We start from the raw sequence: 144,179 nt of genomic DNA on the forward strand, positions 1-144,179 counted from the left end.
TTCATCTTATTAAATATTAAAAAAGGACCTCTGCAGAAAACACTCATCATTGATGAATTGGTGAATTCTGGTTGCCCTTCAGAGCTGAGGCTGAAGCGGTGCTCTCCTTTATTCTCTTCTTTTTCATTTGTTCATCATTTTGCTGAAATCTATTCATGATTGTCTTGCTGAATGTTAAAATGTGTTTTAATGATTTATCTGATAAATTGTGCTGGCAACTCTACATCTATGGCATGTTTCTTATTGAATCTGTAAATATGTGATGAATGAGTTTGTGAGTATATAAAACGACTGTGCTTCTATAAATCCGTGCCTATATATTTATGTTGAACGATGCTGTAAGATTCACGTTATTAATCTCGTAAATGCAAAACAAATGAGATCGTCATGCTCCGTTTTCAATGTTGCATATAAATATAATTTATTATTAGTCTTAAAAATTCTTTCTTACATTTTGTACAATAACTTGACAGATGAAATGCAAGCAGTTTGCGAGGAACATCATGAGTGCCAGAAACAGACAAGGCTACATTCTCACTACACACAATAAAAATCATGAAGCTGGAGAACAACGAGGGAATGCAAAAGGCTAGCCCACTGAGAATGTAAAGATTGTTTCAGAAAGACGCAACGTTTGCATAGACGGCTTTACGAAAACTGGGACAACTGTCGTTAAAACAACCAAAATAAAACCAAGAACACTTTGAAACAGTCACAAGCGCTGCTGCATCAAGGGAATGTTGCATTTTCAACTGTCAGATATTTTTATGCACACATTCAGTGTCATCAGAACGCTGATGGCTTCCGTCATTAATGTACAAACGCAAGTCTGAGTCTGTTCTCCAAAACGACAGATGAAAGTCATTCAGTTTTGAACACAATGAATGACACTTTTGAATGATGTGCGATGTTTGATCTCAGCCACTGTATGTCAATTATTTGGTACAAAGCAGTTGTATTCAGTTGCATTGGTCCTACAAAAATAAACATATTTAATTGATTCCCTTTCTCCAGTATCTACCTCTCCTCTCCGACTAGTCTCTTTAATGTATAATCTTGGAACAACATACAAATCATCAGCATCAGTCATGAATTTTATTCAGTATGGTAATATTGTCTCGACCGCCCTTTATTTAGGGGCGATAAATTGATGTAATTAGCCAAATGACCTGACAATAAACATGCAGAGAATATAAAGAAAAATCATAACCAATGCAACTTATCAAAAAGTATTTCAAAGACCGAAACAATAATCACGTAAAATAAGCACACATAATTGAAAATCATTACTTATACATGACATGAATAAAAAGTATTAAAAGTAGTTACGACAACAAGACTTAAGTTGTAAAATGGTTACATCATTGATTTCCCTCTGTACACATAAAGGAGTCATTACTGCAAGAGTCCAGCTGGAGGTGCTATGATACAGTCAAACATAATGGAACAGGAACAAAAAATATATTCCTTAACAGACAGCGTAAAATACCAAAAAGATATGTATAAATAGGCATATTATTAAATACTATGTTAACACAGGACACACACTCATCCATGGAGTTGCTATGGAGATGTTTCCTCTGATCCAAGCAGTGTTCATTTGCTCCTTTGACCTTTGATAGTGTCCCACTTCTCAGATTGTTGTCTATGGCAAGGGCCTCATCCACGAATACGCAGCCTATCCAAATAACCGGACAGCTGTTTCCAAGGAAACAAGAGCCAAAAATATCAAGTCGTTGTACCAGAGAGAGAGAGAAAGAGAGAGAGAGAGAGAGCGAGAGAGAAAGAAAGAGAGAGAGATAGAGAGAGAGAGAGAGGAACAGCCAGAGAGAAATGACAGAGATTCTTGTTTACCCCTCCAACTTTTTACACCCTTTGTTGCCGCTGTTTAACTGGGTCATGGCTGAGTAGACCTCGCGGTTTCTTTTTTTCTTACACACCCACACACACAGTACCTGTGAGTGTGTATCTGCATTTGTCATCGTGATGCCAAATGACTTCGCCTGCTTTTCGGGCGTCCACGTCTCTTATTTTCTTTTTATGCCTTCTTCCTCCCTGGAATGTCACACTCCCCGGTGGGCAGATGTCAGTGTTCAGTCGCCGCAGGGACGAGGCCGTCGTGGCGTCCCATCTCCTCCAGCACCTGGGCCAGGCGACCGAGGTTGCCGTCGGGAAAATGCTGGGCCTCCCACAAGTCCAGGATCACTCCCGTAGGAGTGGATTTGGTGGCAAAGTAGTTAAGATACCTGGGTAAAGGATTGTGGCAAAACACATGGATGGAAGGAAAAGGAAGTAAGAAACAAATGTTTGTTTTCTTGAATTTACAACACAGGACTTGGCTGTGTGCGCTGACATGGTTTGAAAAATGATGTCTTGAATACACTATCAGCACATTCATCAGACATTATAAGGCGTTCATGAGGCCTTGTAAAACTCTTTAAAGGTAAAGATTAACAATGATTAGCAAAGCCATTTAAAGTTAGTATTTAGCATGGTGCTGGATTCTCATGTGAAAAAATGTAAGTGGAAACTAATGAGCCCCGTGTACACACTACGGTTCTGTATGAGTCATCACTGTGAATGAGAGGTTGGTTCAAGTCTCTCCTTCCTTCACACTCTGTCAGCGGTCTCGTCAATATGCAGCTGCTGCCTGTGATAAGGAGCGCCCACCCGCTGAGCTGGGACCTTATAACTTGACACACACTGTATCTCCATCACACACACACACACACACACACACACACACACACACACACACACAAGACTATCAAAGACACATGGGTAACGTTTTCAAAAGAGAAGCGTTGTTATATCTTTGTCTCTCTCCGTGTCTGTCTCAGTTCAGTCAAACTCAATTAATCTCAATTCAGCAGATGCTTATCGAAATGAGTCACAATACCTCCGAAAAATCTCAATCAAATAGAAACAGACTTCAGTTTTGATCCCTGCATTATCTTGATGCCTAATTCTTGTGAAAAATAGAATTTGGCAGCTAAAATTGCACATCAGCAACTTGTTGAAGAATAGGGAGATTGACTATATTTGTAAAACAAGTCACTCTTATTTATTCACTTGATCTCTTTCATTTTCCCTTGAAAAATGAGCAAAACCTGATGACAGGTGATGTTCAACCCGATGTTCTTTTGGCCCGACTGTGACCACTAAGAGCCTAAATCTACGGTCACTCCTTTTCTCTCTCAGACAGCCCTTCTCCTCCACCCACCTGGCAAGGTTAAGTTTGTGGGCCAACATCCTCCAGTCATTTCCCCTGGTCTGTGGCGCGTCCAGACTGCCGCACAACTTTTGTCGGATGGAGACAGGGATGCGGAAGGCATTGGGCCCCACCAGTGTGGTGATGTTACTTGCAGGGTCCAGCAGAGACGTGTCAATACTCTGGGAATCCTGCAGAGAGAGAGAGAGAGAGAGCGAGAGAGAGAGAGAGAGAGAGAGAGAGAGAGAGAGAGAGAGAGCGAGCGAGAGAGAGAGGGAGAATGAGAGCGAGCGAGAGAGAATGAGAGAGAGAGAATGAGAGAGAGAGAATGAGAGAGAGAGAGAGCGAGCGAGCGAGAGCGAGAGCGAGAGCGAGAGCGAGAGCGAGAGCGAGAGCGAGAGAGAGCGAGAGAGAGAGAGAGAGAGAGCGAGAGAGAGAGAGAGAGAGAGAGAGAGAATGAGAGAGAGAGAGAGAGCGAGAGAGAGAGAGAGAGAGAGAGAGAGAGAGAGAGAGAGAGAGAGAGAGAGAGAGAGAGAGAGGAGGGGCACAGAATGTAGCAGTGAGATTTTTTCAGCATGTACATAATCGAACAACATCTCACAGAAATGAACCATAATGTGCCTCAAAATTGATCCATTGCACAGACAATGTCTGTTTCCAGGTAAATTGTTTACGTTATCGTCGTTCATTTATTGATGCGAGTGACTGATTTTGAAATATATTGCATCTGGAGGATTAAGTGCTGGAGTTCCTGGCTACAGAAACCAGAGCAAGAACCAGAGTCAAATGAAAGCAAGGTCAGGCAGGGCCGCAGCTCTGGACTGCATGTACTGTAATTCATCTCATTACTGAGCACAAAGCTCGAGTGCTCCGCCATCCCTCAAGCTCTATCCTCCCGGCCAGATGGCCTTTGTGAAACAAGTGCAGCACGACTGGAGGGTGATTATTCCCCCTCTGCTCTGAATTGGCCTGTCAGGACTATATGAAGGCCGTAGGGTCGAGACTCCCCATCTTCCACTCTGTCGGTGTTTTCACGAACATTGCAAAAGAAGGTAAGAGGACATGGGAGAGAGGGTAAATTCACTCAAGTATCTCTCACAACAAAGAGACAAGGAAAGCAATGTGGTGGAGGAAATGCATCATCTCCATACTAAAAACAAGATGTTTTCAAATCTTTTTTGTGATGCATTGCTCGTATCTAAACAAAGAGTCCTTCTTTTAAACAAGGTAAGGGTAAGTAGTAACCCGATTGTGTACTGTAGTTACTAGATTTAACAGTATAACAGCGTTATAAATGAATAGCGAGATGAGAATGAGATTGCTTTTTTCTTCTCAACTTTAAGGAGGTCCAGCCAACCGTGTGATACGGAGAACAATGAACAGTATGAAATGTGTTCACGATAAAGCGTAATGCACTTTGATACACAGCGTTTAAACAGCTCAAGTGATGGGGCAGCATGACAACACAGTCAAGGACAGACAGGAAGGTTGACGGCACAATAGTTTTACAGGCGAAAGGAGAACTTACGCCAGTATAAACCCTACCTCTGACAGTGTAGTGTCCAGCTGAAAAATTTGTCCTTCTCCCTCCACCTGGCGCACGCATATCTTACAGGCCAGGTGCACAGTGCTGGAAGAGAAGCGCTCCAGGGTAAAGCAACAGTGGAGGTTTCTCTGTGAGCCGCACCACACTTGCTGAAAGGAGAGCTCCTGTAGGTGCAGAGAGTAGAAGGTTTACTCAGCCGTCAGCGAGCGTGTGAAAATGTTTTGTTGTCTCTCTGAGAAGGTGTACGACGAGTTTACCTGGTACTTGGCTAGTAGTTTGCTCTTCCACAGCGTGTGGGGGACATCGTGGATGGAAAGTCTCAGGTTGTGGGTGCTGTCTTTAAAGCTGAGAGTCTTTGGTTCATCCAACAACTTCCCACCCATCTGCTTCTCCATCTGTAAGACTTCCTGAATACACAAGACACACACACTTGTTTAGTTTTGCAACCATGTCTACTGACCTCGACACAAACGGGTCTACGATTGTGCTTCTGTGAACTGTTGTTTGCTGCAGCAGTTTCTTGCAAATGCAAGAAGCTGAATCTGGACCAGCCACCTGAAACAAACTTCAGTGCCTTTGCAGCAGGATCACTATCGCTTCTCATTCCCCATTCCCAAACTTAATAACCGTGTTTAATATCCCTGCTCAGTGTAATAATCCGTCCTTATCTTTCCTCCATGTAGGTAGACGGAGGTATCAAACAGAGGGAGACAACAGTAGAGGGATAAAGGTGGCTTATTTTGTATTGGCGCAGCAGCTACATCTTTCTAGGAAGTGCTCGTCTCCCCTTATTATGACAAACCAACACAATGATTTCTCATTCTGCCTCCCTAAGCTCATCTGCTGGCTGTGCCTACACACACACACACAAATCAACAATTTAGTTGAAATGACACACTCACAAACATCATTAATGTTCACAAACACATTTCATTTCTGCTACATAATCTTTTGCTAACACAGGGAACAAAAGAACGGATCCACACACGCAACCTGCTGTATATTTACCTTGAATGCGTCCTGTGTGTCGTCCAGGCAGTAGACCCTGATGTGATATTCCATGGCGGGGCAGGTGACGGGGCCGAAGATGGCTAGTTTGAGGCGCTTGGTGGTTGCAGCGCTGAGAGATTGGCCCACTAAGCAGGAGGTACCCAGTGTCTCTGTCAGGATGTGGCAGGACTCATCGTCCATTTGGATATAGCACGGCGTGGTGAAGTTTTCCTCTCCGACCACCACCACATCCTACACGAGGACAGGAAGACCAAAAACAGTGACACAAGTGTGGGCGATAATAAGCTACAAAAAAAACAAAAACAGAAATAGACCAGGCTTCATCATTTTGTTACACGTGGGTAGTGTTTGCAGGGGGAAAAAAGAACAAAAGAAGACATAATTAAAAGCATTTATGATGACGTCACTCTGGCTCTCTTCTTTTCTGCTCATTTGTTGGCAAGTGTAGCCATTAATTAATAAAATCAGAGAAAAAAGTTCACTGTTGCTTTCTCAAAGATACGTTATCAAGTTAATGTTCTTCTAAATCGAATTAAATCATTTCTTTGTACATCATACATGACACTATTACGCACTATAAAATACATTTTCTATGTATTCACTCAATGGAGATAATTAGGCGCAGCAAGTTGAGCTCAATTTGTCGTTTTACAGAATGTAAGTTTATTTCGTTTTTAGGGGGGAATTGATCTAATGTATTGGTAAAAAAAAAAGTGTATTTCATTTGTCACATTTGTAATTATCGAATGTTTAAACTTGCCTGTGGTACAGTGGTCATTCTCAAACTTTCACTTGGATGACATACGTGTTTGATAGCTAAGCTGGAAGCAGAGATGTGAGGAACTGACTTGTCTAGTTTCATGCAGAATCTTTTTAGATTTTACAAAACATGTCAATTCCATTTGTGCCCAAAGACGACATTGAGTATTCGGAAAAGTGCCACAAGACTGACTCTGTTTGGTCGAGTTTCGAAATCTGGTACGGACATATTTTGGCAAAGTAGCCAACAGTAAAGTACTTTGACATTTCTAGATCACATGGAAAATCACACGTTGTTTCTTTGAAGTAGGAATTGAAATTTGAACACACTGATCTTACATAGTAATTCACATGAGATCGATTTTGAAAATATACGCAAGCCAGGAGAATAATTTAATCACGGGAAATTTAAAACTTCCGCTGTGGGCACAAATGGGTTAGTTTTCACGTAAACTGTGACCTTAATATTGCACTTGGCAAGTGTGTATTACTTATATCCGACACACTGTCATTGTGTATGTCAGGTAATAAAAGACTGAGTTTCTGGACCATTGACCCCTGTAATGGCACTAATGCCAGGACATATTTATTTTCCAATAAGACTGTGTAGTCAAGGGTACTCTCTCTCTCTCTCTCTCTCTCTCTCTCTCCCAAACACTCCTGCGAGCAGCACACTGGCTTTATCTCAGCCTATTGTGAGAGACAGAAGAGGAATTACAGTATTTTATTGTGAGCGAGGCCGTTTAACAGCAGCATTATGGCTGATCATTAGACTCTTTAACTGCTCCTGAGGGATGGCACTGGGGCTCCTTATTGGGGGATAATTAGAACACACAGTGGAAATGTAGGCTTTTGCTTCTTACATATGTGTGCAGGTGCAAACATGAAACACACACACACACATATTCACACAGCATACATAATTCACAAATTTGCGACTGCATTCATCAGCAGAGATTTTCTTTCTTAGAGGCGTGGGAGGATGAATCTTTGTAGGAGGGTTACTGAAGCAGAAAGCCTCACATGTTCCTCATTATATGACCTGCTGTCTTCATCATCATCATCATCATCATCATCACCACAACACCATGTTCCCTCAATGATGCTGTGCGTGTGTTTTGACAGAGATAGGGTGTTTGTACTGTATATATACACAGTATATATATACATATATATATATATATATATATATATATATATATATATATACACAGTATATATATATATATATATATATATACACAGTATATATATATATATATATATATATATATATATATATATATATATATATATATATATATATATATATATATATATATATATATATATATATATATATATATATATATATATATATATATATATATATATATATATATATACACACACAGTATATATATATATATATATACACACACAGTATATATATATATATATATATATATATATATATATATATATGGGAATCACTTCAGAGGAGCTCATCTCTCTCATTTCTTCATTTATGAATACACATTTTGACAGAGCATATCATAAAAAGCAATATCGTGTCATATAAAGCAATATTTCACACATGCAGCATGGAGGCTGGCCTCAGCGAGAAGACAAGCTCATATAAGGAAGCTGCTGCTGTCGCCTTGGATATTACCATCTGCATTTCTGACAGGTCAGAGATATATTCAATAGGAAGTGTGTAATCACCACGAGGGACGGGGGAACACGTCCCCCTCCAATATATGAAATATGGATAAATGTCCACCCCAATATTTTCAATGTCATCGGATACTCCAAACTCCAGACTTTGTTGGAGGTATGAGGACATTTTGTTATAAACAGGAGCCAGACTGACCAGTGAGACAATTGGTTACTTCCAGAATGCATTAGACTGTATACACACACACACACACACACACACTTAGTCCCCCCCCCCCCAGTGTTGCTCTTGATCAATATTATTCCTCCTTAAAAATACTCTGTTTACCCTGAGCTACCCTGAGCTGCCTCGAAGTGATCCATCAATGTCACAGAGGCATGTGGGGCCAGTCTGGCAGATTTCCTCTGCTTCATAAGTCATATCATCACATCAGCAGTGGAGATTGTGCAAATACTTCGTACAAGTGATGCTATTCAAGCCACTACTCAATATGCTGACAGATATTTATTAGATATAGGATGGTGCTGAGTAGTGGGCTTTTCCAAATGTGACTGGCCTTCACAGTCGGCTTCAACATTTACCTAAATACCCTCCCCAAGAGTAGTATCCTCTTCAAATGTATGTATTATTAATTTAGGCTCTAAGCCTTTATAGACTAAAATCCAAATTATTAAGAAAATGAAACATTTGGGTGTTTTTCTTCTGCTTTTCATTCTGCTCGTGTTAGAACCTGCTGTTACACAATTGATGAGCCGATGGGTTGTTTTTACACTTTCAGCATCTTCCACTTAAAAAATGTCTCCGCACACTCCTGCATCCTCATTAAAAACCACACGGAAGGAGCGCTTACTCAGAAAGGCTCTCCTGGCAGGTGGGAACATGATGCTAAGAACTGCCTTAAACGAGATCTTTAATGTTATTATTATCATCTGAGGTGTACGGCTCCTTTTTGGGGAGAAAGATGAAAACTATGCCAAATTTAAAGCAGTTTTTGGGATCAGGTTGGAAGCATAGTTTCTCTACAAATGATGTTTGTGGTACATGTACTTTGTGTGTGTCTATGTGTGTGAGACAGACAGAGAAAGTGAAGGAGAGACAGGATAGGCAGAACACATTCACACTGCTTGCCCTCAGCAACCCAACTTATCGTCATCAGCACTGTTAATGATGGAGCCTGCAGGCACAGGGCTTCCAAAAACACAAACAGCACACACATAAAAATAGTCATTCATGAAAGGTGCAAGGGGGGAAATGTGTCCCAGCCTGTTCCATGCTATCAGAGCTTTTCTATTTCAGCACCTGGTTGCATCAGGGGTTCGCTCCGAGTGCTGAGCTGCAAAAGCAAGCAGGGGAAGTTGATCCCCTTCACCTCCTCCATGCTATCTATGGCACTATTGCCATTACATTATTGTGTTATTCCCGATACCTTTGCTCTTTGCTCGGTAGACTTTTCAACCAACCAAATGCAGTGTAGATGTGGATAAATCACATCTGTGAATCTTATTTTAGTTGGCAAACATATCATATCATTTTAATACTTCACATGACTGCCAAAAGCACATTTTCAAACTTGGACTGTGGTGACAGACATCAGAGTCTGCTGCACAGTTTTCATCCCACATCTCACCTCCCAGTGGTTCTGCTGTGACTGGCTCTTGAGCTGGATCAGCCAATCCTGTTGGCCGTCAAACACAGCACAGTGGTGCATGGTGATGATGAGGGGCCGAGTCAACAAGGCCCCGGGGGGTCCACAGCTCACCACAGGGCTCAGCACTGTTTGGCCATCTTCAACCGAGGGCCTGGAGGTGCACAGAGAATAACACGCATACAGGTGCACACAAATGCTGTTTAGTGGCAATGTGACAGCAGTCTCGGTGTATTTGTGACATGGTGGAGTTGACAGGGGTAAACACAGCTCTGGGGGGCATTGATGTGGCTGGCGGCACTGCATACCTCATGTTGTCCTTCCTCTGAACCGTCACATACATCTCATACACTCTGCCCTGAGGAATGGCCCCTGCTGGAATAAGCAGACTCACACCTGGGGAGCACAAACACAGACAAACAAACAGGCACGCATAAGAGTTGTGAGTTGGCAGGTAGATCACAGGAGTCTTTACAACGTGTTTTGCTGCCCATGCCAATGTCATGAATGTGTTTAACAGGCTTCTTCTGTTCAACGTAAAGTCAGTGAGAGCACAGACACACCAGACCAGCATAAAAAACTACAAAATATGAATATTACATATGTATATTTACACTGTGAAACCAAGGTCCCTAACACTCTTACTTATAATGTATATACTATTTGGATGTGCATTAATGTACCACTAAAGAGTTAAAGACCCAGAGAAAAGTGAATATTATTTTATTAACAGAAGTATAATAATTATCGCAATTCCCCCCCAGCCCCACTTATAAAAAACGATTGCAGTTTATTGCCGTCTCCTATGGCAACAGGAAATGGTGTGACATTTCATTTCTAAAATCAATGATCTCTCTGCTCTTCATAGCGGTCTCATAATGTTGCAGCCAGCATGATTTACATTTTTCTCATCTCAGATTGATTTGATATGATGTCCTGTCCAATGTGTTTCTTAGGACCCTACCCCCCCACGTCTAATGCACAAACATACACACAGAAACGAACACACACACACGCACACACTTTCTCTCTGGAGGGGTTTCTCAGATGGCTCATTGATTTCCCATGTCCTTGTACTGAACTTTTCAAAAGGTGACAGACAGCTTCTCTTGCTAGCTAGCAAGGCAATCACAACTCTGCCACGGGGACGTCTCACACACTGCCACTCTCCCTCACAGCAAAGCTTCAAAAGAGATAGGAAGCGCATTTTAAGATGCTAAATACCAAACAGCCACACTGACGGTGCCACAAAATATTGCATGACCCAGACTCGCGCACAGATCAAATATCAAATGTGCTCTCCGTCTCCCTCTGCCTATGTAACTTGATGAGGTGGCTGAGCACAACTAGCAGCTCAGAACATTTTTTTACAGGAATCAAAAAAAAAAAAAAACGAAAAAGGGAAAAGTTAAGAAACTTGAGGAGTCGGTGTATCCTTTAATGTCTGTGCTCGTTTGTCTTTGTCTGTCAACATGCATCTCTGGCATGTTACAAACAGCCCACATGTGTTTGAAGTGAGGCCAGCATGGAAACAGTATGCCTCTACATCAGTGCACACACCTTAGGTATCCATCAACCCTCGTCATACTGTGTGCAGTTAACACACTGACGTGATGTGACCTTGATCCTGCAAGGTGGTAAAGAAACAGCTCAGATCTCATACATCTGGAACATCATTTATATCGTATTTCAGCCCAGTTTAGTCCGCATTTTCAAAAATGTACCCGTCTGTTAAAGGTAGAAACAATCATACCAGTAGGCTGCTCATTGTCATTTGTTTTGGCACATTTCACCATGTGTAGTGAGAAATGTTTGCTTTGTTACAGAGACTTAAAGAAAAGCGCAATCCCACTCTCATCTGTCCGCTAAATATAAAGCTACAGCTAGCAGCCAGCTAACTTAGCTTAGCATAAAGACTGAACCCAGGGGGAAACAGCCCGACTCTGTCCGAAAGTCACTAAATCTGCCTACCAGCACCTCTAAACACTATTCAACACTTTATATCTTGTTTGTTTCAGAGGTACCAGGAAGTTACTGCACAAAGCCAAAAAAAGGTCTGGGGTTTCAAGTGCCCATTTCATGGAATCTTTAAGGGAAACATGTTGGGCCGAGAATATCATCACTTATGATGAATAAAAAAAAAATGAATGGCCCCGCAGAGGAAGAGCTGATGGATAATCTATCTCCAGACTAGACTATGGAGAGGACTTAACCCGACCGGTTGGAAAATATATGCACACCCACACATATTCTCGCATGCACGTATACAATTATACTAAATGTGAATAGAAGCTTTAAAAGCACCTGAAAGGAGCCACGGGTAGATGCTGCTCCAATTAACACAGACAAAAGACAGCTAAGGAGTTTCAAGATGAACTGTGAATTTGCTGGAACTTGGAGATCCCTCTTTCATGAATGAGAGCGCATTTATTCCTTTCTTATACTATGCTTATCTCTGCATATTTTGAAATACGCAAACATTTCTGCCCGGTTAAACATATGAATCCTCAATGAATCACAGATCAACACACACAAATGTGTCTCGTTTGTCCGGCACAGTACCTGAGTTGGGCACAATGAGGTGCCCCCCCTGGGAGCTGAAGGAGCCCAACGCGGTGCAGGATGGATCCCGAGTACGGAGCAACGTCTGGGTCTGTGTGCGACGGCCCATCGTGCAATCGTTGTTGTCCAGGAGGCAGTGTGGTAGCTTAGGCGACAATTTGGAGGAAAATTCCCCCCCCAGGTCATCTTGTGGGGTCACTAAACCTGAGGAGTTGTACACCTTAATCTTCAGGTTGGGAAGAGGGTCCAGCAGAGGGGAATTAGTCATGGGGATTTTGTCAGCCACATCGTGGAGGGCGTAGACGGGGCCGCGGTACATGGCGGCCGCTGAGGTCAAGTCGGGAGGTGATGTTAGGAGATCAGCTGGAAAAGAAAAGAAAGTGACATCAGTCACGCAGAGTAAATGCCTTGAGAGAAGTGTTGCGGTCATCGCATACTCTTTCCAACTGGCAGGAAGCCACCAGGAACTAAAGTGCTGGCGGCAATCAGCAAGACTGCTGCTTGACTTTACTCATTTGTTTTTTCGCTCATTAGGGAGGTCCACCTCACCACCCAGAAATATTACTCAGCCAGAGAAGTTATAGGCACAGCTGTGATTCGCGAGTAACAGATGGCATCACTAACGCTCGGTTTACCCAATAGGTACAAGGATTAATGTTCACTAGCTGTGCTGAGTGGGTGGAGCGATAGCAGTGGGAGCGCTCTCTCTCCTCCAGCTTTCCCACTACCTCCAACCCCTCTCTCTGTAGAAGTACAATAGTTGTAGTCGTATTGATGTTTGTGTCATTATTATAAATGCTACATATAAAATATGAACGACTGTATAGGAATAGTAGTTGAGGTGTGGTCAGAATTATTGCAGTATTCTCATTATGTCTCAAGCCTGTTCTTTAAATAAGTAAGCCTAAATGTTCTACACGAGTTAAGAAATGGCTCAATATGAATAAACTAATATTATTTAGCTGACATTGACAGTGAGTACAGACAGATAGACGGGTCTTGATTTGTTTATCTGACACCATCAGGTCCTGTACAGTTATGAATACAGTTATGAAATATACTTGTAAACACATTTTTCCTTTACAAATATTCTTAAAGCTATTTAATCAAAGGAAAGTCTGTCGCATTAACACGATGGTTTACTTGACTGTGTGTGTGTGCCTGTTGCTGTTGTTTGCAAATGTTCTTCTTCTGTTCAGTGGTGGATTAGCAGATGTCTTTGATGTGTGTTTAACAGTGACAACAATCCTACATTTAGCAAAGATTTTGGTTTTAAATACCCAAATCTTCTCCTCCTGTGTATTGTTCTCTCTTTTTTTCCAGCTTTTCTTTATCTAGTTCCTAAAACATCAGACTGACTTTTACATTTACAGCAAACAATTCCTCTGATCCGTCTGTTTCACTGCTGTGCTATTGTCCAGCTCACTGCCACCTGCCCTCAACTCTGCATCTTATCTTATGCAAGTCATGCGCCACCAGCCCAAATCGAATTAAGAGTTTAATATGCGAGATGCAGACTGGCCTTATTATGCCTTAATGAAGGGGCATAGTTCGGTCTACCATCACAGAGACGAGCAATTTAATAGTTTCATCGCCTTGCTCGCAAAAAACACGTCGTCTGTATTTCTCTCACAAGCTTCCTGCTCATCTACAGTCAAAATGGCACATTTACATTCACATCATCACCAACACACACGTGGCGCCAGAGCAGCTGAGTCAAACTTATCTCACCAGGTTAATGCGATGGGTTGCAAACGCCTGATATTACAGTTATGCAATCATTGGCGTATTCAAACTGACTGTGTCTGTAACAACACGGAGTATCGAAAACTGTCGCTACCAAAAGCAACGATCGAATGCCCGGTCAGATTTATTGTCTTGTTTACCTCATTGTCTTTAACTCACAACTTTGCGAACATTTTGGTATCTGTATTATATTATTATTGTCTCATAATTATTGTACCTTAATTCCATCTGATGTTCACTAACTAACTCACAGGTGATATAAAGGAAATCATGTATGCATGTGAAAACAAGACATAAAGCATGTGCCCACAGATGCACACTAATACATGCAGGCAAACACACACACAGAATAAACGCATATCAATACTGAGCCCCACCTTTGCGGGTGGTCTTGATGCTGACTGGCTGGAAACCTCCATTGAGGGCGGAGGAATCGATGATGTCAGAGTCAAAGTCGCGGTGGTTCTTCCTGTAGATGAAGAGCGCCACGACGACCGAGATAACCAGGCACATGATCACCGCGATGACAATGCCCACGTACAGAGCTACATCATCTGTACTCGGGGCCACTGGCGGAGGAGTGGGAGAGACAAAAGACAAAAAGAAAAACAGTCTTTTAAGATCTCATGAGTTCACATCAACAGCTTTCTTTCTCAGTATGCAGGGGTTGTGATGAAGCCATTATCAGCAGACTAATATCCTGCTTTAAGATTGAGCCGGATATTAATAACCATCTACTGGGAAATAAATGCATACAGTTCTCCTTTTTTTTTTGACTGTGGTTAACGCTGGCCCGCTGGGGCAAATAATCTGGGCGTTGATTAAATAACAGAGGACACTCTTAATTGTAAAAAGTGAAACGGGATAATGATGCATGTACTGTAGAGAGTCACACACAACTTTATCTTTTTCTCATTTCAGCTCGGCCATCTTGCACTCAATGTTGGCTGATGTTACACACTAAAGGGCACACAAATAGCTCTTCCTTACAAAGATATCTGCTGAACATATGCTGGAGTCATGATGTGTTGTGCGTTGGAGGGGCCTGTACACCATACATCATACAGATAACTAGAAAAACAAGAACATAAATATAATGATGATGAACTCCGCGCACAACGACGCAATTAATAAGGACGGCTGCTCCGGTGTAACCCAATGACACACTGTCCTAACAAGCAGACTCAGAAGCGAGATCAAAAGTCCTGAAGACGGAGATATAGATGTTTTCATCTTCAAATTACCGAGCTATGTGTTGGAGTTCAGAGTCTGCTTCTGTCTTTGTTCTTAAACACTGAAGATAAGATCTAGAAAGAGCTTGCATTTCTCAAACTGTCTTTCATCTCCGTCTCCCTTCCCGGAGTCTTTCTGTCCTCTTTCCAGCTGGAGTAACCTCTGTGATTAGCGGGCCTGGCACGGACACGGCGGTCTTGGAAACGCAGACTCAGACAGACACTCATTACCGATCAGACCTTTTAATGGATGCCTACTGACAGTCTGAACTATAGCGTTTGGTAAAGAATGTTCTCCACTGTCACCATGTTGACAATAGAGGAGAAACTCTTCTTCAGAGGTAGCGAAATGTAAAAATAAAGTTATTTGATCAGAGAAAAATGTCTGATAAGATCATTTAAGTATGCAAATGCACCAGAATCTGCACCAGCAGAGGGCAGCATCAACCATAGATCCATACACAGCACTTTCAGGACACGCATGATGCTGAGCATTTGTGTAAATTAGCCTCATGTGTCTCAGGGATACAGATGGCACTCAATCTGTGTGTCCAGTGTTCTCTTGTACAAAGAAGGAGAAAAGCAAGAGAAGGGAGTGTTTTGTTGACAATCCAAAGCCAGAAGTTGTGTTTTTTAGCACATCCTTGGTCTCCAAGAGTAAACGCGTGCAGCTTCGTTTTCTCTAGTTATGACTTGATGTTTTTTTTAGCTGGATGAACAGGTTTTAAATCTAACTAAACAAGTACGTCATTCAACACTCAGTTTAAAATCCATGATATTAAATGCTCTTCGAGAATATCTATCGACTTCAAATTGGGTATGACCTTCACCAGGGCGTTAATTGTTGCTCGCTGTATTAACGAAGTGATTAAGAATGAAAGTAGATAGTTTCTTTCAGTTGAGATGTACTGAATGGCCACGGGAAGACTTCATTTCCCTCGGTCCCAGGATGCATGTGGCCTCGCTCTCTTCATGCAACCCTAACTGAGACATCACATTAAAGAAGAGTGTCAAGATATATCCTTATATATGTTAGGCCTCTAATCCTTCTTCAAGCACAGACACGAACAGAAAGCAGAGCAGGGAGCCACTGATGAAAGTCTGAAAATGTAATTTCACTGTGCTTCTTCTGCAAGCTTCCCTGCAGTTATTTAACATATATTCCCTCAGTCGAACAATCTCCCATCCACGCTTTGATGATAAAAGCAGCAACCTGCTCAGTGTACGCATTAAAATGTATCACTTAGATTAATACATCCCTTTGAACATGAGCCATTGTCGGAGAGGGGAAAGTACAGGAAATGGGAAATGAAAGGGATTATTGAACACTTCATTCTCTAGGAGGACGCAGAGATTTACAGAGGGAGGGTGGAATACAGAGAGAAAAGTATGAGAGATATGCACTGCCAAAGACACAGTGGGTTCAATTCTTTGGCTGAGTGCCTGAGCTCCCGACGAGGCAAAGTGTCAAGGCTGAAGTTCTTGAGGGGCAAGAGGGTCAAAGGCATCGTCAGCTCTGAGTTCGACAATAGTTGGTAAACAGGTAGAGACACATTATGAGATAGGGCAGAGCGGAAATCAAAAGAGGAAATGCCCTGAGGTGGGTATCTGCAAGTAAAATAACAGAAGAGCAGCAATGAAACAGAGATGGACATAAAAGGGCAATGGCAAATATTTGTTGTATTGTTTTGTTTTACGTTCATGGGAAAAAATACCACTTGTAAAACGTTGCCGTTTGCAATATAAGAAAGGTTTTTTTTTTTTTTTAACTCTAAACTTATTGTAAAACCTTTCAACAAAGATTAGAGACAGACATGAGCATGAATGTAGAAATAATGTTGAAAAAAAACAAATGATAAAAAAACAAACAATAACTCACATGAATTTCCAAAATCACTCTTGTCTTTTGCCTCAGAGGACTTCTGATATAAGGAACCTTGAAGAGAGGTAGAGATTGTGGGTAGCAGAAAGAGTAGGGAAGGTAAGGATGGGGGAGGGTGGGAGGGGGAGATGGCGAGAGAGGGATGATGAAAATCAAATTTAAGCCAACAGAAAAACAAACTCAACAAATGAGACAGCAACAAACTCATGAGTAGGAGTGATGACACAGGGAAGCGATCTTTCTTGATTTGGCCCCTCCTCTCCAGATTCGGTGTACAGAGTATAAAGATGGATGAGAGGAACGGGGGGGGGGGGGGGGGCATGGAGGTTCGGTGTGGTAGTGGTGTGATTCATCAACTGGGCTTACTGCCTTAGCAGCAGCAGGACTGAGGAGGGGAATGGAGGGACTGATAAAGTGTGGGCTCCAACAACAGAGTCAACAGAACCAACAGCCTTGCATATGTCACTGGAAGGTGGATGGAGAGGTTCGTGCAAGAAATAAAAGGATTGCGTATGTTCGGAAAGCAGGAAATGGAAAAAGGTTGAAGAATGCAAAATCTTCCACATAGATGGTTTTTGGGCCGTAAACCGGGCTTTTGGTTGGCTCTGTTGTTTGTTGACGCGAAGGAGAAGCAGCGCAGAATGGCAGCCAGGGATAGTGCACTAGTGCACAGAATATTCAGTCTCCCTGGGACATCCATAAACAACTATACAAACAATGAAGTCCTTATTGGAGAGGGAGAGAGCCACGGGCAGACAAGTGGACCGACAGGAAAATCAATGACTTGATAGATGGAGCTGGTGTGTTCATGTAATCAGGCAAAGGGAAGGCCAGGATGGAGCAGGGGGGGGGGGGGGGGGGGGACTGTCATGGTCAGTCTAACGGATGGCCCATTTGAACCCATCCTGTAGACTTTCTATTCATCCGTCAGTCTACAGGATAGCGAGAGTAAAAGCATGCTTCAGTGGGTGGCCTCCAAAGGAAACCTCAGCGCCCCAGAGAGACACAGATTATTCCTTACTGACAAAATGAGAGCCGAGGAGGAAGAGGGGACTCGTAGTGCAGGAAATCACTGTCTGGGTTTCAGACATTACTTCCTTGAATGTGGCAGATTTTCATCCTCGGAGAAGAATACTGTCATGTGGCAGAACTGATGTCGTCCTACTTCTTGGTTATGAATCTACACTTAATGGCATTCATGATTATACGCCAAAGACATTTATATCCAATCAAAACTTTTCAGAGTTTTTTTGTCAGAGTTGGGAAGTTCTATCTGAACAGGCAGAGTGCAAACCTCTCTCGATCAATCTGTAGATACATAACTTTGTTAACTCCTAACCCCAAACTCACCGACAGTCTAAATGTGATGAACAAGCTGCAAAGTAAATTATAATACAACTATCTCCTTTTTGATTCAGGTCAGTCGTGTTTTTGTGCAGCGATGGAGACAGAGCATCTCGAGTTCTATTTCCAGCTCTGGTTGTATATCAAATTCCTTCGGCAGATTTCTGCGATGGATTGCAATTGAAATGATTTAAATAAAGTCAAACAACAGAAAATAAGATCAAGCTGCAATGGAATCCACAGACACGCGTTTGCTCAGATCCCAGCCCTGCACTGGAGGGAGCAGATCAGCAGTCCGAGGTGAGTTCAGATTGCACACAACTTCCATTCCCAATCATATTTGCCATAATGTGAGCTTTTAGATCATGGGCCGTTCTTCTAAATGCTAGTGGAAATGGTCATTAGCATTGACATAAGTGGCTTCACCCTCTTAGCTTCCAAAAGAAATCAATCCCTGAAACGATCCTGAATCTATATCATTATGGCTTTATACTCTCTGCAAGCTGGCCATCAATCTACCGAGAACTAACGCTTCTGTGATAGGCTGAGTCGCGGAAATAAAATAAGATGAATAAGACAAATAAGAGTACTTATGAGAGTTTTTATAGATTTTTCCCCTGATGTTTCTATACACTGTAGACATATGACCCTGGCTATAAAATCCGCTAATGCATTCCTCTGATGCTGACGCAAAATGAAATCACTGAGCACTGAAGTCATAGTTTCCTGTTGGTCCTCCATACATATGGACAGGCAGTACGTGTTTACTTTGGACAGACGCATGCAAATCCATCAGCGCCTAAAGATGCATATTTGCCGCCAATGTGACGTCAACCGTAACCTATAGCACATCATGTCGACACCATACTGCTGGTTGCGGTTAACAACCCTTCAGTGCTGGAAAAATCTCACATCAGCTGCACACAGTGACGGCCTGCTGTATCAAATTCTAGACATCCAGCAGCAGAGCCTGTGTTATATTATTAGTGTCACAATCACTATGTGTAGGAGGTTATACACATAATGGAGGCATCTGTGACCGTGTGTGGGGGTCTAACACCTTCAAAGATGTTCATTGGAGGGGATTGTTTTCTTAAACTAGACACAGAATTTAACTCAGTTACTGTGCAGTCTTTCCAGCTACCTCATTCTCTTCCACTTCCTCTTATTACAGGCAAAGAAAAGAAGGCAAAGACTGTTTCAGTCGTTGAAGTTCAAGGTATTAAATACTTATCCCAGTTGCTTCTTAACACTGCAGTAAACACACGCGTGCAACTGCAGCAGGACTCCAATCTGTGACTGTATTATAAGGGAGAGGGAGCACTAAACTGCGTGGCTGTTTTCAACTTGCTGGAAGAAAGAGAAGCAGAAAACATTTCTTTTTGTGGCTGCACCACAAACTGGCGTTGGCCTTTTTTTTGCCGGCAAACAAAACAGTAAAAGCAATCGAAGGATTGTGACTGATGAGAAAGAAATGCTGGTGCATCTTGGGAGACTTTGAAGTCATTATAAAACTGGATTATTATGTCGTCCGCAATACTTGCTCACTTTGCAACACATGTAATTGCCAGCAGGAAAAGGAGGGCAAGTCTACACTTGTGCCACTTTGTGGCCACGCGTTTCCTCTCAGTTTTTAAATTAAAGTAGCAATCAAAGCAGTCGTGTAGATGTGACCCCCTTTATGTAATTACAATAGACTCACTTATTATTATTTTAAATATAACTCTTAAATGCTTAGCCTGTGACAAGGATAATTACTTAGAGCACTTCCCCGTGTGGCCAAGTCTTTTTTTTTTAACATATACTTAACTCCGCAGCAGAGCTGACACAAGAAAAGACGTGCTGTGGTTTCTTCTTTTATGTCACTTTTATCCAACAGCTTTTGTGTCGTATGAATGTGCAAATAAAGAGATTGAGTGCAGAAGACACGGAGAAAGGTGTTTTAGCATGTGGTTTTGTTTATGTATGAGTGAAGCGGAACAGAGTGAGTGAGAGACAGGGTGACAGTGTTATGTCGGCATGTGAAACACAGCGTGTCAATGAATGAGCAAAGTGACACTCATGGTCAAAGGGTGAAGAGATTTCTTTGGTTGGCAGGTCAGAGAGAGTAGCAGAGGATTGGTCGGGTACTCACTCTGCATGCACATCCCATCGGTGCAGTTCTTGGACTGGAGCACCATGCCCTCACAGTCCTTTCCCCCGTTTTTGGGTGCTGGAACGCTGCATTCTCTCCTCCTCCAGTGGGTGCACTCTGTCCCACAGGCGGACCACTTAATCCACTCTGTCCACACGCCATCCACTACCACACAACAGACAGGACGGACGGGGGTAGAGTGAACGAAATGGCCAAATGAGAAGATGAAGACAAATAAGTGCGCGAGTGGGTGAACGTGTGCGTGATTGAGACAGCGGGATATGTGGGAGAGAGACACACACACGTAAGGGTGGAGGCACAAACAGAGTGAAATATGCAAACACAGAGTTGTATCATATTTTATGAATCCCGTTTTTTGTGCACCTATACCCTTTTCCACCCACTACCGAGTGGGTTTATTGTAATTTGATGCCGTACCTGGGCAGAGAGGATTGCACGGCAGCTTCTGAATGCCTTGCCCTTCACAGATGGCGCCGCCGTTGAGTGGGGCTGGGTTGGTGCAGCTGCGTGTGCGTTTCTGGTAACCACGGCCACAGCGGCTGTTACACACCGACCACTCCGTCCATGTCGACCAACCACCATTCACTGGTATACATGGGAATACAACATGTTAAAACATCACTCGCACTACTTGACACAATAAAGAGACAATTTAACAAATGAAATAAAAAGAAGTAAAAGCACAGAGAGACGCAAAGTTAAAAACATTACATTTGGATTTAATTCTGCTATAAATACATCATCTATCATTGCACATTGTAAAATGTATAAAAATAGTTTTCTCTGGTTGTTACTTTGCCATGCAGCCAGACAGTGAATACTGGTCACATTGCTGCATTTTCCATTCACTGATTCCTCCTAATGCCTCTTTTCCCTCTCTCATCCATCTCTGCCAGCGACTAAATCCAGTGCGGAATGACACCAGGGCTTGTGGCTGAGAACAAGTCCGTGGCATTTGAGATGGTGGAACCGGGCCCCTTGGAGCCTCCGACTTTCAAATGTGACACGCTTATGAGTGAAGCCCAAAATATTGGACTCTAGGGGAAGACTGCCAAAGACCCACATTTCTATTATTGTCTGCTCTCTTTCCTCCATGGATCATGGATCTATCTCCTCTCTCCTTCTTTTTCTCCATCGCTCGTGCTCCTGTTCCCAGTGTCCTTGTCGCGAGTTGGGCTGGAACCCACTGGGCTAAAAACACAGTGCATGTTCTAGTGCAACTCTCTCTTATGCTTTGGGTTCCCCAATCTGCTTTATATGTACTTTCACATACAGCACAACTGTGCAAGTACCCAATTTTGATTAAAAAGCAAAGGACAGCACGAACAGACGCAGTGGCTTGTTGTACTTTCAGTCAAGGAGGAGCTGACATGAAAGCAGTTATTCAACGCTCGTGACAGGAAAGCCTTGCGCAGACAGCAACCCTTGTCCCTGAAATCGGCTCTCTTGGATTTACAATTTGTGTTTCTTTATCGCCCTTACATTGACCCCCACTAGCCACATTGTTCTTAATGTTCATGAGCCAGTGATGAGGGAATTATAGATTTGAAACTCGACCCCGGTTAAAGTATCAGTTTCAAGCATCTGTTCACGTTTGTCTCGTGTCCGTATCCATCCGCATGCACGCAACAAAACCTCTTTATTCACTCTGAAAGTGCACAGCCTCGAGCACACGTTGTTCAACTTCACAGCCGTGCTGTGCAATAACAGGCACGTTAGCTGATGTTGGGGAAACAGTGGGTGGGTCTGTGTGAAACCACAGCAGGGGTCTCTTTAAGTATGGCTCAGCCACATCAGCACCTCGCTTACAGTTCAGAAACATCACTTATCTTCCATTCCTTGCACACCTTCCGGCATGAACAAAATGAGCAAATGTTACACGCCCCGGGAGAGAGACGGATTCTGCTTTATGCAGAGTGACTTTGAATTTTTGTTTTTTGGAGTTCAGCTGCCTTCTCATAGGAATTCAACGCTTTTCTTCTGCGCTAGTGTCTGACTTTAGTCATCCCTCATGTGGCCAATAAGGAGAAAGAGGATATGAAAGACGATTGTTTTATCTTATTGACTATGTTGTTGAGTGTTAAGACGGTGCTCGTTTACCATAGACAATGACTGTGGCTGTGGTGCTGCGTCTCTTGGCCACAATGTTCTTAGCGACACAAGTGTAGTTGGCAGTGTCGGAGAGGCGGGCCTGTTTGATGATCAGGTTGTGATCGATGGTGATGTAGAAGTTTCTGTCATCCGCAGGATCAATAACTTCCTCGTTCTTCAACCACTCCACCTGAGGGGAAGGAGAGAGCGCAACTTGAAAAAACAGAGAAAGGACAACGAGCTCGGAGACAACAGAAACGTCTTTTAAACAGCCGCTGTGAGAACATGTGACAGGTTGACCTCATTCAATTGTAGACCAATCACAGCAAAGTGTTTAAACAGCTGTAGTTTTTCTCGTCTCCGACTAACCTCTCAAATAGCAGTGAGTGCCACGAGTAGAGCACAATTGTTTACGTCTCTGAAGGTCCTGCTACAAAAAGTCAATAGCTATCATGCACTTTTTACTCTCCCCATAGAACAAAGCACCACAGTAACAGCAGGATGGTCAGGCAGTAGAGAACATTCCTGAATCTGAGAGTCTCTCTGACCTTTCCTTATGAGTTTCATTTCTCTAAATGATACGGGCGTTGAACTCCTGGCACTATCACAACCATTTAGAGCCTTTATACGGCAGTAAATCACCAAGATCCTTTTTCCCTTCAAGCGGTGTAAAGGTTTTGGAAGGCTTCAAAAAGAATAACATGTGCCGCCTCACACTCTGAAGCCACTTCGATTCAACAATATTTGCTGGTTCTCTGGTTTTCTTCAAAAGGAGCTATCCAGCGATGGGGAGACCTGGCAAATAGCTAACTTCCTGTGTATTGTGATATCCCATGAGGAGCGGGGCCTGATAACAGATAAGACCCTAAGGAGCCGTACAGGCGAAGATCAGTAGGATGTTTATAAAAGATTGTGCTCTTGAGAGATAAAGTATCTCAAAAAAGTGGGACAATAACCTGATATAAGGGCCGCCAAGACAAAACGATGTGCGGGGGCTCACTGTTGTTTGATTTCATAAGAAACACACACATGGCATGGAGCGGTGCCGCGATGTACAAAACATTGGGCGATGTTGTCAGACCAGCATTGTTCGAAGTTTCTCAGGAGAGAAGATGGGCTGATTGTGACTGAGTTACATGCATCACCAGCTTCACCAGTATCTGTGTTTGCGTGACACGACGGATATCAAGGACGCCATCAGCGTCACACCTCAGCAGCGTGCTCCGTTATCCAGTGGGAAGACATTGGAGAGGCTGAGACGAAGGTATGTTCAATACTACACAATTATCTCAGTCAAACTCTGCCTACCCAGTCCTCCTCCACACGAATGCACACAACACTTACATTGTGCAGCCCATAAAACACCTATCACCAAGACAAACTTACATCGGACCAAACACTGGCCGCTTAATATCCAGCTAGAGATATAGTTCTACTTAATATCAGCAGAGCTTTACAGTAAACCTCCGTAAGTGTGATGGATAGTTTATGCTAATTTGGTGCTTATAAGTGTTTTTCGGCATAAACATATATTAGCTGACTCAATCTCGTGGAGAAAGGCAGGATAGGATTCCCTCACAAGCCATCTACTAGCTGAAATTAAACTCTCTCACGAGAGCGCATTGAAACAAAGTGCTGCAGAACATAAGACGCGATGTATCGGCCACTCAGTCGTAGATATATCTTATACGTCATCTTAATTATGAGCGACACTTCCCACATGAAAAAAACAAAACACGTCTTCATATTAGCAGATGCTCATTTCACAACTAGATGTTTAATGAAAGCAGCTTTATCATCACACAAATCAATGAGAACTGCAGTATGGACTGAGACATAAGACAGAAAATATTGAATATATGGTAATAGATGTGTCATTGTCATGCTGTTGGCAATGTCAATTCTGAGGTGTCAGTCTTTCGCATTTTTTGTGAACTTAAACTGTTCAGTAAGCGTGATGGTGCAAATGACTCAGAACGCCTTATAATGATTATAACAGGAATTTATAGCAAAGCCTGTACATATGTGTTAGCTGTATATATTTCGGCGTTTCAGTATATTGCTATTTCGTTGGCTTCCGTTTTAATTTCACTGCAACAAATGTGTGTTGACATCTGCTGAGGTGCCAATTAGACATCTGTCTTGACTTTCAGGAATTCAATAATAACTCACAGAACCGCCCTGAGGTTTCAACACCGAGATATCCTTTATAAAAGTCATCTTATAATACACATTAGAAATAAGGTACAAAACTCCTGTGCATTATCTTGATCTCAAACCTGCAATCATAATGAAAGCATAACGCACTATTACCACTCCATCATTAACAGGGAGGCTACAGTGATCAGAGTGAATGCATCAGTGTATTCATTGAACATGTTCATGTCGATTTTTGTATTTTTTTGTTCCAATAACACCACTCATTTTAAAACTGAATGACACGAACAAAAATGACAAACATGACCAAAGAGAAGGACCCTTGCATTTAGGGAACAAAGACGATTGCCATTTTGTGTCCTTTGTTCCCTGTGTCATGTTGAAAAGCCCAATAAAGCAAATAAAGATGATGCAAACAAGAGAAACGATGGGTTTTTGTTGACGTCATAAATATTTAGAGCTCACATCAGTGTGTGCAGAGCACAGGATATTAGTAAGTAAAAGGCCTATTCTTCAAATCGAGACGGACGGCGCAAAAGTGAGCAACAGTTCACCCATCATTTATTCTGTACCGACTATAATTAGGACTCATTAATAAAACCGGAGATGAAAAGGTAAGCCAATCTACAGCACACTTGTGTAAAGCTTTCAAATGATCTGCAGAAGATTACATCTCATATAGCATTTGTCCAACTTTCTCGCAAGCCAACAGACTTAATCACACACGCGCACACACACACACACACACACACACGCACACACAGCTCGTTAGCATCTGATTGGCAGTGAAACATCCGGAGAGGTAATTGGCACATTTCTTGTCATTAACGAAGGGAAATTGCCACATGTCAGCTGTCTTAAAGAGAGGGAGTCATCTGGTCGGAGACAGCCAAGTGACAGAGCAGGAGAGAGAGAGAAAGAGAGAGACAGCAAGAAAGATACCTGAACCTAGAGAAGACGTGCAGGAGACAAACAGAAAGTCAGACAGGCAGGCACAAGACAGAGAGGAAGAGATAGATGAGTGGGAGGATGGCCAGTAGTCATCATCACTGAGAGGCAAGGAGCACGAGACGGAATGAAGACAGGGAACGGCGAAAAGGTTACAAAGAGGTGACTTTGTCTTGAAGAGGTGTTGACTATGAGTGAGTAATAAAAGGGAAAAACTGGAGCTAAACAAAAGAGAGCAATGACTGAGAGGAGACATCTTTTTCATCTCTGGAAACTCCACAGACCAGAATACATCTGGTGCGATTAAGGAAAAATAATAAAGAAAAAGAAATTGCAAAATTCCTGGAATATTCAAGGTATAAACTTTCCAGTGGAATTGAAGGGAATGCATGCCTGTTGTAACGGGTGCGCGTGTTCAGGTCTTTCGAGGGACCCACCATTGGGGTCTACAGCCTCAATACGTCGCTTGGGACGCAGCTTCAGCATCCTTCCACCGTCACTTCTTCTCCCACGAGCAAAGCACAACTGGCTGCAGACCAGACTGTGACCATCGAGTGGGATGCGTCTGTGCTCTGTGCCAAGCACAGCACCAATTTACCCAATATACAAAACACACTGTACACAATCCGCTCACTTGTTAAGCACCAGTACACAATCCACTCACTTGTTAAGAACCAGTGCAAGGCAACAACATTCACTGACTCATCCCGGTTGTGTCAGAAATAGAACGTACAGCAGAGTGTGGGGGTGGAGAGGGCTGTGAAAAGGAAGAACAGGGAGAGAGAAAAAGACTCCTGTGTGAGACTCCTCTACAGAGAAGTCATTTTGAGCTCTCCTGCTCCTCCACGTGAAGCCTAACTATCCATCTGATGTCATTTATTCATTTCCCTTTTTTCATAGCATATACCCGCCGCAGGCTTGAATGACACACCTGGAGGATGAACCACAAGAGGTTACAAACTGATTATGCAATCACTTACTATGAGACAACAAGCCATATGCTCTGCATCTGCCTCCATGACAATAATGGAAATGTGAGCTGTGTAAATATTAAGAAGCTGAAATGCGCCAAGATGTGATATATTGAGGTGTGATGGGTGTGAATGTTTGTTTGTGTGTGTGCGCCGGTATTACTTGTTTTTCTGACGGTGTATGTGGAGGAGAGAGGGTGAGGTAACAGAGATGGAGTTGGAGTGGTTCCGGTGATCATACAGAAGACAGATAACTGAGACTTGAGCCAGGAGTAATGGCCTCCTCCAGCTCAGTCCTGCCTTAAGCGCTCCACATTCTGCTGAAGGAGAACAGCCATTTCTTAAGCCCGCTCCAAGGACAGCCAGACACTTCATTGCTGCAACACAACTCTCTCCGTTTTCTCCTGCACAGTTCGTATGCCTCTTCAAATGTGATTCCTAAACACTCACTGCCTACAGTGCAAGCAACATGAAGTTGGGGGGGAGTTTATGTTTTCACCACTCTCTTTTTCTCCATTTATTCGGGAGGCATAAAAAAATAAACATTTGTTCAAAAAATTGGCGTATGAATCATCCTTGGTCGACGAAACGGTTGATTATATTTTGATGGTGATGATGTGACGATGGGATAGCTGCCATTACATTGCACATTTTGGTTTTAAGCCAAAATTGTGCTACGTTTGAGTGTGGGTGGACAAGTAGTTGGCTGCGGAGAGACATGGCACATTAATGCCGTATTATGTGAAATATTAAATATACTAGAATAAATATTGCTCAGCCTGCTGCTTTGCAAGGTGCAGAGCTGTGTGATACACTGTGTGCATGCAGTCCTTGGTCTCCCCAAGTCTCTTCCAGCCTTTAGAAAAGCTCAGTTGATAACGCCACCGTGGGAGAGGGTCTCTGTGCACGAGAGGTCAGAACTCTCTTTGTATGCAATACAACCTTCAGGAGTAAGGATAAAAAAAAGCTGGAACCGATTCACAAGTTCATTGTAACCAGTTTGAAAATAATTTTAAAGTGATAAAGAAACGGTTTCATCTCAGAACGAGAACTCCCTCATTTACGTCTCATTGCCGTGTTAACAGAAAATACCACGAGGCATCCAGCAATTGACCTTCCCTACGAGAGAAGGGTGATTTCTATCATTTTAAGCCCTTTTTGGAACTGTAAACAAAGAAGCTGTGTTTACCTTGAGGGCTTGGGAGAAAGCGGTGATGGTAGTTGAACCAGTGATTCAAAATACAAAGATTGGCAAGGGGGTGTTTCAATACACACGCCGCTCTTGTAGTTCATACATGTAGTTTCTTGGATTTGTTTTCTAGTATCAGTTTATCTTTGCATCATTCTCGAGCCCCAAGAAAGTGCTTCTTGTCTTGTCGTGAATTATATCTTCTTTTCTTTCTCATAGGTGGTCCGATGGAATGCATGCACAGAATAAAACCCTGGGGTCCAAAGCTGTCCATGTAAATGTTTGTTAAGGCCTGACCCAGCGGAGGCAACAGTAGGAAAGTGCAGGGACTTACAGAGGACAGCAGCACTCACACATGTTGGGCTATTAGAGTAAATCACAGCCTTTGCAAAGGGAAACTATACAGTGATTGACAGGTGGGTGCCTAAAGGGCAATTGGTTGGTTGCCGGGGGGGGGGGGGGGGGGGGTTTGGTCTGCCCTCCTGACATATTCTCTCCCATGGGTAACCGAAATGAAAACACACTTCCTGTTTCACTGGGCACTGAAGTGTTGTTACTCTTGACATTCCTGGCCCCCCTCATACACCACACTATACAGCATTTTGACTGGGATGAAGCACTCAGACATTTTTTTGACAAGGTGACCCGATGAGCGGCAGACTGCGCTACGCCCATTAAGCCCATTTACCGCCATTTACATGGTCTGATGTGTGGAAAAGGTGAACGCTGGATCTCCATAAAGAGCAACAGTCAAGTTTTTCGAGCCAGATTAGATTTAATAACGTAACAGTCAATGCTGTGATTCATTACAGGCACATTTAGTGAATAAGAAAAAAGGTAAGAAAACATCATTTGAGCTAAAGAACAAAATCTACTGTCTCTATGGATTCACGTAATGCATGTGAAGCCCTTGAATTGGGCTCTGGCTGCTGAGTGTGAAGTAAAGATCTTTACGTTTCCTAGCTTTCTTCTCAGTAAAGCCAGTGGACTTAATCGCGGCAGCAGGGCTTCTTCCCTGCAGAGCATCAATGACTCGTTACCCATGATAACGCGGCAGGACCCCGGCCGACTGAGGAGATGCCTGAATTAAAAAGCCGCTTCCATGGAAACAGGCTCAGCAGCTCACAGTGCTGCATCACCTCTGAACTCTTGTCTTTCTCTCGGGGCTGTGACAAGTGCTCTGAAGTGGAGATGGAGGGCATGGGAGAAGAAAAGAGAAAGGAACAATAACGCTGCATTCTTTCACAAGGAGATTTAAGCCAATTTTATGAGCCTGCCACATGTTCTCGAGTATGAAAAGAGGCTATTGTTACTTCTGTAGAGGCCCTTAAGAAGAAGAAAGAGCTTCATTGAGGTATTAAAAGAGAATGATCAGTGTTAAGCTGAGGGAAAGTTTTCCATCCCCATCTTTACCTTTACTCTATCTATGGCCAGCGCTCAGCGTGTGAGCGCACGTAATACAGAAACCAAGCCTTTCCTGCCAAATCCCTCCCTCTCCCTTCCGTCCAATAATAGTCTCGACAGTTACATTTTCCTTCTGCTTTTGATTAAGTATATATCAAATATTCATGGAAATGTGTAACAATGACTTTTAGGGGGCCCTGGTGAGTGTCTAATATATTCAGACTATACAAGACGTTCAGATGACTGAATCCGTGTGCTATTTCAGAAACCTCACTCGCAGTACTTCTGTCTTTTGAGGCCAAAGTTCCATTGGTAATGGTCGCAAGGAGAGCCAAAATAAATGTCGGCTGCTTGTTTTCTTTGTGTGTGTGTGTGTGTGTATGCGTGTGTGTGTGTGTGTGTGTGTATTCCACAACTCCGGGACTATCTGTACACCAGAAAATCGATGGATGAAGTTTGAATAACCTGTCAAAACAAAAGGGCCAGGATGCCTCAAACTCAACTGCGAATATGAAAACCTCTGAGATGTCGGAACTGTTTCATGTCTTCTTTTTTTTACGAAAAGTCGCTGCACCATCACAGGAGCAAAGCTGATTATTCAGCATAATGTTTAATTTTCGGGGCAACAGCCGCTGCAGGAAGCCAACAGAGACACAAAACCACTTAAATAGAATAACAGGACGTCATTACTGTGGTAAACCATCGTGAAAACCTATAATGTAAATCATCTGTAAAGTGGGAAGTTGAAGAGGGAACACAAGACCGACGCTGGATGACATCAAATAGCTCAGTTCCACTTTGTAATCTGAGATGAAAACGAATTGTGAACGACTGACTTTGATTTTTGAGAACGTGGGCTTTGCAGCTCTGAGGATGTATCTGTGTGTGGGGGGTGAGTTACTTTGCCAACTCTTCGTCAAAAACAGCTGCAACAATGTGGCATTAAAGCTGATCTCAACAAAATATCTTCATTAAAACTGAAGTAAAAGAGTCAGCGCTCGCAACTATTATAATGTTGTGTGTTTGAAGCTAAAATCCTGTGTAAATGACTGTAATGTAATGTAATGTGTGCCTGGGCACACAGTCGTGTTAATGTCCTTGCTGGAGCCCCGACATGTGGAAAAGCGGGGATGTGACAGTTCATGCGCAGTCAGCACAGTGTGTGTGTGTGTGTGTGTGTGTGTGTGTGTGTGTGTGTGTGTGTGTGTGTGTGTGTGCCACACAGCACAATGCCCATCACATACAGTCCACATGATTGAACAAAAGTGCTGTAAGAGCATGGGTTTTATGGCTCAGTCAAAGCCTGCCATTCCGCCAGCTTCTCCCTCGCAAGGCAAAGCCCTGTAACGGAAGCCCAGAGCGAACTGACAGCCCACTGGAGGCCTGACAACAACCCACCGGATCCAACCCCGACAAACCTCAACAGCTCCTCTCCCTCTGCCTTCAGCCTCTCTCATCCCCTCCATGTTATTTTTTTTTGTCTTAGAGTGGGTGAAATATGACATATCCTTCCTTCACAACGGCTGCTACACATTTCTGCAGATTCATATGTAACCACAGACTGAGCCCATCTGCTTTTTTTTCCTCCGAGGCTTTTTCTCCGGCGGGCTTGTGCGAGAAAAGCCCTGAAAAACACAGATGAAAAAGCAGCATTCGGTTTTGTCCTTTTTCCCACTGAGGCAGCTGTGTTTGAGTTCGGAAAAAATAATTGAGGAAAAACAACTTGTGGAACGGAACTGTTCTTTCTTTTGTCCCCATGAGGTAAGTGTGAGTAATTAAAGAAGCTAAAAAAGGGCCTCTGTACACACAAAATCCAACTTGATCATGGAAGGAAAAGTAAACAATCACTGCTCTTAGTCAGGATACAGAAAATGATGCATGCTGGGAGAATTTTAAACAATATGTTCTTTCTTCTTTATTTATTTTTTAAAAGAGGTGAACTGCCTGCTACAAACTCCGAACATCATATCCTAAATGTTGACCTCATAATATAAAAATTTGAATTAAAATGTTCCCAGTAAAATTTTACTTTTCCTCTCGTGTGTTGAATAGATGGCTAGTTTGGTGATGGGTAACTACATTAAAACAACACTGATTCTACTTGATCACACACACTTTTACCCAGACTGAACACACAGTAAATGTTGGCAAGCCTCTTATTCATTCATTGAAAATCGATGTTGCCACAGCGACTCCATATCTCAGAAAGCATAGATGTGTCATGATTGGACCCCAGCTGAGTCTTTAATCGCTGCACAGAGCCTGTCAGCACTTTCAGCGGGGATAAATGCTGTGCAGTTCCACTCACTTAACTCGGCTTTTCCTGGTCAATCACGAGCCTTTACAGAGTTCAGGTCCAACACCCCCAACTCAAAAAAATAAAACCACTCTTTCATCCTCTATTTATGTTCCTGCAATCACAACTGAGCCTTTTCAAATGCAGCGGTAACAGTGCTCTCCTGTAGGGTAGGGAGGAAGCAGAGCAGGGAGCTGATATTGGCTGAGCTAAGGTAACACGGGGACACAACTGGTTTTATTCTTTTTTCCCCGCTGCAGATAATTAGAATTTTTTTTCTCCTCTGACCAAATTGCAGGGACTGGCCGATGTTCAGGAAATACCCAAACAGTCTAAATAGCTCCGGCAGTGGTGGAAAAATGTCCTTATCTGAGCGCTGGACCGTGTCCCATTAATTCAGTGTTATATTATTACAACTTCTGAAATGAGCAGAGTTCAAAACTAAGGAAAATTCTGCTATCAACACAGTTTCTATGTGTCATGAAATAACAGAACCATTGACTGGTCTTATGAAAACATAGAATACATCTTAATAAATACATACGCTAAATATACAATGACGGATATTTTAGCTCCCCATTATATACAACAAAAACAAAGTAATCACACCAGAAACGATGGCGACATTTCAGCTGAAATGAAAAACGGTCAGTGAAGCGCTTCACATAAACCTCTTTGCAGAGCAGCCAGTTTATTGGATTTGAGATGAGAACTTTTGGCTGGGCTTAGCCTGGATAATCACAACTGCCTGCATTTCTATGGTGAACATGTAGAAGTGCATATTAGAACATATCTTTTCAAACTACAAAATATAACGATCCTAACAACCACAATTCAGTGGCCCAATGAAATGTGTTTTGAACCTTACCTCAGCAGCTGGGATGCCTTCAGGTGGGCGACATTGGAGCAACACTTCCTGTTCGAGGGACACTTCCTTCCCAAGAGGTTCCTGGTCAAATGTCTTCCGCAGGTCTACAATGGACAGAAGCACATTGTGTATCAATATTTACTTATAGCTCATTGACAGGGCTATTTAAAAGCTATGTTAAATGTTAAATACTGATTAAATCAATAATATAGTATTGGTATACCAGCAATAAATGTGTTTGAATGTTAGAAACATTAACGGCTTCATTTCTATCTCCCTCTCTCCTTCAGCTAACAGACAAACCTCCCTGAAGTGAGATGTAGAGAAGATAGATAGAAGGGGATCTCTCGCCCTCCAATGAAAAACGAATATGTTTGCGGCGTGAGAGCCCTGACGGAGTAGTGCAGGGCAGAGATAGTGGAGCTGACAGGGCAGGATTACTGAAGGTGTCATGCTACACTGGAACCCAAAGCCCATTAGACATATATCATAACCTGCTGCACAGACTGAGGCAGGCACAGTGGGCATCGTACACAACAACAGAGGGGAGGGGAGAGAGAAGGGAGAGAAGAGGAATTAATGGAGGACTTACAGCACCATTTGGGAACTTTGGAGTTACTGAAGCATCACATCTACAATCAAACCTCCAAACTCCACTGATAACATTTCCACAGCCGTTCCAATATTCTTGGCAGAAACAGTTTTAAAAGCCTTTTTACGGAGACATTTAATCAAAAGCAGGAACGACATCCAATGCAGCATGCTCTCACATGTCTTTCCTATACAACAATTATACATACAGAAGCAACTTTGCCAACCTTAAACCAAGGCCAGTCCTGCTAAGAAAGGCAAGCATGACGGAAGAGTGGGAGAAACCAAGTTGGAAATGATATCTGTGCGAAGACTACAAGCTGAGAGGTTTCAGTCAACCATTACATCAAGCTCAGACCTTGAAGGGTTGGACTAAGCAGGAAACATACATGTTAAAAGACTGAGATGCAGCTCTAATAAAACTGCAAAAAACAGTAAGATGCGTGTTGGGGGTCTGTGTTTACTTCACTTTTAATGTCCAGGTTTCTGATACCGACACATTTCTTCAGTTCCTCCTCTACTGACACCCAACCGTGTCCATGGAAACAAACCCAGAAATAACCCCGGTAAAGCAATTCAGCAAACGATATGGCAGATCTTATACACAGAACACTATTATCACAGTAATGGACTGCTACTGACATTGTGTGTTCGGATAAAAAAGAAAGTATTTTAGATCACGGTACAACAGCACATTGGTTGGGAATTCAAGGTTTAGATGAGAGTTGAGTGTCGATTAAAAGCACCTTCAGATGTGCAGTGACACATGGCAGAATTTGTACTTCAGAAGTTGAAGCAGACTGCACATAATAAGTACAATGTACAATGTAATAGGCTACAGTAGGCACGTCTATAAATGTAAATAACTGTTCCTCAATGTGTGGGGAGACTGCGGGACGTGTGTGAATGGATATAGGAAGGACAGATTTTACGTATTCATCACTACTGTAGAATATAGAGAAGACAGCCTTAAAACATGATCAAAACAGAGGTTCAATTTACCGATTTCATCACTTTGTTCAATAGCTACTACATGAGGACACATTATACTTAAATAGAGACACTTCACTCTTCAGCTAACGGTGCCACTTTCCCTGCAGGAGAAACTAGATCATGTTCTTATTACAGACTACATGATCAGGCTACACCTGGAGGCCCCAGAGAACACACAGTCATTTTAAGGTTCATTTTTTTTATTTGGAAAAATGAACCTTAAAAATAACAAATTCAATCCATGTCCCAATTCCACCTGTGAGTATGCATGTCTTCAGGGGAATAATAACCCTAACTCCACAATTTCAATGTATTATAAAAGCCAAAAAAGTGTGAGTGTTGAATTGAAAGCAATTTCTGTAAAGGTCTGGTATGAAATTAAAAGAAGGAATGACTGGAGGGGCATATTGTGTGACGTATAAAGCTTTATGGAATTTGATCCGAGGACCAACAGTTTGTTTTTATTACGATGGAAAGGCAAGGAAAGGAAAGGAGGCAGCAAAACGACGTCTCAAAGGGACACTGCTGTTTGAAGTTGTAAGAGTCGTTCTACTGCTGCTCTGATGTCAGAACGACAATGTGGAGATGAACGCGAGTTCAAACTGCCTCCACGAGATAAAAGAAGCTGTAGTCACAGTATGACGGGTGAGGAGGAGAAGCAGGCACACCGTCTCCTACACAGGAACACACTTCATGCTGTACACAGTATATGCACTGCAGACAAATCCAATAAATAAAACATGAATTCTCCATAAACCTATGAAGAGCCAGTCAGTCTTCCCTGGCTGCTCGGTGTGTCGTATTGTAGCAGAATGGACCATGATGCCTAGCAGCCATACTGGTGTCGATGGTACGGTGCTAGCAGGTTTTGGTTTGGTGTGTTTATCATGAGAAGGAGTAAATACTGAATAACCTCCTTAAACCCAAGCAATCAAAACAAAAAGGTTTTGTTGCCACATAAGCTTGTTTTGGATATTTCTGTTTTTGTTTCCAGAAAACCCACCTCGTCTGTATTTCATTCTTTTAGTGTCTGTTCCTCAACTACCTCCACTTATTGTACAAAACATAAACACCACAGATAGCCTGAATTAAATGATTAGAATGAATTGCATTGGCCAGTGTGTGTGAGTATATGTCAAATATTCATGCTTTTTATTTATTTTTTATTCGCTTGTTGTAGCAGATCAACTACAGCTTGTTCAACCAGAATTGAACACCCAGTGCTTGTTTTGTTAATTCCATCATCCTTTGCAAACCTTTGACGTTCCTCTTGATGAAAATAAGTAAGTAGCATGCAAGTGATTCTTTTTGCGCCGCATATTTCATTGGGTTGTGGGTTTAAATGATGCTCCCCCTCCTCACTCCTCGTAACCCTGAGCAGTACCGTGGGACACTGAAGGGCGGGGGGGCCAGCTGAGTCGACATTCCTGTGGGAGTCGCACGATCCACTCCTCGGCAGATAAACACTTCCAGCCTCGCTCGCCCTCAGAAGGATTCACATATGACAACATCACCGTAAGTGGGAACAGTTTGGCTGCTTTTCATGCTAAATTACACCAGCCTTACACTTCGGAGGCTTCCTCGCTGAGTGAATCATAAGGTACTGATGCGGACCTAGATTAGGAATGACCATGGAGACTCGTAAAATTTGAATGCTACAAACAAACAAGAAAATCAATTTCCAGCTTTCTCAGTTAACTTCACCCTTCGACAATCTTTTGAAAGGCATTTCAGTTGATTTGATTCATTTATTTAATTTGGTTGTATGCACATGCTTTTATTGCCTCTCTTTTTGGCAAGAAATCACTGCTCCCCAACTATGGAGGCCAATCAAAACGGTTTTGTGGAGGTCACAAGAAGAAAAGGCAATCGCAGGGAATTTACACATTCATCCTCCTGCAGGCACACAGAATCTCTCAATACTTTTAGCCAGACCCGCCTTTTTTTAAGGTCTAAAAAGCCAGCTCTTCAACACAACAACCCCTTAACTTGCCAGCGCTGGCGCTGACTCACCGTCTGATTAAACTGTGTATGTTTAGATGATGGGAGAGGAAAGGAAAACAAGCCCAGTTTCCATTAGCCTAACAGGATCGAGCCCGGCTCTGAAGAAGCCTGCCTGAAGAGAGAGCACAGCGGAGGAGCTAATCCATTCAGCAGAAGCTAATGGGAGGGGAAGAGGGGTCCATTGTGATTTGAGGGATAGGTTCGTGCTGGAAGGCTGCTCATCATGGGTGATTATAGGAGGTGGAGCAGCGGGAATGGGCTCGGCGGGGGAGACTGAGAGGCATGATTCAGATTCACCGGGCTAGTATCACAGCAGCAAGTGGTAATGAGACGAGCTGCTGGTGTTTGAAAAAGAGGGATTACACTGAATTCAAAAGAGCAACTGTACAGAAAACAGGGGGAAACCATAAAAGAGCGAGAGAGTGAGAGACACAGCAATATGTAGATGAAGGGAAAGAAAAAGAGAATTAGGTGAGATCAAAATCGAGAGGGACAGATATTGTATTTGACGTTACCAAGTGAAACCGATGGCATTGACTCGTACTGGTGCTACTCTGCAGAACTGTAGAGTGAAAATGAAATCATTCCGACAGTGGCGCAGAGTTGCCGGCCAAACAGCGATCTCCCCATCGCGCCCTCTCCAGCAGTGATAACAATACATTTGATGCAAACTACAATACACGCTGCAAGTGTGTGTTGGTTGCCACATGTCAGTCACAATGAAGTGACGATTGAAATGACTTAGTCAGGAGTTGAAAGTGTGGAGCGTGATCTAGCTTGATACTACAAAAGAAGTGCCTTCGGGGGGGATTTTGACAGCACTGTGGAAGCGGTTGTGTTATGTAATATGTGTGTTGTGTTGCAGAAGCAATGCCTTGATGTCACAACTCCAACTACTCTTACATCTCTGCTTTCCTCACCATGCCCTCTGGGGTTTCATTCCTTGTCAGATTTTGTTTGGCACATCCTTTGGGAGACAGTTGTGAAAAAATTTGCCCAAACTTTAGAGGCAACAGAATGTTTCTCTTTGCTTGGAGAGGACTTGTGTTATGCATCTCAGTAGGACAAACACAAAGCCAGCGAACAAACGAGGACCTCCTACAGAAAGCAAAGAGGTAAAAGTGGCATAAACATGTGCCGTAGCCTCTCTAATGTGTATACACTGCTGAGGCTCGCCCCATCCTCTGCACTGGTTTATACTGTACACAAGGAGAGGGATTCAGATCCTGTCGGCTTTTTACCAACTCAAGTTCAAAGGGACACTTGAGTCCCATGTTAGTAAGACCTTTTTTCACTGCTTCTATCTCCAGAATCTGTAAATCTGTCCTGATACACAAAGTCAGTCTTTGAGATGCATTTCCTCGGCAGCCAAGACATTTTGTTTGGAGAGGAATACAAAGATTAGAGAGAAGATAAAGACTGAAGAATGGGATGAAGAGCAGGGTGAAGGGAGGGGAGAATACTCACAGGCGATGCGGACGTGGGCTTTGCGGCTCTTGGTGGTCCCCGCAGAGCTCCAGGCAACACACTGACACCAGAAGTCCTCCGGCCCAAACAACTCCTCCACCTGCTGCCGAGTGATCTCTATGCTGGCCTCTCTCACTACCAGTCCTGGGAGGAAAGACAGACAGGATCAAAGGCAGTATTAGCACATGTCGACAGGGAACGAAGAGCTCCAATGAACTGAAACAGACCAAAATGAATTAGTTTATACACATACACAAATCAGTACAGTTTAAAGTCAGTCACATCACATGCTTTGACACTGGGTATTTGTGTCAGTCTGGCCCCGATTCCAGAGCCAGAGAGCTGAGCTGTTTGGGTCCGGGCCCTGTGGGGGAGGATTCTCGGCGTCATGGCTACCACAATCCTGTTTGCTAACTCCTCTGATTACTGCTCATCTGGGTGCCAGGACCCAAACAAACAAATCATCCTCAAAACAAATGCCTCTACCCACAGCTGCCCCTCTCCAGCAGATTACGCTGCCACTACGGCGTGTGTATGTCGAGCATGCATCGGAATTGTGCGTGTGTATAAATGAATGGGTTATGTGGTGCACGAGCATTAACTGAAGCTACGGATACTTCACATGCAATATCGTGCCTTATTGCAGCTCAAACCATCATCCCGCTTTGATTGAATGAGATATTTGTGAGGGCAATGGTGGTCTCATGAGGTCCTTGTAAAAATGAGAAATGTGCTATAGTAAGTCACTGTACTGTATTTAAAACATTAGGAGACAATTAACACTTTGATTTGTAGTATCTGAACCCATAATGAGCAGGACTGACACAAAAAAAGGACAATTATTCGATGTGTTGATACCTGTCAGGTGGTCAGGGGACATGAATGCCTGCGGCAGTACTGTGGATTTTTCCACAAGAACATGCTGAGACCACGCTGTGAATAGCCAATGCCACCTCATCATCGCGCTGCTCCGTTAGGTATAAATGTGGGGGGTGTTCAGCCCACTGGAAAAAAAGTTAAGTTGATGTCATTTTCCCGGAACTGTCATGCTCAAGTGCCTGGTTAGCAATAATGTGAAAGTGGACTGTGGCGTTGAAATGATGCCCTGTTGAAGGGCCTGTTGTGTGCCCTGGAAACATTCTCTACACCATTACCACCAGGATGGATGCATCTATACACATTATTTATTTTTTTTGTCCACCATGAATCAGATCGCGTCACCGGCATTACAAACCACGACCCCGGCCGCTTCCTTTCCCCCCACTCGTCAGTTACTCTGTTTGAGAGATGACTCGGTCTGTAGCTGTGTCTTATTGTTAGCTGACATTACGACAGAAACCGAGTCTTCTGTTGCAGAACATCCAATAAGGAGATTGATGAGTTCTGCACGCTGTTCTTGCACTGAGCACTTATGTGGTTAGTCATTTAGTCGTTGTATGGTATTGACCATGTATTGACATTTCTTACGACAAAACTTCTACTGTCTGGAAGCTTTGAGTCAGTGTCTCCACACTCACAACCATGACCAATCTGTTTCCATGAACAGGGGTGTGTACATTTTACACATTTTAATGGCTTCTGTTAATTAAAAAAAAAAAAAACATTGATATAGTTTTCTCAAACATCCCCGACTGTCTGTCCTTAGTGCACACCGTTGCCTGCTAATTCAAAAACAATGGGGAGGCTGACAAATGAAAAGGGCTGCACAGAGTGCAAACAGGGGGCAGCTGCAGAATTAATGATGCGGCCTTGTTGTAACAACGCTAGCAAGTACTTAACTGGAGCTTGTCCAAACAAAGGTGTTATGTTTTAGTTCGTGAGGTAACTTAAACTAGTATTGGGTGTTAATAGTTAGCCAGCCAACAGTTCGACTTGCCTTTATTTAAGCTTAGTATCTGCTTATTCCTCCAGTTGTCAATATTGGAACATAGCAGACACGATCTGTGAGATGTAACGTTAAGGCACTGAACTGGATTAGGCCGATCACTTTAAAGGCTGTGTGCTAAACTAAGCTACTAGATGAGAGCACGTTGTTTTTTGCAATGAAAGCAGTGAATAAAATAAATTACGCCTGGTTTAACTTAAATGTGTGTTTTTAACACTGATTAAATAACTTCTGTAATGGCCTCATTGCTAACAAATTAAAACTATTGCTCCTACTGTATATTTAATAAGTTGTGTGTGTGTGTGTGTGTGTGTGTGTGTATTTTTGACTGAGCTTACCCAAGAGATGCCGTGACATCATTATCATGCGCTGCCTTGTGTCACAAATCAGTGACTCATCGTGTCCCAATGGTCATTCAATCAGAAACCCAATCTTTGCCTTAAATCTAATTCATTATATTGTGATTCACTCGGCTTCCTGCTGAACTAGACAAATGGACCTTTTTGTGACACACTGCGAACCTTTGCCTGTAATCTAAAATTGAAAATTGAGTGTGAAAGCTCACTCATAATGCAATAGATTTATCAAGACAAATCTGATTATCAAATCTATTATTATAATCTGTTGGGCCATTTTTTACCTTTTACATTGATTGTTTGATTTGGAAAAGTGACAACTGTTGTGTTCCTTTAATTCCCCAAACATTGCGTTCAGTTTATTGTGCCAGTAAAAAGGCATACAAATGTTCATAACTGCTGTTGTAGATATCGCTACAATGGAATGGAAATACTTTAAAGCAAAGTATTTCCACATGAGACCGACGGTATCTTAGCAGTCGATATATTTGTCTCAGTCTTTTTATGCATATATTAATAAGCCCACCTTTATTCTCCTCTTCTGGATGATCACAATTTGTACAAAAGTTCAGGATCTGTTTTACAGTTCGCCTAGGTTCACACCGTATGTGCCTGAATTTCTGGTTGAATGAAAACTGAATAGAGACCGGGTGGTTGAACAAATGAACATGCCATTTTACTTCAGGTTCAGAGCATTCACACAGCCTCCTTGTTCTGGCACACGCACCAGGCAGAGTGACATCGCACACACCAGCTAAGCGCTCATGTAAAATTTACACAGCGTGCCGACAGGCAGGAGAACAGCCGCGTCTGTTGCGTGCACATTCGCTGCTGCATGTATGTGTCCACATGCATGCGAGAGTCCAAGTGTGTCTGTGGTTGTCTGTACTGTGTGCCAATGTGTCTGAGAGGATGTGCATTGTTCGTTTGAGAATATCAAGGATGGATGTGATGGATGTTAGAACATCACAGAGTAGTAGAGGTAAAATCAATAGTGGAAACAATAAGAAGATTCTCCAAGGGTGTAAAGCATGCGCCAGGACCAGTTCATTATTTTCCATCTGTGCTCCAGACTGTTTCTGAAGAAGGTTCGATATATCGTCTGATGTTAGAATAAACCCTCTGCACCGTAAGATAGCCTCAAGCGACGGCGAAGACCAGCTATAAGTCTACTTCATGACTTCATTCTAGCAGGATTAAACTCTTCCTGCACGTGTTGCACTTGAAACACATCAGAAGGATCACTCCAGCGATGAGCAGGGCTCTGATCGGAGCCTGCTGACCTCATCCAGTGACCTCATGCGTTTGCTCATCTAGCAGCTCTCAGTACACTGTATAGCATTACAATGATAACAACAAAACACACACACAGACTCAATTTGCAATCAAGAGGGGCAAGCGAGCATGGTCCATGTCAGGACCAGTGTTGAGGGGCTACTTCACACATGTCGATGTGGCCATTAGCAGTAGAAATGATTCGACAACAGGTCCCATTAATAGGCTGCAGTAGGGTGCCTCATTGGAGATGATTTATTATTAATGTGGTCATTAAAATGAGCTAGTCCAGCTACTTAGTGTTAGCACTGGCTAACATTATTGATCAGACCAGTCAGGCAGAAAAGGAGGCATTGGTCATTGAAGGAGCACTGGAGGAGGAGGAAGGGGGTAAGTGCTCCGATTATCCGCCCAGATGAAGAGCACTCGTTTGATCTCCTGACTCGTATCTCAGAGAGTGTGACAAGGTGTCTCCAGTGTATATTACACTACTATAGCTGTGCCTACTTATAATTAATTTGCTGCTCATTCACTCATATCAATTCTCCTTTTGCCGACGACGGACTCTAACCTGCCCTCAACACTGGGAGGTGAATGCTTTGGTGTTCAGGTGACAGGAGGGTGAGTATCTGAAGCTAAATCATCACTGTGGGGAAGGCCAATCGTAAAAAAAAATTGCCATCACACTTTGTTCCTTCTGAGCCCCTTTTTTTTTTACTCTTGCCTCGTGCTGAGTCACATTTCGTGACCTAAATCTATGCTTTCTTTTCATGTGCATCCTCATTATTTCACACAAAACTGGTCTCAGTTCAAATCAGAGTGGTTCATGGTCATATGTTCACAAACGGCTCCCTAGCTGAACTTTTTTTGCCGGTGGTTTTCCCTCAAGAGCTTGCGTGTCACGTGCGCTACAGGTGTGTCACATCCGTTGGATTAAAAAGCATTTAGCCAGGAAGTAGACCTGCGTGAGGTCTCTTGAAATGTCGCAGTGGAGGTAAATTGTGTCATGCTGTGGAGAACATTGTGCAGGGAAATGCTACCAGCGAATCAAGCCCCCTATTGCTGATTACATTGCAACTACTGATGCCACACACATTGTGTCTCTTGTTCCTGTGTAGCACCTTGTTGTCGTAGGAGTGTGAACATCTGGATGAAGATGCAATGGATGCAGCCTGTAGCTTAAGTCTCTCGCACTCTCTTAATCTCATTATCTCTCTTTTTCGTCTAAGTTCTTTCTAACATGAAAGTGAGACAAAGACAGGACGAGAGACAGACATAAACACAGGGGTGTGGGGAGAGAGGAGGGTAAAGAGGGAGAGGTCCAATTTCTTCAGGCTAAACTATCAGTGGTATTGACCAGGCTGGCCAGTTTCTATCGGTGCTCCTTTTCTGTCAATCTGGGGAAATCAGAGAGCAATGGAGTGGGTTGAGAGAGGCTACAAACATCCATTGGGCTCTTGTGGTGTTGTGTGTGTGTGTGTGTGTGGGGGGTGCAAGGGCATAAATGAATGAATATCTGTGCAGTAAATAGCCTGTGGATATGGTTGTGTAGAGTGGGTGCGTGTGTTGTGTGTGGGTTGTTTTCCATGTTGATGCTTTTAGCACAAAACCTTCTGATACAAAGGCTAAGAGCCACTGATACCGTCACCCTCTTCTTTGTTATAATCATAACCATGAAACACATCCTCAGATCTGTGTATTCTTACAAAAGTACACCAGGTCAAAATGAAAGGATTGCAGGGAGCGACTGATGTTTTTTACAATACTCATTTTATATTTGTTCGGGCTACAACACTCTTCTGTATCTGTGCGTCTGCTTTTATAGTTTGCAACAGCTTGCAACAGTGCTGTGTGTTTCATATAGTTCAGTAAAACAGCACTTGATTGTTGTATTTTTACAAAATACCCTAAAAACAAAATGCTTGCCGATCCTTGAAGTGCATGCAAGTGTGTGCTTACATGCCTAAACATTCAAATTTAAGTGAAGGAGCAGCTGTCAGTGTGTCTGAGCATACAGACGTGTGTGTGTGTGTGTGTGTGTGGCAAAACACTGGGATGAAAAGGGTAAATGCGATGTGATTGTTCCCTGTGGGCGACAGAAAGAACTCAATTTCCAATACAGCGGCTGAATGCAGCCAATCAGTGCTGAACTTGTTGTGTGTAATGGCTCTGGTGCCGTTGGAGGCTGAATTCAGCTCAAAAAAACACTGCTGGAGCGTCACTATACCATTACCTCCTCCAGACATGTACATAGACACACAGCTACACGCCCAAAAGACACACACACACACCACAAGTTGTGGTGCTTGCCAAGCCTTTTCTACAGATAAGGTGACGCACTCATTGATCATTGATTTAGATGTGCACTTAAATGCGCATGTAGCTGATCTGTTTCACTGACCAGAGTTTTCGTCAACCCGCTCCTCCACAGTGTGCTCCTTCTGGTGAACCCACTCGCTGTTGCACTTGAAGTAGATCTGGGTGGCGGGCGTGGCCTTGCAGTACAGGTTGACCGGCTTGTTCTTGACAATGTAGGCCTCCTCCGGTTCCATCAAAAACACAGGCAGCGGCTCGGGCGGATCCGAAGGGAAGGTTTCCGGCAGATCACCGAGACCGATGAAGTCATCCTCAACTGTAGAAGAGAGAGATGGAAAGAAGATGAAGTGAGGGGGGAGGGCAGATTCAAAGAAAAAAAGAAAAGACGGACCGAGGGAGACGTTGAGAACAGAGGCAGAGAGCCCCAGAAAGCGAGAGAGTGGGACAGTGTATTATAACCACAGTCTTTGCATGGGATTATCCACCCGCGCAGCACATAGTGAAATCCCTATCATTTCATATTTTGGAATGTTTACACAAGTGTATTTTAGAGCACAGGGAATTCTGGGATTCCTCTCGGGCAATGGCTTCACAGAAACCACAAACGGCTACTGCTGAGAAACGAGAGAGAGGCGGAGCCAATAATGAGAAGCAGAGTTCAGAGGTTGACTCTGAGGAACTGAAGTTATAAGCTGATATCTCTCCGTCTCCCATTTTCTCTCTTGTTCTTTCTCTTTGCTTTTCTCTCTCTCTCTCTCTCACACTCACACTCACACACACACACACACACACACACACACACACACACACACACACACACACACACCAGATCTAATGACCTCAGGCTTTTGGCCCAGTTTGTGCCATTCCTCGGATACTTCTGCAGTAGACAGATACGCTTCCCTGTAATTACAACTCCCTTTCATCTCCCTGTCTTAAATCACATACACACAACTGCATGTGTACGCACACTCGCTCGCACACAAACATGAACACATGCTCACAGTGCCACAAGACATCGCAAGCACACAAATATATGGGCGCACACGCCCACGAGCGAGCACGGCTAACTTTCCAACTCTTTGAACACACGAGGAGGATGAAGCCTATTCGCCACCCCATTTGTCACCTCCAGAACTGTTCTATTCTTACCATCGAACCGGTAGACATCAATTATTCACAAGCGTGAAGGAAAGGAGGCAGCGTAATAGAGACAGAGATACAGTGGGAAACAGAGGGTGAGGGAGAGAGAGAGGAAGGGGAACAGGGAGAGACGGTGAAAGTAACTCAGCCAGACAGACATAGATTGAGACATTGAAATGGAGTTGGGCAGACAGACAGAAACACAGCACGGGAGAAGAGAAACAGGAAAGCAGACTGTTCGGATAACAAAAGAGTTTATCAGCCCATCAGTAATTCTTCCATGTCCTTCCATCTACCCGCCTCCATGTCCTGTGCGGACACGCTGCAGCCTTGTTGTCTGACAGAGGTTGTCTCCTGGATGCTTTGGGAGCACTAAATAATGTCTCGGCCGAGCAGATATCTCCTCACCGTGTCTCTCTAATGTTATCTCTCCCTCCATACCTGCCACAGATTGCGGTTGATTGCTGGGAAATGAAAGGGCAGGGGGAGCCAATCAGAAAATGGCCAAAGCCATCCTCACCACGCTACAGTTGGTCTGTGTACTGTTGTGCATGTGTGGTATGATGCTGGGGAGTTCTCTTATGTTTGTGAGTGTGTGTGAGTGCTTCACATCAGAGAAAAAAAACGGTGTAACTTCTCTTTTTCCTTGGCTCCTGATCAGCTGCTAATTAAGCAGAGGCAGTACAAGCTCAAGTGACCTCTGACCTTTAAAAGCAGCCGCCTCCTGACACCGTTTGTGTTCGTGTGGGTGCAATGAAGAGCTGGAACAAGATTATAGCCGCTTTGATCAACTTTCATCTTTTGCCGTCTAACCAAGAAAAAATCGTTGATACAATGTCAAGCTTTTCATCAGTTATGCCTTCATGAAGGTGCTGACTCTTTAATGTAGAAGTCTATTTCGGCAGATCTTGGGTTAGTCTGTTCTTTTCTGCTCCATAGTCCACCCACATCCTCAGCCAGGGGACCCTGACCCAGAAACAGGCAAAGAGAGCCAAGGAAACTCATTAAAGATTGTGTTAGCCTTCTTTCGCCCTCCATTCCCATTATCTCTCCATCTCTCTCTCCCTCCTGGCTCCCTGGTTCTGTCGAACTGTGAGGCAGAGAGATCTGAAACAGCCATGAAAGCGTCGCTTCCTTACACACTGCTAGACGAGCGGCTCACACGCTCGCACATATACACCCGCGCGGGCATTAATGCGCACAGAGGCACACGCAAACTTGCTCACAGATATTCGAATTCATCAACTTCCTCAGTGCGAGAAATAATAAATTCAAGTGAATGGAACGAGCCCTCCAGTGAAAAATCTGCCTCGAAATGAAAAAAAGACACCACGTGACTAAATGAAAGACCCCGACTCCTTCTAATCACACTCCCCCCCTCAAACTCAAACACACACACACACACACACACACACACACACACACACACACACACGCACACACACCCTAAAACCCAACACCATCTCCCTCCTCCCTCCCTGGTGAACAGAATACTGAGAGCAACAAGAGAAAAATAATGTTCTGGCTCCTTCTCGCACTGTCTCCATTCATATACAATGACTAAACACTTCCAAACAGACAATACTTTGGAGGTTGATGCAATCTTTGTGGATACGCACAGCTGCGGCGTGTATAATCGCAAACCTAATAGCCAAGAACACATCAAAATACTCATACGAATCAAATATGCAGTGTGAAAAAAAGTTCCCTCTCTTTTTTTAAGTGTCATATCCCTTTAATAGGAACATTAATATGGCATGCCTCCACTGTTTGATATGCAATGTGGATTTTTCAGAGCATTTGTAATTCTGTGGCTTGATTTTAATCAGACAATTTGCCTCCATATCGAGTGTTTAAAATGAAATAAATCTGTCCTCAAAGCACCTTTTATTCAAATTGTATTTTGCTCTGTAATTGGGGTGAGTTTTCCTAACTCGTATTGTAAGTCTTATTAGTGAATATTTTAAGACTCAAATTGAATATTAGTTGAATTTTATATCGGCTCCACATCCCAACGACAAAAAGTTCTGAAGATAAATGAGCTGCATGTTGCCCTGAAAATACAGTTCATGAATTGATGAAATGTGCCCCCTTGCATTGTTGCTGAGTTTTATCAGGTAGACGGCAAAACGCTTTGAAGAAAAAAACAATGTAAAGAAGGATAAGAAGGAATCAAATGAATCCAAGATTAGCAAGTGGGGGAGGGATGAGAGGGTCTTGGCAGTCAGCCCCTCTTTGGCTTGAGTCAACTCCAATAACTGTGGGAGTCGAGCAATATTAAGGGATGATTACATTATGGACACGAGTAAATTAAAGGCAAACCTCGACGCTGGCACAGCTGCATATCAAAGCAGTCTCACAGAGAAGACACAGCGAGGCACAAAGAGGCACTTCTTGAGCTAAAAAAAAAGAGTATCTGTGTAACGCAAATAAACTGTTGCATAAAGAATTGCACAACACCCACACCAAACACAAGCACGCAGAAATTCACATTAAATATTTGAAGTTTGAGTGTGCACCCTGTAGCACTTTGGCCCATTCAGTAGGTGGTAAACAGCTCGCCAAGACCCAAACGACCTGTCCGCTTGGCCAAAGTCCAAGTGCGCTCCTCATTTCTTCTACACGTTCATGTTGACAGTGTTTTCGTTTAACGTTGTCTGGGCGACTATCATCTCTCTGAATCTTAGACACAACAAGGGCCTAATGACGAGCTTATAGTGTCCGTTAGAAATGAGCACTGGCTGGCTATAAAAATAATCATCCAGTGATTGCAGTTCAAGTATTCTTGAAAATGAGCTACAGCAATGCCTCCTGAAGCAGTATTACTCCGAACCACTGCTGTCAGTACACCACTTTTACTGGACCATCAATACCTGAGTCACATTAATGAGGTCTATTGTGCTGAGAACAGTGTAAACGGATGACAAGACAACACATTAGAGATGGAGCCAGTGCTCAGGCTGCGATGAATTTGTCCCGGGCTTCAGCTGCCACTCTACTGCCTTTTCACAAATGCACTTCAGACCATAAATGCTCTGGTAATTTTACATTTCGACATCACGTGTCGACAGGAGGCCAAAGTCGATTTTACACGAAAGATGCTCTGGAACGTTGCCAACTCAAGACCTGGAAAGATCTGAAGATTCTGTAGAGTGAGCAAAAGTGGCATTTCAAGGCAGAGTTCACGCGAGATTATTATGAACCAATTCACCAACAATGTGAGTCCATCTATGTTGGTACACTGGAGATAAGCTCACCAATTCAAATCCAAATCAAGCAATAACTAAAGTTGAATAGAGATGGAGACAAATAGAGACAGTTAGATACTGATACAAACAAAACGCCTTCCCACATACACACCATGTATGCCCTATGGACCGTATATAGTTGATACATCACCTGTTTTCCTGTATGTCTGTGCTGAATAATTGCAAGACTGTATTTCTTAAACCATATATATATATATATATATATATATATATATATATGTGAGTGTCTACGATAACAGCTTTTGAATGCTGGGCTCTGACACCACTGTGCAAGATAAACTCTCTCTATTCTCTCTGTACTTACGTAGATTTATTGTCCCAAGGAAAGCACTGTATCAGTGGGGCCAATGTTTCCCTTCAATCAGGAGAGTCGAGCATGAACACTGGCATAAATCTTCCCCCTCCTCATTCCTGTTTTATTCCTATTTATCCTCTTCACCCTCTGCTCTGTCCCACTTGCCTTCTCCCTGTCACTTGTCTTTCCACTCACCCTTCTCATCATTCGTCTATACATTCCCGCTTCAGATAGAGAAAAAGATCGGTAAGTGGTTGGCCAGATAGACAACGGGGAGTTTTACTCGCCAATGTTTTGCTATGCCGCAATGGGGAAGGACAAGAGGTGGTCTGCAGCTGAGTGGTCAAGCAGAATAATAAACCACTCAGCTGTCATGTCAATTGAAGCAGGATAAACAGACTGTCAATCAGATCTACCTATAAATGTACTTTGAGCACACCTACCCATTATATTGAGTGAACATAAATCAATGGTAACGACCTCTTCCAGTCAATACTTGTTAGTATTGGACCCATACAGCCCAGCGGCTTAAATCAATATGCATGGCTGTTGTTTTTAAAGCAAAATCCTTTAGAAGCTCCATGAGAAACAGGCAAAGTGAGCAGAAGCTTACTTCCACTCTAATGTCTCTTTCCAGCCAAGTGCTTTATAAACACTAATGTGTCTACACACATTGTCTGCAGGGCCCCATCTAACGCTTGGCTGCAGCAGGTATTTATTGATTGCTGTTGGGGGGGCCAGTGACCCCTCCCTCGCCCTGTCCTATCTGAGCCCGTTGTGCTGGGGCGTGCTAAGTACACTCATATTTCATCTCTGGGGAATCCTGCCATCACACAACCATCACAAATCGCAAGAGAGAAGAAATCACGAAAAAAAAACAAGCAGACAGTCCTTAAAGTTAAAAGTCAGGTGACACTGACACTGACCTCCAAATCAGTTGACAGCTCGGAGTCGTTCCATTGCCGGCCAGACAGCGACCTGGAGAGAACCCTCGCACACTAAAACCGCCAAATAAACCAGACGAATAACTCAATCAGGGCATTATAAAGCGGTCCAATTCAGGGGTCTTATCTTTACCAGAGTATGTGATGTAATTGGAAAAATTAATCTGCACACAAACTGATTTAGCCCACTGCAGTAAAGCGCAAACACTCACACAAAAAAAGAAAGCAGTCGCAGAACTGAGGAGTGGGCCTGAAGATAAGCATTTTGAATCTATCTACTGAGAAATGGGCATAGAAGTGATAAACAGTACGCTATGGGCACCCCCCCCCCCTTTCATCCATCTCCAGTGGTGACCATAAGCTGTTAAAAAGACAGAGAAGGTCATATAAAAGTAATATATTGTAAACACAGTCATAAAGTGAATTGACTTCAGAGCACAGAAGCATCCCTCTCGTCCTGTCTTCCTGCAGCCAGTTATGACTTTCTCATTGGAGGTGGACACGTCGTCTCTTGTCCTTATCCCTGACCTTCACTTGGTTCTCTCTGGCAGCAGGCAGCTGGTGGTTGCCAGGGTCATGCTAGGCCTTGGCCACCGTCTATCCATTCACGTCACAGAGCCAGGAAAGGCAAGGTCAAAACATCATGATAATCAAGGCTCATCGTTTACTTCTTCTTCTTTTTTTTTTAAATGGTGTTTTTAAAAGGCAGATGTTGTCAACTGATGTTCCGAATGAACACAGACTAATCAGCATTCTTTAAGCTAAATAGAGAGTCCTATTCACAGTGGGATAAGCAGAAGTGAGCAGACACCTTCTTTAATTCATGACTAAAAGAGAGGAAGAGAATTCCGTCGAGATGTTGAGATGGATGGGTAAGCGAGTACTATAGTGCCAAAGTGGAATTGACATCAATACTGTGTTCGACAGGTAAGAATGTACCAGAGCAAGACATTTGAAATATGCGTGTGAGGACCAGTGTAGGTCTCTCATCTTAGACGAGAAAAGGTCACATTGCTTGGAAGCACAAACAAGTAATTATCACTGGCAATTACAAAGCATTTAGCTGCATGCTTCCCCTTCCGTTAATCTTTTGTACTAAGATTATGTGTGTGTGTGTACACACTGATTCGTTGTACATCCTGAAAGTGGCTATCAATTAACAGCTTTTTAATGCATGACCATCTATTCATTGTCATTTTGGGATCTGGTTATTTTATCGCTCTTATTCTTTTACACAATCTCACAATCTCTGTTATTCTGCCGCTTGTCTGAACGTTTTCCTGCTCTCTCTCCAGTAGAGATGGGTTTTCAGCGCTCTCTCGGCACTGTATATTCCCACTCTCTCTCCTCTGCCCTCTCCCCATTTGCTCCCTCCTGGATGAAAAGCCATTTTGGTGGTTGATTGGAGAATGATGCTGCTACTTAGAGAGCCACTCCATCAGCACCGAGGGAGGAGAGAGAAAGGAGAGAGGGAGAAAAGCTCAGGAGGAGTAGTGACTCCCTGGGGCGCTGTGGCTGTGATGGGTGAGCTGTCAAACGCCCCATTGTCCAAATTACCCAGCAAGCACCATGTCACCACCCGGGACTCATTTACGGTGCAGTGCAGTGCGGCACAGACATCGCTCTCTGAGTAAAGTCCACGGGAGAGACAAGCGGGGTAAAGGGGTGTAAGGAAGGAGTGGGGGGTCCGACCTAACACCTTCCAAAGAGGTAGAACAGGGCGTCAAACGCAAACAGTCCCAATATAAACCACAATTAACGTCATGCAGGGTTCCTGTTTGCTGCCTTTCTGCTTCAAGGCCTCAATGACAGGTGTCAATATGAATGCGTGCCTCCCGGCCCACCCACTGCTTGCCAAAAACACACAGTCACTGATGCACAAACACTTTAATACAGTTTTAAAGCAGCCACTGCATACAGAAGCCTCTTGCTTGACTTCCCTAGCAGTCATAACGACCGGTCCTTTCAGCACAAACTGGCATGCCCATTCACTTGTCACATGTCACATCCCTGGGTGCCCCAAAGCCAGACAGGGCCATCACCCGATACCCAATACTGACCGGTGGACTGTGGAGTGGAGTGGTTCTTGTCAGAGCAGACATGTCGCACTCTCTGACCCCTCACTGTGCCCAATGGTTTGATGCAATGCCTCCACGTTGGCTAATTGGCCCAGAGCAGCGGGCGGCCCCATTCTGCCGCCAAGCAAGAGGCCAAAAGATCAGAATGCAAAACATACAAAGAGACGGATGACAATAGGAACACAGGATCATCATGGATGAACCCTGGAAAACAAATGGTGAATGTAAAGAAGGGTCGACTTGACATCACACCAGAAGTCACAAAAGAGCCGGTGAGGCCTGAGAAAGGTTCCCTTCAATAATATAACATAAAAATCACATCTCCTGTCAGAAAAAGTGGTCCTAAGAATCAAGGAACAAGCATTGCATGGTGACACAAAAACTCAAAATGGTTTGCATGATCTAGCGCCATACACAAACACAGCAGGCACTTTGTAGAGTGAATTGCTAAATATTTCGTTTTTTAAAACACAATAACAGACTAAATCAACAACAAATACATTTTCTGTGGCTCATCTTTCATTTCCATTGTGTATACCTCAATTTATATTTTACTTACACTCCACTCCCACTAAGTTCTACGAACTAGTTTGTAGAAATAGTTTGACAGTCATAGATAGCATGCAAATCATACCAGTGCGCAATCATTTTCCAATGTGATAATTGATCATTTAAGACAAATGTATTCCTCTGTTGTATTAAGACAGATTAAAAAATGTGAACCTATCCTTTAAGAGTGTTCATCTTCCGACCTTTCATCCTAATTTTGAAGACCTTTGCATTTTGAAACTCGGCTGCTTTGAATTGCATTGCTCCTGCACTGCACTGCTAACAACTGAGGAATCATGTTCTTACATGTACTCTGTACATTCTTATTCTTTTATCATACTCATTTTGTGCACAAAGCAGTGACACGAGCAGAGGCAGAAACACATATAGTATGTTTAATAGACTAATACATATTTTCATACACCAAGGCCAGGCTAGAGAGGACATACACGTATAGATATGGATTATGACGATAGGATAATCGTCGGTCCATATGACAGTAAGAAAAGACAATTATCCAGTCAGTCCTTCATAATGTGTTCTCAATATAAAAATGCCATTTTGCAGAGGAATATGTGCCATCCCCTACATATGTACACACACTTCACACATATATACCCTGAAGCACTCAAATATCCAACCCTCCTCACAAAACAGAACTTTATCTGAAGGACTATGCAGAATGGAAGTGTGTCAGAATGTGTGAGACAGTCTCCAGAGCACAGTCTATTCTCCATGTCTGTCACTGAATCTGGCTGCCTGCTTAATCCCCTGAGAGACACACACACACACACACACACACACACACACACACACACACACACACACACACACACACACACACACCAACCTCCTGAATCTCATTCTCACCATCTCGTCAATCAAATTGCGTGGTGGGAAACCTCGAAAAGACATATGCTGCGCTTTAAGAAGTTCTCCTTTATCTTTAAATATTCTCTCTCTCTCTCTCTCTCTCTCTCTCTCTCTCTCGAACTGTGTCCTCTCCTGTGTCCCCAACCCCTCTGCTGGGCTGAATATAGGAACCTGCAGCCATCTACTAAAGACCTCAGATGTGATGGGAAATGAGAAGATCAGGATTTACTGTGTGCCGTAATACACCAAACTTGGGTCTGTGCCCTAATGCAGGCTTTAATGGTGTAACTGTGGGTGAGAGGGGGGAAGGGGGGGGGGGGGGGGGGGGTGTTTGCGTGCATGTACATGTGTCTATGTGTGATGGCTGAATTAATGTGACAAGGCAGATGTAATGCAGAATCATAAATCTTAGCCCCGGGATCAGTAGAGGCAGAGCAGGAGGTGATATATTAAAGGGCACGCACACACACACACACACACACACAGCCGTTATGATGCTGATAATAAAAACAAGACCCCAGCTGCAATAGCCTGCTAATAGACATGACTCTATATCTGGCCCTGAGGGTTATGACACACACACACACACACACACCGCTTTTCCAGCAATGTATTATGCTGCTTTGAGCCCAACAGCTCAAGTGTTAGATATGTAATACTGTTAAAATCTTAATGCTGTTACACAAGCTTGCTGTTGTACAACATGCAAATTCTTTACTTACTGTGTAGACCGCATGGGGCGGGGCTCCCAAAACACATGACAGCGTTTCTGTTGAGAATACTGTTGCAAAAACACAGATGAAAGCTAACCAGCGTTGCTGTAAATGAACAAGCCTCGCTGTCAAAAGCACTCTGACCAGCTGATCAGCAGTCAGACCCGGTTTCTAAACTGACTGCTCAGCAAACTCTGACAGCTGTCCCTATCAAATCAGATGGTCTGTCACTGTAAATGTACTGCTGATGCATTTTTATTGTGCAACCACAGACCCGATCTTTGCTTCTAATCACGATTGTCATATATACTATAAAAGCTGATCTATGTACATTTACCTTCATTTCTAATGGATTCAATGGGGTTTCTGTGGATTGCTTGGGATTTATAAGGCTTTGATGTTGCTGGTGAAGAGCATGAGTCATCATCACACTTGCACACATGCAGTGGGCTGGGCTGGTTTAGCAGCAGACATATTTTCCCATGAATTAAAATAATAATTAATGCAACTCCTCATGTGCACTCCTGAGAAGACATACAAATGCATCTCATTGGGCTTGCATGTTTACAACGGCAACATGCCTGTTCTTTCATATGGGCAAGGTGCATTAAAGAATATTTCCCTCGCATCAGGATATTTTAGTTTATGGCCGATATGCTGAGCACACTGAAATGAGAAGGGCAGTCCAGGTATTCAGCGGGAATCACAACATGTTCAGCTGTCTCACAATAGTCTTGTGCCGTAGAATTTGCCCATTGTTTCTTCCTGCATGTCTATTCAAGGGTAGCCAGGATGCTTGCTGGGCTTATTCCTAAAATGGAAAAAAAACCTTTGCAACCGTTCGGGAGGAATTGCAACATGCTGGTTGCTGCACATAGACTACAGTACAACTGCAGAAGGCTGCTGGCTTTGTCGTTTTGTACAGTACCAAGACTCTCCCTGCGAACACTTTATGAAGGGAGTGTGCATGCACTTGGTTCATTCGGGGTCCTCCCTGACATGCAAAGCCCTTTTTCTTCGTATTGTAGAATATGTCCTGTAGCACAAAATACTTTGAGTGGGGTTTGGGCAAATCAACATATTAGGCTCGTTATACTGGCTATAACGGGAACAACAATAAAGCTGTTGTCTCAGCCCATTTCACACATTTCTTTTCCCTTGTAATATTGGCTCGTAGAGGACTGACAACATAGCCGCTATTACACATTGGATAGGGTATCATATTCCCATTGGCTCTTATACTGTACGCTACACCATATCCAGTTTGGATCATCGATTCCATTCTTGCAAAGCCAAACAGCCACTTCTGTCTGATACCACTGCCCTGCCTGCCTGCCTTCGGCTCCCATGCATGGTTGTTTGGATAAGAGGAGAGCTTCCAGAAAAGATCACAAATGAACAGTAATTGTGCCGCTTCTTTATGGTATAATAAACACCGACACAAGTGGACATATGAGGGCCGTGCCTACGCACACATGAACACAGATTGTCACTGGGACCCTGTTCAAACACGGTATCAGAGCATCAGATATATCCGGACTGTTTCTATATCTGGCTGAGATGGATGGCAGATCACACCTGGAGCAAAAGTGCATCTCAAATATATCTTGAGTGACAGAAAAGATTTAAGTGGGGAGACAAATCATATACTACAAAACTACAAAAAAACACCAAAAAAAACAAAAGATAGAGTTGAATATGCAAGTATGCTGTCACATATCGGAGCGACAGAGAGAGGGAGAAACAAGATGGAAATTGGCCTCCGGTAAAGACTTTTGTTTTTGTGTTTGGGTGCTTTGTCTTGGCGTGCAAATACTGCAGAGAGAAGGCCTTTCTTCATTAGAGGTCCCATGAAGCCCCAACCACGTCAGAATGAGCCCTGAGTCATCAGATCCTGGCGTGTTCGCATTGCATTTTGGTGCATTCATATTTGTATTTAGAGACACACAGACTCAACATTCACACATACAGACAAGTGTCAAAGAAAAAAAACAGAATAAATGGTTGGAAATATATAACAAATGCAAATGGGTCCACAAAAGGGACAATAGCTCAGATATTAGTGCCAATAGATAGATAGATAGATGTCAACTTTATTTATCCCCAGAGAAACCTATTATATTGGAACATATACACGATTTTGACATCGTGATTCATTGTCCAAAACCGACACAGAGAAACACTCCCTCATATTCGTTTCACATGCGCACACACACAGAAAGACGTAAGCGCGCACAGACCTCACACCTGTTAATGGATGTAAGAGGCAAAAACACTTGGTGGGATGGAGGGCAGTGAGTGTGTGTTTGTTTTGTGTGAGTATTCAGGGAGGGGAGGGGGGACTGCATTAGGGAGTCACACACCCAGCTCCACTCACCGGGGGACTGCTGTCAGCCTGTGATTTTGCCATGTACCCCTCCCAGCTCTCTCCACTCCTCTGCTACTCACTGCTGAAATAGGTCAACCACATATAATGGAAGGGCAATGAGGAGCAAGTCTGTGCACCCCCTCCCCCTCCCCCTCCACCCCACCCGACCCTGCCCCTCAGCACTCCCCCACCCGTTACCTCTACCATCTAGCGACAGAAAACAAGCTATGCCCCCCCCCCCCCCCCCCATGGACACACAGAGGCTGGCTGAGGGGAGACAGGCACAGCCAGCCACAACATGCCAACCTCCCAGCCACAACAGACATTTACACAGCCACGCTTGAACAGAGCGCCTTCCAGGCTTTCGTAAGGAATGAGCACATTCACCAGACCAAAAAAAAAAAAAAAAGCTTAAAATGCTCATCTCTGCGACAACGGAAAATTGGAAAAGTTGAATAATGGACACTGTGTGTATTGTGTGGAACTGTTTGCAATCACCAAATGGTTTATCGCTCACTATAGGGAGCGTGAGATGGCGGAGGGGAGAGGTGGAGGCTTGCAAAGAAACATGTTTACCGGGACGGCAATGCTCCAACATTAAATGGACACTCCACCAAATGTGCATGTCAAAGTCAATTCAATAGTCATAAGGAGTACAACATAGCCTCTGAAAACAGCTGCATGAAGTCTTCTATAGAGAAGATTACTCAAGTGACATCACCCAGGTATCTCAACTTCATCTATCTAATGGATTTGCATTGTGGGAAGTGTCCGTTCCAGTATTTTTCGATTGAAGTCAGAATATATTGGCCTGGCCTATCCTCCCTCTCTTCTACTTATCTTACTTCTATACTTTGCATCTCCCTGCACTCTCAACTCGTGTTGTCTTTTCGCCGCAGTCTCTACTGGCTATGACCTTTTCTCCAGTGGAACAGGATACTGCCCATCTCCATCTTCCTCATGCATTAATGATCTGCGGTAAGCTGAGGGCATCAGTCTGACTCTCAGCCTGTCCGCTGCTCACCCACTTCCAAGGACGGAGCTCAGCCAGAGCCGAGCTCAGCCACATTCCCTGTCACCCACAGGGAAATGCAGATAAATAGCCACAGATAGCGATAGCTCCGCAGTCTAAAAAGTGGATGCTGCCCCTTCTCATCTCGACTGCATACATCTCTTTGACACTCCCCAGTGGCAGATATCTAAAATACTGCAGCAGAGAGATGACAGCAGGCAACAGACATGAAGAAACTCAGCCAATTATCCTGTTTCATACTGAACCTCACTGCAGATACAAGCAGCTGAAATGAGGTTTGACCATTGTGGTAGCAATGCAAATTCTTCTCTTTCATACCTTCTGTTTGTCAGCATTTAATGATAATAAGAGCTAAAATGCATTCATCCACCATTTAATGCATGTGTCCACTACTTTTAAGCTATACCTGATGTCCTTTTCCCAGAATATAATAACGCAGATCTTTCTGAAAGATCCCCAAATTGCTCTTCTGGCAAAAGCTAGAAGAGCAAGAGGAGCAAGAGTTCTTCCTAATGTAGCTTTATTGGTTACAAAAGCCCTTTGTGTTTCCACCCTGTTTTGGGGGGGGGGGCAAATCTGTTCTCAAGACCAGAATAAGCCTGACCAGACGGGGATCATTATGCAACATCTTGTCTTCTTGCATCAGTGGTGAATACCTAAGGCTCAAGACTATACGTCAGGTTTAGCTCTCGCTTCACAGAAACAATCTGATCTGTTGCCTCATTGTTCAAGATTACCTGAACTCTTCTACTTAAGGCATCAAGCACTTAAAGAGCAGTTAGAAGTGCTGCCTCAAACTGAAGATGTTCATGTCACTGTGTGACATTCAGTTCTAAGTTATTGTATCCTCCACCTGTGCTGCTTTTAAATGGTTTGGATTAAAAGGCAATTGCAATACAGTATCACAATGACAATTGCCTCTACTCTCCCAAAAATCGACCAGGCCCTCGGGTGGCCATTTTGAAACTCTCCTCTTCCGAGGCCTATAAAAGTCCTATCAGTGATCTTTAAGACGGAGCACAATTTAGACCAACAGGTTTGTGGTTTTACAGACATTCAAAAGTGAATTTGGCTGAAAATGTACTGGTATTCATGTCATTACTTTCAAATTGAGGCCAATATAAAGAATATTGTTAGAATACAGAGCGAGCCACTGGATTGCTTGTTTGGCATCCGATAGTTGCCCTACCAGAAGTAACTTCTTATGATTGCTTTTTAAGCTCGTCTCCAATGAGGTTTTTCAAAGCATTTGGTTTTCAATATTGTACAGTAGATTGGTGTAGAAGCTGGTCTTTCTTCTCTCTTTGCTGTTACAAGCTAAACATCCCAGCAGTAGGATGATGTACAGAAGGAATATGATAGCTGAAGCTCTAAATGAAGTCGTATATCCCTTTAGGACAACATTGGTGAGCAGCTTGGCCAAACAGATGGATGTTGTAATCAGCTCCTTTTGTGAACGTATCTCACCCTGTCACCTGCCGGGACTCATTCCCCCAAAACCCTAAGATGCATTCTGACAGCTGCAGAAATCCTCATCAAGGGAGGAGGGATGAAAAGATTTCTTCTGTGCACCTCCCTGCCGCTCCATGCCCAAATATTTGACTTTGCCTGTGATCCGCAGCCCTTGAAGGCTTCTGTTGGGCTTTTCCACACGACTGATCTCTGTTCTCAAAGCAGGTGTTTAATAAAACACAACTGACACAGAAGCCTCACTAGTAAACCAGAATGCGAAAAAATGACAGAGAAGATGAAATGGACGGAGAAAAAGAAGCATTCATAACCATTATATGTTTGATTATATGAATGAGGCTCGGCTCAAAGGTTAAATGAGACACGACGACCACATCAGATAGGAGTACGTCTGTCTGCGATGCTCATGCAACTCCCCGAGGTTCCCGTCTATGGCGAGCCCTTGATGTCACTGCTACACACTCCTACACACATGGCCTTTAGTCATGAAATAATACACACGCACACTCACCACTACATGCAATTCCACCCAGGAGCATGCATTCAATAGCTCACACTGATGCAGACACACACGAAGAAACTTCACAGGGAAATCAAGCTGACAGATCAAAGAGTACACACACACACAGGGATGAACCTTTCAGAATGTTTGAAAATCTACCAAAGGATGTTTTCCTATAAACCAATTATCCCGGCGGTTGTGTTGAGGAATGACCACTGCTGTTTCCAGCTCATATCAGGATTCCACACCATGTTTTTTCCCCCGGCCTATGGGAGTTAAAAGCAGTGCACTTGACATTCAAAGCACCCTTTACCAAAGAAAGAAACTATGTCAAAAATACATTTTGTTTTTGTTTTCAGCCATCAGAAGCTGTGCGAGTAAATTACATGACAACTTGCCATGTAAGGCGTGAGTTTACAGTGTTGTTTTTATTCATTTTTAGTTCGATGACCACGTGTTTTTGCATTTATCTACTCGGGTTTTGAAATGGTTTCATGAATCAAGGGGTGTGTACGCTCTTCTCATCCCATTAAAGAGAATGTAATCCTTGAACTAAATTTAAGACATGAAAGGCTTTTACTTGACAGCTAACACGAAGAGCTTCTACAGTGACATTTACTGTCGGATCATATTAGTCAGTCATCACAAAAAAAAACTACACAGTGAACTTATTGCGATTAAGTATGCCTGTACAGCATACTCACATGCACACAAAGATAAACGCACATGTATAAATGCATAAAGAGACATATGTATTTGTGGATATGACCTAAAATCAGTAACAAGATTATTACCTTAAATAAACAACAATAATTACTTTTTGGTCACGCTAGCAGTGTTCATCTATACAGGATGGCAATGTCAGTCGAATACAAATGAAATATATCGACGTTCATGGTCCCTGGAGGATGGAGATGCGCTGACTTTTCATCAAGCATCATCAGCAGGTCGAAATTTTACTTTGTCCAATACTTTGGTGTTGACCAAATACTGGCAAAATTCATGACAGTATCAGCCTTAATTTTGCATTTTAAATGAGCAAATAGGTAAGAAGAAAAAGAAAGAAAAAGACCTGCTGAACTTCAGCATGTTAGCATCGTCAGTGTGAGCATGCCAGCACACTGACGTTAGCGTAAATCCAGACTCCGAGTCTAGTTATATACGGTTGTAATGTCAGCTTATAGACATTTATTAAAATTTCTGTACGAATAAATTTAGATCGGTAAGAGATTCATAATGCCGGTAATACAATATATTTGGATTATTGTCCTTCCCACATAAATATACTAAATACACGGTGTGTATATACTGTACCCACATCAATTGTTCAATTGTTACACACACACATCTGAACAACTCAACCTATATCTCATCGTGACAGATTCTAAGATTCAGTTGTGTGAGTGACAGTCAGGCACAGGCGATAAATACCAGGCGGTAAACAGTGCCTGAATAGAGGGGATGAAAACATGGCTGGTAAGAGAAGATGACAGAGCGACAGGGAGCGGTAGCTACAGAGGGAGAGATGGGGTGATATGGGGGAAGATGTGGGGGGGGGGGGGGGACTTCTCCACAGGCTCGTAGTTCCGCTCACATCACCTTGCCAAACTGTCACTGCCCCCTACGCCGACCCCCTTCCAAACCACCCCCCCTCCCCCTCCCCAGCCTCCCTCCGTTCTCGACAGAATGATTAATGGTGTATCTGGTCATGCGAGCACCACTGTCCCTGACTATACTAAACATTATCATAACTTCGCTATAATCACTGAGACCCGGAAGAGCCCATCGTCCATGATAAACAGAAACAGAATACCAGAGGCGTTGGATTGTATCTATTTGTCTGTCATTGTGTTAATAATAGCAGTAATAAAGAATGTGCACTCAGAATAACGACGCAATTCTGATCAAATCAGCATCATATCACATCCAATCTCCTGCACACTGGAATAATCTAAACTATTAAAATCCACAAAATGATCTTCCATGTCCTGACAAGGGGAACCGCAGCTCAGCACCGAGCGCCTCCCGGTGCCTGGGTCATATTTTCCTAATATCTTTTTAATACAGTAATGTCACATTCCTGCTGTTCTTCTAAACATCCTCGCCCATAATGTGCCGTGCAGTGTGTCAACAGCACCATATTAAAGGCAATATAACATGAGTGGCCTACAAGTTTCATATCAGCGCTGTATCCCCATCGGATCTATTACTGTTTATAGGACTTTACATTAGCCTCTGTCTGCTGCCATTATCTCCTACACACTGCCGGGGACACACTCAGCATATCGCGCTCCACAAAGAGAGCTTTTCCACAAAGAGAGCTTTTCCACACTGTGTGAGGACATGCAAACAAAAGCATGGCAATGCACACACATTGAGAGAGAGAGGTAGGGAATGCGCACAGATACACAAACAGAGAAGAATGCATGATACACACACACACACACACACACACTTCAAAATCTCCATGACAGACGGCAGAGGGTCCTTTCTGCATTCGGAACACAAAAGTGGTGTGAAGTGTGTTGAGCTCCAATGTGTTGTGTGCTGAAGAAAAAAAAAATTACATTTGAATGTGTGGCCTTTTCAAGACAGCCCGCAGAGATTTGAGTTGCATTGGAGGAATGGACTTGGTCTCTGCTGAGATTTAGTTTGGGTTTTCCATTTCTCTAATCAGGGAAGGCAGAGGAAGAACGAGCACGATTTCCTTGCATAAGGAAAGCTTCATTTTAAGCCTGAATTGTGCGTCTGTATTGATATGGCAATGCTGTAGGTGCCAAGTAGCAAATGATTTATAGGTCTGACTAGCCTTCACCATTCTATTCCAACTGCAGAAGGTGAAGTGTTATGCATTCATGTCTTAATAGCATTTACATTTTTTTTTGTATTCACTTTGTTGATACAGGGTGGTAACTATAATGGAGAAGAGGAAGTTTGCGCTTGCTTTTCTAGATGAGAAGAAGCAAATTCAGCTGAACCCTACAAAGGAAAAATTATGACCTCTACCATTTTGTGAGGAAACATAATGAAGACCAGGCAGACCAATTAAACGCTCTTGTGGCATGCAAAGGCCCTGTGTCTAATTAAAGGGAAGCAGATATTGCAGACACGTGAAGGCGCGCATCAGCATAAAGGCGTAAATCTACAGCATAAAGGCGTAAATCTACCTTTATAAGCAGTAAAGACTCCTTTTCACAGGCTGATAGGGGACAAGGAAGTAAGAACGGAGGATGATGAAACACAAGCTAAAGAAAGAGAAGGTGGACAAAGAAAAAAAAAAGTCTTCGGAGGAAAGACACTATTGCAAACATCTCCATTTAAGTCCTGTTGTTCGCATTTGTAATTAGAGGAATTTAAACGGCAAATAAGCATTAACCTTCCCACCCAGGAACTGAAGCATAACATTCACTCTTTTCAGGAAGAGGCATACGCATTATAAGGTCACAGAGTATTAAGCTAAGCAAAGAAAATGCATTGAATATTATGCTATTAATGTGACTTCATCCCAATGCACTTGTGCTTTCGGGGAGATGTACATGACAAATACTGTTGATTGTGTTGAAGTGGATGATGCTTGATGCTTTTCTATTTGAGACCCCACAGTTGAATGTGTTGCTATGCTGCCGCAGTGACAGAGGAGCTTGTGTCCTCTACTGCCAAGCTGTGTGCCACTCTTAACATGACCTCAACACCCCTGTGCATTTCGGGTGCCATCCAGGACCTGCTGCCAGAATGCAGTGTCCCAAAGGCCACAGTGCTCAACAAATAAAGAAATCTGTGTGATCCGCTGGCCAGCAATCTAAACTCACACATGCACATGCTGCTTCCCCTGAGCATGATACAATCTGCTGCGAACATGTAAAACATGTTTTTAAGGAAGACTGTATTTATTGATAACATATTCATAACACATTGAACAGCTAAAGGGCTAATGTGAGGTCGCCCAGGAATGAAAGTTAAAGTCTTCCTGTGAATTTAAGAGGTTATGGTATGAAATCCATGTGTAATTCCTCAACAAAGTCAACTACAAAGTCTACATGGCCTAATTTAACAGCTTTTTCAACTGAAAAAATAAGAACTCTGGGGCTCCATACGTGATTGTGTGTGTCATACGGTAAAATCTGAAATTATTAACTAAGCCTCATGATGAGAGCATCTCCTAGACACTTCATAGACCCAGTAGGTGTTCACAGACCATCCTGGAGAAGCCCGAGGCACCTATCACACTGATTTCTGAGGTCGTGTCACAGAAGTCCTCAGGCATCACCACACAGGGTCAGTCAGGAGGTTAGGAGCTATGTCACCTCCCTTCATCCCTCAGCAGCAGATCAAACCTCATTTCAGTCCTATCTCACGACACATCGCTCCTTCTTCCTCTCCTGTGTTTTTACAGGCTGGTCAGACGACAGGCCAGATGTTCTTTAACACACCCACATCAGTTATTCCTCTGCTGGGCCGAGCACAAAGCCTCTTTTTTTTCCCGTCTCCTGATAGAGCTCTTGCTATTCACACTCACGATGCAGCATGTACAGCAAGTTTAAAAACAAGAACAACAACTTTATCTTCCTCCTCGGCTCATGCAGATGATGTACTCCACAACTTATAATTGTGCTACTGATTAGGCTCATCTCACTGCATATCGCCGCCACTTCACACAGCTCATCACGCACATCTGTTTCCAACAGCATCGAACAAGAGGCACATTAACAAACAAACAGATAACAATTAGTCACGTTTGAAGTCCTCTGCTCCATTAGAGAGAAAACTGGGACTGTTAACTCTAAGGAAGCACAAATGGCATGAGTAAAACTTTCAGCATTTTGCATCATGCTGACAATGCATTTTAAAATCATAAGATTGTGGGAGAAGGCAGAACGTACAAAGGTACAAAAGAATACTGATACTCGGTGTTGCTGTTTTTAATTTGGAGTTTAAATTTGAGTTTCTCGTCAGTCTGCTGCAGACACAGATGTAAGAATGTGAAGCGCCGCCGAGCTGTCAGTCATGCTGCATTAAGAGACAACTCAGGACACGGTGGAGAGTCAGAGGTTAAAGCCATTACGAGCAGGGTGGCTCCACTTTCTGACCTTTAACCCTCACTTCACCACAGTCTGTCTTTTCTTCTCAACACTTCAAGTTAAAGCTGACCTGGTTCGGCAGCAGGTGTTATAAAGTCTACAGCTCTTGTTCGGTAAACTAAAACAAACAAAAAACATACATTTTCATAATTTGTCCACAATATCTTGATTTCAATAATTCACTTGTTTTGTGTTTTGCCCATATTTCCCCTGCTGCTTTCATCTGTGAAAAATCCTCTCTTTAACCACCCCTCTCCTTTTTCCTTTTTCCAAATACTTTCCAGTTGCTGTCCTTTTATTTTTGATGAGAGAGGGGAACAGGAGGTCTACCCCAGCGCACTCCCAGCCTTCTGTTTTAATATTTAATGGAAATGTGCAGCAACACCAGCAAAACACAGACACACACACACACACACACACACTCGAGCACGCAGTGTGCTGCTGGTGAGAGCAGGTGTCGTTGGCGAATGCTAATTGAACTGGTCCATGGGTCAGTGAGCCTTCCTGGTTTCCCCGTGCAGAAGTGCACAGATACATTCTGGCAGAGCAGACATCGTCGTTGCTGGAGGGCACTTCTGCCTCCCACTGTACGACAATTGAGCTACTCTTAGGCTTTACAGTTAAGTGGAGAGGAACCTCTGAGCCCTGTGCTGACGAGGATTACGGAGAACGGCAACTTGGTGTTTTCTTTCGACCAACCAGTGGGCTACACATAAGGACATCTACTGTATATATACAGTTGTATATCGCCAGATCCCTATAGCTTCATTTATGTGTCATTTACATTACGTAAGCAAATAAGGAAGTTGAAAACATCCTTGATATATTCTTCCAAATGTAGCGTTTGATTTGCACACACACACACACACACACACACACACCGAACATTCTCATCTCCCTGAATAGACCCATTACAAATAAAATTGTCACCCTGACACAGACATTACAAATTTGAATTTGTACACATGCCATATATCTCATTAAGCCAACACTCATTAGTCTGACCCTCTAGTTGGGCAACTTCAACCACTAAAGCAATGGCTTTTGGTGCACTCATGTATAATTCATACTGGGGAACTTTCCAGATGACTCTTACTATTCAGATGAGGAATAATGTGGCAAAAAGATATATTTAAGAATATGCTTACCTATATGCAGTGGAGTCACCAGATACGGGGAAAGGTGAAAAAGAGTGCGGGAGAGAGAAAAAAAAAAGAGAGGGAGAGAAACGCAAATTAGCACAATTCACACAAATAAACTGCAGTACATTCAAAAAGTACAACATAATAGCACATATTCTAAAAAATATCTTTTCCTCCATGTACATGGAGTAACCGGTATCTTGGCTGTAAACGAGGAGGATTTTTTCTCTAGAACATAAACAGAGCAGAACATCTGATGAAAGAGTGAGCGGCCCAGCAAGTCGTACCCCTGCCCCCTGTGCAGCCACATATGGCTCTGCTTCAAGAGATGGAGGAATTCAGGAGGAACACATGTTTCCGGCAGCACCATCAAGTATGTAGAACACAGTAGAGTTTACAGAGGAGGGGAACCGGCTTTAATTAGAGCTAAGCAGACCTGGTTCTATTTGTTTTCATTTGCGTGATTTATCCCCTTTCATTTGGCAGCTGGCTAACATGTCCCAGACCATCAGACCAACACTGGCCTGAGGTAAAAGGATACGGCTGGCCTTTGGAGAGGAGGGCTGGAGCGAAGCCGGAGGACAAAAAAGGAAGAGAAGCAGTCTCGTGTAGTTTATCGGGCCACAGTTGAGGCCACCTGTCATGTGGATATACTTGCAGGGCATGAATACCAATGGAGGTGGTCAGATGCGATATTGCATGTGAACCAGCATATTGTCCTTTGGTTTTCCATTGAAGGGCTTAGGGGGAAAGGAGAGATGAGTAGGATGAGAGAGGGATGTAGCCTAAAGACCAAAGATAGGTTATTAGATATTTGGACAAGCTCTCCAGACTTTGGAAAGCCCCATGTGCCTCAGGGCAGATCTGCTGATGGTTTTCAGGCTTAAGTATGTCTCTGTAATGCAAACAGTCAAGGAACACAGAGTGAGCATCTGTGAGCATCTGTGAGATATTCTATGGCAAAGAAGAAATCAATCAAAAGCTAACATCTGCCTTAGAAACGGCATTCTTTACTACAGTAGAATCTACAAACCATAAACTCCAATATGGAAGAGGAAATGATCCGAGAAGCATGATATAGATGCCTGTCATTGTTCCCTCGCAACCACTGCTCTTACACCAGACTCTCCCTCTTTTTCCCCATTTAGCTCTCGCTCATATTGCAGTGAATGAGCCTCATAAGATTACAGCTAATGTGTATAGGTCTTAGCTTTGCTTGTTGTCAGATTACCCATTGCCACTGAGGCTGATCCGTCTGATGTGGGGACACAACGGTTGAATTCAGTTGTAACGTATTATTGCCAGCATGTCACGGAAAGCTTGCTCACGAAAAATAAACAAAACACGCCTCAAGCTGAAACTAAATTAGATGCAGATATAAGTGCACACCAGCATAGTCAAGTACTTTTCTTCATTTTAACTTTTGTGTTATTGTGTAAATTGGAAAACTACAAAATGTTCAGTATGTTCCATCTCCAGTGGCTGCAGGCACCAGAAGGCAACCGCATTTGAAGCAGAACAAAGGATTTCGAAATGTGGAGGAAAACGCATCACAGTTCAGTTTTTGACAAATGGTTCTAGTTCAGTTTTTTTTTCTTCTTTGCCTAATGACCGGGCCTGCATTCAGTCAAAGCTTCCCTGTGAGCAGCTGATCAAGCACAGGTAGTGGATTTACAGTCGGGTCAGCCCACAGGCAGCTGAGGGGTCTCGGAACATCAATAAAGGGTTAACCAGCACCTTTACGATTTAAAGGGGTAGCAAGTGGCTCCATTAGCCCGGCTGACTGCAGCAGCCGTAGGGGTAGAAGTGGCGGCAGGACGGATGAAGGAGTGAGAGAGACAGGAGATGAGGTGCCCCTGAGATATCAGTCCAGGGCAGGGGAGAAAAAAAAAGGACTGGACGGGATGTTGACGTGTTTGGTGGGGAGCTACTGAGGGATTCTCCAATCCAGTTAAAGAACGAGTGTTTTACATGTTGACTGTTGCCACATACATTCTGTCAGAGGCCCTAAATTAGTTGCCTATGTAGCAACCATGTTCACCCTTCCTTTGTGCAACAAATACCAGCTAACCTGCTGGAGGATTATCTAACACACACGTTCAAACTGCTTAAACTGGACGGACTTTTCGTTTAGTATTCCCTCTTCGTGCCAAATTCTGCTCAAATTTACACGGATGTGTCAGTTTCAAGTGAAGCTTGACTAAACCATCATGTAGCCGAGAAAAAAAATCGTGTGCGAAAAAGACAGAAAATGACACGAAATGCTCCATGCATACACAATCCTGTAAGCTCAGACCTCTGCTACCTCCTCCAGCATGTGTCTGTCAGTGCAACTTTCTTTGAAGTGACAAATGTTGACAGCAGTGACTTCCTGAGGAACTTTGCAAAAACACAGAAACTATATAAGGAGAAAAGGTAAAAGCTCTCTGTTTGTTGGGACGATATAGCATTACATGCACACAGTGTCAAAATTAGTCAACACACATGTACAAATTCACACACCATTTCTTTTAGTGTGTTCGTTTCAATGGTTTTTTTGGCCATCAGTGTAAATACAAGGATGATGGGAGTGATGACAGCCTCCTTTTCATTTTCCAACCTTTTAATTCGGTAATCGACAGCTTTCATTTCAATTTGCACTTTTTTACGAAACACATGACACTCAGCATGTTCTGCCCTGTAATAAGTGGAGGTTTCAACCAAGCACTTTAATAAATGTGTTAATTCAGAGCTCACCAGGCAGACACAATGCCGGCATGGGAGATAAATTCCCCAGCGTTCATTTCCTCTGTCTGTCTTATGGCTGATGCTGAGCTGGAGATGGCCCATGGGGGGGAAATGAAGATCATACATCACACTGAGGCATCCCTGCGACTTCAACATGGCTTTGTCTCCGCTCTGTTTCTGGGCATCTGTTTAAGTATATTTGCTGCACATTAATACCATACCATGTGGCTACTTATAGTATATGATGCAGAATAGAATTTGGTGGCACGGGAATTTTGTTAAGAATATTTCAGAAACATTTTACATGTAGATGGGATTTTACCAAGTAGAGTCATTGATGGTGAGGATGTCAAAGCCCAAGATAAAACACTGCCATTTTCTGACAGGGTATGCAATGTTCTCCCTGCGTGTGCCAGTATGTGCGTATGATTGTCCACTGCGCAGTGACGGGGGCTTTTCATTACTAAACGAAGCCCTGTGGAAATGCTGCCTCTACTCAACCTGAACGCTTCTATTATTAACTCTCAGCTCCGCAAAATCCTCAAGGCGAGTGTTCCGCTGGTCTGTGAGGGAAAACATCTTTACTGGATAATAGCCCCTTCGTCTAATTACAATGCCAGCAATCACAAACACACACACACACACGCATAACACACTGCATAGAGAGTAAGGAAGAAGGAACCATGCATCATATACACAACTCTATGAAGGTTGTTATAGCGGTAGTAAGCTGAGCTCATTGGTGGATGCTACACGACGGATGGCACCTTATAAAGACGCTTCAATCAGAGGCTACAGAGCTAATCACTATTGCAAAACCAAGTGCCAGCTACAATAATATTATATCACTGTGTGTACTGTAAACCCCCCTGGTCTGGGAGCAGAAACAAAACGGCTGAGTCACTGGGTATGAATGTCAACCACCAACCTAAATGGAGTTCACAACGAAGCTGTGGTCCAGGACTTCCCCTTAGGTATGTTTAGTTGTCTGTTCGATCCTCCCCGTCTTCTTCCTTCCTAGAATCTGTGTTTGCGATCTCTGATTGAGCTCAGTACACAGAGGTCACAGGTTAAGTTGCCCATGTCTGGGATCCTTCAGAAGGCTCCTCATTCCTGACTGACCTGCGCCGTAAACACAGAGCCTCGTAATCTCCTCTCCCCGCCACAAACACACATACATACACAAAAGAGTCAGGTTCCATGCCATCGATAAAACGGCACACCACCCCTCTTGTGTCACTTAGTTCCCCTCCCTGTTCCCTTTTAATGGCTTTTTGAAGGGGGCTGAAAGCTTTTCTCCTGACTCTCGCCCCGAGTTTCTTTAAACAGTTAATTAGTGTGGTTGATCTGATGGGACTCCGGTGCCTCTCAGGTCTGTCACAAACCCTGCGATGCCAGTCGGGGGGACAAAGAGACACTAATCCCAGCTTAACTGACTGGCTGGAAGTAGTGAAGGCAGACGACAACTCGACTAAACATAGCCTTGAATGAAAAGAGATCTAGAGGGCTGAAAAACGATAAATCAGAGTAAAAAGAAAAGAATTAAAAAGCACAATAAACTTTGTCAGTGTTGGGTCATGTTGAGTCCAATTAATGAATACATATTTTTGAGTCCTAACTCGTGTTTTCCTCGGGCAGCCCAGATATCAGTGTTGACATCATAATTCTAAACTCACATTTTAAAGCTCCCCTTTAATGGCTCAGAAAACTCATTAGAATGCATGAACTGTTACTTCCAATCAATACATCACCAACAGCAAACTAATTTTGCTTGGTGAGAGCACTAATTATCAGGCATCTTTCCAAAAATCAATGAAAACTGCAGTTGTTAAGCCACCTCTAGAAAAGGGCAAGCTGGATCTTTCAACAGTAAATTATTTTCGACCCATCTCTCATCTTCCTTCTGTTGGAAACATATTGAGAAAGCTGTTGTGATACAATTCAGCAACCTTTTAAAAAAGGTAAATGCCATTTTTGATAGATTTCTAACATCACAGCACTGAGACTGCAGTGATTACACTCACAACAATAATGTATATAATAATAACCATGCATTCTATTTTGCAATGGTGTTTGTATTATTTCTTTACAGTTAATAATTGTTGTTCTATTGCTCATATATGTTTGTGTTTTTTTGCTGTTTTTCTGTTCTTCTTTCTTAAAGAAACTCTTATCTTATCCTATAAAAGGTGTTTAATGACATTCGTCTGAATGCTGATTCATGTAAAACATCGGTTTTGGTGCAACTTGATGTTCGTGCAACCTTTGATACCGTTAGCACATAAACTACTTCTTGACAGACTGGAGAAGTAGTTGGGATTATCTGGTATCCTCAATTGGATCAGATCATATCTCAAAGGCAGAAGCTACAATGTTGTGATCATAAATCTAAGCGGATTACAATGACACGTGGAGTCCCCCAGGGCTTCATTCTTGGGCCGCCATTATTCAACGGGTATACCCTCTTGATCAAATCATACATGACGATAAAGGTGCTTATCACAGCTACGCAGATGATACTTAGATTTACTTTCACCAAGTGACTGTGGTTCCGAGGCTCATTCTCGAAATGCAATTAAATAGCTTGATTACATTTTCTTTCATTTAATAAAGACAATACACAAATCATTGTATTTTGGAGGAATGAATGAAGATTTTTGGTCAGTTTGATTATTTATTGATTCAGATGTGAGCTTCAGCAGCCACATCAAGGCAATAACTTAATCTGCATTCTATCATCTTAATCAAATAGCAAGAATGACAGGTCTAATGAATACACAAGATTTAGACAACTTCAGTTCATTCAGAAGGCTCCTGCCAGAGTTCTAACAAGAACCAAGAGAACCAAACACATCGCTCCTGTTCTTAAATATTTACACTGGATTCAAGTTACTTATAGAATAGATTTTAAAATGCTCCTGCTAGTTTATTACTCAACCATCTCTTAAAAAAAACACATTGTGATCTCCTTAAGGAATAAGATTTATTGGTTTCTCTATTAGTATTTTATTAATTTCATCAATTTTTCTGATAATTGTATTCTATGTTAATTAATTGATTTTATTTTGTCTGCCTACAAAAAGCACTTTAAATTGGATCAGTTTGAAATGCATGTATAAATAAAGGGCCTTTCCTTCCCTAGTTATTGATCACAGCAGAATTCACAATAGATTTGTAAGTTCACTCCACATCTGAAGCACCGTGGTAATCAACACTCTGCTTTTAGTGGGCTAAACTGTGAGAAATGCAGGAATGAATCATAAATAAACCATGTTCCTCCACCTCAAGAGGTTAAATTAATTTGCACAAGGGCTGCCTGGTATGTTACTCCTGTATGCTACGAAACCACAATGCAAAATTCATAACCGTCCTACTTAAAGGTGTTGCAGTAATCAAAGTCCTCAAACAATATTTGTTTACTGATCCCTGGCCGAGACAAGAGAATTGGAAGACTACGCAATTTCTTCATTATTAAGCTCGTAAGAAGGAGATGTGACTCAATTGAGAATTGGAGGCTCAAGAGCGATACCGTAGGTGGAAAGGGAAAAAAAGAGGTACTTGGAGAGGTTCAATTCAATTCAATTTATTTTTGTGTAGCCCAAAATCACAAATTTGCCTCAGAGGGCTTTACAATATGTACACATTTGACATCCTCTTGTCCCGGTCATGTCATGTCTCTAGAGTGATGGAGCCGAATGAAAATGGCTTCATATGAGGAAAGACTGTCTGACATCATCTTCAAAGGAGAAGTGAGACACAGAGAGCAGGAGGAAAAGCAGGATGCTGAGAAGAGGGTGGGCCGGGTTATTGATTAAGAGAGCGAGAATGTGTGAGAGGAGGCAGCCCAGCAAAGGAGAAAAGGGTAGAGGTAAGAAGGTGGGATACAAAGGATGACTTAAAGCGCAAGAGGAAGCGCAACAAGGGGGGATTGAAAGCAGCTTCACACTCAAATCAGCAGGTAAAGGAAAGAGTAAGAGCGGGTGGGTATTGTGAGTAAGATACAATTATACCACCACATCTCCAAAGTAAGCCTCTGGTGGCTGATGAGCGGATGGAAGGGGAATAGAGGATCACGCGAGAGCGATAGTGATATAGTTAATATGTTCCCAGCTATCCCTAGAACCCCTGCTGTCCCTGCCAGTCAGCAGGCATCCTGCTCCCTTCCTAATGAGTTGTTTACATCCACAGCGGTAGATCAAAACTTCACCTCCAAACCACGGCTAGCAGCATCAATACTTCCAGATACATTAAGAATCTTTTTGCATTGAGTGCCGATTTGAAAAACAGGGGCAACGACATTATTACAGTTCTAAGCACTTCTCTTCCCTCACTTCTTCCCCAATTCCTATGCTTGGGGATTGTGTCAGTCTTCTTTAATGACCAAGATTAATGTTAAGTAGCGTTATGGTAATGGGGGTACCAGGCCTATCCCACTTTATTAAATAAAGCTGCTTGAAAATGAATTGGATTATGGATTCTGCTGTTAATGGAGCGTGGCAGAGAACAATGTTGACTTTTCTTCTCGTTATTGTTTTGATGTGATGATCAGGGTGTGTTCTGCTTCATGCACATACTCATACACACAGGGAGATACAGACACAGGCTTCAATCAGCATCGAGCAACCTATAATCTAGCATCACAGCGGGGACCTTCGCCCATGTCTCGCGCGTGTCTTTTTGTGTGCACAGAAGTGCAGAGCGAGAGACAAAATAAGAGACTGAAAGAATTACTGTACGCTCCACCGCATCCTCAGCACTCCCTTCAGACTTCAACCAGCAATAGAATCATACAGAGCTTTGAAAAAGCCGCAGCGCTATAGAAGCACCCCATGACGATCTGCAGCAGCCCGGAAATCAAAACCTCTGCTGTGAGAATCTTAAAAATAAAAATGTACAAATGTCTCTTGGATTACAATAACCGGAATATTATGCCAGTACCCCCTTCTGAGAGGAGCCCGTGGATCTTTAAAAACAGAAACATGAGAGCTGTCTGAATTAGGCAAGCTTTTGTTGGAGGCTCACCACCTGTACATGTGCGTGCCTGCGCATTGATCTGTGCGAGCATGCACACGTGTGGCACAAAAGGCCAAACTCATAAAACCTTTGAGGTCTCCAATCATGGGATGATCTCTCAGTTGTCCTCCGTCTCCTCTTCCTTTCTTCCACCCTCAATTTCAGCCCAGAACACCCCCCCCCCCCCTGTTTCTTCTCCCCACGTCCCCTGAGTCGCAGACACCAGAGCACTTAACCTCAACAGGCCTCCCCCTACTCAGTCTGCCCCCGACACAGACGCAGCGTCACATCAACTCGCCTCATATTTAGCCCTGGATATAAAAGATTAACGGGAGGAGAGGGGGGGAATCAGTGTTGGGGTCTGCCAAAGGCTCTCCACTCCTTCAGTCAGGGCGCTCTCACTTGTGCTCCTGTGGAAACTGTAGAGGGTCTGTAGTTTTTAGCTGAAGTGCTGAAAGGAAGAAGGCATCATTCCACCATGGTGTCACTTTCAGTTTACCTTCCCCTGCTGAGAATCATCCACCAATTATTTGGGCTAGAGCACACACTGCTTCCCTTCCTGCAACAAACAATGACATCAAATACTGTGTCTTCTGGGATCTTTGAAAAAAAAAAAAAAGAAAAGAAAAAAAATTATCTTTGAATTTTTTGACAACTTTCCATGAAAAGGGGGAGCCCTTGCTGCAAATGCAAACATAGCAAGCAACGAAATTTATAGTAAGACATGTCCTGCAATACCTACAGACTGTGAATTGAATATGTAGAGACTTTGTCGATAAACATTTAAGAGGCTACTTCTTATTTCTATGAAGAGATATAGCCTGGAGTAAGGTTACAAAAGGAAACACAATTGGATAAAAGATGAATCAATGATGTAAGTAGATTACACGGCACCATCTATTTCTTTAAGCAATCAAATGTCTCTTTACAATCTCTGACCTGAGACACAGCGAGAGAGGCAGAGACATCCTGATGAAAAACACACACCAAGCTCCTCTTCGCACATTAAATATTAAGAGCCAATATTAGCCCCGTCTTCGTCACCCCATCACCATTGTCGGAGCAGGAAACATCCTCACGAGAGCGTATGCGTGTGCATGCATGTGTTTTTCTGTGTTGTGATGTGAAAGTAATTGCGAGAGAGGCATGTGTGAGTACAGTATAGCTGTGTAAAGGGAGAGGTCACTCACAGGGCAGTGCTTTGGAGTTGGGGTTGAAAGTGAATATTTGTCCTGCGTGGTTTCAGCTCTCGATGTGGGAGAGGTGGTGTGGTGGGCAGCACCTAGCTTCAGCAGCTGACCTCATCCATTACAGTGGCATGACCAAAACTAGTGACCCCACCCATCTGAATGTCTTTACGTACCCTCCCTTCACACTCCAGAAGTGACAGGAGTTCAAATCTGTTACATTTCACTCACACGACTGATTGCTCCAACCCACCTATCATTAAAACATCCACGCAAGACACTTCATAAAAGCCAGTCGAGGGCGGTGGTGACAGCAGAACGCTCCCAGAGGTTCAGAGGGACTTAATGGTATTTGGGGTACAGAATAACTTCTTGCTCTCTCTGCAGAGCATTACAGAGTTGTCTTGCACTCGCTCTCCCCAAAGCCCTCTTCTCTTGTTTGGCACTTCCCCTCTCCCCTCACCACGACTACTTCCATCAATCTCCGAGATGCCCAAAACACGCTTTTTCCCAGAATAAAAAGCTGAATTTAAAAACGGCTGTGAGCACTCGCAGTTGCTGCAGCAGCTGAATCTGGTTTGGAGAACACGGAAAGCTCATCCAGCGGCAGTTTGTCGACGCTTTGTCCATCCTAAAAAGCAATGTGGGACACGTACTCAGAGTTCTCGGGGAGGGATGAGGTAAAGGTTGAGCCGAGCGTTGGCTGAAAGGTGTGGCCCACTTTGACAGAAGTGCTGTGTTATGCTGCTCCCTGAAGTGCTGTGCTAGAGGTCATGTTTGACATTTCAGCAAAATTAAATCAGAATCAGAATCATACACTCAAAAGGAAGTTACACAATTCATCAAATTAGTTGTAACTCGGTAACATAAAAATGACAATATTTTGGCCTTTTTGGCTCTTGAGATGGCTGGTCCATTGGTCCATCACTTTGGTGTCAGACTTCCGAAAACATGGTGAACATTACTTGCTACATCAGCATGTTAGCATTGTCACTGTGAGCATGCTGATGTTAGCATTTAGCTCAAAGCACGACTGTTTTTTCCGGTATTTCCACTCAGGTCTTTTGAGCACAAATGGAAAATGTTCACAAGAAACAGAAAAACGTGCTAAACTCAAAGCGAAGTAGAACCAAAACACACACGTTTACAACTATCTCTTTGTACACCTTCCACACATCTCTGGACACAGCGCCTTATTCATTATTCAGGTAACATGGGACGAAATCGATTTCCTGCCCTCACCCCTAAACTGTCACCTGCCTCCTCTTCCTCTCAGATCAACATTCCACACTGAGTGAGTGCAGGCCGGCTGCTGGATAGATCATGTATAGTATAGAGACACATACATCTGGCTGAAAAAACCAACGGAATGTAAATGTCTCTAAATGAATTAGTATTACTTGTGCAGGTGTTTTTAGATATCTAAGGTGCCATGTGTGCAGTATCCATGTGTGTGTGTGTGTGTGTGTGTGTGTGTGTGTGTGTGTGTTCATGACCCCGTGCATGCATTGCAGCTGCCCTCCCTGCAGGGATCTGCTCCTTCAGACACATTTTCACCTCATCTGCGTTTAAGGGCATTAATATTGCACTAGCCGCGCTGGCAGGGTTAAATGGATGACTGGGGGGGGAAAGAGGGGGGCTGAATGTCAAATGCAATCCCTCCACTCCTCCTTCCTTCCCCCTCCCTTCCTTTCCTTTCTGCTCTGATCCGGTGCGACATGAGGAGTTCAGGGGAAAGCTGTAGCTGGCCCTCCACAGAGACAAGATCCAGAGGCCAGCATGTGTTCTCTGTGTAGGGGACTACGTGATCCTTTTCATCTGCATTTACATTAGCGGCTCCCGCTGTTCTTGCTCTCTCCTTCCCTTACGCTCTCTCCATCCATCTAGGCATTTGTAATATCCAACAAAATGGACGAGAAAAGAACAAAGAGAGGATGTTGATGGGATGTGCTGCGGAGCTTTAAATGTTTTTAACTTCAACAAACCTTCCACAGTTAATCACTATCAATCAGTTATCAAAACACTGTCAATTATAGCAGGAATACGGTTTGAAATAAAAAAATATTTACAAGCTTGTTGACATGTAAAAAGGTGTTCCTAGAGACCAGGATAGCACACTCGGCACAATACATTATCCAAACCATCTCTATCAAGTTAATCGGCCCTGCTGGGAATATCATAGAGGTTTTTCCATGTTTCTTCTGTAATTAAGTCCCCTTCCTATCATGGAATTCATCACTGAGACATGTTGCGGGCTGGTTGAGAAGGAGAAAAAAAAAAGGGCTTTGGTGGCCCGGAGAGAGACTGACATCATTCAGATCACTTGGAGGTTAAGTCAAAAGGCATACAAGCCTCTAAAAAATTAAAAGCTTGAGCTCACGGAAGCTTCGCTCTGAGCACAAATGGCATGACCTGGAGGATTTGTGAGTAGAGTGCAGAGTGGATGGGCATGCAGACACACGGCTCAAACACAGCGCTGTGTTAATGCACTCAGCGTGTTGGTCAGCTTCCGCACGGGCACCCCTGCAACACACGTACTGACACACACACACACACACACACACACACACACACACACACGCTCTCATCCCTCTTGCTTAAAGTCAGACACAAAAACTCAGCACAAACCCGGTGATTGAGTGCTCAGTGGCGTGAGCAGCTGCGGATACACACCAACAGGGCCGATGCACTGACAACGCTGCAGGTGGACAGATCATATCTCGTTCCCTCCGTTTTTCCTTCTTTTACTCCCGGCCTTCTTCCACGCAACGGCACACATCCAGCAGTGGTCGTGCTCAGTGAAGTGTGAGGTATAGAGTACGTGTCGTTATGCAGGGTCACAGGGGCAAGGTGTCTGTACTTCATCTGTGATCGTTAAAATGCCAATTACCAAGAGTCTCAGTGTGCGTTATATACATTAATATCAATCTAGCGAATGACACGCAATGATGAAATTATCGTGCCTAATATATCAAGAAAGAGGATTTTGTGAGGGGGTATGTCCAATCTCAGAATCAGCTTGATTGACAATTTACACATACATGGAATTTGATTTATTTTAGCTCTCAATGTACATACAAGCACGTGGAAACGATAGATATCAATATAAAGAGTTTTGATCTACTCTATTTTCTTTCTTTTTTTTAACCTCTCCCATCCCGAAGCATTTTTGATGCCCTTGGGCAGAGCCCAACCTGCTTTGTAAAACAAGGGATTTTCTAAGAACACAAACTCTGTCATACTTCACTCACTCAACAGCATACACTACAGGTTGCATGTCATTTTTAAACTGTAAATACATGTTGAAACATGTCTTTGTGCTTCTTGCTTTATCCTTGATGGAGTAACTTTGACAACTAGATTGCTTATTAAATGCCTCGCACATCTGTCAGCGCTGGCTTGTCTGTAAACAAACATGTTTTGACAGCAGAGATCCAATGAGTTGATACAGAATAATGAGTCAGTTAGCAGGAGGGAAAAAAAGCAAGCTGCCAAGCCCATCTTTCCTTTTTGACTATCTGCCTCCACTGACCACACAAGCACTTCTCAGCATCTCTCTTATCAGAATTATATTAGAAACCATTAGAAAACGCACAATTATCCAAAAGAATGTGTTCTATGAGTTCTGAAGTACAAGAGGAACTAAATGCATCCACACTGGAAACGTTCAATTCCAAGTTTTAGGTATGGTGCATTCAGGATGTCCTTGGAGCACCTGTGGAACATTTTATAAATTCCAGATTTGCTTGACGTGTTGGACACGGGTGGATAAAATGTGCCATTCATCACTCAAAACTCTATAAGAGTTCCTTTCTTTCCAATTCCCCAAACCACATGTCATTTCATTTCACATGTGCTGTTAAAAAAGAATAAGATTGTTCAGTTATTCATCCCTTGTCTCACTATTTTTAGGTTTTCAATAAGGAGGATGTCATCGTAGCTGAAGTTGGAAATGATGCCCAGAGAGTCGGATCCAACAGTCACCGTGGTTTGCTTGACCAGATGTGACGGCATACTGTGCCGAGCACGACGAATACAATGTAGCACACGCAGGCTCATTTACACTGCTGAGACTGTGCAGATGTGACATGGACTGCTGCAGATGTAGCACAAAGCACACATGACTTACAGTAAATGAGGGTGAAAAGTCTATATTCATTTGGCGGATTCACTGAACTGGATGAAACAAGAATTTCGGTGTCTCCTTTCATCTCGGTGTAAAACATGAGATGAGAGCAAAGTGTGACTGAGCACTAAAAAATATTTTTACACAGTTTGTAACATATAACATCTATGTGATCCAAAAATCAACGGTAACTGTTAAACACGTATGAAGTAAAACATTTATTTGAATGTTAATTTTCGCACTGAGATGTGTAAAATCTGAGGTTTGAAATCAGGCACATAGAGCTAGAGAACATAGAACATCATAAAAGAGAAAAACTCTTAAAATTATCAGCAAAGTCAAATCTAAATAGCTCCTGATTTTCAAAACATACATCGGTCTCTTTCTACACACTCCATTGATTGGAAACCAGAAAAAAGCAGGAGGCATCAGTGAGAATGGTGAGGGAGACAAGAGTGTCATATATCCTTCCACCTCCAGGTTAATTGACATGATAATTACAAGACTGAGGGAAAGGACGAAAACCGGCAGTCAGGGTCGCACGCATGCCCGTGAGTGCACTTTTAAGATGGGTAAATGGATTCTTAAACATGTGCACATGTTTTGAAGTGCAATTCATTATGCTGGCAGCTGTATTTGTTTATTTGTAATGAGTAACTACATGTGTCATTTCGTTGTCATGGGAAACTTGGCGCCAACCAAGCTACTTTTGTTAAACACGGCAGTCTCCAACACAGTGGCCCGGCTGCCCAAATCCTTTCATAAAAACATTGTGAGACCATAATTAGCTGAAAAGATCAGAAACCAACCAAAAAAGGGAAATTGCTAACTTGTAAATGACAAGTTAATAGTTGTACGTATCGTGTCAATGCCAGATGAAAAGAATGCTAAATAAATACATGAAAGAATATAAAGAAACAAAATAAAGTGACAGATTTCAATAAATGCATCCACTGTAATAAAGCTACAACAGCTACAATGTTCTCCCGCTATTGTCAGTTTCAAGGAAGTACCATAAAATTGGTGCTAAAACAATGAGTTTTCATCTCTTACTGTTGACCAGTCATAGTCATGTCTCGTCCAGTTTCAAATGAGAACATTCAAACTGCACTCAGCAGGCCTAAAAACAGCCCACATTCATCGATGTGGTGAGGGCCTTTGATCGGTAGGACACTGTGCCGGTGATTGTTTTAGACTTGATTTTGTGACTCTTGGTCAGCGGCTTTGTTTGGAACGTTTTCAGGTCCCTCAGTGACGTTGCGTGTAATAGCAACACAGCTATCAAACTCTTTACAGAAGAAGATAAGGAAACATTGTGAGATTACTTGCATTGCAGTCGTCTTCTTTAGCTCCATAACAGTCGGAGAAGTTGAAGTGGGGCTTGTGCATCCTTGTTTTCTTTTATTCCTCTAAATTGTTGGCACCTGACAGGTATTGTCATTTCAACAACTTGCGGTTTAATTGCTGTGAATTCATTTAAGATGATTGACAGTTATGGGCTCTGTGATTGGCTGACAGGTCTTCTCTAAGTAGACAAGTAAGTGACAAGCATGGTGATGGGAGGTTGAGCTAAAATGAGTATTTTTCATTTGTGATTCTCTCTTTAGTCAACCTCTTTTTACACATTTTAACATGGTTCATGTTGTTGGTGCATTATTTTAAATAGTATGTGTCTCTGTTCTGCATTTCAAAGATAAATGGTGTTTTATCATCTGCAAAACAAACACTCAATGGTCCCTACAATACCCCACGACTTTACCATAAAGCTCAGGTAATGTTGTGTCCAAGAAGGTCCTCAGAGAATTAGCATAAAAATCCAGAACAACGAAGTGAAAGATAAATGTGGCAATAAAATGTAGCGGAATGGAACTTTTTTCCAAGCATTGTTCGGAACAACCAGACTTCTGAAATGAGCCAAGAGGATGTCAGTAAGTGATTCATTTTGCCCCCAGGGACTAGATTCAAGCTTTCTCATCTCTGCCGTCCATTCGCTCTGTGTCGCTCTCTTTTTTTCTGGTGTTACGGCTCTCTTCCTCCCTTGTTCAACAGCTGTGGAGCAGGGTTAGGCTCAAGGGAATCTCTCTCTCACACAAGGATGTGCTACTGTTAGGCTTGTATGCCTGGGTGTGGAGGCACAGGGCTGGATTTCCCCATGCCAATGGTTAACTGGCTGTATTTGAAACTGTGGGGAGACCTCCACTGCCCTTTGGATCCCTCCCCTGGCCCAGAGGCTGTGTCTTTTCCCCTGCTGGGACACTCAATGGACTCTGTGTGTGTGTGTGTGTGTGTGTGTGTGTGTGTGTGTGTGTGTGCGCGCGCGTGTGTGTGTGTGTGTGTGTGTGTGTGTGTGGGGCGTATCTCAGGAGGGGTTCTGTCATTCAGTCATCAGCCTCAACATTGCCGGCCCCTCACCCAGAGCAAGTCATCTGTCTATAAAATGCCCCATTTTTGTTCCAATTCCCAATTCATTTTCTGAAAGTCGCTGTCTTGGTAAATATATCTTTCTGTCAGTTCCCCCCCCCCCCGCCGCCACCCCCCACCCTCTGTGTTTCAAGCTCACAAAATGACTGTTTGCCTTGCTCTGTCCCTCCCTCCTTCCGTCCTTGCCGACATCCATCCAGTCCCAGGCTTTGTGTAGGACATCTCCTGCCGAGGGAGTTGAAAGCATTCCTCCACCTCCCCTGTCATCATGGCTTATTTAATAACTATCCCAATAAAGTCAACAACAAGGCCTGCGATGCAACCCCCCCCCCCCTTTCCACCGGTGGCCCCCCAACCCTCACCCTCAGGTCTGATGAATGGGACCATCAGGCATGCCAGCTGCCCCGGAGGTGAGCCACCGAGCCAGGGGGAGGAAGTGGAGCCGAGCGGAGAGGGGCAGGGCCGGCCTGCCAGAGCTCACACTAGGCAAAGCTTGGACAGAAAGAACTCGTGGAAATATGGAGAAACGCGAGGAGGGCCGTTGAAGCAGAGGGGTGCAGGATGCACACGCAAACAGGGGGCCGGCTTGGGCGCCAGCAACACAGTGGGCAGTAAGGATACACTCACAACATGTTTTTTGCTCACTGCTTGCTCGTGACTTTCCACTTCTCTTGACGACAGTTGCTCCTTATTCTACTGGGCAGTACATTCACTTTTGGAAAGCTCAGGGAAAAAAATGGAAGAAATCCGGTTTAAAGAATTTGCATTAATCAGATGCAAGTCTTGTAAATGTATCGTGGTGATAACTCAGGAGCATACTGTACACCAGAAGCTGGTATAAGCCTCTTGTGTCGTATTGTAGGAGCATGAATTAGCCTACATTGTGTATGGTATATTTCAGCTTAGGTTCGTGTATTTATATGAGACAGAATGAGGGAAAAGACGGTATGAGGAGGCACACTACGAAGTCACATTATGAATCCCTCATTTGGCAAACAAACATTGGAACGCATATGCATTCATTTTCAACACTCATGAATTGAAAATTGTTTGATAATTAGAGCAGGCTACGCATGGTCATACAGAACAAACACATGCAGAACAACTGCCCCACGTTATTACCACAACCGGTCAGGAAACGCGATGAGCTTTGATTATTGGCAGGCGAAAGCTGTTTGCGTACTACCTGACATAATTCTTGACGCTGCCCAAGTTAACAGCATATGTGATCCCCTCCCATCCACTCCTGCCAAACAGCCAGCCATGCCCTCTATTCATTACACGGCGGTCTGCCTGTGCCACTCATATAGCTGCTGCCAGCCTTGGGTCTGTTGTGCAGGCACACAGAAATGGTAAATTGGTCAAAGCAGCAACGCTGGCTCAGAGAACTCTTGACAGAGTGAGAAAAGAGCAGAAACTGAATGTATCCCCATCGCATCATGGATCTTAAAGTGAAAGACGAAGACGTACAGGATGAGGGACTGTTATTCAACTGGGACTGAGCATCAAGCCTGCGTATGACATATGGCAAGCTGAGGCAAAAAAAAAAAAAAGATTTACAGTATCGACATTCACGACACCATCTTTCTTAATCTAAGCTTCTAGGGAGAGACTGGCTAGATTTACTCAAGGATAGTTTGCCCACTAGAGTCTTCCGAGTACCACTACCTTTGATTTGCTGTGGCGTTGCTACTATATTCCCTAGCAGCGACTGGGTGAGCTGCTTTCCTACCTGTTAAAAGAAATCTTTTATCTCCATCCAGCTTACTTTCTCTCTCTCTCTCTGCGTTCCCATCCGGGAATTCTTTATTTTCGTATTCAAGCAAACATTTTTATAAATGCAAGCAGGCTCTCTGAAGACAGCATCAGAGGCGAGACCTGCCCTGTACCTGAAAACGCAGCAGCATGGCTCTCTCCTGGCCCCAGCCCTAAGAGTAAGCACAGCTGTGTTGAATATTTCCCTCATTCCTCAGTTCATTTGAGGGTGATCTGAGCCCAGTTAGCCCCCAGGACATGGAGCGGTAAACAGGCCTGACTATCAAAGCAAACCACCTCAGACAGGAAGACTGGAATATGAGCCTTTAACCACTGACGCTGTGGATGCAGGTAGGCGCACTGTAATCACACTGTACCTCAAGTGTGAAATGGCTTTAACTAACTTGATAATCACCCTGGATTAAACATGGGAAAAATATAATTGTTGCAAATTGTTGCAAATTTTTCTTTTCCACAAATTCTGTTGTTCTAAAAAGAAATATTGCTACAACTTTTTATGTATCCTGTCCACATATTTTCAACATTTATAAATACATATGTGATAAATAGCTGAATGGTGTTCGTGAAGAGCAGCAACTGTAGTAAGATTTAATGCTTTCAAACAAAACCGGCTTAAATTCACCCTAAAAGGGGCCCTCTATATGGAGCCTCTTATATCTAGGGATACGGACAAGATCCATCTCTCACTCTCAAATTTCAACGTGCAGCGTGGTTTTTAAAAAGTAAAAGAGCTGAGAGTTACCGAGAGTTTCTGTATCAGAACTCTAAACTCCACATCAATGGGCACAAGTCTTCATCTGGCGCCAATCATCCTCAGGTTAGTCATTTGGCTGAGGCTTAACCACACAAGTCAATCATTGAGGGAAAAAAAAGACAAACACTGGCTTCAACCGCCCAGCGTCCACGTGGCAAAGAGACCGAGGACGCAGGCAGCGAGGCACCAAAGTGGCCGTATACTGCGACTGCCCACATCCTCAGTTCAACCCATCACCTAAACACACACTCATGCTGCGGGGGAAATGACTGGATGCATTTAGCTCTCCTCATCACAGGGAACTATTCATCTTCAGGAAATAGCATGCTCTGTAAGATGTGTTTAACTCGAGAGCGACAGAAGAGACAGAGTTAATGTCCGAACCACGAGAATCTTGTTGGTTTTGAAGAGAAGTCAGTGGAAACAAAAAACAGGAAAGATTTATTATAAGTATCTCCATTTAGTGAACTGGTGTATGATTGAGAAGCATACAACCCAGGTCAGCGTAATCATTGCACTCTTGTATGATCTCATTATAGCGCGCTGAAGGCCACAGCCCTGGGGACAGTTCTTCACCTCTGTCAAGTTACGTCAACCTCTATAAACGTCTCTCTTCCCGCAGCGGCATAATGTGGCGGCATTAATGGCCGGCTAATGCTAATTAATGCTAACAGTCCATCAGATCATGCCTAGATTAAACACAGATTAAGTTCAGGGGATTTATGTTTCCCGAGCCTTGACACACAACTGGAAACATCATTTGTCAGCTGCAATCAGTCGATTCTTTTCACACGTGGGGCGTTAAAGAAACACATGTTCAATATAAGCGTTTGCTTTTGTAAGCTGTTGAAAAGTTCAGAGTAAGGAAAAAAAAACAAAAAACACATGGAAACACTGAGTTGATGGATTTCTTTCACACACAGCTGGGCATGTTTTGCCGAGTATGTCACCAAAATTAGCAATGATGTCAATGATTGACGTCCCTCGGCAGGCCGTACTTCAGAACCTCCCTTTGAGTGTTTCAACTTCCATCTGGAATGGACTTCACTTGCAGACTGACTGTTTAACCGCAGCCATTGTGGCACAGGATACATTTAAAATACTCTGAGAGCTGAACTCCCTTTCATGTCAAAGGAATGACAAGAGCAGTAGTTCTTTTCACGGAACAAATGAAAAAACAAAAGAAGTGAGAGGGCACTTACTGTAGCCCTGACCCGATTCCACTCTTCACTATTCTCAGCATCCCTTCTTTTCTCTCGTGCTTACAATGTGTTCCCTGCAGAACGATCGTCTCCTGCTGAATCTAATGCTCTGAATTCTTAACTCACTCCGTGTAACAGCGCCCTCCTCTTCCTTCTACGCTTCCTTCGCTTTCAAGCTCAAGTGACAGTTGCTTTGTGTGAATGGGCACAAAACATAAATGCTGAAAACTAAAAGAGAGAGTGGCAGAGAGAAAAAGACTGGTTAGGTGTGTGTTCTTAGTGAGCTCCTCCGAGGTGGGCGAGGGCTGTGAAAGGCCACATTGTTGATGTCAAGGCCAGTCAGCATCAAAGGGCTGATTCAGGTTGCGAGAGGAGTTTCTCTCGCCCTCCCTTTCTCTCTCTCTCTCTCTCTCTCTCTCTCTCTCAACACACACACACTGCTCCACTCAGCCCCCTGAAGACCCCAAATACATCATGGTTTACTGTTCCCTCTCAGCAGAAGAACAACAGTTGGAATTGAAGTGTAAACTCAGAGTGAGGTCAAGGGGCACACAGTGACATGATCCAGTGTGTGTGTGAGCAAAGAAATAAAGTACGATTTTCCTTATTTTCCTGACTTGCACTTGACTGAAATATCTCCCATGAGGCAAACGTGCCATTCGTGAATGATACGTTGTCTGCTGTAACGTTAGGGAACTTTTTTTTCTTCTTTTTAAAATTCCCACAGTAACCGCACATCAACTGCACGAAGCATGAATGGTGCTCGTGTATATAAATGATATTCTCGCCATTCCGTTCAAACCCAGGAGTAGGAAAAGCTGCAGGGCTTATTGAGAGCTTTAATTACACCCACCAACATGCATTATACTGATGACTTCTGTGTGCGAGTGTGCATGTTTGTAAGTGTGTACGGGGTTATCAGTGTAGGAATTAGTAAAGTTAGACACCAGGAGCTGCGCCACCGTGTCAGGATGAGATTTAACGAGCTTTAATAACAAGCTTTAATGAGCTTAATTAGGAATCCATGAGATCCCCATGGAAACGCCTCAACCCCACAGAATCCGGCTCTGGGTCTGAGGAGCTTTCGATTGGATTACTGTGGCTAATGTCACCGAGACACAACAGTGACAACAAACAGAGCTGTAGAGGAGCGGCGGGCGAGGAGGGGAGGAACAGGGGATGGGTGTCACAGAAGGAACTTTGGCAAAGAGGGAATACCTGCTGAGGGATGATGGGAGGAGGAGGGAGAACCAGCAGAACCAGTCAGATTAGTGTCGCTCACAAATTTGGCTTGTGCACAGTCGGCACAGGAGGACGAGCTCCTACCTCCTACAGCTTTTTCACTCCAGTGATAATTGTGCTTCCAAACATAATTAACCCCTTCATAGGCTCCCGCTGATTTGTTTTTACATTGTTCCCTCAGTTATTGTGCCTTGCCTCATATAGGGGGATTTTTACTGACCTGGTTTTGCATACACTGTGAATAAACATTTAAAAAAAAAATTAAAGGAAATGTTAAAGATTTGTAAGGAATCACAAATAAAAGTATAATAATAATAAAAGTTTCATGAGAAATCATGAGATAAGAGTCTCAGAAGAGGTCTCGGTGCCATTTTGATAATGTAATCATGTGCAAATTGAGGCAGTTGTTGGAAATTTGCATTTTCGTAAATTTCCTTCAAAACTGCCAAAAAAATATTTCCAGGCTAACCTAATCTCCTTCAACTCTTTCCACCTCCTGTCTCTCCAGGATCAGTGTGCCTCGCGGTGACCGCAGGGAGGTTCTGTAAAGTGCAGTCCGACAAAGACGGAGTGACCTTTCAGATAAGCATGACGAATCTGCCCATCTCAGCTCCTCCCTCTTCCTCCCGTTATGTGCCCACACACAGACGCACACAAACAAATGTGAGCGTGCACGTATACGGCGGTAAACACACACACACACACACACACACACACACTGGCCTACTCTCTGAAAAGTCCTCCCCGGGGGACTTTTACACATGCACACAAACTGGTCTGGATCCTGGGGTGTCATCTGGCTTGTGTAGGGTATCACTGGACGCCTGGGAACTTGAAGAATGGGGGGGTGACCTTAGCGGGTACGTAAAAGTCACGGAGGTCTCCCGGACAACACAGTGCATCTATACATCGTCAGCCTTGGGCTGGGCTGTGTGGGGAGGTCATCTTTCACCATCTCTCGACTGGTTTCTCTCGTGCCTGTAGCGTGTCCCTCCACGGTCTCGCTATATATAGTTCCCTCGCTTCCCTGGACTCTTTGTGATGCCCTGCTGCGGTGGGAAGAGTCTGGGGCTCATCATTATAAATCAGCCTGTTAGAAGGAATACAAATTTAAAGAGCTTCTCCCCGGATTCTAACTGAAGTCTCCATTAGTGTGGCCAGAGAAGATGGTTGCGTGCATGGCAACACACAGCAAATCAACACAACAACCCCTTTAATCACCCTCTCAGCCCTTTTGTTCTCCCCCCTTTCTTCCTCCCTTCTCTGGGCTCTCACTGATAAAGTCCAGTAAAGGAGCACAGGTATACGTTTACTACATCATGTGATCAAATATATTGGTCATTACATCTGCATCTCCTGAGTCCTCGCTCCTGCTCGCTGCGGCATACTGTTAAAATGCGGAGAGATGGGTTTCTAACCTCGCATAGGTCTGCATAGGTCAAGGGAAATTAGTGGGGAGGAGAGCGTAAGCTCGTTTTATCACGCTGTGGACTCTGGACTGCTGACAGTACACAGATAGCAGGCGGTGGGATATGTGGAAGGCAGAAACAGAAACAGGGCCACGCAGCAGGAGTGCCCAGAAAAGGCACTGATTAGAAGGCAAAGAGGCAAATACAGAAAGTCCAGCAAGAAAGCTTTAAAAAAAAAAAGAAGACGCTGTGAAATGCACCAATTTCAGAACACACATGGACACGCACACAGAGACACGTGTCAAGATCTCATTTTACGCCAGCCTTGAGGGAGGGCTGAACTACTCGCCTCATCCTCCTCGATCGCTCTGTTCTTGGCCCGCTGCACGCCTCCGGGGCCAGCGAAGGCGAGCGATTAACGACAACAGGGAGAGTGTGTATAAGTGTGTAAGTGTGTGTACGGCCTGATCGTTAGAGCGGCCAACTTGTGTAATACAATTACAGAGGCTGCAGAGAAACTGCTAATGTGCACGCAGGCAGCTCTGTCAGATGGATCAGGTATTGAGTTTTCTGCGCTTAATTCACTTTCCAGCACACACATGGGTGCATTAGTTAGATTAGAGTAGCGGGAGGGGACGGGAGGTGGGGTTGGTCTACCGCCGAGCCGGGGCAGATTTGTTTAGTGGTGGCTGTCAATTACAACCCTGACCCTTGCACTAAATGGCTGCTCATCCAGTGGGAAAAAAAAAAAAAAAGAATGTAGACAAAAGCCAGACGTGATTGGTAAAGACATGGCCATTTGCTGCGGAAGATAACAAGTGACATGTTGTGGAATAAACAATGGTCAAAACACTGTGCATAATGCTACACCAATAAAACAGAGTGCTGGGGCCTGAAGAGGCAATGTGACCATCAGTGAGATTAGCCAGGCAATGTTATCACCAGAATGGGACGACACGGGGCCAGTGGTGGACGGGTACTTCAAAATATGGAATGGACGACAAATGATTCGATTTGCTCTTTTCAGAAGTCTCGTGCAATTTAAGAGACTGATTGTGGAATTACTCAAAGACTACTTTCCCCTTTTTACTTTAAAAGATAAACAACTCCGAATCAAATTAAGTATTTAAAGATGTATAAAAACACTGTGAATCAAACACAAATCTGCGCACGGCCCATATTTCATATTGTTTTACAAAGCATCAAAATCAAAAGTAAGTACACACTGACTTTCAGTTGTTGCTTGAGAGTCCATGCGATAGATCTCTCCTCGCATACGAGCACATCCATCCACGTGTCCTCGCGTCTCGACATTACAGCCGTTTTGCAGTACAGCGGGAGCCGCTCATCTTAAGACTCTCAAGGACTCAGGAACACACAACCGTAATGCCAGTTACAGAATAATTATGACTCTGCCCCAGAGACGATGAATTGATTTAATCTCGCAGCAGCTCTTTTTCTCCAGTAGCTAAATGGGCAGCGGGACAGGGCCACAATATCCACAGTAAACACATATAATCACAACTAGATGGCCAATGCAGCTCAGCTCGTAATTGTGTCACTGAAGTGAGATGAGTGAGTTTTAGGAGAGGGGGGGGGGGGGGGGGATTATTGCTGTTTGCAGCTGATTGAATTAAAATGTCTGCTTCACGCCCTAGAGACCACCCCGATACAAATGACACAGTTTATCTCTGTGTAACTGGGGCCACGCAGTGACAAATAATCTTTAGAACCTTTACAAAAAACTCTCGTCGTAGGCTTTGACGTCATCTTTTTTTTCCCTCCATCCAACACCCAGCTTCTTCTAACAGAGTAAGAGAAGAGAGCCAAGGGGAAAGATAGGTAGGAAAGGAAGTTGGACGTGACAGGCTGAGCAGAGAAAACCTTCAACGACTGACGTTAGACAGCTACATCCCCTCATTGCGACACATCCGTCAAAGCACTGATCACGTTTGTCCTCCCACTCGTTGACCAATCCATTTGAGTCCATGACCACTGGCTTCAGACGGAGCCCCGTGTTAACAGTGACCGCCGACACTCCTTGGATTTTAATTTGACATGCCCCGTCGAAATTCCTTGCACAGTATACTGCATTCCCTCAAGCTCTTATTAAAACTAACTATGGCAAAAGACCCAAAATGGAAGCTAGAGAGTAAATACTCGTGTTTCTCATGTCACTCAACCCTCAAATTCAATCAATGTGGAAACAACTGCCAACGAGAAAAATGGCAGTCAAAACCCAAACCAGGTTGCGCTGGTATCTGGTTTTCCACAGAAAAGCAACACAATAAGGCTCAGATTACCCAGTCAAATTTCCCAAAAAAATGAATTGCGAGCGGAGGGAAACATGCATGTATGTTCGTCGGTAATGCTCAAAGCTGTCCGATCCTTACAACGCGTTGGTGTGTTCAACATTGTTGTATTTGTTTCCCAGATTTTTACCTCTTTCCCATGAACAAAAAGCCACACAAAGCAGCCCAGAATAGCTGCGGGGTGATGTGCCTGAATCCTGAATGTTCTCAGCCTGTTCATCCTGTGGGTAAAAGCCATGCAGCTTAGGAGTGGCTATCTCTGACTCATTTCATCCCTTGTCTCCACCTCCTCCTCTCCACCTTCGTCTTCCGTTGGCCGCTATCACTGCTGTTGTTGGCGAGGTCTCGGGCGAGAGCAGGCTGCTAAATAAAACATTTGGCATGGAATAAACCAGCGATAAGAAAAGAAAACGTGGCTAGCAGAAAGCTATAAGCCTTTGCAGACTTGTAAAAACAAAAATGCCAGGATTTAGTAATGTGCGGCTTTGTAAATGCGACGGCTAAGGAATGCGCGCAGTAGGATTTAAACAAGCTCGACTGAAAGCAACTCATCAGGAGGTATGATTTACCAGCGCGCTGCTCCTTCCTTTACCCAGCAGAGGTTACCCTGCGTCGCCCTCCCCCTCCAGGTCTCTTCAGTGGTTTACCTGAAGGATCGGCTTACCTCACGTCAGCCTAAAACCATGGGAACCCCTGTGCCTCGTGTGTCACCACTGAATTATCGGTTTCCGCAGCACATGCTCGAGCATATCTGCAGCAAGCCATTATGGTGTATCAGTTTACAGCTGGTGTGCTGACTCCAGTGCAGCTGGTGTACTGTATGGGCTCATAGTTTATTGAGGTCTGGAATTAGAGAAACAGGCCTGTCATCTTAGTAAGCTCGGTCATTTTTTCCAAACTTCAGATCTCATTTCTCCATTAACTTGACTTGAGGGAGAGCAGTTCAACAAACCCCCCCCCCCCCCCCCCCCCCCCTCTGTTACTCCCGTTACGTTAAATGTCTCCACCAATATTTTTGGGTTACATGCCTGCACGGATTGGGAGCCCGTGGATGTTAAACAACAAACGATGGGTCTCATTTAAATGGGGCAATGGGGCAATCTCCAGTTGCAAACTGTCACTGGACTCACACTGGACCCTGCTTGTCCGACATCATGTAGGACAAGCAGGGTCTGACACATTGAGCGCATTAATAATTCTGACATTTACAGCAGTGAACTTTAGGAGCTGCGGAGACTGCTTTCTGTCATTATCAACCTCATCTCCATCGTATTCATCAACTGAAGAATGCATACAAACTCAAAGACCACACAGTGACTCATTCTCCACGTTCGAACCCTCTTATTTGGCAGATTTTAAACATAAGCAGCGTCTTTTGGATCCCTGAAGTCGAAGAATACAGTACAGTTGTGCCTTCTCTGGCAATTACGCAAATTGTAGCAGCTTTGACAGTGCGCTTCACATATCAGGAGCCATAAAGTAACCCTTCACGGTGGGGCTTCTGTCTGGGCCCCATTTAAATGAGACCCATTGAGCCTGCCCCAGTTAAACGCGGTCTGCCAGTACTCCGGTCACTGGCGACTGATCGTGGAGATACGGCACGCACACACACACGCACACGCACACGCAAACTGTCACTGGACTCACAGCAACAAAGCCCAAAATCAAGAAAAGAGGCGACGCAGTGGGGTGTTCAGGTTAGTGGGTGTTTGGTGGTCGCGATGATGCTGGTGGAGTTAGGGGGGGGGGGGGGGGGGTGAAACACTTCTTTTGCTTTAAGACCTAAATGCGGAAATAAAATGTTTTCCATGATGCTGGTGATAAATTCCACAGTGTTTGTTGAGACTTGTACAGAGTAATTACAACAACAACAACAGACACAAACACCCATTTATCACACGCCTCCAGTCAAGCAGGAGTTTCAAAAGCATCATTTTTAAAACCATCCCTGACTCTCAGCACACATTTTGACTTTTCTCTGCTCTTTGCAACTGGAGTACGTGGAGGGTGGGGGTTTAATCATACAACGGCGCTCACCAGTTGTGAAGCTTTAATTTAGCACCTCATTTAACGCAGTAAAAACAACAACTTTACAGACTGGCATTCTGACACACATTTAATTCTGCCCTCTGGTAATGGTCTGCTCGGTTTAAAAGTCTGTTTGGCAGCTCTGTAGATAACAGATGGAAGAAAAATGAGGGGAATTATGAGAAAGATTGATTTCCTGGGGATGAATGGTCTGGTATTCACACAGATTTATCTGAAACAGACTTTCCCGGACTCTGTTATTATTGAATAAACACACACACGCGCACACACACACACACACACACACACTCTGTGCCACCAATCGGGACAAACAAGAACACGCGCACATACACGTGCTCATACAGAAAGCTAAGAAAACAGAAGCAGGCTGAATTATGCGCGTCCAAAGGAAAATATTGTGTGAGGTGATAAGAGGTGGAAGGGTGCAGACTGTGAGGACAAGCATGAGTTTCTTTTCAACTTCTCATTCGCCACATCTGAATAAATCTATAGGTGGAAATAATTATTTCTTTGTCAGCACAAATGTGGTTGAGTCACATCATCCGTCTTTTGTCATGCCCTTTCCCTAATGCCTTGTAAAAATGTATTCCTTTTGAAGAACAAGAACACGCATTGTCCTTTTAGAAGTCCCAAGCCCATCTCAAAGGAGCCGTAATGTAAACCAGAGGCCATAACTTCTCTTGTGGCATCTCAAAGCAGACACAGGAATGGGGGTAAAAAAAAGAAAGAAGAGTCTGTAGGAGGGGGTGGGGGCAGGCAGATAAAGTCCCTCATTTGAGCCCCATAAAAACACAAGGAGGCACGGACATTTATCTGTGGCAAGGCTTTCATCGGATGCTTTAAGAGCACAGCAATAACAGAGAGCAAGATGCTGATAAAGTGGAGACAGGAAATGGGGAGCGTGGGTCTCCTGCTCTCATGTTTCAGTCGGGACCAGTGGTCCCATACCTGCCCCCTCCCTCCCTCCCCTCTCTCTCTCCGTTCTGCTGACATACATGAACCACAACCCTCCCCAACCAGGCATTAGTGCAGCGTCTGGAAACCACCACCGCACTTCACAATACAGAGATGTGACACATTCAGCAACAAAATGAAGTAAACGACTCCGTCTGCAGGTACATAGAATGTGTCTATGGATGTGTCCACTGGAGAGTTTGACAAAACACAAATGACATATTGCAGATGAATGCCGTTCTTATTCTTCATGAGGGCTTTTATACATTTGCTTTAGTCCCATTCCACTCGTGAGGCTCCGGCTCGGAGCACAAGACAGGGCAAAGCCAGGATTAAGGGTTTAGCTTTGTCAATCAGAGTCAGAACAGAGGGGAAGATAGCAGCTGGATTTCCATTCTGGAGAGCAGGCTGGATTTGCGTAGAGATGTGAAATTTCAGGTGATTGCCAAAAGCCTCAATGCTGCATGTGTGACTCAGGTGTTATGAGTCACCGATGATACCATCTTACTCGTTACCGCCTCAGTGGTACGTTCCACCTTCTCATCAGACCTGAACATATAACCTGGCTTTACTATCAAAGGTGCCCCCGGCGGCGGCAGAGGATTGGAAGAGATATTCGCGCTCAAGGCAGATTTTTTCTCGTTCGGTCTTTGAATGACCTCATCACCTATCAAAGTGTCAATGTCTTCATTTGTAATCGTTTGTTTTATGTAGGTTTTTTACTCAACAGCACATTGTGGATGCTGTTTTCAGAGATGCCTCTGTGTGTAGTTTGAAGGTATGTGACTTATGTACAGTAGATACTGTAGGTAGGATGATCTTAGTTTCACTCAGTCACTGGGCTTTTGTGTGATTGGCAGTAGCTTTGGTTAAAGGTAGGAAAATATGTTACACTCTCCCCAACACTTATAATAATTATTGTTATTAAGTACTAATATTAAGTATCAAATCCAACTACCAGCACCCCTAAAGCGCCCTACTTAGGGGTAGTTTGTTATCTTTGCACAGAGCCAGGCTTGTCTTTCCCTCTGTTTCCAGTCTTTGTGCTAAGCTAAGCGCTGCTGCCAGTGGCTTTATATTTAACTTACAGATGCGAGACTGGTATCAAACTTTGTATCTAATTCTCAAGACAGCGAATATGCATATTTTCCAATATGTTTAACTTCTGCTTTAATTCATACCTCAATTTTTGACCAGTGCCGCTTCTTGGCCACATAGATATGCAACGACTGAGATAAGCTCGGATTATCTCACACCTTCAAACTGCATGCAGGGCATGTTCGCCCTAAATTTCTGGCCTGCTGTTGGAGCTCCTATTATCATGCTGTTTCATGTTAGGACTGCGCTTGCTATGTAGACGCTTGCAAGACTGCTCCATGCTCCACGCTGGGGCCGGGGAACCAAGACTGCGGGGAACACTGTTAAAGGACATTGGGGAAATAACAGCATTCCCACTGACTCGGCCTTTCATCAGCAGTTTGAGCTCTTTATATTGTCTCTGTGTGCATAGTAGCAGCATTCCAGCACCATCTTGAATCCCGAGTCTATTTTGTACACTAATCCTCTTTGCGAGGTAGAATAGCATGTATGGCAACAGTGCAGGACATTCGTTTTTGCTGCGTCCACTGAGGATTACATCAGAAAAATGATGATGATGATGATGATTATCACACAATTATATAACAAACATGAAGAAAAGCAGATAGGATGTATGGACTATATTACTAAACAAGCAGGAAAGAAAAAATACAGAGAAAACTATGAAGATTAAAGTTCCTTCCACCCACGATCATTTAGAGACTCATACTCCTATACCTGTGTTCGTAATGACATGCCCTTGTCTAGTTTCCTGTTAGGGACACAAAAATGTAGAAGGACATTAGTGGTTTGAGCACGAGGGGGGAGGCCATGATGCCAAATTGAAGGGCAGAAGTGGAGTGTGTACTTATGCTCACTCACGATGTGCTCTGTCAGCCCTGCTGCTTATAATGGCATGGGAAGGGCCACTTAACTCGTAATCACTTCTCTCTCCCCCTTTGGCTCTGGTCCTCCTCTCTATCCCCCCCACCCTCAAACCCCTGATATTCTGACTGTTGGCTCTGATCTCGAATCATAAATGAACTGTAGATCAAGAGCAGGGACAGTGGTCCACACCCCCTTCCCCCCTTGGCTGAGATCCTGTAATCACCAGGCTCTTGGCTAGTAAGAGGCCAACAAGCCTTTGAATGGGATATGACTGTACCGCTAATGCATCAGCCATCTCAACTTTGAAGAGCCATTTTCTGGCAGAGCGGATATCACAGGTAGGAAATCAGGTCACCACCACCACCACCATCATCTTTGCAATCATTATGGCCCGTCTGATCCAGTCGCGTAATTGAAAGTGGGACCTTTTTACACAATTATTTTAATTTGTCACCCAAAGCCTAAAAAGCTAAACTTACCACAATAGTAATGTAGGCCCTGTGGTGCACTTTGACTTACCCTACTCTCACAGAAACTCTTAGCAAACACACACACACACACACACACTCTAGGTGGTGCAGCAAACATTGTGTGAAGACACAGGTCAGCCATTCTGGCTCAGGCCTGCCTGTCAAGTGCTGCTACTTGTGCCGGGCTCTGCTAATGGACTGCTAATAGAAGTGAATGTTGCACTGAGAAGCTCCCCCTGTAGTTGAGCGTGTCACATGGGGTGATTAATGACACACTCTCCTCTCCTCCCCTGTCCATCACTGTCCTCGCTCCATATCTTGCTTTCACCCTTCTCTCTCTTTCTTTCTCCTCCAGCTGCCTGTCCACTCGCCACTAATCTTTCTGTCCCATTTGCCTCTTGTGTGTCCTTGCGATCACCCTCTTCTTCTAACTCTCACAGCTGAAGTTATTTTCCTCTCTGCGGCCTCTCTGGAAGGAGGGGAGATTTTAGGAATATAAATGTCAAGTTTTTGTTTTTTGCAAAGCTCTGGTTTCACAATGCCTAAAATATGAGAGCATGAATAAAAAAATGGCAGTGCGAGAGAAAAAAGGGGAAAACAAAGCTTTCAGGTTTATTTTACTGGAAGAGGCATCCTTCCACTCGGCTGGTCAGAGAGCATAAATAAAAGCAGAATAAACTTAATTGCTTGAGGGACCCACTAAAATCTGGTGCATGGTCATTGACAGCAAGGCCCCTAACCATCAGAAGCATTGTTGAAACTGAGGTCAAACAACGTTCAAATTTTGTAATTGTACACAAATTAAACACTGTTTTAACGTATCATTTTAGGCTACATTTAATAAATTACGCTCAAGAATAATCATACAAGATTTTAGAATGTATCTACCACTATTATATCAGATTAGGGAACGCTCTGAAACTGAAGTTAGAGCATTATAAAGGGAGATCAAACACACAGACATTGTAAGTAAAAAGTGAATGATTTGGTAAAGTAAAAATTTTAAATATTCAGAACATTTCAAAAGCTTTTTTTGGTGGCTGGTGAAAGATTTCTGAGGCGTGCCGTGCGGAGTTGCACTAAAGGGAAGTTTGATCTGATCCCAGTTCCGGCTACAATGTCAGCGACAGCACAACACAACATCCTCCTCCAGCAGGTGACTGCAGAAGCCCAGCCCCAAAATAGCTCCATGTATACTTTCTGCCATCACAACAATAGCATATGACATCAAGTGGAGCAGGGAGGCAAGTTCAGCAGCAGACACTTTCCACAGTAATTATCGCTCACTTCCACGCTCCGCCTGTGGGCTCAGCCGGCAGCCGGCAACCACCTCTGACCCCACTCGGCACTGTCAGACCACACCGTACACACGGTTTACTTTAACCTCTTCCTTCACCTGTACGTATGGGGAGTACGCTACTGAATATCAATTTCCTTCAATTACCTAAAATTGCTCGACTGTAAGTGCGTCATATGGCCAGCTCATGGGTGCAGGCAAAGAGCTATCACAGAGGGTAATTTATGAATACTGCTCCTTACGCACAATGTGCTCATTGTGCGTACAAGCCCCGTTTATAGAATGACCGCAGTGGTTGTAATGTTAGCGGCCCCCCGAGCAGCCAGTTGTCGGGCCGCAGGGAAGCCAGTTAGAATAATAATGATAGAAATAACATTCACGTTTACCTGCACTCTTAAAGCAACGCTCAAATCAGTCTCAAAGGGAGTGTCGTGTGTGGAAAATAGCAACGTCTTACTGTGCACCGAGTCACCGTATTTTAGAAATCATATATAATGAGGTACCTTTAACGTTTCCCCTCCCAAAAACAATCCTCAGAGAGCACATCATCAGAAAGTGGGAAAGCGGCAGAGACAGGAACATAGTGAAATAGGAGGCGCAGCATTATGGAAAAACTGAAGTAATCCCTGGAAGGCCACTACCCTGGGTGGGACTTTATATTTTAACCAGTGCCTAACTCAGAGATACAACATAAACACATCAGTGTTCAGGTATTATTGTAAAGAAATCCATAAAGAGGAACACCTAAAGAGGTTATTTTCTCTCTCACAATACATTTAACACACACAACGGTCTCTATTTGCAGAGGGTTCAGAAATCCTCCATGAACCCATATGTCCTCCCTGAAGCACATTTGATATGAAATCAATAAAGACAGTGCAGCTTTTTCCCCCTGAATCACTGGTCTCTCTGTTTGATAGATAACAAATTATAATATTTCAGATCGACCCAGTAGAACTAGGAACTGTCTTTACATTCACTTCCCCCGCCTAAAACGAAAAACTTTTTCTCAACATATCTTGCGTTCTTTTTACCGCATATCACCAGGAGGAAGTATTCCACATATCAACTGCACGCGGTTATGGACACTGCACACATACTGTACAGCTCTGCTGCTGCTGCTGTGCTTGAAATGCCCAGAGTGCATCTGTTCTTGCACAAAGGGTTTCCAATCACGCTACTGTCACAGAGCTCCCAGCTACCTTTCTGGCAGCTCCCAGCTTATATCGGTCTCAACCCGTCTCCTTTGTCAAGAGTTCAGCGGGTTAATGAGCACTCTCATTTCCCGGCGCTCACTTGTGTCTGCAGATGGGGTGAGAGCAAGTCCTCTCAAAGGCAAAGTCAGGAAGTACAACAAACTACAATAGCCGGAAGAAATGTACCTTAAGTAAGCATACAAATATCGAAACGTGTTGAAATGACTCCGAACAAACATATGCAGAGACGGGTGGTTGTACGACGCGCGGCCGGGTAAGCGAGCCACTTTAATCACCAGTAGTTTTACTCTCCAGCGATTTGGAAATGTGTAGAGCTCATCAGTGCCCAAAAATAGCGGGGCCCATTAATTAGTCTCAAACAATGTTCTCCTGCTGTATCGACTCCTTAATGGACAGAGAAGGACCTTGTTCGTATTCCCATCGAGTCAATGACACAGGGCTCTCTGGGGTGTTGGAATGGGTATTATGTCATCTCACCCTGCCCTTCAGAAACCGGACCTGCGCTGTTTTTTATTCCTCCTCTCCCTCTTTTGCTCATTAACTATGTAGGAGTGAGATGAAGGTCTGGAGCAGCTAGATAAGGTTGCTCACAGACTACCTGTCTAGGATATGTGCTTGGAACTCCAATTTAAGCTGGTGCTGCTCTCGCATGAGCAGCCTCAACTTTCCCAAAAAAATATGTGAGATCATTGAAAAATCGGATGCTGTAAGCCTTTCCTCATGCTCCGTCTGCAAACTGAGAATCTGCTCATTTCCTCCCATCTCATCACATTATTCAGCCACAGTTCATTCCAAGAAGAGCAGGCAGACCACCAGAGGCATGTACACTTCATCTGGCATCTGACACACGTGCACAAACACATATACTGAACAGTCACCCTCACACAGATGGCTTCCTCCTAGCCCCCTTTGTTTGACAGACAATCCCCACTCAGGAGGGAGCAGATTCAGTAAATGGCTTCAGGTGTTGTAGCATTATCACAATGGTCTTCATAACTGACATCTACGAGTTACGGAAAAACATCTTTTAACAGACGACTCTATGCAAAAGCTGGAGAAAACACTGAAGGTTTAAAAAAAAAAAAAAAGAAAGGTTGTTCGGTAAATACAGTGAGAAATTAAAACTGATTTATGTGTGTGGTGAAAATGAAAATGCTCCTTCGAAACTCAAACATTCATACAGATTATTTCATGCTAATAAAGACCGGTCTTCTTAGCAACGGTAAAGACTGTTAAATAGCTGCAGCTTCACTGGACTTCCACAATAATTATCAATAAAAGGATGAGCTATCTATATGGAATGAACATCTTACTTTGTAAGGAAACTATTTATATGTACATTAAAACAAGATGGCCCAAAAATGTATCATTTTGTAGACTGTAAAAAGTAAAAAGAAAGCAAATTAATGAACATCCTCTGGAGGGTTTTCACAGTGTGAGCAGATGTCCACAGTAAAACTAAATTCATAGCAGTAGGAACTGGGCCATGTCTCAAAATTTAAATATAATTCGGTTCATAATAATTACAGTTTGTGTTATATTATACCTCCTGTAATATGATATAGAGTAGGTCATTTTTATTGTTGTAAATACATTTGTGCACAAGTATATTTAAGGGTCAATTTGGGTTGGATGTTAAACGAGCAACCTAAATATGGGCTCGATTTCATTGTGATGGTATCTCTGTCGGAGCACAACAGCACTTCTTGATTTATTGTCCTATAAACACGCAGGTGACAGTGTGACTGTTTCTGCTTACAAATGACAATTGTGGTTTACACAACTGAAATAAGCAACATCCAGTCTCTTGCTTTAAACTGTGGCGTTTTTTCACCCTTTTTTTCCATCGTGGTTTTCTATATTAGAGTTAATTTGACCTCGTTTGTCTCCATATTTAGCCCGCATTATCATGACTTAGGCCTTCTTGGTGACTTCGGTGGCTGTTGTATTTTTTTCACCTAACAGTGCGAGTGGACTAACTTCAGGTGGTTCATCTTGTCCACTTCACCCCTGCTGCAGCATGCAGGAGTTTACACAACTTTTACAGAGAGTAAAGCCAAGTTCACAGGCCAAGAAAAGACTTTTGACTTTACCTTGAGCCACTCCGATATCCATCAGGAGGACAAGCAAAAGCCAAGACACGGTCAGCATCTCAGGCGATGATCTCGGCGCTCTTCCTCTCTCTCGGTCAGTCTTTGCACCGTGCCCCATGATGAGGAGTCAAACTCCGCTCAGAGGCAAGTCCGAGTCACTGAGAAACTGCGCTCAAGCACGCACGCACGCACTAGTGTCGCTCGTTGTTGTGCGCTGCAGTCGAAATGTCAGCCTTCAAAAACTCCCGAGCGCACAAAAAAAAAAAAAAAAAAAAATTGTCTTTGCAGGAAATATATCCAGCGATGTCTTTTCGCAGTCATGTAAAACTGTGACAGTTTAAGGAAGAAGAGGCGCGTGCATCGCCCTCCGTCAGGAAGGATGTTGCATTAAAACCTGTCCCCGTTTCCTTTTCCCTCGAAAGGTTCACTTGGTTTGTCTAGAGGTGTGGATCGATGACTTGATGACAAATGCATGCTCCGATTAGTCCCACACACAGAAATCGGAGTCCTCCGGTGAGTCCACTCTCTCACGCGTGTCGACCAGTGTGTGTAAGTGCTGCCGCGCCTCGCGCTCCACTGACGGGACTGATCCGGGGGAAGGAGCGGTCTCTGCGGGCTACCTTGCTCCTTCAGCCAATCCAAGTGCTCCGGCAAGTGGCGGCGCTGTATCAAAACCTGGCCCGGACAGCGGCGAGGAACGGATGGCGTTTATCAAATGCATGATGAGTGGAAGCTTTGGGTTCAATGTACATGTCGATCATCGAAGTTAGTGATGCTCTGAACCAGCCTTTCAAAAATGTTTTTTTTTCTTCTACATGTGATGTAATTTGATCTCTCTATTAAGTGCAAAACATGTATGAAGCCATTTATGAGCCACATTCTGGCAAAATAATATTTTAAGTGTGGTGTTTATTGAATTGTTAGTGGTTGAAGAACTACTCAGATCCTTTACTGAAGTTAAGGATACTACCATAAGGTGAAATGTACTGCTTCTGCAGAAAGATACCCCCTTTATCCCACTGATTTATACATATAAATGCCATTCGATTGTGGATACTGATGCATCAATGCATTTGAAGCTATAGTTTCCAACCTAAGGGTCGAGCCCCCTCCAAAGGGTCAGAAAATAAAAGTGAGATGATGAATGTGAAAGGAAAGAAGAAAAAACAAAGTTCCAAGACACAAACTATTCAAAATGAAACCATTTTAGTATAAAGTAGCGGGAAAAAGGTGAAATACTCAAGTAAAGTATACATCCTCAAGTTTGTCAAACAGGTATTACAGTACTGGAGTACCTTTCTACCACTGTGTATTGTCAACAGCTGCTTCCGTTTCCTGGTCTGTGTATTTTGAGAACATAAATCGTCATTAATTTAGCGTATGCAGGCGCTGCAACAGGAAGGCATAATTTATCTGACTGGGGCCTGCACTCACCCTTGTTTCTGTCACTCTAATTGTTATTTAGAAGTAGTAATAGCTTGTCACAAAACCTGATCAATAATGACCTCAGCCTAACAGACATTCTCTTAAACAGAGAGAGAGAGAGAGAGAGAGAGAGAGAGAGAGAGAGAGACACAATGCTTTGATTTGCTTTGCAAGGGGAAATTTGTTTCAGTGATTCCGATAAAAGCCTCATGAATAATTACATATGCATGACAGATGTCGAGGCAATGCCCCCGATACTTTGTGATTAATGGGAAATATGAGCTTGACACTGTCTCTGCACCAAAATAAAATGTGATAAACTTTTAAAATATTAATCTAATTTAAGAAGCGTGGTATTCTCCTCCCTCCTCCAGCAACACTTTTTTTTTTATGTACTCTGATGTCAATGAGCAGCTGTCATCCTGCTGGCATTTCAATTTCAGGTCGGATGTGCAGGAAATTGCTTTTATTCTTGACTCAAACGCTTCCAGGATGGGAATGATAGCTGTGTTTTGGGTCTCCAAAAGTACATCGTATTCAACATAATGCAGAGTGTGTTTAATGAGGTACTGTCGGAGCTCCTTTAGCCATTTCATGGAAGCATGGATACAACAAGGTGCCGTAAACATTCCTCTGGGAGGGTTGGTCCATGCTGACTCCGTAGTGATGCATTCATGCTCCTATCAACACATTCCACATCATCCCGAAGGTGCTCTGTTTGGTCGAGATATGACGAGTGCGCGAGCTGAGGAAGAAAAACTGAGGTCACTGCCATGGCTCCTAAAACCATCTTGAAGAGATGTGTGTGCATGCGAAATGGCATTCTTATCTTGCTGCATGTGTTAATTTGAAGAAATAAAAGTGCACTGTCATGAAGGGCCACATCCTGACCCTGTCACCAGCACGTCACATTGCAAACCAGGATTTCTCATCTCCTCAGTCACCCAGCTCTGGTGATGTCTCGCCCTCATGTTCTTGTTCTTTGCTGGCTGGAGTAGAAATCGGCATATCCCGATACACTTTCTGTTGCTTTCCGAAGAATCGCACTAAATCAATAATATGTCTCGGTTTTCTCGCGAGCTAGATCAAGGTTTAAAATTGGGTTTCTTATTAACTGCTTCTCAGTGCAGTTGAGCAGCACAACATTTGGCAATTACTGTATCCAGCTTGAAGGAGTGATAGAAAAAAAGCAAGATGTCTTCAGAAGAAAACATTGAGGCGCATATGCCCCCCAGATTGTTAACATGACCCCTTTCAGCAAATAACTCCTCTCACATGCACACCTTTGTCGGGAAGAAAAACAATTTTGCCCACAGCTCTGCTGCTAGATGGACGTTTTAGTCTGGCAGGAAACTTGATACTGTTGTGCGCGACAACCCCAGGAGGAAAGCTGTCTGAGATGCTAGAAGTGGAGTGTGCGGAGTGTCTAGAGCAGGGGTGTCAAACTCATTTCCACTCTGGGCCACATCAGCATCACGGTCGCCCTCAAAGGGCCGGTTGTAACTGTAAGACTGTACAACTGTAACTTCTCCTAATATATTGTTAAATAACTCTCTCTGCATTTGATTATTGTTTATTCAAGTGTAAACATATTGTACATGCAGTTATATCAATGAAAAATTATATTTAAACACATTTCTGTTATTATAACATTAATCATTTTAATTGAGGGTTAAGAAACCCACATGACTCTATCAAAGATCAAACTATTAAAGAAAATAACAAAGACAAATATCAAACACAAGTTATGACATTAACTTTGTTCAAAGCTGTTTGTGTCACCTCTCTGCATCACTAATGTTCCTCCCTGTCGTCGTCCTGCATGGCAGCTACATCCAAGAGCTGCTCACTGAGAGTCAGGTCTGATGAACATGGATAGATGATGTATCCGTGTTGTCTGTGCTGTGTTGGCTGTAGCTGTGTGAATATATTCTGCTGTGATTGCAGTCTGCCTTTTAATTCTTGGACAGTTTGATGTTTTTCTTGGAGGCTAAATTTAGCTCCGTGTTTGGTGTCAAAATGCCGACGTGAATTGTATCCTTCATCACCGACACGCCTCATAACACAGAAGGCAGACCCGTTGTTCTCCTTGAAGCACAAACGTGTATTCACTTTCCCATCTTTCATTACATTTTCTTCCCTCTGCATCAATTTTTCTCTTCGTGGACATTTTGGGATTATTTGTCGATCTTTTTCAATCGTTGGAAAACCTCTTTTCGGGCTGTTGCCTCTCCTGTCCACCTGTTGTGATCGTTTTAATGTCGGTACACAGACAACATGCTATCTCATAATTTCAACTTTCTATCTCATAATTTCGACCATGGGGATACTTTTATTTTCAAGTCTAACTTTTAATTATTTTTCCAAAAAAAAAAAAAAAAACTTTTTTTAATTTTAATTTTGTTTTTGCTGGCGGATTCGCGGGCCACATAAAATGACGTTGCGGGCCGGATTCGGCCCGCGGGCCTTGAGTTTGACACATGTGGTCTGGAGCGAACAACCCCAGTAAACTAAAAGTCCCTTGAATCAAACGCCCATTTTAGCTTTCAGTTTAAGAGCAGCTGAACTCCTGAACTTTACATGCTTTATAACTTTGCCTTATTTATGCGCGACCCACTGTCTGAGTCACTTAGCTGTTGGCTGAAATTGGAAGGTAGATGGATCAGAAGATGGATACTGAGTGTATTTCATCTTTATTGCCTGCAAAAAGGGAAGTGCGAAAACCCAAAGTTCACCCCATTTAGATTATATCATTCGGTGTCATGATCGGTCTTTTTCTAGAACAGGTGAAACGTGCGTATTTTATGTTATCGGTGGCTGTTAGTTTTAAAAGGAAAGAGTAGGACGCTTTGTGGCTGCGTTGAGCAGAAAATCTACAGGGATGTAAGTCAGCTCTGTCATCCTCAGAAGCCAGGATGACACATATCCTCTCATGGTTTTAAAACACCAATTATGATCTTCATCCTTTGTTGAGGTAAATGTTTCAACAAATGTCAGACATCCCTCCTGCTGAGCGATCACAGGACCCCTGTCTCTCCCGCCGGGCTGTTGATCAATTAGACGGACAGATAGTCAGACAGATAGATAAGCAGCCAACCAAACGGAGATACAGGCAGAATGATGATAATGCTGAGGCAATGTAATGCAGTGTCTATGTGGAACCCACTCCCCAACCTCAACCCTTCCCCCTTCCCCACCATCACACACATGCACACAAATAGGCCTGTGCTTCTTTCTAATTTTAAAGATAAACATCACTGAGTGAAAACGCAATTGGAAATGAATCACAGCTGTAAATGAAGTCACCTTTAGGGGTATCCTTCTCCCTCATCCACAGAGTTACAGGTAGCTGAAGTTATCCTGCAGAGCTGCAGGATAGAGAAGAATTTGAATGATGACAAATAGCATAATATGTTTTGCACACAAAGCAGTGGTTTGGGGCCGGTTTTTTTATTTTTGTTTTACAACCGTGAGCCACAGAGACACAGTGAATGGTGGTGATGGCAGTATGTGCCACACAATAAAGCTGCTTTCCATCGCTTTGGGCACACTTTACTGCTGCTCTTGATATCAGTATTAAAAGTGATTTGCAGCTCCGTATGTGGCAAGGAATCAAAACTTAATTTCGGCAGATAAAGATGCCATTTGGGAGGGAGATAAAGTGCTGCATCATGGGAGATGTGTTCCCCAGCCTGCTCTCAGCTCCTCACCCTCACTGCGCCCTCAGATTTACTAGCTCTTTTTTCCTGCTCCATAAAACAGCAAATCTGCTCGCCAGGCGACACAGGCAAATGTTAATGGATTCATTTGTCGAGAACCTTCCACTTATTTACAGTCCGCTTCCATTACAGTCGCTCCTCCGGTAAGAGAAAAAGCAGTGGCCAAAGTCAAAATATCGATTTGCCTGTCCGTCACCATAGTGAGTCATCCTGTAAAACCACAAAGCCAGAGACAGTGCTGCCACCAGCAGTGTGTTTCAACATGACAGTTAGATCATCACAAGCTATTTTTGTGAATCAAAGTTTGAAGCTCCACTATGTTTAGTATCCGTCCAAACCTTCCAAGATCAGATCTGAGCCAAGCAGATCTCACAATCTGAGCAGAAATATGACCAAAAGATGCACCGCTACTGATATGGTAGGAGTAAGTACAGTTGTAGTAGTAGTAGTAGTAGTATAAGCACTTCATTAATCCCTCCTGGGCATACTTCTTTATCACAGAAACATCAAAAGCAAGACGCAGTGCCAAACATAAGCAGGTCACCCACAAGCCAACCACTCATGCATATGCACCGCCAATTTACTGATTCCAGATAGCATCCTGCATATTCCTGGAGAAATAAATAGTTAGTTGTTTATCACTTGTTCCATGAACTATTCTTTTATACAGGAGGATGCTTTCATTTTTGTTCCTCTATGCTGAGAGTTTCTGATGCTATTCTTGGATTTATTGTGAAACTGAAGCTCATTAAGGCTCTTAAGATTCAATAACACATAAGTAGCAGCCTGGACCAGTGGCATTTCACCATTAGAGCAGAACAACAATATCCGCAAGGCAGCTACAGGATGTCTGTGATTCGTTGTTTAATAAACACTGAGTGCATCTTTGAAGAAAAGTATTTACTCTCTTTCCACAGCATGCTGTGATTCAAATCCATAGAGGTTGCTGCATGGCCTTTGCTAATTATGTAAAAGCCTCTGATTATCTCTCGCTCACCTCGGCTCAGAGGACAGACTCTCGTAACACATACGGCACTGCAGCATCTTACATTGCTTTCCACACATCTGTTTCCTTCCCCATCATTTCCACTTCCCTCCTCGTCCTTTTTCCTTTTTCTACAGTCCCCACCTCCCATCCGGGGAAATGGTTTGGCCTTTCTGAAGTAAACAGGCATTAATCACTCCTTGAGAGGGAATTGTCGGAGGGACAGCCCACGGCATTTGAAGGGGGCCACACAGATGCACATGGGACCAGGAGATAGATGCTGTAGGGTTGCCGGGTGTTATGGCCCCCTATGGGACGTGTACCGCACCAGCTGATGGGGTCAGCGTGTCCACCTTGGGTAAGTGTGTCAAGGACAGTGAGAAGAGGAGGTGGCACTTTGGCTCGGGGTGGAATGTGCTGCTGTAAACTGGAGCAGTGGGTGGACAAAATAAGATCATTGTTTTTCTTTCGTGGCTCTTGTTCCCCTTTTTTACAACAATACAAGTAGTTCACACATTTGGTTGAAGCATTAATTAATGAGTGATCCGTCATGAATATGAGAGAGTGAAAAAAAAACATCACGCACTTTCACTGGTAAAAACAAAAACCTCCACTGTGTACTTCCACTTCTGCCTACAAAATGAAAACATGGATGCAGTATTATTTTGTATTCTTTGACATTTCAAATCTCCAATATTTACCCCAAAATCTGCTCTCAGCAGAAGGTTTATAAACTTAACCTCAAAATAATGTAAACCGTCCATGAAACAAATTGACATATATTTATGATTTCTTAATTTGTGATGTACTGTGCTAATTGTTAGCTCTCAAAAAGATGAATAACACAATCTAACGCAGTTTACGAAACATGAATGGCAACCATAATTGCTTTTTTAACATTGAAAGAGTATTTTTAGAGTTCTTTATGGCGTAAAAAAACGATATTTCAAATGGATGAAAAAAACTGAGGATATTGTTGACTGCTAATTGGGATGATGTTTTTTGTTTTGCAGACTATGCTATGAGCCTATAAACCAATATGTTATTACTCATAGCATATGTGTTTTAATTTGAATTATGCATACACATTGTATTATTGCATGTTATGCACATCATTCGCTTTGTATTGAAACCCAAAATATGAGCACGGGTTTATAAAGTCAAGTATATTCTGACACAACCAGCTATCACTGACATTAGCAATCTCAACTAATTAGTTCTAGTATATACTGACATGTTTTATGACACATTGTGGCACAAATATGCTGCTCAATGACCACAGACCATTGTCATTCATTATGATCATCTGCTATTTCATTAAAATCCACAGTGTTTGGCAACCAAGATTTACTGTAGCTATGCAACCCAGTATTTTACAGTCCAATGACAGCTTTGTGAGACTTGTTCATGGTCTAGAGTGGCATTTTTACTGCCAAAGAATCAACTTTAACAACAGAAAATGAAGCGCAATCAACAGAAAAGCCAGAGAAAAATGCATCACATTGCAGAAGATAGCGGTTGATTTCTCAGTGATCTTTTGGGAAATACAATGATGCGGAAATAAAACACCAATTTATTATCTGTGATGTTGCCAAGGTTTACAGAGACTTTTGAGTAAGACCATTTTGCAAATTAAACACAAGTACTGCTTCAGAGAAACTTGATGAAAGTACATGAGCGGATAATTCGAGACAAATTAAGGCTCGTGACAAAAGAAAATGTTGTATTGATGTTCTTCCCAGAAGATGAATTCTATGTTGACTTTAGAGATCCCCTGACTTTTCCCTCCAGCGCTACACAGACATTCATCTCTCAGAATGACTTTGGTGCTGCATTAACCTCAGCACCTCAAGCACACTATTTGGAAGCGAGAGCAGGCTTATGTGTTTGTTTATATGTGTATATATATATGTATGTGCTGTGCCGTTGATCAGCTCTTTTGATAAGGTCTGATTTACCTGGAATGTTCCTTTTAAATTTTTCTTTTTAAAGGTTTGGTTAGAAAATCTTTCAATTCTTTCTTAAAACAACAAGTCCTCCAGTCTTTGTACATTGCAACAGGTTTTGGCCACTTTAATCCTTCCCCCTGTCCGTACTGGCCCTGAAGAGATCCCTTTGGACATATGGGACAAAATCCACAGCCCTCGTTCTGTTCAAAAATGGTTGAAGTTCAGCTGAAGCTTATATTTGGCCTCAGCAGTCTGGGATTGACAAATAAAGAGGGTGTGTTGCAAAATGATAGTCCTGTTAAATTCCCCCTTAGTGTGTGTTTCTGTGTTTCCTGAGGGAATCTACCCACTTAACTCTCTTGCCATCTATATTTTAGGATACATTCTCTGGACTGCAGATCTCTGACAGGGATCTCCTCTCAGCCAGCCAGGACGAATAATTACAGACACCAAAAACAGGTTCATTGTACATGTGGGCATACGAGTGTTATTCTAAGACAGACTAGAAAAAAATCTATCTTTTAAATTATGAATTTGATTATATTTACATTGCATGTTGTGTGTTTTGTGAGTACGTTTATTGCATGTCTTAAAGCCACGAGAGCTTCTGCTGGCCTTCAGCTCATTAAAGCCACAGCACTCAGCTAGACAGCAGGGAGACATATGTTCCTCATCTTAAGTGGTGCTTTAAAAGGTATTGATGGTTTAAGAGCAGCCAATAAGAGATCAATGAGGAGACTTCACTGTCTGTTTCGCCATGATGGCCAACTGGTCGCTATGGTCAACTGTACCATCGGAAACTCCCAAAGTAAAGTGCTGTTGCGCACATTTCAGACGGATTCAAATGACGCAGCCTCAATAAAACCCCACACTGATGTTGCTATATATTCAGTTGAACTTATTAGAAATTGGTAGAATATATTATTAGATAACAAATCACAAAATCACTGTGGAAGCAGCATTAAAAGTCCTTTGCTTCGAGGTGAAGTGACGTCTGAAGTGACGTCTTGGCAAAGCAGGAGCAACAGTGATTACAATCAGCCAGATGGCTGCCAAGCAATGTTTGGATGTAATTGAAAAGGATTTGAAACTAAAATGTCATGTCATTAATAACCTAAAGCTCCATAAAGCTGTCAAACATTTTTGACTCATTTCTAATTTCTATGCAGAACAAAAGTCATATTGGAAGTAACCCACTGGAGGATACATTGTGTTGTTGTATATGTTATTGTGTATAGTATTCAATGGTACATACATACAGTCATTCAGAAATGGTTTTCATTCAGAAATACTATCTAATTTATAGTCTCACGGTAGTCTGAATCACAGTTTGGCAGGATCATGCAAAAATCCAAATTCCTGGTAGATGACAGGCGAAAGGGCAGAATAATGCTCTGAAGCATGAGAGCTCTCCACTTTCTTTAAGACACTTTCATCTGGCTCGTCTGAAAGCCAGGCCTGTTGTTCTTTGTTCAGGTGTGAGTTTCAGCTGTGTTTTGAACTGACATGACACAGCCAGAGATGTTTGTACATCCAGCGTTTGAATTACGGAGGACTAAAGGCCTGCGTGCTGATGTATGGGCAGGATGTCAGGTCTGTCTGTGAACAATGATTTATGAACGCTTGAGGGCCGGGTTGTGGTAATGCAGTCAGACTGAGAAAGCTACTGTAAACACAGTGTATGACACCTAATGGAGGCTCACACAGGAATCCATTACCCCCTTTTACATTCCACTCTTATGGTATTGCACTTATTTCCAGGACAACAAAGGGCCAAAGTACTTCATTTAAACATCTTAGAGATGCTCTGCTGACAAATCCTGACTGCATGAGTGACCTGCCTCAAGGCAGAAGCGGGAATCCAAGAAAAGTATTATCTGGATGGGCAAAAACAAAAATGATGCCATTGTAAAATATAAAATCGACTCTTTATGATGCCGAGACCAACACGGCAGAGTGAGCTCAAATGTGTTGGAAGACTCGGATTGTGTTCCTCTTTGCATCTGTAACCCGAAACTCAGACTCATCAAAGAAATTCCAATAAGCAGTAAAGACATTTGCCAGAGAGCATCCTGTGGGGTTCCCGGTGGCAAGCAGCCCTGATGGGTGGGGTCAGTGTGTCAAACTCCAATCCTGCCCCATTACTCAGCACAGGTCCCATTAATGTATCAGCCATCTGATCTGCACAGCTGCAGAGCAGGGGGGGGGGAAGACAAACACAAAGAGCGAGGAATTCAGGGAGAAGGGGGAGGACATGGAGATATGGGTTTGACTTCCTTGCAAGATATTGCTGCTGCAACATATATTCATGGATGCAAACTGTCAGCGCAAGGCCACATCAATCGAAGAACAGCTGATTTACTCTCTACAGGTCACAAATGAGCAAAGAGAAGCGTGGAGAGAAAGTTATCTCTGCATGTGTGTCTTTGTACAGTTGTGTGGAAGCATCTGTGTGTGTGTGTGTGTGTGTGTGTGTGTGTGTGTGTGTGTGTGTGTGTGTGTGTGTGTGTGTGTGTGTGTGTGTGTGTGTGTGTGTGTGTGTGTGTGCCCTCAACACAAGAGAGGGCAAAAAGCATGTGTGTTTGTGTGTAGTCGCAAAGTAAGCATCCTTTTCTGGGAATGACCTGCTTGTCTCATTAATAGGTTGTTGCCGGAGGGGAGCAACATGCAAACGAAGGAAAAATGGAAATCAAAAATATTTTCTCCCTCCGCCCTCTGTGGTCACACACACTCTCACTGACAGAACACACACAATCACACTCCCAGTCACAGCGCATTCAATTATTCAGCTCATAAAGCATTTACGGTCCTGATAGGTAAGGATCTGGATTTGTAAATAAACATGTGCTACCACAACAGAGACGAGGCACACTTAATCAAATTTCCTCAGCACATGGCTGTTTATGCAACTCTATTCATGGAAAAGTAAGCAACTGTTAATGGAAGATTTTGTATCTTATGTATTAGGCAGGAATTCATTTTTTCACTTTGTATACACAGTATATTGTGCCACAAATCAGTTGTAGTGGTGAGCGTTAATGCACAGCAATGAGTAAACACAATGCTCACACTCACTGTGACAATGAACAAATAAAAAAAGACATAAAAGATAAAACGCAACTGTTCCTAAATCCCATGTGCCTCAACCATTAGGCAGAATGTTTCAGAGCAGCATATTTCAAACTGCTGCAGAATAATTGCACCTGCAGTCATTACTTTGGACACTGTATTGAACAGAAACGAACAGCTACCAGAAGATCCCGTTATTGATTGGTAGTAGAAACCAGACATTGAGGGGGTGTTGATGAAAAACCAAAAGAGGGCTTTAATTGCATTTCTGTTGTTTCTCTCCAGCAGACTGGAGCCCGGAGAGCTTTCCACCAGACCCCTGCTGAGATGGGCTGCGGCGAAAGAGTCACGGCTTTCAGGCAGACTTCACTTCAGGCTGAGAAACAGAGGAGACAGGATCTGCTGGGGTCCCTCCTGGGCAGGGAGCGGATGATATGCCAGGACCCCTGCTCTGTTTCTGCTCCAGGTTACACCGGTTACAGCAGGGGGTCCTCCCCTTCCAGTCCCCGAAGGGTCTCCTAACCCTCCGGATGAACTTCAATAAATAAAAAAGGTTGAAGTCAAACTGAACACTTCACCTCATCAGCCCTGAAAAGGACAGTAAAGATGAACTGAAAGTAGTTGGATTTCATCTAAATTGTGTAAAGGCCTACTACCTAAATCCTGCCTTATCTGATACAGTATGATAATTATATCGATTTATTCCTTTTTTGGAAGGAACTAGATGATGTCGGTCAAACACAAATATAGAAAATACACCTTGATGACATTCTTTGTCTTGATGACAGTGTGTTTTTGCCATACAACACAAAAAGTGTTACATTGTATTGTGCATTGTATCAACAAAATCCTTAAATAGCAGCCGTCATACTTTAACAATAACTGTGGATATGATCCCTTTTTAAACCGCAAATAGATATTAGTTTTTCCTGTTTGAAAGGACACATTCTGAAAATGTGCCATTTCTTTCCACATTTAAAAAAGAAAATGCAAATTTTCATATAAATAATTAGCCTTCTGACAGTCGAAACATGTTTTTTTATAAAGCAACAGCGAACATGTTGCAGTTTTAACGCTCTCTTTCTTTCTTCCCACACCTCTTTCTACTGTTGGGGCTTTCTATCTTGTCGGTACAATGCAAACATTACTGGTCTCAATTTCATCGACATTGTTGCTACACTTAAGTGCAGTAACTTAATCCCTTCTGAAACAGAAGGGTTTCAACCTTAGCCGGCGGGCTGGGAGGGCAGGAGAGCTGAGTGGAAGCGGAGGAGGGTGTTGTCACCGCATTTTACAGCATTGTGCCGTACTGTAGAAGTGGCAGGGGCCCCAGGGTCATTTAGATAGGGTTCCTCTACCCCGAGGTGTTGAATTCAAAACCACATTTATCATCACAAAAAAAGCTTTTCTTTCAGCATCTGCTCACTTAACTTTAATTATAGCTTCCTTTCGGGGGAGGAAGGCCATTAAGCTGGGTTGGGTCCTTAACTCTCTCTCCTCTCAGGGTAGAGCATGTGTCATGGCTGGATACTGCACAGATATATGGAAAGGTGAAATTTATTCTCCTTCTTCACTGGGCCAGTAAACACTTCTCGAGGGTTAGTCGGAGGCCTACTATCCCGGAGGATCGAGACAAGCATTTTGAAGTAAACACAATCCACGTATCCAAGAATACTGTACTTTTGGCCTGGGTGTGTGAGTGTTTGGATTCAAAAGTGTGCACTTTTGTTTGTGCACATGTGGTTATCCTTATGCTTATATGTGGTTTTCCCTCATTGTGCTGCGAGTATCCCACTGGGGAAGAAGACGAGGGAGATTAACTATACGTTTCCTGTTGGTGAGGCTTTGATGTTAAGTGGGGGAAATGCTGTTCAGTCACATTTTCCCTTCATCTGCTGTATGTCATTCAACGTGTACAACCACCTCCAAAGTCACCAAGCCCTTCATGCTGTTCACAGTCTGCATTTAGAGACATCAGTCATGTTTACAAGAGCAGCCTCTAAGTTTGACCTCAACTTGGTCAAAAAGCTTTTTTCCTCTCTGTTGTTTTAGGAGCAAAAGCAAAAGGATCTTTACTGAAAAGAGGTCTGCCCGATGTATGTGTCTGGTACACTGTGGTTGTACCACTGACCTGAATCGACCTTTATGATCATCCCCTCAACAACAAAAAACACACAAAACTGCAACAATGACAAAGTTCCCCTTTCAAAGCTGTTTCTCTGATCCATTTTGAGTTCTGGAAGGAGCTCCACACACTGATCCCCTTAACGGAGACAAACGTCTGTCAAAAGGAGGATTTAGTTCCCCATAGATGCACCCAGTGTTACTGAGCCAGAAACCCTGAGAGGTAACATCAGGTCACGGAGCAGCCTGGTTATTTAGGCATGTATGCATCAGTTTAAATGTTTTTAAATGGCTTAAGAATATATCAGTGGTAAAATCGTATTGGCAATATGGCCCAAATTAGGTTACGGTGTGAATTTCTTCATTACGAGAGTGTAGTTTGGAATATTCTGTCCATGTTACATAGTTTAGTGGATTCACTGCAGATCTAGTGATCATTACATGTTCGAGCTCCTGAGGCACTATTTCTACAGCAAAGGGAAAAGCATCTCAGCCTTCTGCACTGTGATAACTGGGCCCTGACACAAAGAGGACATAGGGGTAGATAGTTCTTCTATGTTGAAGAAGCATGTGAATAATGTTGGGATTTTTATTATGAGACCAAACTTCTGTATATTTCATGACACAGCATGTAGAGACTTAAGGCAGTTTAGTGTATCTGTTGAGTGTATTTAATGAGTGTGTGTGTGTGTGTGTGTGAGATCTTGTTAAGGAAATAGTATCCTCTCCTGATGCTGTGAATAAAACTGAAATAATAGTACAAAGTATTTATTTATACAAAATACAGTATTTCCCCCCCTACTGTATGTATTTCCTGTTATCGACTTTGCTCATAAACTCCTCTTTACGAGCGTACTATTATTTGTAATTTAAGCAATATTTAGAGTTATAACTATAAAGCATTTGGCCTCCATGGCAGCTGGAGCTCTCTCTCAAGCTCTCAGTATGATTGACAATTTAGACAGTCCATGAATTTCAAATCCTGGTGGAACATACGGGGGTGCCAACATAAACAGGTACAAAACACCCAGTAATAGGACTCAAAAGGGGGCAATTAAAAGCTCGGAATGTAAATCAGCTGCATCCGCCGTACTCCCACTTTTTCCACCCTGTGGATGCTGGTGAACTGAGAAGACCCCCTCCCCTCGTTTGTCCAGTCCTCCTGCTCTGGCTGGAGGAAAAAAACACACAGTGGTTCTGCAGCTTTTGCATTCAATTATGGGTCATGTTTCAATCTCCCAACCCTAAAACAAGAACAGAGAAATCCAGGATGGCGGCCAACTAATGCAGACTGATAGACAGATACACACACACACACTGTTTGGATATCTGAGCGCTGGAGGGAATCCAAGCACACCATTTCTCCCGCGTGCGTATACTGGCTTCATGTTTAGCAGCTATTTTCAAATGTTTCCCATTTTTTTTGCTTCCTAAGAGAGTATTTAAAAGAGTGCTTGCATTGTATTTCCTCCAAACAATTACAACAAAAGAAAAATACAACAATTAATATTTAAAATGATTTTGCCATTCCTCTATTATATTCTAGTTATTTATTTATCTATCTAGCTATCTAATTTACAATCTGTTCAATACCACTTTAGGATCTCACCCTCAGGTCAAAGTAGCTTATTGATGTCAATTTGTTTGAGAGATTCCAGATTGGCCAGACTACGATAGACTACGATATAGACCAGATGGCTCATTGTGCGTTCTTCTTTTTTGGCAGTCTGACCCTCCTGAATATTGAGATGAGAGGCCAGCTTGGATTTTCTGGGGGGAAAAAGTGTGAAATTTCTTGGAGTGCGTGTGTTGCCTATCTGTCACCCTCTGTATTGGACTGGATGTGCAGCCACAGTCGGTAGACATCGTGACGTTATTTCAAAGCTTGAAAGAGAAAATGTGATGATGACATGGGCATATATAAAATGAGATGCATGTTCTTCTGTGCTTTACATCAATCTATGTGTGATTCGTTGAGCTACAGGTCTAAAGAGAGCCAAGTCACAGTCTTTGTTCAGTGTGCAACCGAGGTTCTTGTTAAACTATCTTAAATGTAGACGTCAGCGCAGGTTGTATCTTTTCATCACAAAGTTCTTACAACAGCGTAGGAGACAACAGGCAGCTGGACTGCATTTGGGGACAGATTAACATGTATTTGGCTGGGAGTTGAAGAGAACTCGGATGCGGAGAAGGAAGTGTCCAAAAATAAAACACTTCACTTGATCCACTGATTCCCAGTGTAGAGCGTTGAGGACTACATTATACATCTGATGCTTAAGGACACGCTGTTGTTCCAAACCGGAAAGAGACTTGGCCAGGACGTGTACTCAACCAAACAGTCCTGTTCGGAGCAGTGATTCAGCGTGTGATGGCAGATAGGGATTTGACTGTTTATGAGATGTACTCAGTGGGCAGTAAGGCAGTGGCTGAGCTGCCACCTTGAGGTTTACAGATGTATTTCAATTTATTTTGTTGAAATAACTGGAAAAAAAGACATGTTCAGCGCATCTTTACAACTGAGACATGATAAAACATGTTACATCTCACATAATTCTGATTTCTGCATTGGAATACATTTGCTGTTAAACTTCACATTTGCACACATTTAGAGTGGGAAAGCCTTTGGAAGGGGCCAGCGTTCCCAACTTGAATAACTCTGTGACTTTGCTCTTGATGGTTTTGGCCACAATGCACTATAGATGCACTGCGCCGTCCTCTGTACCAGACACAGTGAGGGCTGATGGGAGACGGCTGGTTGTATGTCACAGTTGGAGACAGTGGAAATGCGTCACCGGTTCAGCCTCCAACCGAAGAGGACACATGCTGGGAAATTTATGGAAGTATTAAACATTAAATGCTCTGATGCAATTGCGATTTCATGATGGGGGGAATGGGATAGTTAATAACTGTCTCAGTGAGCAGCTTTCTAGCTTGAGATGAGCTACAATTAGGTCAAACTGGCTGGTGCATTAGCAGAAGGACAAGAGGCAGATTCAGGACTTTTCTTCTTTGGGATGGGTGAAACGCGACATTAATCACAGTAATGTTGCTGCAGTGGCGGTAGAGACAGCCCACAACGCCGTCTCTGCATAATATCCGAAAGTGAACATTGCGTTCTCATGCTAATTTATGTACTGCCACCAGGGCTGTACAGTAAAGCTTTCTGAAGATGCTTATTGCTCTGTAGCTCACAGAATGAGAATACATTTGGCCGACTGCATGGAAACTTCACTGTATTGTTTCTGCAGTGCATCAGCTACAACGCAAAGGCTCTGGGAAGTGTGGGACAATGAGGATCTGGAACCGTCTTGTGAATCACCTGCAAGAATGTACGGAGATATAAAAGGAAATTTAAGACGTGACACTGCATAGTAACGTCAGGATGGAGAAAGAGCCACCTGTTATCGTTCTGCACCAACTTTCCTTCCTGCACATTAATCCCTGTGCCATTTCTGTTTACTCATTACTGCTTATTTCCTCATTTAATTTAGTCCAATTTTACGAACCAAATTACTGTACAATGACTGTGCTTTTTTGCCTTTCTTTCACTGTGTAGAGACAGAGGCTGGAAATGGGAGGAGAGAAAGGTGTATGACATGCAAAGGTCCAAAGGCTGGAATCTCCCGGGGTGATGCAGCAACTCAGCTTTGAAGGCGCTCCAAGAGTGTGGTTTTTAAAAGGGAAAATGAACTGTCAACAGTTTAATTTGAAATTAAAGATAAAAATCAATCAAAACCAAGAGTGTGATTGCTTTGATGATGCTGATTTTCTATATATGGAATATGGTCAGAAAAGTCACATAATACAGTATAGCCTGCAAATCTATAGAGCTGTGTGATTATCCCAAAGATGCTCTTTCCTCTCCATAGTAAGTATTGTTCGTGTGAATCTTTGTCAACATAGAAAGATGGCTTCCGTTGCAGGCCACAGTACAGATGGGACAGCATGAACACAAGACGAGGTCAATTGAATCGCTCCATCCAATGAGCCATTTTGTGAGTAACACAATATTGCACAGTGAGGAAAGAAGTTCCTTGTCAAACGCGCTCGCCTCTCCTGCACGTCTGCATGGGAGAAGACGATACAGCTTGTGCTTTCAATCTGCTGAAGCAGCAGCAGTGCACCTCTCAATGCTTCCCATCTCTGCTGACAGTCAGCCTGATATTGAACCAGCAAGCAAGAGGGGATCAATTAGTGGCCCATATGTTTGAATGGCAGCAAGGATGGAGTAAATTTAGAGAAGAGGGATTGGAGTATTCTCCGGAAATTGTCAGTGAAGCAAAAATAAAGGCAATCAGATGGATTTTTATCTCTATTCCAGTGTCACAAATCTTTAACGTGCACATTTATCTGCAGTTCTCTTGGTACAGCAAGTAGCTGCTCTGCACGAAGAGACAATTCGTTGGTGATGGAATTATTTGGTGAAGGTGACGCGGCAGAAACATTGTAGAAACCCATCGAGGATAGAGTTATGAGGTTTCTTTTACAATAAGATGATTTCATGATATGGTGAGGTTTTCATTTTGACACAACTATTTTTATTGATGTCATATTATACATGATTGTACAAGGAAAAGAAGCTCAGGTTCAACAGATCGAAAACATGTTGTAAAACGTTCTTTTATGAAAAAACAAAAAGAGACAGAAAATTAAGAAAAATAGATTCAACATGAAGTCAAAGAAAGTGGGTGGGAATAAAAGAGATGAATGCAGACAAAGTAAGATCAATCAACTTAGTGTGCGTTTAAAAAAAACTAATTTATATTCAATTCGTGACTTTTCTCACTCTACCAAATGAGATAAATATAAATGATGTCAATATTTTAAAAATATCCTAAATAAAAGACACTGTAGCATAAAACTGAATTTAAATCTAAAATTAGATTTTCTTCATAGATTATGTTCTTTTTAACCAATGTAGATGCTACATAAGAAATACATGATATGTATGGGAGTTGTACTTACACTGTTACACTGTACACTGTCAATGGATGTGCTACAATGAGCATTATATTCAGTCCTGAATTTGGCTGATCTATGATCTGGAAAACACCAATAGGTTCAACCTTGGCACTGAATAATAATTCATGAACAATATTCAACAAAACATTATGTCGTGCACAAGTTCAAGGACGTGTCAATGCTGAAACACTCAACCTCCTTCGTGATTCGCTCTGCATTAGTGTTCGAAATAATTCACTCCGCTAGCTGTACATGAATTTGAAAAAGTGTTTATTTCCAGTTGATGACAAAATGCTGAACGGCCATCATGTGATACATTGTAATGTGCTGCCCACTGCGGCTCAATAAAAGCATTTACTGCTCAGTAAATCTCTTTAATAGATGAAAAAGTACGAAAAAATCAATACTTAAACAAAAACAAATTAGAGAGTGACTCCAAACCGCACACATATACATGTCACACTGTAGTCCATAGCTCTCTTTATTTACTGAACAAAAGTCGAATTCATCAACATATAAAAGCATTCAAAGCTACAGGCCTCTTTGTAGCTTTATGGAAGACAAATTGATTATAAAATGATGTGTATATTTCTTCAGTTGTAAAAATGATGTGCTCCTTTTACATCCAAACACACACACACACAGCAATTTACACACCCTTTAGCCTTTGACTATAGATCTAATTCTTATAGCAGGCAACCATTTTTTATATTAACAATTCATTTTGTAAAAAAATAAATCAGTATGTTGTTTAACCAAGAAAAGTCTCTGGTGGAGGAAGAGTCAGCGCAACAACTACATAATTACAATGTATCCTCAATGGACCTTCTATACGACATCTATACCAAAATCCATGGCCATCGATTGAATAGTTCTCAAGATATTTCACTTTAAACCACAAATGTCAACCTTGTGATGGTGCTAAAGGAAAAGCCAGAAAGAAACATCTTCTGGAAATGTCTTTCTAAGAATCATGCTGGTCCATCCAATAATTGATAGTATATTTCAGTCCGCCTATACCACAAATTAATACAATCATGGACCTGTAAATAATATGTAACCATTTTCTATGCATCAGCGTGAAGGGAGGTAATCTTTGTCGTAAAGTGAACATCACATAGTTGCACTTAAATCATCCATCTTTCAATGCTTCCTATCTTTTCAGTTATGAAGAGAATATTTCAGATTTCCCACTCTGTAGTGGCACCAGCACAGGAAAACAGACAGTATCATTTACTGTATATGGCCGTGATATGACATGCAGATGATGGGAGCTAAACCGTAAGTGATGCTCGCAAGATCCAATGAAGGTGTTGGCAGAAGAGTTGTGGACAGGAAGTGCATCGCTGGGCAGATCTGACAGTGAAAGATGGTTGTTTATATTGACTGCACTGACATGCCTTTTGGAATAATATGCAAGATGCTTGTAAACAACAAAAATATTGATTTCTGTTGAAGCGCAACAACGAAAATGGGAGTTTTAATCCATGAGATTGTGTCCAGGACAGAAAATAGATTTGATTAAATGGAAATTATAATCGATTAGAAAAGGTAAAAACACAATAAGAGCATGAAAATGATCTTTCCTCTTTGACTGGTCACTGGAAAATGTAACGTTTATGCGACTTTGACATCAGTCCGGACAATCAAATAATGAGGTCAAATATACTCCCATTGCTTCTTTATGCAGATGAGCCATGACTGTCTGAATAGCTAATGTGTTTATTGCATTTATCAATTAAAGGACCTCTTTGGGGAGAACAAGCAGATGGAAATACAGCTGTGTAAAGTCAGAAAATAATCTTTTCAATTGGTATTAAAATCTGAAGGCCAGACGCAGGTCTTGTGATGTAACTATTTATTCAGAAGTTCTCCTCCACACCAGCCCTCTCTTGCCTCTCAGCCAATGAGCTTGTAAATGGCTTCAATTTTAAAGTAAAAAATATTATTGATGCCAATGCACCCACTAAAGTGAAGGTTGTCTCGGGTAAGCAAAGATCTCCTTGGAGAAATGCTACGCTGGTCAAAATAGAGAAACGAGAGTGTCGGAAAGCTGAGCGCAGGTGGCGAAAAACTAATCTCCAGGTTCACTGTGACATCTATAAAGAGAGACTTCGCAATTATAATTTAGAACTTAGAAATGCAAGGCAGTCATTCTTCTCTGACATAATAACCAAAAACAAGAACAATACACGCGCCTTATTTGCTACCGTCGACAGGCTAACAAACCCTCCAGTGTCGGTAGCTGCTGAGCTCCAATCCACCTGGGCATGCAATCAATTTGCCTCCTTTTTTACTGACAAAATTCAGAAAATTAGACAAGCAGTCAGTGCCTTCACATCAACCACAGGATATGTGTTGTCCCGATCTCTGAATAACATCCATTCAAATATCATGACACAATTTCATTCAATCGACCGTAGAAGCCTAGAAGACATTATACAACATCTGAAGTCATCCTCCTGCTGCTTGGATATTCTACCAACACACTTTTTCAAAAATATTTCAAACTGCATGACCACTGATCTTTTACAAATTGTAAACACATCCCTTCTCTCAGGTGTCTTCCCACAAACCCTAAAAACTGCAGTTATTAAACCGCTCCTAAAGAAGGCTATAGTTTAGACTCCGCAACGATAAAAAATTATAGGCCAATATCAAACCTCCCATTTTTAAGTAAAATAATTGAAAAAGCGGTTTTCCAACAGCTGACCAACTTCTTGGCCATAAATAACTGCTTTGATGTTTTCCAGTCAGGCTTTCGACAGCACCACAGCACTGAAACTGCTCTTGTTAAGGGTTTCAACGACATCCACTTAAACATAGACAATGGCAGAAGTTCAGTCTTCGACACTGCTGCATTCGACACGGTCGACCATGCCATACTCCTAGAAAGAATAAAAATCTGGGTGGGACTCTCTGGCACAGCACTTAACTGGTTTGAATCCTACTTGAAGGGCCGAGAATACTTTGTGTCTGTAGCTGATTACACATCAGAGCTGACTAAAATGACATGTGGTGTTCCCCAAGGTTCAATACTGGGGCCTCCTCTGTTCAACATCTACATGCTTCCACTAGCTCAGATTATGGAAAACAACAAAGTGTGTTATCATAATTATGCAGACGACACACAAATCTACATAACTATGTCACCAGGGGACTATAATCCCATACAAGGGCTGGGTAACTGCATTGAACAAACCAACAACTGGATGTGCCAGAATTTTCTTCAATTAAACAAAGATAAAACAGAAGTAATTGTTTTTGGTACCAATGACGACCAATTGAAAATCACCGCTCAGCTTCAGTCACTGATGTTAAAACCCACAAACCAAGCCAGAAATCTAGGTGTAGTTATGGATTCAGACCTCAACCTGAACAGCCATATCAAGACAATTACAAAATCAGCCTACTATCACCTGAAGAATATATCAAGGATTAGAGGATTTATGTCTCAACAGGATTTGGAAAAACTTGTCCACGCATTTATCTTCAGCAGACTGGACTACTGTAACGGTGTGTTTACAGGTCTCTGTAAAAAGTCCGTCAGAAAGCTGCAGCTGATTCAGAACGCTGCAGCTCGAGTCCTCACTAAGACCAGGAGGGTGGATCACATCACTCCAGTTCGGAGGTCTTTGCACTGGCTTCCTGTCCAACAAAGAATTGACTTTAAAATCCTGCTGTTGGTTTACAAAGCACTGAATGGTTTAGGGCCAAAATACATCTCTGATCTGCTGCTACCTTATGAACCATCCCGACCCCTCAGGTCGTCTGGGACCGGTCTACTATCTGTTCCCAGAGTCAGAACTAAACATGGAGAAGCAGCGTTCAGTTTTTCTGCTCCACATATCTGGAACAAAGTCCCAGAAAGCTGCAGGTCTGCTGAGACCCTCAGCTCATTTAAATCAAGATTGAAGACCTTTCTGTTTGCTGCTGCCTTTAATTGAACCACAGTCAATGAATATATTAATCAATTTCCTGCATTTCTGCATTTTACAACTGAATTTTATTTCTTACACTGTTTCTTTAATTGTTTTTAAATCTCCTTTTCTTTTGCCTTATGTTTTGATGCTTTTAATGGTTTTATGTGAAGCACTTTGAATTACCTTGTTGTTGAAATGTGCTATACAAATAAACTTGCCTTGCCCAACACATAAGACCCCCCAAAACTAAGTCTGATCATGTGAACAATATAATTTTCATTGTTTCACAGAATATGCACAGTATGAATGAGAGAGCTGCATATCTATCTATCTGTCCTCTGAAATATTAATTTTCTCTCTCTTTGGTATTCATTTCCACAATTGATTAGAGAGTCTTTTCTGTTGTTTTGACTATCATGTTCATGCAGAGAGAGCCGGTATGTTAGTCTGAGTCACAACCAAGATAAGGCGGCACCATTACAGAGCTCTGAGACTATTCAGACCGTCTGCTCTGCCCATTACAATTTAGATGAAGGAAAGAACATGTAAGCACATAGATAATCATAATAAACAACTCAAAATGTCATTATAATGTGGACTTACAACGCATGGGCAGAAACTGTGTGCGGATGTAACAGTCCGAGATGAGTTTGGAGCCAGGGAGCGGCCATAGAGGCCTGTGTATTTGGAGACAGCTTAAAAATAGACATGAGCTGTTATCATACCATGAAGATGCAAATCAATAGTGATTTTATGACAGTGTTTAATGACCTCTATTTCACAAAGTTTACAAATGAATTACTTATTCCATTAAGTATGGTATTAAGCAAGTGCATAGGCGCCAGTGGGAAGTAAGTGTGTGTGTGTGTGTGTGTGGTCTACATGTTAATGGTGAGGAAATGGCTCAGCAGCAACTTAGAGGAATCCATCACAAGGAATAACATAAACACATTTACTGTTAAAATCATATGGCACTACTGTTGAAAGGAGTAGATTCATTTGAAAAGTATATACTGTATTATTACACTGCAATAATATAACAATAGTGAAGGTAATTATGACATTCACTGTGATGCTTCGCTATCACAATCAATAGTCATGACACTAAAGACTGATTGTGATTGAATGTGTACGAGGCACATGGCTGCCTACTGTCAAAGGAAAAAAAGTGGCATTGTGCATGTCTGTATACACCCCGACATTATTTGAATTTTATAAATTCAAATTATTTTTATCAGTTGTGGCGCTTGAGTGTTTGAAGGAGTAACACTTTCATCCGTTTGGTTGGAATGATTCATTTCCCTCATTGGTCGTTTCTCCCTGATACTACACACATTGATACTGCACGCATGTTCCCCGTTCCTTTACAGAGTGCTGGCTCTTTGGATTCCTCAAGAAAGTTCTTTGGGGAACGGGGCTAAGGCAGCCTCACTGTCCCCCTGCTCTACCCGACCGGGGTGAAATCCACTAATCGGCTTTTCGTGGCCAAACATGATAAAGCTGCAGCCAGGATCAGACCAATTTCCAGTGCGCCAGTTCTGTCTGTCCCGTGTGAGCTGCATACCCACAGAGCAGCAGCTCAGTATCCTCTTAAAAAGATTGCATTACTATCAGGCTTGGATTGGCAGAACCATGTGGAATAACCCTTTGAGAAGAGCCTGTCTCACTCATTTCTACAGCTGGTGGCTCAGCGGAAGTGGGGAGCTAAGATGGGGCTCTTCCTACGCTGCCTCAGTGTGGGGTCCCTGCTGCAGCTCCACACAGAAAGAGAGCCAAATGTGTGTGTCGCAACACATCTGTGCAGATGGTGGCTGGTGATCATACAGACAGCGGAGGGTGTGATAAGGTGTATAAAACTGCTCAGCATCCTTTGAACCATTATTTTTCCTTTGACAATCAATCAAAAACCAGGCCAGTTAAGTGGCAAATAGATAATAGTGGGAGAAAAATCTCCATAATGTGGCTGTAATTATTTAATTGGATTTATGAGATTTGAAACTTGGCCTTGGACTTATTGTAACTGCTCAGCCTGACAGATCATAAAATATGTTATGGGAAGAATGTTTGGGTTACAAAGTCACTGGATGGTAGCACATCTTCTCGCCGACATGTGAGCTCGGGGGAATGAAATCAGTTTGCTGGAAAGTAAAAAAATAAAAGATTTATTCAAATGGGGAAAAGATTATTCCTTTAAAAAGGTGCTGAATGCGAAATTGGAGGCATTTCTATATTGCCTCTCAAAATGTCGACGGCTGAGCCGGTGGCCTGCAGCTAACAGCGCTAACAGGCCATGTCTGGACAGTGTTGGCGCTAACCAGTGGGGCACAGAAAGTGGAGCAGTTTTGTCACTCTGAGCGTCGCAACTGTGTATGATGCAGTCACAAAACTTGATAGATGTGTCGTTGAGATTAAAATGGGGGCCGAATTCAAAGATACGGGTGGATCGATCAAGGGCATCGGAAGTAGGGAGTGCACCTGACATGATCCCATCGCAAGATGTTCTCTGGCAATGACTTTACAAAAGAACATTTTCTCTGTAAGAATACATCGTACTTTTTGCAGACCTTGCTCATGCAAAAAAAACCCACTATTAACACAAGAAAACATCCAAACGCTGTGTCATTTTAATCATCATAACTCAGATACCTGAAGGACTTGCGGTGCAAGATAAACGTAGCAAGTCTTTTCCTCCATATCGAGATGCGTAACATGCTCTTCCTCTGAGACTCAGCTGCGATTCTCTAACACTTCACTGTAATCTAAAACACCTGTCTTCTTTCAATACTTACAGGCGAGACAAGTTCCTTATCAAAGGCAATTACTTGACAATGTTACAGAGGGCAGCATGTTACTTAACAATGAGAACGAATAAGGCAGGGATGTAACTGGTACTTTAATCAAGACAGAACTCTTCATGACAAACAAAACTAAAAGCAAATTACAAAATACACAGAGGAAAGGACAGCAAGTTAGTTTTTAACACTTTTGGGAGAAGCAGCATAATGTAGATCAACAAGGAAGAGAGTTTCTTTATTCGGCTCTTAGACTGATTGATAGTCGCAGAATACTTAAAATCTAGACGGATTTAGCGGTGCAATTAATCACAGGTTTTATTGTGGGTCCTAAATCAAGAGAGGCAATTCTGGGCTCTATTAATATTTAGAAAATTGCTGTCATTAGCCTATTTTTGAACAGTTCCTATTTATCCCCAAAAGCCCTTTTATAGTGAGCAGTTATCTACTTACAGTAGCTGAAGTGCACACTGGGGCATCTCAGGTGTTTGGGTTTGAAAGGGCAGAAGAGGCCTGCTCTGACTTAGATAAGGAGATGATTCAACAAATACCCTCTAGGACAATAAACCTGAAGCTCCAAAGTAATTAGAACGGCGTTATTATCATTACATTTTGCTCTATCATGAACCAGATAAACTGCAGGTCTTAGAGGAGTAAAATGACAATACGTACATACATTTCTATTGTATAAACTCTCTAATATTTGCAACTTTATCTGCATAAAAGTCACAGGGATGTATCTATTTAAACCCGTGTTAAGGACAGAAGGAACAGGAAGAAAGGAGAAAGTATGGCTGTATGATATGTGAACAGAAGGACAGCACCACGGCTTTGACATCATTTTCAGATGATGTGCCAGCTCTGCTGCCATGCACAGATTTCTGCCTGGCCCCGGAGCTCAAACATCATGTGTAGATGCAAGGACCCTGTGCCCTGTGGGTAAATACACCGTAAGACCAGACTGCACGTTAATATCCACAACACATCGAGTAATATCCGCTCTCTGGTCTACAGGGAAAATAAGACCGTTGACTCTCTACTTTGGATTTGGCTGTGACTTTGTGCCCCCTCCCCCCTTTACTGCAGGAGCTTAAATGGTGCATACTGTCAACCATTACAGTTTAATAAACATTCTAACATAAAATACCAATTCTAAGGTCTTTATCACTGGTGTGCTAAAAGGGATAATTGAAATGATGAAAGTTTTCATTTCACACAATCAAACCTTTGCCATTTTCTATAGTGTGCTAAATAAAATAAACGGTTGATAGTAGTTTTTTTTAGCAGTGGCAATTATAAAGTAATGCTGCTTGGCAAGTGATTCTGCCTTCCGTCTTTATACATGCTGCCATCACACATTTAAATACCTAAAATAATCACAAATGTAACACGCCTGGGACTTTGCAGTCAGCTCACTGTAATAACAATCAAATTTAAAAAACGGTGTTCATGATAACTGGCCAAACAACCACCTGACCTCTCCGTCTCGTTCAGTCTCATTGTCCCATGCCCTCTTGACTCTACCTCCCATTCACAAATAGGTGCGGGTCCAGGCTCAGGGGCGTCCTCTTTGTCATTGGAAGCTATGACCTCCACGTCCCCCCCCCCCCCCCCCCCCCCCCGGCATAGGGTCAATTATTCACTGCGCGGGAACTACACCCGTGTCCCTCGTGAATCTCCCCGACAACCAGCCGCCAGAAAGAAATGAGTCTATTACCATGGCGGTGCCAGGTGATGGATTTCATGTTCGCTAGTAGAGTGCAGGTAAAAACCCGGGGAAGCCTCTAAAGGTAACCTTCACAGCTAAGGCATCTTTACCGGTCGTGCGTGCAAACACACAGACTCCCATGAGGAAGTATCAAAGGCAGGAGTGGAGCATTGGTTTCCATGTCAGACTTGTTTGTTTACTGTGGGTTATTGTTTGTGTGTAACCTGAAGGACCTTGAGCTGCAAAGTTCTCCATAAGACGTTCCCTGGTGGACTATAGTGCCTGCGTTATATCTATTAAACCAGTCGGCTCTTTGCATGGGGCATATGAGCCGTGACATAATAAAACATTCATCACATGATCTCCGTGTTGTCCGGCCTGTTGAACCTTAACTGTACAGTATCATTCAGACTTTACAATTATCATAAAAGGCTATTGTGAATAGCTATCATTTATTCCAAAGCTGGGGTCCACTAGCAGCGAAGTATCATCACCTTTCAAAACACATTCCCAGTACCCACTAGTGAGGTGGCATCTGCAGCGCTCAAGGCAGGATGGCAGCCAGGCAGGATAGCACCGAACCAAGCTGCTAGGCCTGCTGTCTGCTAATCCATTCCAGTGTGGCAGCACAGTCGGTGAACCCCCGTGCAAGCAGCACTCCAGGTCAACAGATATGGTCAATACATGTGGTCGGAACATGTGGTCAGGACAACAGTTCTATTGGACCATGACTAACGGACTTTGTGACAGGCTGTTTGGTGTGTGCCTCCCTTTATTCCCGTAAGAGTGTGCGTTTGTCTGCCTCCCTGCCTGCTTGTCGGTGACTATACGTCCTCGTGTGTATGTTTGAGGCTTGTATATCCTTTGTCTTTGTGCACTTAAGCATGCTCATGCGCAGCATGTTGCCAGGAGACTTGGCTGCACACACAGGAGACAGGTGAGACATGTGGCGGGGGACAGGCAGGTTTTTGGAGCAGCATCACCTCTCTGTAACTTTGGACCGTTGGTGTGTCTGTCTTAATACCAGCGTGTGTCAGCTGTCCTCAGCATGCAGAGGCACTGGAGTGTACAGCTCCAGTCTGCTGATCCTCAGCCTCACTCGTTTCCCAGTCGCTCCCGGGCCTGCCAACCAGACCAGACATGGCACAGGGCTGAAGACGAGCGCCACACGACTCTGGCTTGGTCACCCGGCTCTCGCTTTTGTTCAAAAACGAAACACGTTCATGCTTCTGCTCAAAAATGAAGCGATTTGCTGTTGATGAGAACATCTTGTTCCTATGCAGAAATGTCAGTGGTATATCTAAAGGTTTCATAGAGCAAGAAAATTATTGATGCCGTCGAGTCAAAACACAAATTATTCCATAAAGTGGTCAGTTTGGAGCTTACTGTGCAAATGAGACCACCAAGTTATACACTACGCATACTGTGGGTTAAGAAACACAACTGTGAAACATTTATAGTACGCTTAGTGTTTTATGGGAGGTTTTATTGCCCATCTGCCATGGGCACAGCTGTAAGAGCTTGAATTTACCGATATGAAACTCTCATTGAAATATAAAATAATTGCTTAGTCTATATACTTGAATTATTTGCTCACCTTTTATATCAAATTGTCAAAAAGATCAAATACATTTTTTGAAACATGCATGCAGCTGTCATCTATCGCATCAACCGCACACACACTGTATCTGTGTTGAACATGTTAATAAATGCTCTTATGCACCGTTACAAAAACCTCTTTATCCTCTAATCTTGTCATAGTTAATGATGTCGAATGTGAGCATGCGACTTGTGACTAATGGTCGTGTCCATTAATGAGACAATAAGCATATGCAAAATCCCTCCGTGCCTGTCATTAATCACAAAGACCAAGGTCATGTGATTTGATTTTATTCTGAAAAGCTGAGAGGCCCAGACAGAGCATGCAAAAGGAAACACTGCCATATTGTGCTATAATCCAGAGAACAACAGTTCTGAAAAAATCCTACTGAGGTATTTGAAATGTTGCGTTTGACTGTCAGTCACTTATACAACCTGAAATGACGGGAGAGGGCATCATTTTGACTGTATGGTAGAGTATCGTGATTGGTAAAATAGCTCCCTCTGAAGGCACAAAGATGAATCATGAATCTAAATCAAAAAGACAAAGCTCGTCTCCACACACTGAGCATTACAAACAGCTGTGTGTCCATTCATTTGGTGCCAAAATTACCACTACGGGTAAGTGTTCTCTGTGATTTTATCGAACTGATCCTTGAACAACATACATATTCTTATTGTCTATCTTGTTCCGATCCTGTGTTTTGAATGCCGGTGGTGGGGCCTACCCTTTTCTTTACATTTGGATCACAGATTGGGCCCTTAAGCTTGGTCCTTGGAGGCCTGATCATGAACTTATGTGTTACGACATTTGAACAGGCAGACTTGGACAGCCTCTAATAACTCAGAAAGGTTATTCTCTGGCAGCAGATATAGATGAATGTCAGCGACGTAGCTGAGGCTTCACTGAAACAGAGCAGACACGATGCTCGCTGCTGATATTTACACAGCAGAGCCGAGTCCGAAGGATGGGGGCAGGCATGGCCTGCTGACAAAATTGGATCTCACAGTAATTCTCGTCCAGCGACGGACAACTAAATCTCCTAAAATGTCAATCAAGATTATAGTAAGCAATGCTGCTTCTTTTGACTTTATCATAACCTAATTGTTTTACTGTAAAATAAGCGTGAAATATAAATGCACCTTTTAATTCACCCATCTTTAGCACTTTGTTGCACTTTTCCCCCTCTACCCGAGAGATAGCGATGGGGGTTTGTAGACCAAGAATCACCTCAGTCTGCATTCATTAATCCAGGGAGAACCTGAGGCATGTCTCTGCGAGACGTTACCCCCAGCACTCAAATGAGGGATGGGAGGAGGAGAAAAAGGGAGGAGAGAACAGAAGAAGGCCAATTTGTGTGTTAGCCCCAGAAGCAGGACAGGCAGGCACTTAATTCTGTGGAAGCGCATCATTATATGCACCATTTACCAGATGCCCATTTAACATGCAATAATTAGATCACTCAGTTTGGAGGGGAAAAAGCGTAGATGTGGGCCACTTAAAGAGGGTCCCTTGCCATAACATTAGCAGCCCCCCACAGGGTCACTTGTCAAAACAGTTTGAGAGATTAATTCTTTGGAGTGTCGAGGAGAAAGATGTATAGGAAGGCTTTTCTTTTGTTTGTCTTCGTTGTTCTTTGTTCTACAGTTTGTCACTGAAATGAAACACACAGAACAACATTGCATTTTTACAGTGAAATACAAAATGAGAATGAAATACTAAAGTTCTGATTGAGAAAATAATGAAGACTGAATTTATTGTGAATTATTGAGGAGACAGAGTTCTGTAAATGCTTGTTTACCCGCTGTGATTCATTTGAAATGAGTATCTTCAGGTTTTTTCTTAATCTCTGAGTCAAACAAATAGTTCGATTTTCAACCACTTATGGCCGTTCTCAACTCTTTGCCTTGTATGCTAATCATCACATTTCTCTTCACTTCTAAAGCCATTTCATCTCACTTTGAACCTGTCTCTCAATAAATTACTTTTACTTAAGTCCAGTGTGTGACTTTTATGGTGCAAACCAGACAAAATCTCTCTCTGTTGAACTCAGCTCTGTTTGGTTTGTGTTAATAAAATACATCCATTTCAGACGGAGATTCATTTAATTTCTCTCTGAAGCAAAGTCAGCTTATCTCTCACACACACACACACACACACACACAGCTACTGCACAAAGGCCATTCTCTCGGCCACGGAGGAGATACTAAAATGAAGAGAGTCTACGCAGAGGTGGACCCAGTCGCTGTGTGATGGGCCATAACCTTTGCGCCTGGTCAGTCCTGAGGAGTAGATGTTGAATCCTCTGTCTTTACTGGTGCTGTTATGGAGATGTTAATGGGGTAATTTATGGAAGATATAAAGGGAAATAGGTCATCATCAGCTTTCAGCCCTTTCATTGTTCGTGTGTGTGCGACAGTATGCTCCTTTCAGCTGAGGGCAGCCATGGAGCACTGGTACATCCCCCGGGCCGAGGAGAATGAGTGGTACCTGAGGAGTTAAATGGCCTGAGGAGGATACAGCCCAGCATGTATTCTGTAAGGCTCTACAGAACAGCCTAATACAATGGTAGAGGGGAGGGCGTGCTTCATTTAGGGCCCGAGAAGCTGTGTAGTGAGGCTACAATCAATACACTGAGGTGTACTGCAGTACATATATGGTAAAGTGGACATTCAAATGAAGCGGATGAGCATCAAAAAGCTTTGAGATGAACAAAATCAGATGTTGAGAAAAATCACTCAACCACAACTTTATTCCTAACAGTCTCTTGGTTGCTCTTTAAAATCCTCTTAGTGCACAGCTGATGTACGTTTGGTCCATATCACAGCTGATGATGAACAATAATTGATAGTCAGAGGGTAATGCTTATGCACTGGTACTATATACCATGGGCAGCTTGGTTCCTAAAACCAACCAACTTCCAGTCTAACGACATCACAACGCTCCATCGCTGTTAGCAGTAAGCAACTCTCCTCCACTTAGAAATTAAAGGTGTTTTGTGAGTGATGCAGCCATTGTCATCTAAACTGTCAGTGCTGGCCAGAGATGATATACCTATTTAATAATAGAAAGAGCTTTTATATGGCTGTGTCCCTGGGATTGGCATACTTTGATTGGCTAGAAAGACCATTGCGCCTTGCAGATAAAATGAAACTACCTTCAACATAATTTATAGATGCAATTTTGTGGGGCAGTCCTGAGCTCATATTTGATATGACAATTGGAAGGTGGATGTGTGCGTGCGTGCACATGTAAAACCATAATAAATAAATAAAACACATTTTAAGCCAGTTGTAGTTTGTACGATATTGGAAAGTCCGCTCTATCTGTTAGAAACTGTTTCAAACTGAGCAGGTTGAATCTCATATAACCTTTCTTAACAAAGACAATAACGATATTTTCCCACTTGACCTGTAGTTATACACAGTCAGACTAAATCCCACTATTGAGTCTCTCCTATTGGGCTCCTGCAGGTCAGTCAACAGAGATCACACCTTAAGGTTAACCATCCATCACCTGCACAAGTTAGTGACCCTGACCCTTCCATAAGACCCAGATGCCAATATGGTCATCCACCAAAAACACACGTTACCGAATCACAGTCTATATTTTATAATATCACTTAAAGATTTGAGTAATATGCATGTAAAATGTATGAGATCTTAGCAGTAATGAAAACAGCATCAGCTTCTCAAGTCAAGAGAGATATCTATGCTACAGATTTCATGCTGAAGTATTAAGTATGATATTGTCACACAACAGCTCCACATCGGTATGAGCCCGTAATGTAAATATAAGCAAATGCAGCTCTCTCTGCAGATGGCGGAGAGGAGCAGAAGCTTCCGGCCGACGACTGACACTTCCTGTGTGATCCATTAAGATACAGGATCGCCTGCCCGGGTCTCAAATCAAAGACGAGGAAATTGACCAAAATATCTGAGATGGCAGAGGCATTAATCATCCGAAGACATAATGTGTTCTCTCAATGTGGTTGTAATATTTTACGACCACACAGAGGGGCTTTAGTGTCGGCAAAGTCTGGTTCGCGGTAACGCGGCTGCAACAACCAGTTGGCAGGACTTTGGAGTGATTAGCGCGTGACCTCTCTCTGATGACATCCATTTTCATAGAAAGGTCACAATTTTGTCAGATTCTGCACTTTAAGATGCACCATGCTGCTCCAGTAATGTACTGACATGCCGAGTCCTTGCAATAGGTCGATTATGTGAGCATTTAATGGCAAATAACATGAATTTTACACGAGCGTGCTGGTCTTGAACGTAAAGTGACAGTGTGGTTTGTGCAGGGCTCTTATTGAAGACTCTGCCCTGTGGACCAAAGGGTCCTATCACTTAAATGAGCTCTATTACTGTCTCTGTGGGGGCCGCAAACTCACAAACCTGCTCACAGACTCAAAAACAGCTTTTCTTACGCCACCCCTCTATTGCCCTCCAGTTTCTCACTGATTTACATACAAATTGATCTTGAGGTAAATCAGATGTCACTTTTCTCCGGGTCACAGAGAACACGCTGAGATAATGAAATCAGGCTCCGCTGAGTGCTACACTTGCACAAACTACCAGATGGGTCTCTCCCTTAATGCAATGCCTCAGCCTGCATGTGTGTGTGTGTGTGTGAACGGCTGGGTGCACACGCACGTTGGTGTGAATGCACGTGCATGCATGTGTGTTTGCGGATGTTAAAATGACTGAACATCTTCTATTTATTTTGCCAATAAAAAAGTGAATGTGTGTGCCCATGTGTGATCATTTATCTGACACCTCTGTATAGAATACATGCTTCGCCTGCGACTTTGGGGATTGCTCTAATTTGCATTTCATTTCTGTGGTTGCAAACGTGGCTTTCTATCGACTCTTGCTTGAGAGGAGAAAAGAAAACACAAAAATTGTCAACAGAATGTTTGCAGTTTGGTGGCTTCTTTTCTTTATACTGTATACTGTTAATTCTTTTTAGTCTCGCATATATAGCAAGTTCTTTACCGAGACCAATTAATCACTCCTTGAACAGATTCCTATGCCTGCCCCCCCCCCCCAGAAGAATATGTCACAGACAGTATGGCTTGAAGAAAGGAGCAGAGAGGTGACAACTAGAAGGACAAGAACTCAATGGACCATCACATCCCATTAATGTTGTCTGGGGAGAAATTAAAGAGCCCAGCATAATGTGCCATGTTTCTGTCATGGGACAGACTGACTTTGGGGAGTGTAGGTGTGACTGATGATAAGTCTTGACAAAAAGCAGAGATTAAATGCATAAGATCATTTTGAGCATGTTATTTGAAGGATAAGAGAAACCTGAGTGAGCGTGTCAACATTTCTTTTAAAGGAATTAAAGGAATACACTATTGTTTAGGCACATTTACAATAAATTCCTTATGCAATATCCAATTTCCAATGGCATACCGCAATGTTTTTGATAAATGAATGGATAGTTTCAATCTTGCAAGCGGCCCTTGGCATCAGTTAATTTCTTAACGGTGACAAACTTCACTTGCTTAAACTTGTTTAGGTTTGTAATCCATCATAGTGGACAATGTACTTAGTATCGTTGTTGTGAAAGTTGTGTCTTTGTTGGAAATGTTAGAAATGCTGATGAGGTCTATCACCACCATGTATCATCATTTACACAGCACTATGTAGTCACACAATGTATCATAACTTTAAAACCCTCCTCAAAAGGACACCCAACTGATTTTTACATCCATTAAAACAACGTTATTCAGCGGCCAATTCTGAGATGTCAATTCTTGCCGGAAAGTGACTTCACCACACTTGCAAAGTGAAAACAAAACCAGAAACTAAGTTCACTGCGATGGAATTTAGTTTCAAGTCTTTGGTGTGTTTTCATGCAGTGCCTTTACTGAAATTCGTTTAAAAAAAAGCATGAATATCTTACCTGAAGGGTAGGGAACAGATCGTAAAATACTGTGGTATGCTTTGAAATGTTTGGAATACAAAATATTTTTTAAATGCAGAAGTAATTGTACAGGTCTCTCATGTGTTCTTTTAAATGCATATGTCCTTCAAAGAAAAAAAGTAGCTACCTGCAGTTGACAGTGAAAGAAGGATTTTAAATAAATGCAGGAGATTCCACAGACCTTCAGTGTTGTAGGTCTCTACTTCAAATCATAAATACAATGAAAAGAAAGAGAGGGATGATGTGAGGCCCAGAAGTCATCAGTCAGACTGACAGGCTTGAAATGAAACAATGCCTTGGTCTCCTCCCCTCCTGCGCTGCAGTATTTGTTAAATAACTCTTGTATTCATGAGATTTCTTCCAAGCGCTGCCTCTAAAGCTATTCTATGGCAATCAAAGGGAATGTGAAAAAATACAGTTAATGTGTTCATTTAAAGCCAAGGAATTATGAGAATGTTATAAGTTATCAGTAAAATAAATAAATACATGTAGTGTGCTTAATGTATCCTTTGTGGAAATACACCATCAAGTTATAATGGGATGTGGCTGAGATATTAATGACAGTATATCATACTTTACAGCAACTGTGGTAAAAATGTATCACGTATCATCTTCCACTTATTTTTTTTTCACCTATAAACTTTGCTTAGATGAGCGTAGACCACGTTTCTACAGTTGAATAAGTCAGTATATCTTTCTCCTTCATAATACTGTCATCAGAGGATAAGAGAGATCATAATGGAGCAGTAGTTTATTTTACTCCCGGTGGGCAGTCACTGGCCACTTCCTCTGCTATGAAGGAAATAAATCAATAGGTACAATAACAAAAATGACCAGAGACCTCTCAGGGACCAGGCTTCACTACTGAGGGGGATAAAGGTGAGGCCTGATGAGCTCTGAGCCAATGGCAGCGCAGCCTTGGCATAATAAATTCAACTCAAATTGCATGCTTTAATTGGGTTCATGATCTGTGGACTGGAGCATCAGGAGCCTCCAGTAAAAAGGCCTGACAAATGGGACACGTTGATTCCTAGCACCGTTTAATGCAGTTATGAAGATTGAAAAAATATTGGAGCTGTCTAGAGACCCAAGTGGAGTTAGTGCCAGGCTCTGCGTCCACTGATAACAATTGATAACCGGCCCTATGGTTAAGAATCACTGCTCTAGACTACCTGGACAGGCTGTAGCAGGTGATGACACACAACATCTGGAGTCACGAGGGAAATAGCTACGCCAAGAACCAGCAGGATCTCTCAGCGACAGACTGACACACAAACCAGAGTTTCTGTCCAAGAAGACACCCGCAGCTCGAACATGCCACGAGTAACACAAACAAAAACTCTTATCATTCATTCGACATGTACGATAAACAGACAGTGATACAAGATATATGGTCCTTCAATAAGCAACAGCAATTTCTAAACTTCAGTGGTATTGCAAACAAATTCAAAGCTTAGATCTCTGTCCCGGCAATGCACAGTAATATCATTTAAACATCCTGATACAGAGCAGACTGTGTGATAATGATTCGAGTGGTCATTACTTTTCATTGCATTATGTCACACATCATGCACATCAAGCCTGTTGGGCCATGCGCAGACTCTTATCTGTAGTTGTCACACAGCAAACACTTGCTTTGGCATTCCCACAAAGACAGACTCGCACACATGGAAGGCAAGCAGCAGTGCTCCTCCGCCCCGAGGACCAGCTCAATGTCAGTTTCAGTCAACAACACACACATATACACACCTGCACACAGAGAAACACACAGATGTGGGTGCTGGGGGCAAAGACGGATGAGATACAGAAATCCCTGTCCACTGATATCTTCCTCCGATAACCATGTGTGAAGGTCATTTGTCCCCTGCTTTGGCAAGACTCTTCATAAATCACTGGGAATTGGAATGATGGGTATTCATGGAGGCAGCTACTGCCTCCCGGTCTTTCCCACTCGCCCATCATCATCTCCTGTAACCCGAGCAGATGTGTACAATAAATAATGACACATCTGGACAATTTCATCCGTTACAGTACACTTGCAGCAGACATACCATGGCCACCATCCTACCTAACGTCTTCATTTCTTTCTGTCTTCGAGTATCTTGACATTTCAGTGTATCGAGTTATTAAAGGAGCCTACACCCAATGCAAGTAATTCTAAACAGTTCAACACCAAGATATAACTGTCTCTGGTGGTTCATCAGATGAATTATATTTACTTGCAATGCAAATTGTGACTTGATTCATTGTCAAAAATATCCTTAAAAAATGAAGCATTTTACAAAATAAATGTGTGATTGGAGGAGATCTATCCTGAAATATCTTAAATCAGTCCTTTATTTAACCTCTGTGCAATGACGCTTTGCCTTGTTTCACACATACACACACACACACACACACACACACACACACACACACACACACACACACACACGCACACACACACACACACAACACAAAGACACATCAAAGGCATGCAACCAAAGATCGCTTCCTCACATTTTCATGCAGATGGCGGTTGTTGTGTGTGTGTGTGTGTGTGAGTGTGTGTGTGTGTGTGTGTGTCTGTTGTCAATGAGCGCATCTGTGCGTGCGTGTCTGTGTGTATGAGGCTGCGTGTGTGTGTGTGTGTGTGTGTGTGTGTGTGCGTGTGTGTGTGTGTGTGTGTGTGTGTAGGTCTGTGTGTAGGTGTGTGTGTGTGTGTGTGTGTGTGTGTGTGTGTGTAGCATACTTATGAGAGCGGCAGGTTCGGCCCCCGAGGCGATGACAAAGCGATCAAACTCTATGTGTCACATATAAATTGCTTTGACCTTTTTTTCCCTCTCAGACTCATGGCTCGATGGCAACAAGGGACATTTTACCCAACTGGAAAGAGTGCTCAAGTCCGCAAAAACACGAGGAAATGGCAAGCGAGGAAATTAACGGTGGTAAGTGTTTGTCCTCTACGGGGTCAAAACGCACCACTTTGTTCCCTTGTGTTTATGCTTTGCCAATTTCCCAAAAGACATCTGAAAAACCTTGAGCATTTATTTCAACACTTTGTGTTGTGAAAGATAATTGAATTTACTTTGTGATAACAGGAGGTGTGATTGTAGAAACAAAATGTTGCTCTGTATCACAAATTCTTGCTATAACAAGCAGACAGGTCAGCAGTTTTAATTCAGGTGAAACAGAGCCGCCCACTCGTAGCATCTACCATTATACCTCTTAACCCCATTAGTGGGCAGGGTTAGGTTGTTTTGGAGCTCTCCGTTTTCACACTCTTGACCATTTTAATACATTTCAATTATTGCTGGCTGCATAAGTAGGCTTCATAAACGTAGTCTGTAGTGGCCATCTGGCCAGAAGTCATGTATATAAATGGACCTGTAGACACTTGACTTCTGTAGCCATTGGCCATTATTACTCTCTTGGCCTAATAAAATATTCATGCGTTAGAGTAGGCATGCGTTACTTTTTTTCTCCTCCTCTTGCTGCCGTCGGTAATTGAAATTTCTGAAGTGCAGCATGTTTAATAATGGAATTAATTTCCCATGCAAAGTGTATATGATTGACCATGCACAGGCAGCACAGGGAAAAAACAGGCTCCATTTCAGAGAAGAGGAGAGCTGTTAACCGTATTGTTAGATTTACACATTTGTGTCATAAATAACAGCATTATTTGAGATGATGTATCATTTTAATTACATTGTGCACAAGCATTGCTTCATCACTGCAATGAAGATACATTTATTCTGCAATTTGACTGAAAGGATTTTTGCATAGTTACAATCTACATAGTTGATAATATTTTCCTGCTGGCATTAAGAAAATATTATTGCAAAGAGGGGACAAATACATTACCACAGCCATGAATTATGGGAGGAAGAAAAGGAAAAATAAACATAAAAAACAAAAGAGAGAGATTGGGGGAAAAGGCCCAGAAATATGAAAAGTAAACGTAAAAAATGTGGGCGGGAGACTGAGCTCCTTCGGAAGGCGAATGATCACGCTGGTTTGACCTCTCAAGCAGTTAATGCAGAACAGACTGTTCCTGGCAAAGCCAAGTCCAAATGACAGGCCATCACGGGAAAAGAACAAAGGAGTAGTTTTCACAAGAACACCATTCATAGCCGCGTGGCCCTGGTTCATGAGGCAGCAAACGCAGAGCAGGGAAGTCCAGCTTCAAAAGCTTATTTCTGATGCAGACAGGAAGCAAGTCAACTTCTGCTTTCTGTTCATAAAACCCTTTGCATGGCTTTGTTTCGCACTCACATTTTGATAATCTCCCTGTTCTATTGCTTCTTCTTTTTTCAATGTAACTGCAAAAACAAGAACTGCCCCTAAACTACATCACACCTAAAATAAAGATAATACAAACAAAGGTTTATTTACAAGAAAACTGTACTTTATTTAAACACGATGCGTAAAGGGCAAAAACGAAACACCGATCCTATGCAGAGCAACTCGAAATCAATGCCTTCTTTCGTGGCGATGCAAGGTAACTCTCGTGAGTTCATTTGTGAAGAAGGCATAGGACAAACACAATTCATTTAGCTGCTTTTCAGTTGACAGCACAGGGTGAGGTTAGCAGGGAGGGAGGGGTTATTGCAATGAGACTGTGATGAAAACAGTGGGCTCAGCACAATCATGCTGTATGCGCCAGCCAAGACATGTTAGGTTCATGAAATGTTCACAGGCTGTAATTGTTTGCAATGAGTGAACAGATTGTGATAAAGGACGAGAGAGATGCAGCAGTAATAAAGGATTGAAGAAAATAAAAAAGTCAACAAATATGTAAAAGGAAATTCTGATCGAAGGTGAACATTTCCAAAACATTATGTTGAGGACCTCACTTAAAACAGTTTGTTATGAGCACATCTGATGGTAGGATTTTGCCTCACTAAAAATGAATACAAATGCAAGGATTTTCAAAAGGTCTACTTGTATATATTTTTTTTATTCATCTACAATTTCTGAACATTCCTCAGGTTTTTTTATGAACGCAAGAAAGAAGCTTGCTTTAAGCACCACTCCATATTCCCGTTCATGAAATCGAAGAAAATTGCTCCATTTAGTATAAATGCATGCTACAGTCTCGTCATTTCCAAGATATAACCTCGGTCCCTCCTTCTATAAAAGATGCCACCCTCACATTCCCGGACAGCTATGCAGTTAATAAATGAACACAGATCAAGAACGGCATCAACGGATCATAAAATGCAAGGATGCGGTGAATAACACAAGTAATACAAAATGGGAAATGAGTGGGTGGTAAGAGGGGGAGAAACACAAAAAAAGGTGAGAAAGCATCAGAGATTACAAGAGTGGGAGATGGGGAGTTACAGAGAGACATTTAGGGGAGAACTGAGTCAAATTCAAATACCCAACGATTACATCTCTTAACATGTCAAGTATATTTCCATTTAAAGTGCTTGCTTAAACACCCATGAAGAGGTGTCTCCGGCTGCTATGCACACAGTAATGACTGGGAGTCTCCTAAGACCCTCAAGATCCAGATGCCCCTTTGGACTTAGTCACCTTACGCACCACTACCTGAGATACCCGACGCTGAGATAAATGGGCTGAAAGTAACAGAGACTACATCGATTTTCCACCAGGATTGTAAAAATTCATGACATCAGGCTGATTTGTAAAATAATAATGACACAAAAAACTGAATTAGCCTTTAGTGTTGACTGAGTAAGACTGGGAAATATGAAATCTTGAAAGGTAAAAGAGAGAACTTCCTATTTCTGAACCGCATTCACCTCAACATTCCTGCTGACTGCATTCAGCATTGATAATCCTGTCACTCCCCACAGGTCCATTTATTAAAATGCAGCCCTGATGTTTGCCTTTGTGAAAGGCCTTTATTATTAAAGTGCCCTCACCTGCTCACACATTACAGCCCGTAAACAACATGAATGATGTGCTGAGCACTGCAGCCCAACACACATTTATTAAATTACACTTTTCAGCCACACATCAGCTTTCTCCTTTGATTCATTCCCTTTAATGAGTTTGCTGATGTAGACTGGCATGCTGTAATGAAAAGGAAAAGACAAGCAAGCAGGAGAGCCATAAATAAGTCTCAGAGCATGAGGAATAATGACAAGACTTTAATGTCCAATTAGATTAAAAGGCTCTCTGACACAAAAGCAGGATGCTGAGTGCACTGCTCAATGAGCCTGTGAGCGACATTGATTCACGCTAAACGGATCTATTACTCTCATCCAAGGTACTGATCAACAGCTCTACCTGCCACTTCTCTAACACCATAAATGTGTGTGTTTGTGGCTGCACCTATATCTAAGTATGCAAATCTGTCCGCCTATTATAGATGAACTAAGCTGGTAATGTCCCAAATAATCTTTTGGTGTTATTCTCAAGTACATCCAGGTAAGATTTTGTCTTTCAAATGAATGTCAGTGTGTAAACAAAGGAAACGTTAACCCATGCAAGTTTCACAATGGAGACCTCTGTGGGTCTAGAGTCCTGTTTCACACCATAATAGGCAGTAGTGTCTTTCCAATGCTGATATAGTGATTAGTAAGGATGGACAGTAATAATCTTATAACATCAAATTAATCAATATGTCAAATTTAAGGTCCAGATGTTTTTATCCCGTCGCTAACCAACCAATATGCATAAAAGCAGGGACATTTAATTTTCATTACCTATTAATTCAATGAGATTATTATTTATGCAAACAGCATGGCTGCAGGAAGATTAAACTAAGTGTTTTCCCCTTTCTTCCTGGGATACAGAGTACATGTGTAGCACACACGTAGACTATTTGAGATGGGAAAGAGGATTTGCTTTGTTTTGTATCTCTTCATCATCATCATAAGCATCAGTCCATTATTCCTCGTGATGCAGATTCTATTGCGCACGACAAAGGAGACAGAGAGCGAGAGACTGAAGTGTAAACGGGACACAAAAACTTTCTTTGATCATGAAGCAGAACTCTCAGCTGAGGTAACTGCAGACGGAAGTCTCAGGTAACAGTGATAAACAAAGTGACAGTTGACTCAAACGAACGTTTCCAGAGCGGTTTGAATGCATTGAACTGGCAGCAATACAGTACGTCTGGGATATGAAATGTCTGTATTGTCACCGCACTGCATTTTTATAATAATCTGGTCACATCTCTCCCCATCTGCCTGACATTGTATTTCTAGTACGCACGAGTCCTGTTGTATTGACTGGGAAAGGACTGTATATTGTTACTGTGGTTCATTAAACGTTGTGGCCACCAGGGGGCATCGATCAGAATGCACTCCAGACAAGATGTTCCTTTTGAGAGGTTTACTGACAATAGTCAAACAAGCAATTGTGTGTGGTTCTGAAACAGACATACATGAAATAATAATTAGTAAATACCTCTATACAACATTGGTTTCTAATTAGGACATACAAGGACAGAATACAGGCAGTGATAAACAGGTCCGGGACTCCTACAGCCACCAATTAGCAAACAAGGAACGAGCTACTAACTATCAGAATAGCTTGCCGTGCAAATTACACAATATAACACTTATAACTACATTAGCCTAACACCAAACTTTACATCTACTTACTGGTTGTTTGCACGCACACAGTCTTGAGAGTCAAACTCCGAACAGCAACTTAACTAATCTATTCACAGACACGGCCGTCATTTCGCGCCGCCTAGCTCGTTCAAGCCTTTTCACTTCCTTCACGCCGTTAATATTAGTCCGCGAGCAGCTGACTGCCGTCCTCTTCCGCAACGGGCGTAGTGCGGTTCCTGCTCCGCTGCCTCTCCGGAACCCGTCTGAGGTCGTCCTTCGTCACAGCCGCCCCCAAATTTGTCTCAACTAATTTGCAACTCAAAGAAGGACTAACCGGATCAGTGTCTGGGATGGTAGGCAGGGTGACAAGGCGAGCGACTGGTCTGGTATAGGTCTTGCCCTTGATCTGAACAACTGCCGTCCGGACTCTCCCGTCTGTTCCTGGGATGACTTCAGTTACGTGACCTAATGGCCAGTGAGCTCTTGGCAACTGGTGATCCACCACCATGACTATGGTTCCCAGTTGCAGCTGTGCAGGGTCCTTATGCCACTTAGACCGGGTCTGAAGAGTCGGAAGGTAGCGTCGGATGAAATGTGTCCAAAACTGATCAGCTAACACCTGAGTGTGTCTCCAACGTCGGCGACTGAGGAGCTCTGACTCAGCATACACAGCCTGTGGTAGTGAGGGGTCAAGCCGCCCCATGAGAAGCAAATTGGGGGTGACTGGGTCAACATCCGCCACATCTGTTGACACGTAACCTAGTGGTTTGGAGTTTAAAATCCCCTCTACTTCAATCAGTACTGTCCGTAGGACCTCTTCTGGGACAGTTTGGGTCTGAATGGTGGCGTAGAGCGCAGCTTTCACTGATCTCACTTCTCTCTCCCAGACACCTCCAAAGTGTGGTGCACCTGGGGGGTTGAACTGAAACTTGATCTGGTGTTTAGCCAGATGAGCTTGGAGTGTGGGGTGCATGGTTTTGAATGCCTCATCTAGTTCTCTCTCTCCTCCTTTGAAATTAGTGCCCTGGTCAGAGCGAAGCTCTGCTGGTTTGCCTCTTCGTGCAATAAAGCGGCGGAGAGCCATCAAAAAGGAGTCAGTGTCCATGCTAGACAAAACATCTAGGTGCACAGCCCGTGTTGTCAGGCACTTAAACAGTATGCCCCATCTCTTCTCGTGGCGACGGCCAACCTTCACTGTGAAGGGCCCAAAACAGTCTGTGCCTGTGGAGTAAAATGGGGGCTTCAGTAGCCTCAGTCTGGACTGAGGGAGGTCTGCCATCTTGGGCACCACTGGAGTGGCTCTCCACCTCTGGCAATCCGGGCAGGAGTACTGATGGCGTTTCACAGCTTCACGGCCATGCAGAATCCAGTATTTGCGGCGCAGCTCTGCATAGAGGCGCTCTGATCCAGGATGATGGAGGTCCTTGTCTAAGTCCTGAATGATGAGCTGGGTCACTTTATGCCGAGAGTCCAGTACCACTGGGTGGATGGCATCTGGCTCTAACTGGTCGCTGCGGCGGAGCCGTCCTCCAACGCGGATGAGACCCACAGTCTCATCATACTCCGGGGCTAGGGAGAGCAGCCTACTGTTGGCAGATACTGGCTTACCGGCACACAAGAGGTTGAACTCCTCAGGGAAACTGTCCTGCTGGGCTTGTCTCAAAACTTCTCTTTCTGCTTTCTGGTAATCTTCTGCAGGAAGACTGTCTTGGTCTACTGCCGCCCCATGGCGGGACTGTGCAAACGCCTCTGTCAGTGCTCTGAAGGAGGTGAACTGGTTGGCATCTGGTAGCAGAGGATTATGAGTAGTCATGGTGAAGCAGCTGATGGTAGGTTTTCGCAGTTCAACAGAATTCACTGTCTCTCCTGAGGCTGGCTGTGTGGGCCAGAATTCAGGTGACTGCTGCAAGAAATCAGGGCCCTGGCTCCACCTACTTTTACCGGCCAGTTCCAACAGTGTCTTCCCTCGCGTGAGGTCATCAGCTGGGTTGTTGACAGAGTCCACGTACCTCCAGGCCCGGACATCCGTCAGCTCCTGGATCTCAGCCACTCTTGTTCCTACGAACACTTTGTATCTGCAGGAGTCTGACTGGAGCCAAGTGAGGACTGTTGTAGAATCTGTCCAGAAGACGACATCGCGGATGTTCACAGTCAGCTCTCTTTGCAGTAGTGTGGCCAATTGGGCACCTGTCAGTGCAGCACAGAGCTCTAATCTCGGCACTGATTGCTGTTTCTTTGGAGACACCCTGGATCTGGCAGTTAGGAAAGACACTTCCACACAGCCATGTGCGTTCTCTGCACGCATGTAGGCCACTGAGCCGTAAGCTCTCTCTGAAGCATCAGCAAAGATGTGCAGGTCTCGCTGGAGGTTTGGAGTGTCCATCTCAGGGCCCAGATAGCAGCGAGACAGTGAAATCTGAGACAGATGCTGCAACTCCTCCTCCCATGTCAGCCATGGCTTCAGCACATCATCAGGCAGTGACGGGTCGTCCCAATCTCTTTGCTTTCCCCATAGTTGCTGCACAAGGATCTTAGCCCGCGTCGTGAAGGGGACAATAAAGCCCAGTGGGTCGTACAGGCGTGCCAGAACCCGGTACATATTTCTCATGGTGGGTTTGGGTCTATCCAGCATCCGATATTTATATCTCAAGGTGTCTGAATTGCAGAGCCAGCGGAGTCCCAGGGCGAGCTCTTGTGGGTCCGTTCCTGACTCGTTGAGCCACAGCTCACTGTTTTCGGATCTGGCTTCTCTGGGCAGGTGGCTAATGACCTCAGGGGTGTTACTGGCCCACTGGCGTAGTTCAAATCCACCTGTAGCCAGCAATGATGTCAGTTTGTCAACTAGGCGTCGGGCTTCTTCAACAGAGGAGAGACTCTGCAGGAGGTTGTCTACATAGAAGGACCTTTCTATGGAGATACGGACATCCTCCCCTGGCTGACTGTGGTCAAATACATGTTTCTGCAATGCGAAAGTGGCACAGCAGGGACTGCAGGTGGTTCCAAACGGAAGGACTTGCCATGTGTAGATGCTTGGTGGTTCCTCTGTCTTCAGGTCGCGCCACAAGAAGCATAGCAAATGCTTGTCCTCAGGGAGCAGCCTCACCTGGTGAAACATGCCTTTGATATCACTACTGACGGCAATGGTGTGCTCTCTGAATCGCAGCAGTACCCCTAGCAGACTGGAACTTAAAGTGGGGCCAGGCAGCAGCAGCTCATTGAGGTTGTCTCCCTTATACGCAA

General features: G+C 43.1%; 1 protein-coding gene across 2 annotated transcripts; it reads right to left on the minus strand.

Annotated features, from left to right (window-relative positions):
- Positions 1–402: 402 nt before the first annotated feature.
- On the minus strand, positions 403–99,570 carry unc5cb (unc-5 netrin receptor Cb). Of its 2 annotated transcripts, XM_079289696.1 has the most exons (17): positions 99,233–99,570; positions 43,647–43,877; positions 37,730–37,873; positions 32,675–32,778; positions 22,851–23,031; positions 21,168–21,335; positions 20,730–20,894; positions 17,249–17,305; positions 14,515–14,706; positions 12,392–12,754; positions 10,138–10,225; positions 9,812–9,983; positions 5,766–5,999; positions 5,015–5,164; positions 4,757–4,921; positions 3,224–3,402; positions 403–2,246 (listed from the first exon to the last, which is right to left on the minus strand). In XM_079289696.1, the coding sequence occupies exons 1-17, from the start codon at positions 99,348–99,350 to the stop codon at positions 2,087–2,089; spliced, it is 2,871 nt and encodes a 956-aa protein (XP_079145822.1). In that variant the 5' UTR covers positions 99,351–99,570; the 3' UTR covers positions 403–2,086. The 2 variants fall into 2 exon arrangements, with proteins under 2 accessions (XP_079145822.1, XP_079145823.1); XM_079289697.1 differs by lacking the exon at positions 17,249–17,305.
- Between the last annotated feature and the right edge of the window lie 44,609 nt (positions 99,571–144,179).

The sequence above is a fragment of the Melanostigma gelatinosum genome, assembly GCF_949748355.1.
Source record: "Melanostigma gelatinosum genome assembly, chromosome: 18".
NCBI classification, from domain to species: Eukaryota; Metazoa; Chordata; class Actinopteri; order Perciformes; family Zoarcidae; genus Melanostigma; species Melanostigma gelatinosum.

What these genes read in the sequence shown, in the direction of transcription:
- unc5cb (XM_079289696.1), bottom strand. Translation starts at nt 99,350, where the DNA reads ATGGGGCACGGTGCAAAGACTGACCGAGAGAGAGGAAGAGCGCCGAGA. An exon ending in CGATGGGATGTGCATGCAGA is followed by an intron (nt 17,306 to 20,729) that starts GTGAGTACCCGA and finishes CCTCTCTTCAAG; the next exon opens with GTTCCTTATATCAGAAGTCC. An exon ending in CACAAACTTAACCTTGCCAG is followed by an intron (nt 2,247 to 3,223) that starts GTGGGTGGAGGA and finishes TCCTTTACCCAG; the next exon opens with GTATCTTAACTACTTTGCCA.